This window comes from Bombina bombina, chromosome 1 (assembly GCF_027579735.1).
Source record: "Bombina bombina isolate aBomBom1 chromosome 1, aBomBom1.pri, whole genome shotgun sequence".
NCBI classification, from domain to species: Eukaryota; Metazoa; Chordata; class Amphibia; order Anura; family Bombinatoridae; genus Bombina; species Bombina bombina.
The window spans coordinates 650237079-650381257 of NC_069499.1; positions in this window are offsets into that span (position 1 = coordinate 650237079).

The window sequence follows — 144179 nt, forward strand, 5'->3', positions numbered from 1 at the left end:
TTTAACTTAGGGGGGTGTTAGTGTTAGGGTTAGACTTAGCTTTAGGGGTTAATACATTTATTATAGTAGCGGTGAGCTCCGGTCGGCAGATTAGGGGTTAATGTTTGAAGTTAGGTGTCGGCGATGTTAGGGAGGGCAGATTAGGGGTTAATACTATTTATTATAGGGTTAGTGAGGCGGATTAGGGGTTAATAACTTTATTATAGTAGCGCTCAGGTCCGCTCGGCAGATTAGGGGTTAATAAGTGTAGTTAGGTGGAGGCGACGTTGTGGGGGGCAGATTAGGGGTTAATAAATATAATATAGGGGTCGGCGGTGTTAGGGGCAGCAGATTAGAGGTACATAAGGATAATGTAAGTAGCGGCGGTTTACGGAGCGGCAGATTAGGGGTTAAAAATAATATGCAGGGGTCAGCGATAGCGGGGGCGGCAGATTAGGGGTTAATAAGTGTAAGGTTAGGGGTGTTTAGACTCTGGGTACATGTTAGGGTGTTAGGTGCAGACGTAGGAAGTGTTTCCCTATAGCAAACAATGGGGCTGCGTTAAGAGCTGAACGCGGCTTTTTTGCAGGTGTTAGGTTTTTTTTCAGCTCAAACAGCCCCATTGTTTCCTATGGGGGAATCGTGCACGAGCACGTTTTTGAGGCTGGCCGCTTGCGTAAGCAACTCTGGTATCGAGAGTTGAAGCTGCGTTAAAAATGCTGTACACTCCTTTTTTGGAGCCTAACGCAGCCTTTTTGTGGACTCTCAATACCAGAGTTATTTTTATGGTGCGGCCAGAAAAAAGCCGGCGTTAGCTACGCGGGTCGTTACCGACAAAACTCCAAATCTAGGCCATAGTGAATTCACAGAGGGATCTGGATTAACATACTAGGACCAAGAGAGGCATACTAGGTCATGACAATATTAATTGTACCTCTATTTCTGTATGTATATTAATATGGCCTATAGCTGTTTGGTATTTAATATGGTGTATGGAAATGTATCTAGACTATGTCTAGGATGCAATCGCTTATAACACCAAGATGAAACAGTTAACAATGTCCAACATGTAGATGACCAAGTGTGGACATATAAGAACAGTACATCTTATAACTCCTTAGTATTTGCAGTTACATTGGTTTATTCCCGGCTTAAAGTATAAAGTGCAAAATTGGGTAATCTCACCTCAGGGACCAGGCTTCCACAACCTAGATGGGGGAGATGTTCCTCCACCCGGGTGTGTCGTAAGCGACCAGCTCACATCGCTCAGAAGAGCCATAGAGCTGGGAGCTAAAACGTAGCCACAATGACCCTGGGTTATACCCCAAGCATGTAGCACTACCTTATAACTTTAGGTAAGATTTTTTAAATCTGGGGTAGTGTTTAATCCGCCTGGATGTATGGTCCCCAATTTAAAGATCCACTGGGCTTCCCGTTTAAGTAATATCTTGCTCCTATCCCCTCCCCGGTCAAGTGGGGGTATGTGGTCGATGAGGATATAGCGCATTGAAGAAACGGCATGGCCTTGCTTAGCACAATGGCGTGCAACAGGCTGGTCAGAATCCCCCTGTTTAAGTGCCGATCTAATTGCGTGCCTATGGTTTGACATTCGTTCACGTAAGGTGCCTGTAGTTTTACCTACATAAAAACATGAACATGGGCAAAAGAGGAGGTACACCACGTGTGTGGTAGTGCACGTGATAGAATGCTTAATCACATATCTTCGATTAGTATGTGGGTGATGAAAGGTTTTAGTACTGACCAAACCATTGCACGTTGTACAGCCTAAACATCTGTATGATCCTTTGATATTTATTTTAGCCCCTGTGGTGTAGCTAGATTTTTGATCAGTGCTCATCAAGAGGTCTTTAAGGTTAATGCCCCTCTTAAAGCCCACCATTGGTTGTACCTGCCGGGTGAATGTTAACTTAGGGTCTGACGTCATGATAGGCCAATGTTGATGTAGAATACGTCCGGTATTTTTGGTAGTTGGAGTAAATGTAGTGGTCATAATTAATCTATTACTCATGTCTCTCTTTGGTGTGGGCTTGATCAGTTCTTCTTGAGTGAGTAAGGATGCTGTAATCATGTTTTCTTGGATAATGGAAGATTTATATCCCCGCTCACGGAATCTTTCTCCCACTCCTGCCAATTGGGAGACCCCAGTTTGTATATCTGAATTATTTCTCATGGCTCTCACAAATTGAGATCTGACTATACCCTTCAAAAGGGCAGGGGGGTGACAGCTGTCAGCGCTAAAAATAGAGTTCCAATCGGTTTGTTTATGATAAAGGGTCGTGCCCAATTGATGTGTTTTAAAGACAGTCAAGTCCAGAAAATTAATGGACTGTGTATCAACCGTCATTTTAAATTTAACATTGCTTGTGGCTGTATTATATGTTTCAAACCAAATTTGTAGTTCCTCCATGGTCCCCCGCCATACCATGAAGATGTCATCAATATATCTGTAATAACATACTACTGCCAAATTGGTAGTGTTCCATAGGTACAGATTTTCAAATTGATACATATATAGGTTGGCGTACGCGGGGGCCATGGAGGAACCCATGGCTGTACCAGCTGTTTGTAAATAGAAATTCTTCTCGAATCTGAAGTAATTCTTATACAAACAGAATTCAATCAAAGAAAGAAAGAATTGAATTGGTGGGCCCTCATAAAGAGGGTTATTAGTGATATGTTCCTCAATTGATTTCAGACCCTCAGTGTGGGGAATAATAGTGTACAGACTGTTGTCGTAAGCTGGTCGATTACGACACACCCGGGTGGAGGAACATCTCCCCCATCTAGGTTGTGGAAGCCTGGTCCCTGAGGTGAGATTACCCAATTTTGCACTTTATACCTTAAGCCGGGAATAAACCAATGTCACTGCAAATACTAAGGAGTTATAAGATGGACTGTTCTTATATGTCCACACTTGGTCATCTACATGTTGGACAGTGTTACCTGTTTCATCTTGGTGTTATAAGCGATTGCATCCTAGACATAGTCTAGATACATTTCCATACACCATATTAAATACCAAACAGCTATAGGCCATATTAATATACATACAGAAATAGAGGTACAATTAATATTGTCATGACCTAGTATGCCTCTCTTGGTCCTAGTATGTTAATCCAGATCCCTCTGTGAATTCACTATATCATTAAGTGAATTTTCTCAGTGGGCCACATACCTGTATTATATCACTAACATACAGAGGAATAGATGCACTTTGTTGTTTGCTAATTTTGAACGCTCACATAATAAGTCATGTTTAACTAGCTATGGTACATCATTTACCTATCTTTATATTCAGGGTAAAACACAACAGAATAATGTTGCAAATTGATTTCATGGACATACTGTATATGCACTATCCTGCAGGTAGTGCACATTTCTAAATGTATTGATAACAAGCACAGCAAGAACCGCTACTTTTTATGTTTACTTTTATGTTTAATTCCCTTTTTTATTTATTTATGTATATAGATTATTGTGCATAGCTGTGATTGGACGTGACTCAGAATGCCTAGCAATTATTGTCACTATATACACTTGCTGCACTAGACAATTCACCATTATAGTAATACACTGATGTGGGCATGTATTGTAAGCATGGCTACGGTTGCCATGACGGTTTATTTACACGATCATATTTGATTTGCAGATCATAGCTAATAACATTGTGATTGTTGGCACAATTTACACATACCTATAAGGTAATTTTGAGCACAATGTAGATCGCTATTAAATGAAACACAAAGCATTGTATATATGTTTTAATTATGTCACGAAACCGGAAGTGACATCACTTCCGGTTGACATGATCACGGTGGAACGCAAGATGCATTCCACGCTCGATATTTTGGCGCACTTTTGGAAGCAACTTTTGTTTGGTGAAACACTGTGTGACACACTATAAATTGTGTGATATTTGGTTATTTGTTCATGCTGATGAAGGGGTTGTGAACCCCGAAAACGTTCCATTAAAGAATCAATTGAAAAGACCTGAGAGTGCATCTGACTGTGTTATATATATATATATATATATATATATATATATATATATATATACACTGCTCAAAAAAATAAAGGGAACACTTAAACAACACAATGTGACTCCAAGTCAATCACACTTCTGTGAAATCAAACTGTCCACTTAGGAAGCAACACTGAGTGACAATCAATTTCACATGCTGTCGTGCAAATGGGATAGACAACAGGTGGAAATTATAGGCAATTAGCAAGACACCCCCAATAAAGGAGTGGTTCTGCAGGTGGTGACCACAGACCACTTCTCAGTTCCTATGTTTCTGGCTGATGTTTTGGTCACTTTTGAATGCTGGTGGTGCTTTCACTCTAGTGGTAGCATGAGACGGAGTCTACAACCCACACAAGTGGCTCAGGTAGTGCAGCTCATCCAGGATGGCACATCAATGCAAGCTGTGGCAAGAAGGATTGCTGTGTCTGTCAGCGTAGTGTCCAGAGCATGGAGGTGCTACCAGGAGGCAGACCAGTACATCAGGAGAAGTGGAGGAGGCCATAGGAGGGAATCAACCCAGCAGCAGGACCGCTACCTCCACCTTTGTGCAAGGAGGAACAGGAGGAGCACTGCCAGAGGCCTGCAAAATGACCTCCAGCAGGCCACAAATGTGCATGTCTGCAACATCCTCCAGCATGACCGGTTTGGCAGTGGCTCAGTAATGGTGTAGGGTTGCATTTCTTTGGGGGGGCCGCACAGCCCTCCATGTGCTCACCAGAGGTAGCCTGACTGCCAATAGGTACCGAGATGAGATCCTCAGACCCCTTGTGAGACCATATGCTGGTGCGGTTGGCCCTGGGTTCCTCCTAATGCAAGACAATGCTAGACCTCATGTGGCTGGAGTGTGTCAGCAGTTCCTGCAAGACGAAGGCATTGATGCTTTGGACTGGCCCGCCCGTTCCCCAGACCTGAATCCAATTGAGCACATCTGGGACATGATGTCTCGCTCCATCCACCAACGTCACGTTGCACCACAGACTGTCCAGGAGTTGGCTGATGCTTTAGTGCAAGTCTGGGAGGAGATCCCTCAAGAGACCATCCTCCACCTCATCAGGAGCATGCACAGGCGTTGTAGGGAGGTCATACAGGCATGTGGAGGCCACACACACTACTGAGTCTCATTTTGACTTGTTTTAAGGACATTACATCAAAGTTGGATCAGCCTGTAGTGTGTTTTTCCACTTTAATTTTGAGTGTGACTCCAAATCCAGAACTGGATTTTGTTGTCAGCACATTCAACTACATAAAGAACAAAGCATTTCATTAGAATATTTAATTCATTCAGATCTAGGATGTGTTATTTTAGTGTTCCCTTTATTTTTTTGGAGCAGTGTGTGTGTATATATATATATATATATATATATATATAATCCATTATAGAAGAGGACTGCACTCACGGGATTTGGTATATAAATTTTTTTATTAAGGTGATGTTTCGGGGTACGCAGACCCCTTCCTCAGACCAGGCAGGTCTGAGGAAGGGGTCTGCGTACCCCGAAACGTCACCTTAATAAAAAAATTAATTTTATATACCAAATCCAGTGAGTGCAGTCCTCTTCTATAATGGATTATTGATATACCTGACTTGGCACCCTGGTTGATGTCCCCATTGTGAGTGCAGACACACATGGAAGTTATATATATATATATATATATATATATATATATATATATATATATATATATATATATATATATATATGTGTGTGTGTGTGTATATACATACATATATACTGTGTGTATGTGTGTGTGTATATATATATATATATATATATATATATATATATATATATACAGGGAGTGCAGAATTATTAGGCAAATTAGTATCTTGACCACATCATCCTCTTTATGCATGTTGTCTTACTCCAAGCTGTATAGGCTCGAAAGCCTACTACCAATTAAGCATATTAGGTGATGTGCATCTCTATAATGAGAAGGGGTGTGGTTTAATGACATCAACACCCTATATCAGGTGTGCATATGTATTAGGCAACTTCCTTTCCTTTGACAAAATGGGTCAATAGAAGGACTTGACAGGCTCAGAAAAGTCAAAAATAGTAAGATATCTTGCAGAGGGATGCAGCACTCTTAAAATTGCAAAGCTTCTGAAGCGTGATCATCGAACAATCAAGCGTTTCATTCAAAATAGTCAACAGGGTCGCAAGAAGCGTGTGGAAAAACCAAGGCGCAAAATAACTGCCCATGAACTGAAAAAAGTCAAGCGTGCAGCTGCCAAGATGCCACTTGCCACCAGTTTGGCCATATTTCAGAGCTGCAACATCACTGGAGTGCTCAAAAGCACAAGGTGTGCAATACTCAGAGACATGGCCAAGGTAAGAAAGGCTGAAAGACGACCACCACTGAACAAGACACACAAGATGAAACGTCAAGACTGGGCCAAGAAATATCTCAAGACTGATTTTTTCTAAGGTTTTATGGACTGATGAAATGAGAGTGAGTCTTGATGGGCCAGATGGATGGGCCCGTGGCTAGATTGGTAAAGGGCAGAGAGCTCCAGTCCGACTCAGACGCCAGCAAGGTGGAGGTGGAGTACTGGTTTGGGCTGGTATCATCAAAAATGAGCTTGTGGGGCCTTTTCGGGTTGAGGATGGAGTCAAGCTCAACTCCCAGTCCTACTGCCAGTTTCTGGAAGACACCTTCTTCAAGCAGTGGTACAGGAAGAAGTCTGCATCCTTCAAGAAAAACATGATTTTCATGCAGGACAATGCTCCATCACACACGTCCAAGTACTCCACAGCGTGGCTGGCAAGAAAGGGTATAAAAGAAGAAAATCTAATGACATGGCCTCCTTGTTCACCTGATCTGAACCCCATTGAGAACCTGTGGTCCATCATCAAATGTGAGATTTACAAGGATGGAAAACAGTACACCTCTCTGAACAGTGTCTGGGAGGCTGTGGTTGCTGCTGCACGCAATGTTGATGGTGAACAGATCAAAACACTGACAGAATCCATGGATGGCAGGCTTTTGAGTGTCTTTGCAAAGAAAGGTGGCTATATTGGTCACTGATTTGTTTTTGTTTTGTTTTTGAATGTCAGAAATGTATATTTGTGAATGTTGAGATGTTATATTGGTTTCACTGGTAAAAATAAATAATTGAAATGGGTATATATTTGTTTTTTGTTAAGTTGCCTAATAATTATACACAGTTATAGTCACCTGCACACACAGATATCCCCCTAAAATAGCTATAACTAAAAATAAACTAAAAACTACTTCCAAAACTATTCAGCTTTGATATTAATGAGTTTTTTGGGTTTATTGAGAACATGGTTGTTGTTCAATAATAAAATTAATCCTCAAAAATACAACTTGCCTAATAATTCTGCACTCCCTGTATATATTATATATATATATATATATATATATATATATATATATATATATATATATATATATATATATACACACACACTCCTCCTGTAAGTAAATCCGTCCTCCTGGGTCAACAGCCTGGGTGCTAGCATGAAAAGGTATATCTCAGTAAATGAAAGCACTCTCAGGACTTCTCAATAGTGGGTAAAAAAAAACCAGTGTTTATTAACGTTTTGGGGTTCACACAGACCCCTTCATACAGTGTGTGTGTGTGTGTGTATGTATATATATATATATATATATACACTGTGTATTTGTGTGTATATACATACTGTATATATTGTGTGTGTGCTGGTAAATATCATTAATAATATCTGTACAAGTAATGTACTGCTTGGCACTCAAACTTATTGTCACATAAAATTTTATTTGATCATTAGTAGGGTCATTGGTAGAGCTACCCATGCAAACAGTGTCCACTGGCTGTGTCATATGTGGGAGACATTCCTGAGATATGACAAATGTAACCCCTGCACTGCCATAAATCTGATAAATGTAACTGCTGTGGCACTGCCATACATCTTATAAATGTAACCCCTATACTCCTTGAGATATGACACATGTAACCGCTGCACTTCCAGAAATGTAAACAAATCTAACTCCTGCATAGCCAGAGATCTGATAAATGTAACCCCTGGACTGCCACAGTAGGTCTGCTCTTATTTTGACTCTCATACATGCTTTTTAAATGCTTGGATTCCTCCCAGTCTGTAAGGTGAAGAAAGTTTAGTCACGGAATCTTTTACCCTGCCATAAAAATTAAGTACACATTTTATTAAAAATAGGGGTAAGTTTTGTAGCAAATAATATAGCCAAGGGAATATAATAGTTTTTATAAGCGTTATGCTTGCAGAGAGGGAGATAGGGAGAGGTGACCAGATTTTAAGGTCTTTGCTACATTTATCTAGGCATAATGTAATGTTTTGTTCATACCATAAGAAAGGGTTGATATGAATATTGATACCTAGGCATTTAATTTGGTCTAGATTCTAAAAAGGGCATTTAGATTTCATTAATAGTTGGTTTAGTAATCCAGGCCTCGATCCGATATGCAGCGTCGCCCGCAAAAGCCGGCGACGCCAAATTTTGCGCTGGTTTGGTATCACATATACGGCGTAACATAGAAGTTATGCTCGTATATTTCTGCCTTCGGCCGTAGTTTTTTGGCCCATAGACAGGTATACAAAACCAGCGCAGTTTGGTATCCAATATACAGCGTAAGGACTTACGTGGCGAAAATGGAGAAATCTTACTCCATTTTCACCTTGCCACAAATTGCAGGCGTAGTAAGCCTTATGCTGTGTATTGGAGCCCCGTAACTCCCTAAACTACCTGCAAAATAAAACCTAACACCTAACGCATGCGCAATGTCTATCTACCTGTCAACCATAATCCCCCGCCGCAATCCCTAATAAAGTATTTAACCCCTAAACTGCCGCTCCCAGACCCCGCCGCCACCTACATTAACTACCCCCTAATGTGAGCCCCTTACTCCGCCGCCACCTACATTACCTACCTCCTAATGTGAGCCCCTTACACCGCCGCCACCTATATTAACTATCCCTAATGTGAGTCCCTTACTCCGCCACCACCTACATTACCTACCCCCTAATGTGATCTCATTACCCCGCCGCCACCAACATTACCTACCCCCTAATGTGATCTCCTTACACCGCCGCCACCTACATTACCTACCCCCTAATGTGAGCTCCTACCCCGCCGCCAGCTATATTACAATTATTAGCCCCTAATCTAATCCCCCTATAACGCCGCCAGCTATATTAAAATTATTAACCCCTAATTTAATCCCCCTACCCCGCCGCCAGCTATAATAAAATTATTAACCCCTAATTTAATCCCCCTACACCGCCGCCAGCTATATTAAATTAATTAACCCCTAAAATACTAAAATATCCCTACCACTAAACCTAAGTCTAACCCTACAAATTACCCTGAATAGGGCTTTTTGCGTGGCATTACCCCAAAGTAAACAGCTCTATTACCAGCCCTTAAAAGGGCCTTTTGTGGGCCATTGCCCCAAAGTAATCAGCTCTTTTACCAGCCCTTAAAAGGGCTTTTTGCGTAGCATTGTCACAAAGTAATCAGCTCTTTTGCCTCTAATCTAAATCCCCCTACACCGCCGCCACCTATAATAAATGTATTAACCCCTAATCTAATCCCCCTACACCGCCCCCACCTATATTAAATACATTAACCGCTAATCTAATCCCTCTACACCGCCGCCACCTATATTAACTATATTATTATATTAGGGTTAATATAGTTATTATATATATATATATATATATATATATATCTATTAACCCTATCTAACTCTAACACCCCTAACTTAATTATTATTAAAATAAATCTAAATAATATTAATAATATTAACTAAATTATTCCTATTTAAATCTAAATACTTACCTATAAAATAAACCCTAAGATAGCTACAATATAATTAATAATTACATTGTAGCTATTTTATGGTTTATACTTATTTTACAGGTAACTTGGTATTTATTTTAACTAGGTACAATAGCTATTAAATAGTTAATAACTATTTAATAGCTACCTAGTTAAAATAATTACCAATTTACCTGTAAAATAAATCTTAACCTAAGTTACAAATACACCTACACTATCAATAAATTAAATAAACTACAAATATCTAAACTAAAATACAATTAAATATACTAAACTAAATTACAAAAAACAAACAAACACTAAATTACAAAAAATAAAAAAAGATTACAAGAATTTTAAGCTAGTTACACCTAATCTAAGCCCCCTAATAAAATAATAAAGCCCCCAAAATAAAAAATTGCCCTACCCTATTCTAAATTAAAAAGTAACCAGCTCTTTTACCAGGGCTTTTTGCAGGGTATTTCCCCAAAGTAATCAGCTCTTTTGCCTGTAAAAAAAAACACAATACCACGCCCCAACATTACAACCCACCACCCACATACCCCTACTCTAAACCCACTAAAACCCCCCTTAAAAAAAACTAACACTAACCCCCAGAAGATCTCCCTACCTTGAGTCGTCTTCACTCAGCCGGGCCGAACTCTTCATCCAGATGTGGTCCTCCATCCCGGCGATGTCTTCATCCAAGTGGCAAAGAAGAGGTCTTCCACCCCGGTGATGTTATCATCCAAGCGGCAAAGAAGAGGTCCTCCATCAGGGCGAAGTCTTCCTCCAAGCGGCATCTTCAATCTTCTTTCTTCCGGCTTCTTCCGACCTCCGATGCGGAACATCCAGCTGGCCCGACGACTGAACGACGAATGAAGTTTCCTTTAAATGACATCATCCAAGATGGCGTCCCTCGAATTCCGATTGGCTGATAGGATTCTATCAGCCAATCGGAATTAAGGTAAGAAAATATGATTAGCTGATTCAATCAGCCAATCAGATTCTAGTTCAATCCGATTGGCTGATCCAATCAGCCAATCAGATTGAGCTTGCATTCTATTGGCTGTTCCGATCAGGGTAGGGCATTTTTTATTTTGGGGGGCTTTATTATTTTATTAGGGGGCTTAGATTAGGTGTAAATAGCTTAAAATTCTTGTAATATTTTTTTATTTTTTGTAATTTAGTTTTTGGTTTTTTTGTAATTTAGTTTAGTGTATTTAATTGTATTTATTTGAGATATTTGTAGTTTATTTAATTTATTGATAGTGTAGGTGTATTTGTAAATTAGGTTAGGATTTATTTTACAGGTAAATTTGTAATTATTTTAACTTGATAGCTATTAAATAGTTATTAACTATTTAATAGCTATTGTACCTAGTTAAAATAAATACCAAGTTACCTGTAAAATAAGTATAAACCGTAAAATAGCTACAATGTAATTGTTAATTATATTGTAGCTATCTTAGGGTTTATTTTATAGGTAAGTATTTAGATTTAAATAGGAATAATTTAGTTAATATTATTAATATTATTTAGATTTATTTTAATAATAATTAAGTTAGGGGTGTTAGAGTTAGATAGGGTTAATATAGTTAAAAAAAAAAAAAAAAAAATATATATATATATATATATATATATATATATATATATATATAAATAATATAATAACTATATTAACCCTAATATAATTAGGGTTAATATAGTTAATATAGGTGGCGGCAGTGTAGGGGGATTAGAATAGGGGTTAATGTATTTAATATAGGTGGCGGCGGTGTAGGGGGATTTAGATTAGAGGCAAAAGAGCTGATTACTTTGTGACAATGCCCCGTAAAAAGCCCTTTTAAGGGCTGATAAAAGAGCTGGTTACTTTAGGGCAATGGCCCGCAAAAAGCCCTTTTAAGGGCTGGCAATAGAGCTGTTTACTTTAGGGCAATTCCACGCAAAAAGCCCTTTTCAGGGCTATTTGTAGGGATAGACTAGGTTAGATTAGGGGTTAATAATTTAATATAGGTGGCAGCGGTGTAAGGAGGTCAGATTAGGGGTTAATATAGTTTAAATAGGTGGTGGCGGGGTAGGGGGCTCACATTAGGGGGTAATATAGTTAAAATAGGTAGCGGCGGGGTAGGGGGCTCACATTAGGGGGTAATATAGATAAAATAGGTAGTGGCGGGGTAGGGGGCTTACATTAGGGGGTAATATAGATAAAATAGGTAGAGGCGGTATAGACGGCTGACATTAGGGGGTAATATAGTTAAAATAGGTAGTGGCGTGGTAGGGGGCTCACATTAGGGGGTAATATAGATAATGTAGCTGGCGGCGGGGTCCAGGAGCGGCGGTTTAGGGGTTAATATATTTATTGTTAGGAGTGAGAGGTGGGATTGAGGATAGAGGGGTATACATGTCGGGCTATGTTTGGGAGGCGTGTTAGACAGTACGGGTAATTTAATAACTTAGTAAGGTTTTTTAGGCGGCGGCAGTTTCTAAAGTGCCGTAAGTCACTGGCGACTCCAGGAATTTGTACTTACGCAGATTTCTGGACATTGCTGGTTCGTCAGACTTACGGCACTTTAGCATCTGACGGCGCCATATATAAGATAGCTCGAGTTGCAAGCTTAAACTACGGGCAGCGCAGATTTCCACGCTTGCGCCGAAACCTGCGCCGTATATCAGATCGCGCCCCCAGAGTATCTCTGATTTATCAGAGTTTATTTTGTATCCAGAAAATGAATTACATTTTGGTGCTAGATCCAAAAATTGCATGATAATATATTTTGTGTTACTAAGAAACACTAAAAGATTGTCTGCAAATAGAGAGAGGGTCATATTTGTTATGCCTACCTGGATTCCTGCCAGTTCTTGTGCTCAATTGATAGATTGAAAAGCAGTGGAGACAGGGGGCAGCCCTGACGTGTGCCTTTTTTGAACATAATATTAAGTGTAAGACTGTTATTAACTATTATGTTCGAGGTAGGGTTACTATATAATGAGCGAATAAGTAGGGTAATATTGTCTGGTATTCCAAATTTCTCTAAAGTGGTGAAGAGGTGACCCCAGGTTATAGAGTTGAATGCTTTTTCCGTGTCGACCGTTAAGAGGGCAATATCTAGATCAAAATATTTTTCTTTATCATGTATTTTATTCCAGCAGTGATCTAGTATTGTTAATACAAAACAATATTTAAACTTGCTTGAATCACAATATAAGAAATAATAAAATACAAAAACAAATGTAATGGTGCATAAAAAAGGATAAAAGTCCCAGGTAATCACGGTGGTAATGCTCAGAAGGTGAAACTCAGGGAAAAAAAAAGAAGAAATACATATAGTGAAGTTCTGTGGTTATGTGAAATTTACAGCAGAACCTAAAAAAGGTACTCACATTGTCTAGAGCTTCAAAATCAAGCTCTAGATATATAGGCACAGGAAGCTCCTAATAGGAGGCAAGGCAAAGAAGGATGTTCCAGCTCCAAAGGATGAATCAGAAGTGGTTAAAAAGTATAACAAATGTATTAAAAACAAGTCACAAGGCATATAATGAGACTATCCCAATCATAGACTACTCCAAACAAAAGACTGTATTATCACAACGTCCAATGAATGCTCTGTTAGTCCGTTAAGTATAAATGCTCTGCCCTTTTTGTGACGTCACTACTCCAACAATCTTTTCACCAATTACAGCTTGGCTTTTTCAAGTAAAAATATTACTGGATACGTTTCTTCCTTGTATAAACCCAGTCTGATCAGGATGGATTAGACAGTGTATTACCTTTTTAAATCTTGCTGCTATGATAGTGGTTAGGATTTTATAGTCACTGTTTAAAATAGCAATGTGGGCCTATAAGAGGCCAAATTTTCTGGATCTCTATTTTTCTTAAGTGTAAGGATAATAGAAGACGCTGTAAATAGACTGTAAAATCCCTGTACAGAATATTAAATTATACAATCTATCAAGACAGGGAGATACTTCCTCTTTAAATAACTTATACAATTCAGAATGATATGCTTCAGGAAAGTTCTTCTCTGTGAAAGGCACATGTTGAGCAAAAAGAGGCTGCTTCTTGGGTGGTAACTAGCCATAGAACAAACTATAATCCTTTTGTTCATTCCCAGGTTGAGCGCCTCTCTTTTTATTTATGCAAATTATGACACTTAGGGAAGTCGCCCAAAGTGTTATGTGGGAATCCAGATGTGGGCCCGTTGCTCAGTGTGCCTAGAGAGATATGGCTGCACCTCACTGACGAGGCCCACAATAGGCCGAAACGTACGTCTGGGGTTTTGCTGTTTCTCTTGTTCATAGAGGGATTGCCTGGTATTTTGGGGCTGGACTGTACTGTGAAGTCAGGATCAGACTGATATGCTTCAGGAAAGTTCTTCTCTGTGAAAGGCACATGTTGAGCAAAAAGAGGCTGCTTCTTTGGTGGTAACTAGCCATAGAACAAGCTATAATGCTATTGTTCGTTCCCAGGTTGAGCGCTTCTCTCTTTTTATTTATGCAAATTATGACACTTAGGGAAGACTCCCTAGGTGTGATGCGGGAATCCAGACATGGATCCGTTTCTCCATGTGCCTAGAGGGATATAGTTGCACCTCACTGACAAGGCCGACAATAGGCTGAAATGTACGTCTGGGGTTTTGCTGTTTCTCTCATTCAAAGAGGGATTGCCTGGTATTTCGGGGCTGGACTGTACTGTGAAGTCAGGATCAGACTGATATGCTTCAGGAAAGTGCTTCCCTGTGAAAGGCACATGTTGAGCAAAAAGAGGCTGCTTCTTGGGTGGTAACTAACCATAGAACAAGCTATTATGCTTGTCATACTCTGCAAGGAGCAGGTTCAGGAGTAGGTTGTTGTATTAGGCAGGAATACAGTTCTTTGTAATAACAAGCAGGATACTTGCATATGCTGTAGACTGGAACAGTGAAATAACAGGCAGGAATGCAGAGCTTTGTAATAACAAGCAGGATACTTGCATATGCTGTAGAACTGTATAATAACAGGCAGGAATGCAGTGCTTTGTGTAACAGACAGGATAGTTGCAAATGCTGAAGACTGGAACTGTGTAGTATCAGGCAGGAAAGCAGAGGTTTGTAATAACAAGCAGGATACTTGCATATGCTGTAGACTGGACACAGTTGTAACAAACTGGAAACTTGCATAAACTGCAAACTGGTACTTTAAGGAAACTTGCATAAACTGCAAACTGGTACTTTGTAGAAACAAACAGGAAACTTGCACAAACTGCAAATTGAAACTTTGTAGAAGCAAACAGGAAACTTGCATAAACTGCAATTCGGAACTTTGTAGAAACAAACAGAATACTTGCATAGACTGCAATTTGGAACTTTGTAGTATCGGGAAACAAGCAAGCAAAAGTACCTGAGTCAGTCCTTGGGAAAGAAAGTTTTAGGCAAGATCAATTGCCAGGAAATCAGTCCAAAAAATGAAACACAGTGCCAAGGGATTATCCAGAAGAGTAGTCAGTAATTGTAGCAGAAATCATACAGGAGCAGAGAGTGTTTCAGAGTATAACTCTCAATGTCAAGGCACAGAATTGCAAACAAACCTCCCAGATAAAGCAGGCTGCTGATTACCTGATTTGTTTCAGCTGGCAAGCAGGTGGAGCCAGAGAGCCAAAGTTGCTGCAAAGAGAAAACCACAATATTATTTTCCTGCGATCAAGCCATCTGGTTGCATAATGGTAAAACAACAGGCTGGGAAAGAACAGCAGTAGAAATATATACAGGTCTCAGGTTCAATTCCAGGCTGAACCATGACAGTACCCCCTCCTCAAGGACGACCTCTGGACGGACTTGGCATTCTCATATAACTCCAAACCTTTGATGCATACCAAAGTGCCATCAGAGGCATATGAACAATCAGAGGGTATTTTCTTTTTTGAAGGGCTCTTCAGGAGAGGATTATGGGGACTGGAATTAGTATAGAGGGCCCCAACAGGACTGGTCTTTGGTTTCTGGGCAGTTCTAGGCTTGTAGGGTCTGGAGAGGTGGGTCTGAGGTAGAGGTGGTAAAGGACCTTTTGACCGCACAGCATTTTGAAGCACTGTCCCTCCAGTGTCAGAATCAGTATCATCTTCAATGGTTGAATAGTTAGACATTTCCTCTGGAAAGTACAAAGATAAGAATGTAGCTGGATCTGGTAGGAAAATCTCTGGATTCATAGTACTAGGATTCTGTGGATGACATGTTAGTACTTCACAGGAATCAGAGTCTTTGAAAGGTGCAGTCCTAGGCTGATCAAATTGGGGATGTAAAATAGAACCTATGCAGCGCTCATCTCCAGAGGAATCTGAAGTGGGATCACAGTTTGACTTCCTCTCTGTAGGCTGTCCATTTGATGACTCAGGATTTAGAGGTGGAGACCATGGAACAGACTTCTTAGGGGGTCTCACTGGACAATAGGATATTACATGCCCAGTAGCTCCACAATAGAAACATAATCCATTATTTCTCCTTCTGGCCATTTCATCAGTGGTAAGAGGGGTTCAAATCCTCCTTTTGATTGATAAGGATACAGCCTTAGGGGTAGTGGGCACAGGAGTAGGAGTGCCAAACCCAAACTTTTTTTTATTGAAAAAGTCTTTCAGGCCATCCTGTAAAGTCTGGAAACCTGCAGTGAAATATTGGATAAGTGACTTCAATGCATCAGGAAGAGATTTTAGAAGTTGGTTAAGTTGTAGTAGATGAGAGTCCACAGACAAAATTCTCTCTGACACTTCAGTCAAACAGTGAATCACCGCTGCAAGCTCCAATTTATGGCCTTGACATTCTGTCATACTCTGCAAGGGAGCAGGTTCAGGAGTAAGGAGCTGTTGTGCAGAGGTGTCAGGTTTTGGGGTTAATGTTGTGTTTTGTCTGCGTGAGTCTTTCCTTTTAGGCATAATCAAACAGGTACAAGGTTTTAGGAAATAAAGGAGATGGTTTTATTTATAGGATAAAGCAATGTAGAGATATGCCATTAGATAAGACAAAGTCTATAGGTTGTTGTATTAGGCAGGAATACAGTTCTTTGTGATAACAGGCAGGATACTTGCATATGCTGTAGACTGGAACAGTTAAATAACAGGCAGGAATGCAGAGCTTTGTAATAACAAGCAGGATACTTGCAAATGCTGTAGAACTGTATAATAACAGCCAGGAATGCAGGACTTTGTGTAACAGACAGGATATTTGCAAATGCTGAAGACTGGAACTGTGTAATAACACACAGGAAAGCAGAGGTTTGTAATAACAAGCAGGATACTTGCATATGCTGTAGAACTGGAACTGTGTAGTATCAGGCAGGAAAGCAGAGCTTTGTAATAACAAGCAGGATACTTGCATATGCTGTAGAACTGTATAATAACAGGCAGGAATGCAGGGCTTTGTGTAACAGACAGGATATTTGCATATGTGGAAGACTGGAACTGTGTAATAACACGCAGGAATGCAGTACCTTGTAACAACAAGCAGGATACTTGCATATGCTGTAGACAGGACACAGTTGTAACAAACTGGAAACTTGCATAAACTGCAAACTGGTACTTTAAGGAAACTTGCATAAACTGCAAACTGGTACTTTGTAGAAACAAACAGGATACTTGCATAAACTGCAAATTGGAACTTTGTAGAAACAAACAGAAAAGAAAACTTGCATAAACTGCAATTTGGAACTTTGTAGAAACAAACAAGATACTTGCATAGACTGCAATTTGGAACTTTGTAGTATCAGGAAACAAGCAAGCAAAAGTACCTGAGTCAGTCCTTAGGAAAGAAAGTTTTAGGCAAAATCAATTGCCAGGAAATCAGTCCAAAAAAATGAAACAGAGTGCCAAGGAATTATCCAGAAGAGTAGTCAGTAATTGTAGCAGAAATCAGGAAATCCAACAAATCTGTATTTCACACAGGATACAGGAGCAGAGAGTGTTTCAGAGTATAACTCTCAATGTCAAGGCACAGAATTGCAAACAAACCTCCCAGATAAAGCAGGCTGCTGATTACCTGATTTGTTTCAGCTGGCAAGCAGGTGGAGCCAGAGAGCCAAAGTTGCTGCAAAGAGAAAAACACAATCTTCTTTTCCTATGATCAAGCCATCTGGTGGCATAATGGTAAAACAACAGGCTGGGAAAGAACAGCAGCAGAAATATAGACAGGTCTAAGGTTCAATTCCAGGCTGAACCATGACAATGCTATTGTTTGTTCCCAGGTTGAGCGCTTCTGTCTTTTTATTTATGAAACTTATAAAATTCAGCTGGGAGAAAATCGGGTCCTGGTGCTTTATTACATTTAAGAGAATCTATAATTTTATTTATCTTATCTCTAGATATGGGTTGATTTAACATGGCAATCTTATGGTCGTCTAATTTGGGTAAAGATATTATTTTCCAAAATTCAGCTTTACTTTGAAAGTCTACCTGGTTTGATATATATAATTTGGAAAAGTAGTCAAAAAATACTTGTTTAATATTTATGCTGTTACTCTTTTATTACCAATTTTAATTGAAGAGATACTATTTAAATTTCTCCTGTCCATAATGAACTTACAGCTAGATTACCAGTTTTGCGTTATAACTCAAATATCATCGTTATGGGCCATAACGCTTCATTTTCCCTACTGCTGCTATTACAAGTTTCCATAGCGCCACAAATATCACCATCTGCGCTCAAATACATACCGCTAACAAAAACATCCACAAATCACTTCAAAAACATTACACAAAGTACACTTACACTCATACAAACACGCTACAATATTTTTTTTTTATTTTAAAAATTTCCATGTAAAAAAATAACAGATAAAAGTTACGAGATCTCGGGTATTTGAAAAAAATGCACACAAACCCATATTACATTGACTTACATAGAGATACGGGAACATACACTCATCTAGCTATATCTAACTACAAATATTATCACATACATACAGAATTAGATACATATAAACAATATACAGCACATTACCTACACAAAACATATTTTTATTATGAAATTAACACGATTTAGCTACTTTTTCACACAAGAACATGAACACTTTATGCTCAACACAAGTGATGGATTCTATTTCTCTTGAAATTTCTCTCCTCCATTGACTTCTATGGTGAATACGTGCTCGTACATGCGACCGGCAGATTTACCTAACGCACAATTATTTTTTTACCAGCTTTACAATTGGGGCACTAATTCATTCATTCTTCCATTAGTCCCGCTATCCCTGGCATAACCAATATGCTAAGTTGCATACACATTCCGGGCCTCCGGATGTTTTAAATCCAGAAAGGGGTACATGCATGGGCTGTCTCAGGGTACCTTCTCTGTGGGTTTTGACAATTTTCTGGACACCATGGTACAAGTTTGTAAGCATTACATAGGATTCCCTCAAAATGATGGCGACTGGAGGAGCCTGAAGAGGGAATTCTATGCAATAGCTCAAATGCCCAATGTCTTGGAAGCAATAGATTGCACCCACATTGCGTTGCGTGCTCCAGCAAATGAGCCCTTCCTATATCACAAACACTTTCATAATATCAACATGCAGTTCATTTGTGACTCACGGATGTGGGTTATGAATGTGTGTGCGAATTTCGGCGGGGCTTGTCATGATGCCGTATCCTCAGGCAGTCGTCCCTGTGGCAGCAGTTTGAGGGCAGACAGTTTCCCCATGGGTGGCTCGTTGGTGAGAATTTGTGCACAGCACAGTTCAGAATTTAGACAATTGCCACTGTAATGTTAAAAAAACAGTTGTGTTTGTGTAATGTGCAAAATTTGCAACTATAGGATGCACTTTAACCATTTAATTGTCTCAGCAAATGTCTAGTTTTAGCCAATTCTTTCTCTTTTAAAAAATGTCTAGTTTATGCGAAAAAATGCATATGTAGCATGTCCTAGCTTAAATTTGCAGCTCTAGGATGCAATTTAACTATTTCTTTCTCTTTTAGCAAATATCTAGTTTATGCAAAAACACATATGTAGCATGTTCTACCTTAAATGTGCAGCTATAGGATGAGTTTTAACCATGTAGTTGTCTTTCTGCAAATGTCTAGTTTTAGCTCCAAACAGATATGTAGCATGTCCTAGCTTAAATTTGCAGCACTAGGATGCAATTTAACTATTTCTTTCTCTTTTAGAAAATGTCTAGTTTATGCAAAAACGCATATGTATCATGTCCTACCTTAAATGTGCAGCTATAGGATGAGTTTTAACCATGTAGTTGTCTTTCTGCAAATGTCTAGTTTTAGCTCCAAACAGATATATAGCATGTCCTAGCTTAAATGTGCAGCTCTAGGATGCAATTTAACCATTTATTTCTCTTTTAGCAAATGTCTAGTTTATTCCATTTTCTTGTACACAAATGCATTGTATCTGATTGAAATTTATTTTAATATTATATTTTTCCCGATATTTGTAATAGTTGACATTTAGTTATGTTCATTAGTGATGTCGCGAACCTAAACATTTGGGTTCGCAAACATCGAAAGCGATCTTCCCCAAAAGTTTGCGAACCGGCAAACTGGGCGAACCACCATTGACTTCAATGGGCAGGCGAATTTTTAAACCCACAGGGACCATTTCTGGCCACAATAGTGATGGAAAAGTTGTTTCAAGGGGACTAACACCTGGACTGTGGCATGCCGGAGGGGGATCCATGGCAAAACTCCCATGGAAAATTACATAGTTGATGCAGAGTCTGGTTTTAAGCCATAAAGGGCATAAATCACCTAACATTCCTAAATTGTTTGGAATAACGTGCTTTAAAACATCAGGTATGATGTTGTATCGATCAGGTAGTGTAAGGGTTACGCCCACTTCACAGTGACAGACCAAACTCCCGCAGTGGGTACAACATCATCATCATCACACCATACGTCCATGTGTGTAATGCTGCCTGACTGAGACATATCCCTGTTATCTACATCCTCTGGCAATAATGGTTGCGCATCACTAATTTCTTACAACTGATGTGTAAATAACTCCTCTGACAGATCAAGTGAAGCGGCTGTGGTGCTAGTGTTGATGGTGGTGGCAGGCAGGCGAGTGGTAACTTGAGAGGTGCCCGAAGCTAAGCTGGAGGAGGATGGTGCGTCAAAGTTCCAAGCGGAAGCTGTAGAAGTTTGGGTGTCCTGTGTTAGCCAGTCAACTATGTCCTCAGAAATGTTCGAGTTCGGGGTACGTGGCCTCTGAACACTGGGCATTATTCTAGGGTCAAAGGGAATCACAACACCACGAACATGACGGCCCCTGCGGGGTGGCCTGCCTCTGCCTGTCATTTTTTTTTTCGATTGGTGGTACTATGTGTGCAAGCTACTGTGACAACAGATATGAGTAGCACTGTGCACTGGCAGAAGTTGGCAGAGTACGCTGTAGGCCTGACACACACGCTTGCAGACAACTAACTGCTATTCAATCTATACAGTCAAAATTGTATTTTTTTTTTAAATGTACACTACTGTTACACCAGATATGAGTTGCACTGTTGTGACACTGTGCCCTGGCAGGCACTGAAACGCACACGTGTGAAGGAAACTGACTGCTATTATTTAACACAGTCAAAAGAAGTTGTTTTTTTTTAAATCTACACTACTGTTACACCAGATATGAGTTGCACTGAGGTGACACTGTGCCCTGGCAGGCAGGCCCTGAAACGCACACGTGTGAAGGAAACTGACTGCTATTATTTAACACAGTCAAAAAAGTGTTGTTTTTTTTAAATCTACACTACTGTTACACCAGATATGAGTTGCACTGGGGTGACACTGTGCCCTGGCAGGCAGGCCCTGAAACGCACACGTGTGAAGGAAACTGGCTGCTATTATTTAACACAGTCAAAAAAGTGTCGTTTTTTTTTAAATCTACACTACTGTTACACCAGATATGAGTTGCACTGGGGTGACACTGTGCCCTGGCAGGCAGGCACTGAAACGCACACGTGTGAAGGAAAATGACTGCTATTATTTAACACAGTCAAAAAAGTGTTGTTTTTTTAAATCTACACTACTGTTACACCAGATATGAGTTGCACTGGGGTGACACTGTGCCCTGGCAGGCAGGCCCTGAAACGCACACGTATGAAGGAAACTGACTGCTATTATTTAACACAGTCAAAAAAGTGTTGTTTTTTTTAAATCTACACTACTGTTACACCAGATATGAGTTGCACTGGGGTGACACTGTGCCCTGGCAGGCAGGCCCTGAAACACACATGTGTGAAGGAAACTGACTGCTATTATTTAACACAGTCAAAAAAGTGTTGTTTTTTTTAAATCTACACTACTGTTACACCAGATATGAGTTGCACTGGGGTGACACTGTGCCCTGGCAGGCAGGCACTTAAACGCACATGTGTGAAGGAAACTGACTGCTATTATTTAACACAGTCAAAAAAGTGTTGTTTTTTTTAAATCTACACTACTGTTACACCAGATATGAGTTGCACTGGGTTGACACTGTGCCCTGGCAGGCAGGCACTGAAACGCACACGTGTGAAGGAAAATGACTGCTATTATTTAACACAGTCAAAAAAGTGCACTGACAACATGATTTATATTACTTTGACATATATTTACTGCACACCAGGGTTACTGCATTTACATAATTGTGAACAACACTATTTCTATTTGTGGGAAATATCATTCCCATGTTCTTTGTGCACAAAAGAAGCAAGTCCACAATTATCTCCACCACAGGGTAGTTTCTTTTGGAACTAACCCTGATTTTTTAGCTGGATATACCACACTGTATACATGCATCACTGTAACTGTTCAGACCCAATTATGTCACCCCAATAGGTGTCTAAGTGCAAATACCCCAATAAAATTTTTTGTTTATAATATCCTAGGACACAGGGTGTCCCCTAAGTCTAATAGTATGGTATGATTGTATAGGGAAATTACACTTTAATTCAAACGGTCATTCATACATACTTAGCTACATTTATGCTCTTATATTAGGTAAAAAAAAAATTGTCTTGGTTTTTTAGTTTTGTTACAATAAAAGTTATATTTTAATCACCAAATACTCTTCGTGCTAACCTATGATATAGTTATTTAGGCTCCCAAAATAAGTGTGCCATATGATACCTCTTTTTCTTAATTTAATATTACCTCAGAGAACAGGTCAGAATGCCCAAACTATTATAAATAAGTGACTTTTAAATGTGTTATATAGGATGTGAGACAGGAGCTCTCTACCTGCACGTCCACTCAGCTCAGCGGTTAGCTCCGCACCCCAAGAAAAGTAATTTTATTCATCACCACTATTTTTTATTTATTTTTTTAATAATTTTTTTATTGAGGGTTGAAAAACGATATACATACAGGTATCTTACAGTAGAATAAATACAATCATGTATCCTAAATAGCAATGGATTGTCAAAGGAGTTAGTAATTATAAGTACCACATCTGAGAGAATGATAAACCTTGGAATAATAGGCTATCTATAGATAGTTGCTGCACATAGTCTAAAGTATTATATATCAACCCTCATAATTTTCCAGCTCCCTTCAAACAGTTGAGGCCACTTTCGGACCTCTAGGACAAATAAATTGGCCATTAGGGAGATTATAGGGATATGAGACCACTTTTGGATCTCCAGGATGCTATTGGAACACATCAACATTAAACATGTAAAAACACCAGGTGATAAAGTGCGGTTAACCCCTGATTTCAATCCTCATGTCTTACAAATAAGAAATCCCCGTAAAGAAATCAATGGCCTCACTTGGACCCTGACCTTGGAGGAGTGCTAATAGGGGAATACAGTAAGGGGCATATGGTAAAGGTGGAACATATAGGGACACCCCTAAGGACTTTAATGATAATAACATTTTAAGGAATGTACAATGAACAGTAGCATGAAGACAGTATCATGCTAAACGTAGGCAGACTATAGTCAAGGAAGAAATACTCATAATGCTCCCAAAGTTACAATATGAATGGTACATACTCTGTTCACACGCTCTCTGTTTATATATGAGGACATCTCAAATAGCACTTTTTCTGAAATAAATAAAACTGAAAACCTTTTAAAACTATATGTGAAAAACTAAACATTATACTTCATCCTAGCATTAAAACACTATGACCTAGATTTGGAGTTTGGCGTTAGCCGTGAAAACCAGCGTTAGAGGCTCCTAACGCTGGTTTTAGGCTACCGCCGGTATTTGGAGTCACTCAAAATAGGGTCTAACGCTCACTTTTCAGCCGCGACTTTTCCATACCGCAGATCCCCTTACGTAAATTGCGTATCCTATCTTTTCAATGGGATCTTTCTAACTCCGGTATTTAGAGTCGTGTTTGAAGTGAGCGTTAGACATCTAACAACAAAACTCCAGCCGCAGGAAAAAAGTCAGTAGTTAAGAGCTTTCTGGGCTAACGCCGGTTTATAAAGCTCTTAACTACTGTGCTCTAAAGTACACTAACACCCATAAACTACCTATGTACCCCTAAACCGAGGTCCCCCCACATCGCCGACACTCGAATAATTTTTTTTAACCCCTAATCTGCCGACCGCAACCTACGTTATCCTTATGTACCCCTAATCTGCTGCCCCTAACATCGCCAACCCCTATATTATATTTATTAACCCCTAATCTGCCCCCCACAACGTTGCAGCCAGCTACCTACAATAATTAACCCCTAATCTGCTGACCGCAAAGCGCCGCCACCTACGTTATCCTTATGTACCCCTAATCTGCTGCCCCTAACACCGCCGACCCCTATATTATATTTATTAACCTCTAATCTGCCCCCCACAACGTCGCCTCCACCTGCCTACACTTATTAACCCCTAATCTGCCGACCGGAGCTCACCGCTATTCTAATAAATGGATTAACCCCTAAAGCTAAGTCTAACCCTAACACTAACACCCCCCTAAATTAAATATAATTTTAATCTAACAAAATTAATTAACTCTTATTAAATAAATTATTCCTATTTAAAGCTAAATACTTACCTGTAAAATAAACCCTAATATAGCTACAATATGAATTATAATTACATTGTAGCTATTTTAGGATTAATATTTTTTTTAAAGGCAACTTTGTAATTATTTTAACCAGGTACAATAGCTATTAAATAGTTAAGAACTATTTAATAGTTACCTAGTTAAAATAATTACAAAATTACCTGTAAAATAAATCCTAACCTAAGTTACAATTAAACCTAACACTATACTATCATTAAATTAATTAAATAAAATACCTACAATTACCTACAATTAAACCTAACACTACACTATCAATACATTAATTAAATACAATATCTACAAATAACTACAATGAAATAAACTAACTAAAGTACAAAAAATAAAAAAGAACTAAGCTACAAAAAATAAAAAAATATCTACAAACATAAGAAAAATATTACAACAATTTTAAACTAATTACACCTACTCTAAGCCCCCTAATAAAACAACAAAGCCCCCCCAAAATAAAAAATGCCCTACCCTATTCTAAATTACTAAAGTTAAAAGCTCTTTTACCTTACCAGCCCTGAACAGGGCCCTTTGCGGGGCATGCCCCAAGAAGTTCAGCTCTTTTGCCTGTAAAAAAAAACATACAATACCCCCCCACCCCAACATTACAACCCACCACCCACATACCCCTAATCTAACCCAAACCCCCCTTAACTAAACCTAACACTAAGCCCCTGAAGATCATCCTACCTTGTCTTCACCTCACCAGGTATCACCGATCCGTCCTGGCTCCAAAATCTTCATCCAACCCAAGCGGGGGTTGGCGATCCATCATCCGGTGTCTGAATAGGTCCAGAAGAGGCTCCAAAGTCTTCATCCTATCCGGGAAGAAGAGGCGATCCGGACCGGCAACCATCTTGATCCAAGCGGCATCTTCTATCTTCATCCGATGACGACCGGCTCCATCCTGAAGACCTCCACCGCGGACCCATCTTCTTCCGGCGACGTCCAACTGAAGAATGACGGTTCCTTTAAGGGACATCATCCAAGATGGCGTCCCTCGAATTCCGATTGGCTGATAGGATTCTATCAGCCAATCGGAATTAAGGTAGGAATATTCTGATTGGCTGCTGGAATCAGCCAATCAGAATCAAGTTCAATCCGATTGGCTGATCCAATCAGCCAATCAGATTGAGCTCGCATTCTATTGGCTGATTGGAACAGCCAATAGAATGCGAGCTCAATCTGATTGGCTGATTGGATCAGCCAATCGGATTGAACTTGATTCTGATTGGCTGATTCCATCAGCCAATCAGAATATTCCTACCTTAATTCCGATTGGCTGATAGAATCCTATCAGCCAATCGGAATTCGAGGGACGCCATCTTGGATGACGTCCCTTAAAGGAACCGTCATTCGGCTAGTAGGCGTCGGGAGAAGAGGATGTTCCGCGTCGGAGGTCTGCAAGATGGATCCGGAAGAAAGAAGATTGAAGATGCAGTTGATAGAAGACTTCATCCGGATCATGGACCTCTTCAGCTCCCGCTTGGATGAAGACTTCATCCGGATCATGGACCTCTTCAGCTCCCGCTTGGATGAAGACTTCAGCCGGATCATGGACCTCTTCAGCCCCCCGCTTGGGCTTGGATCAGGACATCGGAGGAGCTCTTCAGGACGGATCGGTGAACCTGGCAGGGTGAAGATAAGGTAGGAAGATCTTCAGGGGCTTAGTGTTAGGTTTATTTAAGGGGGGTTTGGGTTAGATTAGGGGTATGTGTGTGGTGGGTTGTAATGTTGGGGGGGGTATTGTATGTTTTTTTTTTACAGGCAAAAGAGCTGAACTTCTTGGGGCATGCCCCGCAAAGGGCCCTGTTCAGGGCTGGTAAGGTTAAAGAGCTTTGAACTTTAGTAATTTAGAATAGGGTAGGGCATTTTTTTATTTTGGGGGGCTTTGTTATTTTATTAGAGGGCTTAGAGTAGGTGTATTTAGTTTAAAATTGTAATATTTTTCTTATGTTTGTAAATATTTTTTTTATTTTTTGTAACTTAGTTCTTTTTTATTTTTTGTACTTTAGCTAGTTTATTTAATTGTATTTATTTGTAGGAATTGTATTTAATTAATTTATTGATAGTATAGTGTTAGGTTAATTGTAGGTAATTGTAGGTAGTTTATTTAATTAATTTATTGATAGTGTAGTGTTAGGTTTAATTGTAACTTAGGTTAGTATTTATTTTACAGGTAATTTTGTAATTATTTTAACTATTTTAGCTATTAAATAGTTCTTAACTATTTAATAGCTATTGTACCTGGTTAAAATAAATACAAAGTTACCTGTAAAATAAATATAAATCCTAAAATAGCTATAATATAATTATAATTTATATTGTAGCTATATTAGGATTTATTTTACAGGTAAGTGTTTATCTTTAAATAGGAATAATTTATTTAATAAGAGTTAATTAATTTCGTTAGATGTAAATTATATTTAACTTAGGGGGTGTTAGTGTTAGGGTTAGACTTAGCTTTAGGGGTTAATACATTTATTAGAGTAGCGGTGAGCTCCAGTCGGCAGATTAGGGGTTAATAATTGAAGTTAGGTGTCGGCGATGTTAGGGAGGGCAGATTAGGGGTTAATACTATTTATTATAGGGTTAGTGAGGCGGATTAGGGGTTAATAACTTTATTATAGTAGCGCTCAGGTCCGCTCGGCAGATTAGGGGTTAATAAGTGTAGGCAGGTGGAGGCGACGTTGTGGGGGGCAGATTAGGGGTTAATAAATATAATATAGGGGTCGGCGATGTTAGGGAAGCAGATTAGGGGTACATAGGGATAATGTAAGTAGCGGCGGTTTACGGAGCGGCAGATTAGGGGTTAATAATAATATGCAGGGGTCAGCGATAGCGTGGGCAGCAGATTAGGGGTTAATAAGTGTAAGGTTAGGGGTGTTTAGACTCGGGGTACATGTTAGAGTGTTAAGTGCAGACGTAGGAAGGGTTACCGCATAGCAAACAATGGGGCTGCGTTAGGAGCTGAACGCGGCTTTTTTGCAGGTGTTTGGTTTTTTTTCAGCTCAAACAGCTCCATTGTTTCCTATGGGGGAATCGTGCACGAGCACGTTTTTTAGGCTGGCCGCTTGCGTAAGCAACTCTGGTATCGAGAGTTGAAGCTGCGTTAAAAATGCTCTACGCTCCTTTTTTGGAGCCTAACACAGCCATTCTGTGGACTCTCAATACCAGAGTTATTTTTATGGTGCGGCCAGAAAAAAGCCGGCGTTAGTTTTTCGGGTCGTTACCGACAAAACTCCAAATCTAGCCGTATAAGAGATAATCAGCTATAAAGATGGTAGGTGAGAGCAGTAGGAAATAAGCCCTGTACTTACTAGAGTACTGTCAACCATATCAGTCTTCCCCTAGATAATTATGTGTATAATTAGGGTTTATGACTCTGCAATAAACATAAAATAATATACTTACAAAGCATCAGGGCAGTGTGTGTACTATCAGGCATAAGTATGCTGTTTTAGAAATTATTTCCCCTAGGTAGAGCTCAGCTAACATCTGAAACCATATGAGCCATTCCACTGTCAGCGGATTATATGAGAGAGATTTTAATATTAGAGTTACCAAGTTGCCCCGGCCGCAGGCAACCAATGCAACTGTATAACACTGTTTATGACCCAAAACCGATATAATATATACTGGGGATTCAAACGATAGGAACTATTTGTATAGTAATTATCTGAAATAGGAGCCCTGGAAATCCTAAATCACTATGTTTAGAATAAAGCACTGGTACATATGCAGATATAGCACTAAGCAGGGTGAACAAACTGATCAACCAACAATGAGGGTAGGAATCTGATCAGAAAACCTAAGCCTCAACACCATATATATATTTAGGGTATGGAAAAAGCGTTCCGTCAGTTAACCGCTGAGAGCGATTGAGTGATAGTAGAGTTGAAAATAATCTAGCGTCTCATATCAGGATTACTCAGTGCTACATCTCACAAAGGTGGACAGAGTATTGAGAGGGATGGTGCTATAGATTAAGTAACATATTGGGTATGCTCAGAGTAGTGGGTAACATTTAACTCTTAATATAAATGTTTTACTCTCGGTTTAAGAGTTACCAGTGAGTATTATTTATACAGGCGCCATACTGTAAATTAGGTGGAATTCTTTGGGATTTCCCTTATAGTGAATAGTGAGGAAATACATCATGGGGGTCTCAGTTCCCACACAACTATGTGAGCTGTTCTAATAGAATATAGACTCCTAAACAACAAGTATTGCCTTCAGAGTCTAAATTAAAATACTATATGCTTATAGGAATAATACAGCAAGGCATGCAGTGGATAGCTGTATGGGATTGTAATAAGGGGTTACTCTTAGAAATAGGAACTTCACTCTTTAACTCTTCAGAGGAACATCTGTATAATTCAAATATATAATATAGTGTATCATAACTCTATATTGAGGTATGCAATATAAAAAACAAACAAACATTTTCATTCATATGTATAGGGCAAGTAGCAGGCTGAAAGCTAGCCAATAACCTTCGCAACATAAACTGGAACAGCATTGAGCAGAAAGTCGAGTAAATGAAGACAATTTGATGCACATACATAGAAGTAAACATGTTACATACTCTTGAAATATTTTTGACTGCATAAGCAGTGAGACTAATAACTCAAGGGTTATCTAAATATAAAAGGTCCCATATCCTGGTCTGTACAGTTAGATGTGCAGAGCGGTTGGTGATTACCCAAGCCTTAACTCTGAATTGAGGTGCTAGCCCACTCCAAACCTAGGAAACAAGTGTGGTATGATGGAGCTTCTCAAACCGCTGATAGGCACGGTAAGAGCAGCTTTGTAGCACAGTCCACATTCTGTAATAAAGATTTTCTCTTGAGCAATTGCCCTCCAATGCCAAAGCATACCTTGCTGCCCGCCCACAGCATTGGAGTGGGGAGAGTGTCTCAATGGGGATTGCTTCAATTCATCTGAACCATCATGATGTAGCTTGGTGTCGGGGACTCTGCCAGACCGCACCGTCCTCTGGTGGATCTCTACTCCGCCATGACTCTGTGGTAAGTTGAACGGTTGCTCACTGTTAGCTTCATCCGTTATCGTGTAGGAAGGCACAATCCAAGTAGTCGTAGGGATCAGAGCCCAAAATCTCTCTCTCCTCTCAGTATTCACTCGGTTTTCCTTCACTGCAGGTTCACTCTCTGCTGTATTTATTATTGCAGGACTTTCAGGAAGCAGCTGCCCCATTAATCCTGACATCGCTGATGTCCCCATTTTTACAGGTTCTAGGCTGATGATAACAAGTAAAGGCTGCATGCCCACTGTAGCAGGGAACTGGACTTCCAGTGGCTCCGGTTCACTATCTTTCCCCCACGCCTTCGTCAATGCTTCAGAGAGGCGCGTGAAGTGATCACAAAGAAGGTGATCTAAAGTCTCCAACAAACGTATTTGGAAAGATTCCATGATGAAAATATAACTTGTTCCTTGTAGTTTGATTGCAGCTTTATTAGCTATTAATTCTGCAGCACAACTGGCTGGTAGTATCTGATAGTGTCAGAACTATGGAGGGGTGGATGAGGTTCCAAACTGTCAACAGGCCACCGCTGCGTACCTCATAGATTCTGGTCTTCTGGGCCGAAATCAAATAGCAAATAATGCCCAAAACTGTTCCACAAGCATTAATTATCTTGAATTGAGCTTAATAACATGTGTTCAAACATCCTAAGGTTCCTTTAGGGAAAAGTAAAAGGAAGGCGAGGTGAAAGAGGAACATAGAAAGAAAATTAAAAATAAAAATAGAAGGGAATGCCTGTCTTCCATCTTATCTCATTGCATGAAGGAGCCATAACAGGCTTAAGGAGATTTTAACCTTATGATTATTAAAACTTGATGCTATGTTCTTTAAAAAAAAGTTTTGTGCTTCCTGTGGGTTGTGAAGTACCTGGAGTGTGTCTTCTTTTGGCTATGGTTTCAGATGAAAAATATTGTAATAGCTGTATTCTGTGTTGGTCAACAATACACTCACTCATTTTACGATAGTAGCAAAAAAATTAATTTTTATCTTGAAAGTTCAGTATTTTAATCATAACTGGTCCGATTCTTTTAGAACTCTCTGACTCATTCCTACTTGGTACTATCCTATGAGCTCTTTAATAATAATTGGAATGCTCTCAGAGGGGATTCCTAAAACCTGAGGTAATCGAATTGAAGCAAAATTTACTAGGTCTTTATAGTCTTTAGATTTGGGAAAGCCTATAATCTTTATATTGTTGCGTCTTCCTCTATCTTCAGCCTTCTCTAATCTGATCTGTAGTGATGCTAGTTGTTTGTTATGTGTTGAATCTGTGTGATCGAGTGTATTTACTTGGTCTTCCAGATTTGAGATTCTCATTTCTGCCTCAGCAAGTCTATTGGCGAATTGTCTTACCTCAATGGAGAGCCCATTAATCTCCTGTTTAATCTCCTGTTTAATACTTTCCATTTGTGGTAAGATAAATGCGGCAATTTTTCATAAAAGGTGCTGGGAATCAAGTTGGGAGGTATGCACCTTATCTACATGTAATTTGACACTACTGTCTGCACCTTTGTTTAAGGCTTTCTTGTCTTTTATTTTGGGTGGCATAGCAGGTGAAGTAGTTTTAATAAATGTTTTCATTAATTCTTATACAAAAGAATTGGGAATGTGCGTAGGTGACCAAGTCAGGGGGTAGTGGGGCTGAGACAAAGGGAAAAAAAAAGAATGGCATATGTGTTTTAAGTAGTTTAAAGAAGTATGGAGGCGTCAATACGTAAGTAACGTGCGGTGATGGGAAAGTACAAAGGTGCAAAATAACAACAAGATAAAACAACTCAGAAACACAATTGTGTAATATCTAAAACAGATGCAGGGTTTAAATTGCCCCCAAAAGACAAGCAGGGAGGTATGTGTGCAATCAAGTGTAGCGAAAGTGAAGAGAGCTAGCCAATATAGTAGTACAATAAGTACAATAATATTATGACAAGAAGCAAGCCAAGGATAATTCAACAGACAAAGAATTAATACCTCTGTGAACTATTTGAAAATCTGGGAATAATTAACAATTAGATGGCTACACAGTTATTGTTCCACAGTCTGTTCAAAAATAATATACTGCATATACCTTAAAATGCAGTATTACCACAACAATTTTAGTACAAATATGGTTGAGGGTCTTAACAAATATAACAAGAATACTACAAAGAACCTAAGGCCTACAAACATATGTACTTTAGCCAAAATAAAATATAGGTTTAGACAAAACAACTTTGCAGTAAGATGAATAATGACTCTTATATCCAGGAGGAGAAAGAAAAAAAAAAAGAAAAGAAAAAAGAATCAACAGGACTATAACCAATTTCTTGATTCAGGAGAAATTTATATGCCAGTCAGTCTCAGGGAAATATACACTTATATTGAATGCTGTTAGAATTGTTCTGCCCAAGGATGGGACCAAAAAGCTCAGAGCTGTATACTCCATACTTCCACGTCAGCTGTTAAAATATTTGCTACCCAAGGTGTCAGTTGGCTGCCATCTAGATTACTTGTATTGAAAGTCTCGTTATTTTGAGAGTCACAGACTTAGTAACCCCAGCCCGCTGCAATAACAATTATTATAGGCCCTGTTAAGGACAATCCTCTGTTACCAACAGATTTTCCAGAATGTGCTGGGTCTGTGCCCCAAAAACGTAACATGCAATCTACCAGCCCCTCATAGTGAGCTTATACATTTTCTAGACTGTCTTTGGGGGATAATATATGATTCTCAATAGAAACTGAACACAATCAGCAATTTCCTTTTATGTAGAGCCAACACAATTCTATGCCCCACACCACACACACACAATGATACTTGCGGTTGTTCTTTGCCCTGACTATACAGGGTCTACCAATGTAGCAGCGTTCAGCATTGCACACGAGCTCTTGCCATATCCTGTTGTATCTGCAGTCCCACTGCTGCAATACACCACTCGTGGTCTTAGGAGTTCCTTATAGCAGACCCGTATTTAGGATTGCCGCTCGAAATTCTCACAAGAGAGCAGGGAATATGTGGCTGTTTGCTTGATGCTTTGCGCTCCGTGCTTACTGTTGCTTCTTTACGGTTTTCTGTCCTACCGCCACAGAAGGTGCCCAGCCAACCAGTGTGTGTGTGCCCTCCAGGGCAGGCACTGGCCATTATGATACAGCCTATCTTTGTATAGGAGACTTCTGCTCACGCGCCGGTCCCTCTGGCTCCTCTAACTATCCAGGCCAGACCGCAGTGGTCGGCCAAGCATTACAGCGTGGTGGGGTTCGATGGTATCGCTTTGATGTGAGAGAGCCTGTGAGCCAAACACTCCTCCTTGATGGCTCCTCCCACCGAAGTCAATCCCAAGTTGAAGTTATCTATCGGCCTCCTGGCCCAGCATCACAATTTCTGGACTACTTTGAAGCCTGGCTTCCACATTTTCTCTTTTGTAATGTCCCTTCTCTCATCTTAGGGGGCTTCAACATACCCGTTGATAAACCTAACATGCCTGCTGCCTTTAAACTTCTATCCCTTACCACCTCTTTTGGCCTGTCCCAGTGGACAACATCTCCAACCCACTGTGAAGGCAACTGCATAGACCTGGTCTTCACTAATCTCTGTGCCGTTTCCAACTTTTTTAACTTTCCTTTATCCTCTCTCTGACCATCATCTACAAACTTTCTCTCTTATTCTACCTGCTACATCTTTCCAAGCCCCCAAAAAACTGCTACCTTACAGGAATTTAAATGACTTGGATCTCACAGACTTTTCCACTCAACTGAATTCTCTGCTCTCTGTCATTTCATCCCTCTCTTACCCAAACCTCATGTCTTTACACTATAATTCGGCACTATAATCAATACTTGACAAAGCTGCACCCTCCACTCTTCGCCGTACATCAATCACTCGACGGCAACGGTGGCACACCAAACAGACCAGACATCTGTAGTGATGTTCACAGTCTGCTTATTGGCAGTAGAGGAAATCATGCACCTGTGCTGATTTCCGGCATTATAAATTAATTCTTAAGTCCTACAACTCAGCGCTCAACCTGGCCATACAAGTCTATTTCTCCTCCCTTGTGTCATCTTACGCCTCCAACCCCAGAAAGCTGTTCTCAACCTTTAACTCTGTTCTACGTCCACCTGTGCCCCCGCCCACTACCTTTCTCATTGCTCAGATTATTGCTGACCACTTCAAAAATAAAATTGACACCATTAGAAAAGATATCTGCACCTCACACCCCTCAAACCCAGCACTCCTACCCACCGCTTCTATTAACAAAACTCTATGCGACATATCTCCTATAACAGAGGAAGACGTCTCTGTGCTCCTATCTTTGGCTCATCTCACAACCTGCCCACTTGACCCTATTCCTTCACAACGTCTTCCCTCTCTCTCTGCTTTACTAACCCCTACCCTAACTCATCTCTTTAACCAATCTCTCACTGCTGGCACATTTCCTGATACATTGAAACATACGTCAATCATACCAATCCTAAATAATTCCTCGATTAACCCCTCCATCCCTTCTAACTATCGACCGGTCTCTTTACTGGTCTATAATCGGCTAACTCAATTTCTCACAACTAACTCCTTACTTAATCCACTATAATCTGGTTTCCGCCCTAAACACTCAACAGAAACTGCTCTTACTAAAGTAGCAAATGACCTGTTATCAGCTAAAGCAAAAGGACACTACTCCTTACTAATTCTTCTTGCCCTGTCTGACGCTTTTGACACAGTTAACCATCCTCTCCTCCTAAAAATACTATATTCATTTGGCATCCGAGACACAACCCTATCATGGTTTGCCTCATATCTCTCAAACTTCTAGTTTACAGTTTTCTTTAACAACATATCTTCTGCTCTATGCCTCTCTCAGTTGGATGGAGTACAGCAAGGCTTTGTCTTGGGTCCCTTGCTTTTCTCTCTCTATACATCCTCCCTTGGAAAACTTATAGCCTCCTTTGGATTCCATTACCACTTTTATGCTGATGATACCCAAATCTAGCTTTCCTCTCCTGATATCTCTCCCTCTTTACTCAACTAGATATCCAACTGCCTCTCTGCAATTTACTCTTGGATGTCTTAACACTACCTCCAACTCTTTTTTTCCAAAACTGAGATGCTTCTTATTCCCCCCATTTTGTCATCTAACACCTGACATTTCTCTGACGGTTAGAGACTCTATTCTCAACACCTCACCCCAGGTCTGCTGTCTTGGGGTCACACTTGACTCAGAACTCACATTCAACCCACACATACAAGCACTTACTAAATCCCACCGTTCACACCTACGCAACATTTCCAGAATTCCTTCCTTCCTTACTCAAAAAACTACAAAAATAATAGTTCATTCCCTCATTTTGTCACACATTAATTATTGCAATTTACTTCTAAATGGCCTTCCAAAACAATGCTTCTCCTCCCTCCAATCTATTATGAATGCTTCTGCTAAACTCATCCAACTAAGTCACCGCTCTACACCAGCTTCTCCCCATACACTCCAAAATACAATTTAAAGTAATAACCCTAACTTACAAAGCACTCAACAGTGTGTGTATATATATATTAGAGCCCTTCCCAACAAAACACATTGTCGTACACTATATCCCTTAATATCACCATTAACCTGTTTTTATCCGACCTCCAAATGTTAGTGCACCCGAGGCTTTGTCTTGAGTTCTTTCAACTTGTTAGAAAAAATGGGAGTCCTATGGATTGTGCTCTTGCAATGTTAGCGCACCATAGCGATACCATTTTTATGCTCCACATGTGATCTAGGCCTTTATCTCTACTCATGTCAATGTATCCTTCAATCTAATTGCCAATTTGTAGTCTCATTATTTGCAATTATCTTACACAAGTGTTAATTAGCATTTCATAGCAACATAACATATGAGTACTTAAAAAAAAAATCATAAAAAGATATTAATGACTGGATTTCTCAAGTACTTGACATAATAGATTTCACTGACTTCTGATTTTCAAGTGGTAAAACATCAATAGACTGTAAATTGTTATTTCATAACTGAAGTATAACTACTTTGTCCATTTTAAAGTAATATGTTAATAAATCATATTTGTGTTTTCCTGCAGCCAGAATTGCTTGACAATGTATTGCAATCCAGAAACTCACAGTGAATGTCATAACTCAAAAGGATGATGTATAGACTTGGAAAAATGTTAAACTTCTAGGACATTTTATAGCTTAATAAAAAGACAAACTAAATATGGAGGAAGGAAAACATAACAAGTTGTTTTCATTGTTTTTCTTTATTTACTGAACATTTGCTGAGCCACAAAACATTCTGAAAAATCCACACATTTGTCTTCATGTCTTAACATTAGATAGTTAGAAACTAATGTATGTTGTTTATATGTGTATTTTTTTCTTTTTCAATAGCATTTTATTGTTTATTTAGAATACTCGGTAGATGGTAGAGCGCTATTTAAATAAATGACATCTTATAGGACTTCGGATGCAATATTTTTTTCTTATTGAGACATTATAATGCACTGTTTTACATGATGAAACTGTGATTGCATGATTTATTCTTTACCTAGCAGAATAAAATACACATATTCAGCAAATATGCATCTGTCTTGCAGAGAATACATTTCAGAATCTCTGAAATATTGGAAAAGCACAGTATGGTTCTACTAAAAGCTGTTAAATTATTGAGGTGTCAGTAATACTCTAAAAAACATTTTAAAAATATCTTGTTTAATGAACTTGGTCAACATTATTATTTTACAAAAGGACATTTGTATGCATTAAGAACAAGTCAAGTAAGTATTTATGAATTATGTATCTGTAAAATACATTGATGCCAGAGTTTATTTGTATGTGCTAATGTTATGGACCATTGGCTGTCCCTTGAGTTTAAAATGGGTGGTTTGATAAAACAACTGTAGAACCAACACTTTTTGATCTTTAAGGTAACTGTAATCATATGTGCAATGCTTTGAAAAGGACATTCAGTTCAAACTTTTTTTTTTTTTTTACAATAATTTTTATTGAGATTTTCAATATAAAACATAACATTCACATATAGAAATGTGCATATCAAGAATACAGAGTGTGATACGATAATTATCAATACAATTGTAATAGATAATATGCCGACAATATAGAACATAGCATTCATATACAGAAAAATATATATCAAAATATAATAGAAAAATTCTTGTTTATTTAAGAGATAAGAACCTAAAATTTTTCAATAATTTTGTATTTAATTAACCCCAAAAATAGAAGAGGATATTAATAAAATAGTTTACCCAAATGAGGAGTAGTGGTCTCTAATGGACCACTAAATACATAGAAGAGAAATAAATGTGGTATTTTAAGGGGCGGAGCTAAAAAGTAATTCTAGGACATCATAATGAGTATGATCATAATATATAACTCAATATAAAGTTAGTTACTTTTTTAAAGGATGACGTTATTAGAATAGGTTTACCTCTAAAATTAAAATTGGGATCTGGAAGAGAAAACACATAAGAAATACCAGATGTTAAACTGACATTATACAGATATATAACATTATTTAAATCAGTTCATTATATCACAATTTAAGTTTTCTATATCGTTCAGGGGATGTCATATTAAAACACAAATTATCTTATGCCTAATTCAAACAAAATATAGCATTTGGACAAGTTATGTCTCCATAATTCCCATTCTTATATATTGCTCTATTTTTTATTGAAATTAAACTTACATCTTTCTAGAGGTATTTTACTATTATACCTGTACCTAAATATGATGTACTAGTAGAGCTAGAAGATAAAACAATAAAAAAACATTAATATACACCCCTAGTTAAAATTAACTAATAGGAGCTAATATTCCCTTCCCTTCAAGTTGCATTCCTACTGCATTGTGAAATTATTAAATATTGCATATAGAGACTTCCGGTGGGCGGCTCACCAAGATGGCCACTGATTCACATTGCTCTGTGAAAAATCTCTGCATCTAAAAGATTTGTGGCTGAATCTTAAGCCATCCAGACCTCCTTTGGCAATAAATGTGCCCAGGAAACTACCAGGATCAGGATGTTTCAACTCCTGGCTACTGAGAAGGCAAGAAAGTAAAATTAAACCAGCAGGCTTTTCTACTGTGCTCATTGCGATGACAAGCAAGATGGAGCACAGTTCCTCTTCCCTCATTGAAGTTTTTACACCACTGTTTGACTCCCTGGTAACATCTATGTGGGAACTTTTGCTAGAAGTGAAAGTGCTCCAGATAACGATCTTCCTAGAACCCCCCCCCCCCTGCCTGCCTGATAGAGCCGCGACAGATCTCACCAACCAACCTGAATACGGATGGGGCTCTCTTGACATCGGCCATTTTGGATTCCGGTAATGCAGCTTCAGTGACGGACCGTTGCCTGGCTGCTGCCCTAACGCAGCTAAGTTGTCAGACCATTGTGGGACCCTGGATGGATGGTAGAGCAAAGGTGTTGCACAAAACTAACCACATCATTCACGGTCTAGAGCCGTGTTTCTCAACAGCCGGGCCGCGGCCCACTACCGGGCCGCGACGGCCCTGCTGGTGGGCTGCGACCCGACATTGCCTCCAGACACTCGCTCTGACAGGCTCGCCTTTACACATCTCCTAAATTTTGGACGAGCCTGTCAGAGTGCCACTGCGCATGTCAGTTTGCGCACTGTGTCACTGTGAGCATGTAGCGGCGGGCGGGCGCACTGTGAGTGACCGGGTAGAAGCGGCTGGCGGCGTGCAGAGGTGAAGCATAGGCTCACAAGTAAGTAAGCCCACTGACACCAATTACATAATTACGGCCACTGACACCAATGTATATATTTAGGGTGGCCACTGGACACCAATGTGTATTTGTAAAACTGTGAGTGTACATATATATATATATATATATATATATCCTACTGACACCAATGAATTATAAAATATTAACCCACTGTAAACTATTATATATATATATATATATATATATATATATGGATCCCACTGACACCAATGAATTATCATATAATTAACCCACTGTTTTATATATATATATATATATATATATATATATATTATAATTATATGATAATTCAGTGGCGTGGGATCCATATATAATATATATATAAATGGTTTATAGTGGGTTAATTTTATAATTCATTGGTGTCAGTGGGTGAGGGAGGAGAGAGAAAGAAAGAAAGAAAGAAAGAGAGGGAGGAGAGAGAGAAAGAGAGGGAGGAGAGAGAGAGAGAGAGAGAGAGAGGGAGGATATAGATAGAGACAGAGAGAGAGAGAAAGAGAGGGGGGAGGAGAGAGAGAAAGAGAGAGGGGAGGAGAGAGAGAAAAAGAGAGAGAGGGGAGGAGAGAGGGGAGGAGAGCGAAAGAGAGGGGAGGAGAGCGAAAGAGAGAGAGGGGAGGAGAGAGAAAGAGACTGTGTGTGTGTGTATATATATATATATATATATATATTTCTTCCAAACCTACTGCAACCCACTCCCGATGCTTACCGGGCCCTGGACCGGTCCGGCTAAAACTTACCGGGCCTTGAGGTCACTTAGGTTGAGAACCACTGGTCTAGAGGCAGCAGCTCATACCTCAAGAGGCTTTATACGCATCAGGAAGTCCCAACTCTATAGCTCCACAAGCTGCGGCTCAGATGAATTATGACCCTATATATCTGTAACTAGCACCTTGCTGTGCCCCAATTCTACAACCAGACAACACTCCAAACACGATGTCCACCATGGACTAATAAACAGACTGGTTCTGCCAAGGGCTGGAGTGGGATGATAGTATATGGCAGGAAGGGAAACTAATTAAAATTAGTATAGCCCTTCTCGTGAAGTGTCACGCTCTCAGTGCTAGTACACATGCATATAGGTTGGCTGGTCGATGTTGTTATTTTTGCCTGTTTCTCATATTTACCCCCTGGCCTCATAGCTTTTAGACATTAGAAATTAGCTGCGTAGCTGCTATGGACTTCCTGAACGGGATTGTTGTTATACTGCTCATTTGTGGAAAACATCAATGCAAATGTAAATTAATGGACTTACCCTAGCTCTTTACTGCAGGATCTTAACCCTCTCATTAACTCTTGTCACTCTTACATGTTACTTGAACCTTGGCTATTGCCTCATGCTTTGACTCAAAGTCTCATAATGCATATTGAAAGCAACTTAATATGAAGTACATAAACAGGCCTTTGATTTGTTTCTTGTGCCTGTTTTCCCTTGGCTATAATACCCTTCATACTACAGGACAATTTTGATTTACACCATAGCTTTAATAATACTCTGCAATTAGTATAAATTGATAGGTTCTAGTATCTTTAGTCACTCCCAGGGCAGTATACCTTATCGTATGACCTACACACTTTACATCATACTTAGTTTGTCATGTCAAAAGAGTCTTATCATTTTTGTGCATTTATAGCCCTGGTGTCCATCCACTTCTAGGTTTTTTCTAGAACATCTTAAAAATCTAATTTGATAGCTATGGTTTCAATTTTATACCTACACTCATGTCAACTGTTGATAATATATAGCAGCACCCTAATGATCCCTACTGGTAATTATAAAATGAAGTGGTAAGAGCTATGTTAGAACTCACTTTGCTACTAGACGGCCATGATCTCCTTTTATCTTTCAGTATTTACCGCAAGACAGAATCTTAAACTTAATCCATTCTAATTCTCTACCACACCTCTAGTGTCACACTGGGGGGGCTTCTTTTTTTGGTTTTAAATTGGTTTGTTTGTTTGTTTGTTTGTTAGTTTGTGTGTTTGTTTAATGGGAAAATAAGGAACTCGGGTGACCTCATTGTGGGATGTCCCTATATGTTAATTTTCTTTATCTGTTAAAAGCATCACTTCCACTCATAAAGTATTTGTTACCATACATTGAAAAAGTGCGTCCCATAACTATGCCAACTTTAAATTAAGTTGATCTGTATATGTCTCCTATGTTTTAATAATATGTACATTTAATGGATCCACCACTCTACATGTTGCAATAGCTCATCCTGTACGGTTATCTACTTACCAAAATGTGCATTTGACCTATCTGCTGTTCTATGCTCTCCATTAATTTATGTATTGTGAATATATTTGATTTTGTATTATACCTGTGTTCCTTGAATAAAAAGAATTTAATAATTTCCAGACCCGATATAACATCTTCCAGTCACCTACCCGCTCAGGGGGCGTGTCCGGGCAGCCTGCAAGATCAGTCGCCAAAGCATGGAGCTCCTGCCACGGAATAACTATTCTGTTGATTAGACTTTGTCTACTGCCCCATCCATTGATAAAACTTATATAAATGAGCCCTACATACTCTACTGAGCAAATCAATACCAGGAAGGAGGTACTTATGACTGCGGGGCCTAAGAATGCTTTACTAAAATAGACGACGAAGGCCTAACACAAGCCCTGGGCACCCTTTCATTTGCTAACTGAGGGCGGCTGGCTGTACGCTGAACATATCGCTTCTCAACACATTACCATTATAGATAGCACACCAATATCCCCTACCTCCCCATCATGGATACACAGATACCTATTGCTACCATTGTGGCCATGCTGGCGGGTCTCGAGAAAAGAATGGAGGACCAATTCGATAACCTCATCTGGGTTATGCAGGACTCAAGCGGCAAGAGGTCTGACAGAGCGCCTTCTCAGAGTGATGTCCCCTTCTCAGAGTGATGTCAGCAATGCATTGATTTCAGTGGAGAAACCTTCCAGGATCCAGCGGGTAGATTGTTTTATGATGGCTCTGGAGACAGGTTCTTTTCATGTGGGATGGTACTACGGACCCCCTACTAAACCCCTCTGCAGAGTGACACCTTTCAAAAGGGAGAATAATTTCCAGACCCGATATAACATCTTCCAGTCACCTACCCGCTCAAGTCACCAGATGCTCCTGTGGCTAATACAGCCTACCCAGGACTCATTCTTTTCTTCAAGTAGCGTTAGGAGGGGCATCGGCTAATACAGCTGTTAACATGATTCTGTAATAGAGAGATGCAGACGAGACTATCTTGGACAAGAGGTTAATGCGTGCAATGTTATGTTTCTAACTTTCTTTTTTTAGCTGTGTCCTGTTATCGCAAATATTGTTTTGTTAAAAGGGGGTTTATTTGTGGCTAGTATCTTTTATTTTACATGATATGTATTTTACTATTCAGATCCGCACTCACTCAATCAAAATGGCGCTACACACATCAGAAGAAATTTCTCGCACCATGTTTGTTGCCGGGGCCGGGCTGCATGCGGCCGGTGCAGCGCGGTCTAGGCCGCGAATTCACTTCTCTGTAATCTGATACCTCTTCTAACCGAAATTAACCCTGTGCAAGTCTCACACTTAGGTATATGAGGCATATGTAACTAGTTCAAGGCTTTCCCCAAACACCCAGCTTGGATGTAATAAATTGTTATCACGCTAATTTTCTTAAGGTTCCTGATTATGTGGCTTCATAAGAACCGCATTCTTAGAGATACACAAACCCGCCACAATTATGAGCTGTAGTAATATATAATGTCTGAGGTGGCCAGCATCCACATTTGCTATTCCCCTACTGTCTAGTGTTATTTATGTTCCATATGGCATAAGTATGAGTCTTAGAGTCATCCCCTTAGGGAGGCACTTACACCCCACTCTGTTAACTTGTACCCCACTTTATTAGTCGAATATAGTGGATATATATTTGAGGCTGAGTTTATGTGAATTGCATACCAGTAGTCTATAAACACAAAAATCCAGACATACTGTTGATACATGCTTTGTCTGGCTTCAACAGCGTGTTTTTACAGCTTATATTTCATAACCTATAGATAGCTCCAAAACTATCATCCTGAGTGTTATATATTAGGAGGTGTAAATTGCATTAGCTTGAAGGTTGTCCCTATTTGGCAGTTCAGAGCTCTACTGTGTCTATGGGTGGGACATGTGGAGTATCTGCACTGTCTCTGTACTTACAGGAGACATAAGTGCAGTAAAATGTTGATCTCTAGCTTTTTATATTGTGATATGATTAAGAGAGATCGATAATATCGTTAATAGAGGATGAACTATTAAGTTTATGTGCATAATACTTATCCTGTTATACCAGCAACATATGAGATAATAGACAATGGTTCTGTATATTCCTTATAACCTCAAGGTCCTACGTGCTGAATTAATGGTTAGCCCTATCCATATGACATATAATAAGCCCAAAAGAGACTCGTTCCCTAATGCGAACTTATTAGACGTCCTGGACTCGCCCTTCCCCTTTCCCCCCCCTTTCTCCCCTACTTATTATTAGAGCTGCTTTTCAAACCCCAATCTGACAACTGCTGTTATCACTATAACGCCTGGCACCCTCTCAAAGTTTGGTGTCAATTTATAATATACCTGTAGATTTACATAAGGTATCTCCCCTCACCCTTTCCCACTCTGTGAATCAGAGTGGGTCATATCCAATATCCCTTTTCCGTCTCCGTCCAGTGGTGACATTAACCCCTGAGGGGAGATACAGCACATGTCCAGTACACGTATTTACTGCCTATAAGCTCCCCTATTCTAATTCTAGCATTTTCCCTTCCCCTCCCCCACTCCCCCCCTTCCCCCCTTATACGTCACACAACACATTGTTTGCCCCCTACCCCCTACTGTTTATCTTGCCATCGTACACCCCTTCTTTAGGTGTGCAAACAAGCGGTATTTACCCGCTATTGATATTGTACTGTTATAAGTTGCTCTTATCCTTCTGTCTACAAAGAAAATGAGGCAACTTGCCCTCCAATTACGTGCATTTAGTAGGAGCAACTAGTTATGACTCCCTATAATTTGTAAATTTTCATATAATAAATACATCTATTTTATAATTAACATATCACTCTATAAGAAGTATAAGTTTCTCTGGTTGTTCAAATTCTATCACTTTCTCTTGGGTTTATACAGGAAACAAAAGGAAAAAAGAGGCAATGCTTGATTATATGTATTTGATTTTGTACTCGCATACAATGTCCTTTATTTTCAAAATGTTCGCTTGATGAGATACATATTTGATATCTGAATTAAGATTTCTTCACTCTCTTATATGAAAAGGTTTTATTGTCCAATGGATAAACAATGTTTTGTATGCAAAATTTACCAAAGTAATGTAAAAAGTATATTATGTTTATGTTCTTTTTTTTCTTGTATTGCCTCAATAAAAAATTTTGATTAAAAAAAAAAAAAAAAGAATTTAAAAAAAAAAAATATTGCATATTTTTACAATTTGTAACTTGTGTACTGTTAATATAAACAACTAGTGTAAAAATATCTGATGAAAACTTATATTCCTGTCTCTATACAGTGTTTCTTAAATTTTGTGGGAGAGAAAAAAAAATATTTTAAAAATAAATAAACAAAATAAATAACTTACAAGTCCCATTCCCCCCACCTCTATAAAATCTTATATTTTATTTGTATCTTAAAAGTTTGTTACTTTCTCTCTATTATTCAAAAACTTAATCTCATCCTGCAATAGGATCTTAATCTTGGCTGTGAAAATTACTAAAGCTCTAAAGCCCTTATTGTTAAGTTCATTATATAGGGGGATCATTTCCCTTCTAGCTGTATCTGCTCCATAGTCTTGATAGATTGAAATTTTCCTATCTAGATATGTTACTGAGGTATTCTGTTTGTATGCATTAAAGAATAAAATTTTAGTGTAAAAATTCACAAACTCCATGTAATAATATACTAAGTTTAGAGGAATACCATTATCTCAAAACCAGACAGGGGGATGTCTATCATAATATTACATTCTATTGGGAATCTTATATCGCTTTGAAATTTCATAAGCACTAGTATTTAAGCACATAAGTCTGCCTTAAGGCAGACTCCAACCAGATGAGCTAAAACTATAAATTGAACTTTGTTGGGATGATGAGTGACATCAGCTGGGTCTTATTGATAACCTAGAGGTGGAACACATACATACCCTTGGATAGTTACGGGATGACCATCGATACCTGATTTTTTTATTTTTGCTTTGTTTTGTCATTTTTTATTTAGTTATGTTTCTTCAAATATCATTGTTTGAATTTTATTATTTAAAATTGATACCTATGTAACACAAAAAAAGTAATGACCAAGATCATTTTATATGCATACTTATGTAGATGTATACTTACTTGTTTACTGTTGGATTGTATCACACAACTTTTATTTGTATTCCTTGGTCAATAAAAATCAAATAAATAAATAAAAAATTCACAAACTCCACTATTAACGGTCTAGGCGAGTCTCTAGAGTAACTCATTGAATTTATTATTTGAACTTTTTCCACCATAATTGGACCCTTTTCTTTTGGGATTCCTAATAATCCTGGAAGTTGAATTTCTATAAATTCATGAATCTTAACCGTTTCTGAAATACTCCAAATTCTAAGGTTTTTCTGTCTGGAGTGATTATCTAAATTTTATAGTCTCAGCATTAATGATTTATTCTGCTTCTCTAATTCCAGAATTATATCATTTAAATTTGTATATACATCTTCAATATCAGATATTCTTTGATCTGTTTCCCCCAGCCTGGATTGAAAATCCTTAATCTCTTGCATTAGTGTCTGTTTATCTCTTTGAATTTCTTTTTGTACCCAATCTATTGGGGGTAATTAGGGAAGAGCCCTCTCTGTCTATCGTGTTCTCCATAAGTGTCGTTGTTATTTAATGATAGTCTTTCTTGTTTTTCCCCTTGTTTTTTGGGAGGCATATTGGTATTTGTCAAGAAGTTTTCCATATACTAACAATTTACTTCCAGTCCTTCCTATTTTGTCAACAACAGCAGTAAACAATATAATGACAAATAGCAATATCACACAGGTGTTTTTAATCAGAGACTATCAAGAAATAAGAATCTACTAACTCCAATAGGAATTATTTACTCAAACCACATTTAGCCTCTCTTACTAAATACCTTGAATAATCAAGCTGTACCTTCTGTCAATATCTAACATGTATAATAGACTTTGTACAATGACAGAATATTATATTCTCCTCCCCTTATTTAGTTAATAATGTTGGTAGTATCGTGGTATTATACCATTACCTCATAACAATAGAATGCAATGTGAGTAAAAATAATTTATATTGTTCCCTTGTAGAGTAGAGATTTTCAAGCCTACTTCTATGTTATTATATCTCTAACTTACAATAAAGCTATGTTCAATACCTATGAATTAAAACTTGTTAATACCATCTAACCATCAGATATACCCCAGCACATACTCCCACTTTTCGTCAAGGCCTAATATCCTCTCATCTAGTCATTTTTAAATAGCAGTATTAACAAATAGCAATATTAACCATGTCATTAGTAGGTGTACCTACATCTTCTAGGCCAGAATTTGTAATGAACTTCACATAATTATACATTAATACCTTCCCAGAAAGCTGTTCAGTCTAGATTCCCCATTAAGGGCTGAAAACATAAAAATAAGAAGACATCTAAATGATCAAAAGTGTCTAGTTTGATCAATAAAATCGTAAAGGCCCAACTTTTCAGTTACCAGAAACTATTAACTTTATCCCCAGCATTGCAGTGTTCACATTATAAATAATATTCTCCCAACAATTGAGACCTTTCTTACTAGTCTCTGTAGCGTAATTGTAAAGTTATCCCCAATTTCAGATGAAATAACTCCGAGCCTATTGTTATAAATTATGACAGGATACAAATCTACCCAATTTAACCAATTTACACATAAATATATCCATTTTGAGATGTAGAAAACCAGGGATAGGCAAGGTGTCTGTACATAGACACTGGTGTCCGTGACTGACCCTTGCAGTGTCTGCCATCTGTTTTGCAGAGGGGAGGGAGGAGTAGGACAGATGAATGCTGGTCCTCACTCCTCCTTGACCCAAGCGGATCCACGCTTTGTAGTGGGAAAGTGAGGGAAGAAGCAGCTGCCTGCAGTCAACTAACCGTGAGTCGTGACCCATTCCAATTCCTTGATCTGTGCGGCAGCGTGATGCTGGTGTCTTTGTGTAGAAGACCTCTGACAAACCTTACGTAACCAAGTAAGTAACCAACCATGATGATCATGTAATTAACATCAAGGTAGGTGGGTTTGGTCAGGCGTTGCAGACTCTCAATATAACCAAAACAAAATAAAAGGTAATACCACAAGCAGTCTTTATATAAATGTTATTTTAAACTTGTTTGATTAGATGACTAATTTGTACTTGTGGAACTAGACCAGGGACGTCCAATGTGCAACCCATTTGACAGCAAAGTGTTGCTCTCCTGACTTATAGAAACATAGAATATGTCGGCAGATAGGAACCATTCGGTCTATCTAGTCTGCCCAATTTTCTGAATACTTTCATTAGTTCCTGGTCTTATCTTTTATCTAGCATAACCTTATGCCTATCCCGTGCATGTTTAAACTACTTCACTGTCTCTACCACTTCTATTGGATGGCTATTCCACCATGTATCCACTACCCTCTATGTAAAGAGAGTGTTTTTTGATGTTTTTAATTTGAAATGTACCTTGTTGTCCTTCACTAATGTCTGTACTTTGGAAAATGTCCGCCATAGCCTCGGTCCATGCCTATCCCTGTAGAAAACAAGCCTTCTTATATTGAACCTTCAGACAGTTATTAATAGTCCCAGGTGTAAAAAAAAAAAAATAGCCTTCTTATATTGGATCCAGACTATATATTTGTATGTATCATCCAATCCACCACCATAGGTTCAGAAAATAAGAAAAGGTTCCTTAATTTAAGTCTAATTGTCCCTTTGTGTATATATTTTACTCCTTAGGGGGATTTAGTTGATGTTGTTATTCATCTTGATGTATACGGTTATTCTTCTTTAGAAATAAATGTGTCAGGGTAAAGGTAAATGACATAATATATATATATATATACTAATATATATATATACGTAAATGAAATAATATAAAAAGGATGTGTGTATATATATGAAGCCATCTATTTTATCAGATGTGCTGTAGAATAGAAATTCTGATATCAGGATTTAACTCAAAAACCCCTACAAGATGAGAGCTGGGTGAATACACATTTATCAGGATTGTAAATCAGCATAGCCTTTTGAAGCACGACCCCTGCGGTGTGAGCACACAGACATTTTCCAAAAGGAACTGACTCAGTGACCATGCTCATTTGACTATATGCAGAGTTTTATGACTCTATGACATTTGGCCTGCCCAATTTAATACAGTCACTTAGAGGAATGTTGGGGAAGTAATTTTGAAAGAGAACAGGATACAGGCCCATATATGGGTTTCCTCCAAGGGAAATGCTGATCCGTCTGAAGAATGTTTGTATCTCTCACATCTTTTCAAAGGACTGATAATTAGCACAGATTTTGCTTGAATGGCTCATGCTGTGTGGTTGATAACACAGAGAAAACACAGACAAATGCTAAGGTATGACTCTGAACATACAGCACACAGTGAAGACACATGGCTTACATTATGATTTCAAAACAACTGTATATATTTTAGTGGATATGATATATATATATATATATATATATATATATATATAGATAGATAGATAGATAGATAGATAGATATGTATATATGAATATATATATGTATATTTTGAATGCATTGAACATCTTACTTAGCCTCTGTGTTTTTAAGAATATAAATAAATACTTGTGAACCTGGAAAGAAATAATTGATGATACTGAATCTTATTTCAGATGGACCCTAGACATATGAACGCTTGGATCACTTCTAATAATTATTTCTATTTTTATTGCAGACAACCATTGGTCATGGGCATCAATCTATGCACTTAGAAAGAGATGGAATGCCTGCATGAAATGAAATAAATCATATCATATGAATGTGAAATAAATGTTTATAAAGTTTTAAATACATCTTGTAAAATATAGTGAGATGAAGATATGGAAGTTACTTTGATGTGATATGACTATGAAATATACATTTTTTTTGTAAGGCTAAATTAAATATAAATTATTTTAATATAATGTTAGATATATGTGATGTTTCATATCAAAATGATCAGAAAATTCATTAAGATATAACTTATCCAAAACAAATATTGTGAATAGTTGTTGCATTAAATTATGATAAAATGAATAACCATTTCATAGAAATAGTGTTTTAAGTTGTTTCAAATGTTGCTATGTCTGATTGTAATGATGCCACCTAAGGGCCGATACCGGTATAGCAGTTGAGATTTAACTGCTTAAAGTATGCGTTTCCGTGGTGACCAAGGGCCAATCCAAATAGACATCTCACCTAACCAATGGGATGGTCAGATCTCGTAGGGCCACTCCCATGGTTTCATCAATGAATGAAAAAGTTATTTAAGTGAATGCATAAAGGAAAAGAGGACAGATTTTTGCTGACTTGAATGATATACTATTGGGCGTCCAAAATACATTCATTCTAAACAAGCTGATCTACCTTTTTCTCAGTGATTGCAAAAATGTACTTATATATTTTCTGAGATGAAACAAGGAATCCTTGGTAACTGAACTATCTATTTTGGTAACGTATATATATATATATATATATATATATATATATATAAAAAGAAAGAGGGTTGCAATTAATATTTTAACACAGATATATGCATAATAGCTGTAGTTTATATATAAATATATATTGTTAAATACATATCCTTGATGCTAAATTGTTTTATCTATATAACTGTAGAGTTATAACTCAGAATTGGGTCTTTACATAAATAATATATACAATTTCTGAAGATTTTAATAGAAGTGTATATTGTACTATTGTTTAAATTAGCACTGTAAATTATATTGCTGAATGTTTGTAACTGCTATTTTAGGTCTTATTGTAATATTTTAAATGCAGCTCTGAATGAAAGATTGGTTTTAAAGTAAATTGGCATGAGCTTTGCATAGCATATTTTAAATAGTTTTGTTTTAACGCATATAATATTGACTCATATTCTAATCATTACAAATATTTACGTATCAACATGTTCATAGTTATTTAATAATAATAAAGAATTCAGATATTTAGATTAATTTTATTGTCTTAGCAAATGTATGTTTGATTGCAGGTTTAGTTTAAAGGAAGATTGTTAAATATATTCCCTGCCATATACTTACACATTGTTTAGAGAATACTGCTAAGATTTTCATAAATATACTGACATATTATATGGAGGCACTTGCGTGAGATATTATAAATAATTATCATATTGATATAGTATATTTGTGGTAAATAGAAATTATTATAGAAGAGAGAAGAAATTTCATATTTCAAATTGATATTTTGAAAATATAAAAAAAAAAAATTTTTTTTGAAAATTGAAATATTGATTTTCGTGTTCAAGATTGATATTAATATTTTGAAATATTATTAAAAATTAATTTTTGAAAAATTTATAAAAATATTAATTTTCATATTTCAAAATTCATAAAAGTATAAATTTTTCATATTTCAAAATTCATAAAAATATTAATTTTTCATATTTCAAAATTCATAAAAATATTAATTTTTCATATTTCGAAATTAATCAAAAATATTAATTTTTCATATTTCAAAATTCATAAAAATATTAATTTTGTCATATTTCAAAATTGATATTGATATTTTGAAGATATAATTTTTATATTTTTCTCTCTCTCTTATTGGTCAAAATTGTATTAGCGTTTTATCTTATTAAGTACAACCCTAAAATAACGATGTCTTCAGCAAAAAGTAATGCTAGCGTTTCTGTGCAAGATGAAATTATGTCCTCCCCAATGTCCTCCGTCAATGAAGTGATTCAGAAAAAAACGCTCAAATTAGACGCCATGAATCACATCATGACTAGACTTGATGTTTGGGACAATGTCTCCAGGTATATTAATGAGTGTAAAGATAAGGCCAAAGATTTAGTTAAAGATATGTGGTTTGAAGATGGGGAATTATACCAAATGTTACTGCAACTTAATAGATGCACGGAACTTAGGGGGCGTGATGAATTAATTTTCGAAACTTGGCCGATCCTAATGTATTTGATCTGTGAAATGTCTAACCAAATGGCAGGACAGAACAGACAATTAGGGCGGCTAAGGGATGAAAATAATTCATTACGAGAATTTCAAGATGCCTTTATTCAGACAAAGACAGAGGTTTTCCATATTAGCCAAAAGGCTTCTGATTTTAGATAAATATAATCAGGAACTAATGGCTGATTTGAAAACTTTCGAAGAAGAATATCAAAAGTGCCAAGATGAAAATAAAACTTTAAGAGCTAGATATCATGAGGCTGAAAAAGCATACGAGCATGCAATAAATAAATTACAGAGACAAATTAGCAACTATAAGGACTGGGACAGAAATGATAGTCAAGATCCCAGGCGGGAGGATAGACAAAGATACCCAAACTATAGCCCTAATTCAGGCCCAGAGATAACTTTTTCCCCTAGGCAACTACATAACTCTGGTGGACCAGAAAAAACTTACGTTTCAGATGAAAGGCACTCTAGCTCAAACAATAAGTCCCCAGTAAGGTCCAGTGATATACCAAATAAAGTGTATGACACCCCCACAATAATTAAATTCCTAAGGAATACAGTACGCCCATTTTCTAAAGGGGGGGCCACTTCCATAATTGACCACTTAGAGGCCTTTGAAAACGCATTATCTATAATGAGTGTTACAAGTGAGCAATTAAAAATTGAATTTCTACCCTGGGTATTTGAAAGTAAGCATCACAAATTCTTTGCTTCACTAAAGGATATGAATATTCGTTCCTGGAGTGAAACAAAATGACAATGCAGAAAAGAATTCGGACAACATCGCACTAAAACGGCAGCGAGAATAGCTGTATATGGTTTAAAATGTAGTGCGAATCAAAGTCCAATCGAGTTCCTTTCTGTATTGAAGAATGCGTACAGCATGGCTGAAGATGATCCCATATTTGAAGGTTCAGAGTTTGTGAATATATTTTTTGAAGCGCTCCCCACACCCATCAAAATCAACTTAGCTAGAGATTTTGAGGAGAACTGTTCATTGGAATGGCTGATCAAAGAGAGTACAAAGTTATACTCTATTCAGCAGTCCAGTGAACAGGGGGATAAAAGGGAGAAAAAGCCCAATCCTAAAATAGTGGCCGAAACTAGGGTGTCACCTGAACCCCTAAATTTGGAGTCTAAAAAGAAAACCTATGCGGAAGTGGCCAGAGAAAACGGGCCATCTCCACAGAGGTTTGACTCTACCCCTCCCCCAACACGGGATGAGACGCTGAGAGACTATAGCCAAAGCGGGGACATACTCAGGCGAATAATTACGCCCAAAGAGAATACCCACAGAATAATGGGTACCCCCGCAAAGGTAGATACAATAGATGGCGAAGGTATTCTCAGGATAACCAGACACCCCAAGTAAATAATGCTCCCCAAAATAATAATGCTGAATTGCACCCCAGGAACAACCACGCCAGAATAGAAATAGCGTCCCTGATTCTGAGGGAACCCAATGGTCCAGGAATCATTACAATGGGGCACCAGGAGATAGGCCCAGGGGTAGAGGTAACTTGTACAGTCAGGTAGATATGCTGTTTACCCAGTTAAATCGGTTTAGCGAACAAATCGCTAATATGAGTCAAAAATCTGCGGCTCAGCAACCGAACAATACTTTTTTAGGGGTACAGCCAGTGGTCAGCAGTGGACCACAGGCACAGTCATAAATACTGCAGTATCACCTGAAGGGGAGAGATATACAAAATGTAATAATAAATATCAATGATACTAATCATGTTATCTCCCCACAGACCGGAAACGGACAAATTAGCTGTGACGATGAGCGACCTCATCCGGAAAAAACTAACAAACCTCTTCCCTTGCAGCTCTCTCCTAACCTTATCTCCACAGATGCAGTACAAAAGAATCCAGCCGACCCTGTCATAGAGGAAACAGGTAGGTATGAAGGTTCCTCTGCATCGAATGACACAGCGAATTCAGGTAACATGTGGCGAAGCCCACAAATGTATGCTAACGCCAATTTTATGTGTGAAATGGTAGAAAATGCAGGAAGATATTATGTATTAGTTGAGCTGCAAGATTCAGTCTCCAACCCTATCATGGGATTAGTCGACACTGGATCACAGGCAACTATCTTATCCCACAGGTACTACACACAGCTAAATGAGCTAACACCCCACAAACCTAAAAAAAAGAATTTGACGGTTCTCTAATAGGTGTTGGGGGTGACTCCCTAAAAGTTTACGGTACTGCCTGGTTAAAATTTAAATTGGGAAACAGGGTCATAAGACACCCTGTCATTATAGTGGATCTGCCAACTGATCGTTTAATTATTGGTAGTGATCTCCTGAAGCGATTAATCACCATAATTGATTGCATAAATAATGTAATTTGGTCGCAAGTTAAACGGCCTATCAATTATGAAAAATCCGATATATCTCGCACCCGAAATAGCTGTCACGTGGTGGAAGAGAAACCAGATGCTGTGGAGATTCATTTCAGAAATAACTCTATACCTGAAATCACTATTCTACAAATAGATGATCAGACTCCTTTTAGTGGCTCTGATGGTAATACTTTTTAAAATTTCGCCTGGAAAAATAGCGAATATTTCCCTAGATGGCGATGTATTAACCATATCACTCCACAAGGGGGATCATAAAATCCCTAAGGGGGGAGGCCACACTCAATACCTCACTGGGATTGAGAGAGTTAAAGAGGATCTATTTATCCCTATACAAGTACATGACCTTGGTAAAACCAAGTATGCTAAAATAAACTTAAAACAGGAAGCTAGCTATATAAGTGAAGCTTTATTAGTGCAAATAGCTGAACCTAAAGTGATTAAATATCTTTCTCCCCAAGACCACTGTGTCAACGGCCTGGATCACAGGTCTGAAAGCTATAACATCACAGCTAAGTGCTTATTATCTATCTCTATTGGCAATAAGTCAGTGAAGAACCTGTTTTTAGTTTTAAATACTCCCCATAATCAAATATACATTGGCAATGATATCTTACATAGATATGCTATACAAATAGATTTGATTAATTCTTGCCTCTGGAGCAGGTTAAAGGGGGACCCTGAAGGTATCTAGCGATGTTATAATTCCTGCTGGGGCTGATAAATTTCTTTTACCCTTACAGGTAAAGAGAGGTCAGAAATTAAAAACTTCTGAAACACTAATTTGCCTCTCCCATAGAATACAAAATCTGGGTGTCACAGTAACCTACACTCCTATGGTGAATATTGGAGCTGTTCCAATACATATTGTTGTGCATAACATGACCCCACAGGATATAACATTATCCAAGGGAACTACCATAGGATATGCACTGGAATCAAGTTATTACACTTTTGGATTCCAGAATAATGTAATTGGGCTAATACCTGAAGGATACCTAACTGAAGAACAATTAATAGAACAATCCTTTGCATCTATGCCAGAGGGTCTATTTAACGTTCAGTCTATTTATCCCTTCAGCTCAGAGGAAGGCATCTGTAAAATTGAAGAAGCCTCTCTAGTGTTTGATCAGCCAATCAAACAGCAAGATTACCCCAATACCAAGAGTCATGGGAACAATGTAAACTAAAATCAACGGGGATCTCACCTCCAGGTTGGAAGAAGCCTATGAAATAGGACAGCCTGAAATCTTTCCAGGATTTCAACAAATAGTCGAAGAGCAAATATGCTTAGCTAATGGCTGTTCCAGCGATGACGAACGCCAACAGCTGCGAGAACTCCTAATGGAATACAAGGATATTTTCGCTAAGGATTCTTATGACTGTGGTACTACAGACTTGCACATTGCAAGAATACAAACAGATCCCGATGTGCCACCTGTATTTGTCAAACAATACAGACTTCCCTTAGCCTCATATGATTCTCTGGCAGAGATCATAAGGAATTTGGAAGAAAGAGGTATTATACGACAGGTGCACAGCGCTTATAATAATCCTATTGTAGGTGTCCTTAAGCCCAATGGACAATGGCGTTTGTGTGCTGATTTAAGACAGCTAAACAAACGAGTGTACTTGTCTGGTTGGCCTGTACCATACATTGACCAGTGCCTTGCACAAATGCAGGGATCCAAAATATTCACTGCCATTGATTGTGCACAGGGATACTGGACCATAAAGGTACAGGACCAATATAAGCTAGCGTTCTCTTTCCAAAAGGTCCAATATGCATTCCAGAGACTTCCATTTGGATACATAAATTCTGGACATGAATTTGCTGTATTCATGCATAAGGCTATGCCTGATGCACTGGAAAGGGGGACCTTATCTTATGTTGATGATGTTTTAATCAAAAGCACAGACTTTGAAAAACACATCGCAGAGCTTAAACACGTCCTCAGCCAACTTAAAAGGGCAGGTGTCAAATTATCCCTGCAAAAAGCTCAATGGTGCCGCACTCGTGTAAACTTCTTGGGACATGAAGTTACCTCTGAAGGATTAAATCCCCAGAAGAAAAAGGTTGAAGCTATAGTGAATTCTAAAAACCCAACTAACTTAAAGGAATTGAGATCATTCCTGGGTATGACAAATTATTCTCGCAAATTCATTGATAATTATGCGGAATTAGCTAAACCACTACTACTTCTTCTAAAGAAAAATGTAAAATGTCACTGGAGTGAGTCTCAAGAGACAGCCATCAGAGAGCTGAAGAGAAAACTCACTCAAGCACCTTGCTTAGCGTACCCTGAAGGTGGTAAACCTTTCTTCTTAGAGACAGGTTACACAGATATAAGCATGAGTGCTGTTTTATACCAAAAGCATGATAATTTGAACAAAGCCATTGCTTATGCGAGCAAAAATCTATCCCCAGTAGAAATAAAGTTTAACGATTGCGAAAAAGCCCTCTTATCTACTGTATGGGCTCTACAAAATTTCCGCAGCTATATACAGGGTGAGAAAATTATTGTAGAAACGGCTCACCAGCCTTTGCTATATTTGCAAAGTGAGAGAATAAGAGATGGGAATTTGTCGAATAGCCGCATAACCGCGTGGACTCTTTCCTTACAAGGCTGGCCCTTAGAAATTCGCTACAAGCAGAATAAAAAGAATCGAGTCGCACAAGGGCTTGCTGAGCTCCACGACTGTACTGCTAGAGATCCTGGGGAAGATGATTTTCTGGAAGAACAATTGCTTTCCCCATATAAAATGTACAATGAGGAAAATTGCCAAACATTACCTTGGGTGTATGTTGATGGTTGTTCTTACCATGCCACTATTGATAATGAGCGCAGATTAGTCGCTGGCATTGGTATAACTGGGGCAAATGGATTCCCAAATATATCTATAGGTTTCAACATTGGACCAAGATCAAGTCAGGTTGCAGAACTAACTGCTGTTTTCAAAACCATTGAAATGGCTATTGAGCATGGTATTCATGAATTTGTGATCATAACTGACTCAAATTATGTGCGTGACAGTTTTGTTGAATACCTGCCAACTTGGAAAAGAAATGGCATGCAGAAAAGCAATAACAAACCAGTCAAGCATGGCAAGTTTTTCTGCGAGATTGATAATCTGGTGGTATCCAATGATTTAACCATACACTGGAAAAAGACCAAGGGTCATTCCAGAGTTCTAGGTCCTGATAAGGAAGGCAATGACCTTGTGGATTCATTAGCCAAACAAGGAGCCATAACTGGAGAACTCCTTAATATTGACCACTTAATGGGTGCAATTCAAGGAGAAGCCCAGGCAAAACAACAGAGTGAGCCTAACTTTGTACAATGGAGTTAGGATTCTCCTAGTGAGGACCTGAGCACTAGTCAAAAAGAAGACCCCATTGTAGGCATCTTCTATAAACACATAGAAGATCCTGAAAGCAACCCCATCTCAAAAGATGATTGCATTGGCAAAGAAGATCTTAGAATCTTAATAAAATCTAAATCACAATTCAAGTTACAGGATGGTTTGTTAATTAGAACCTCCAAAACTGGCATCCAGCAGTGGGTAGTACCCACCAAGTTCAGGGGTCTAATGCTTCAAAATGCCCATGATGCTCCCACATCTGGTCATCGTGGTGCCAAACTCACGTATGAAATATTGCGTGATTACGCTTTTTGGCCACACATGTTGAAAGATGTTCAAACCTACTGTCAAGGGTGTTTAATCTGCCCACAGTTCCAACCCACTGCACCAATGCATAGAGCGCCATTGCAGAAAAGGGGGATGGTAATGCCATGGTCAGATATACAAATTGATTTTATTGGTCCGGTAACAAGGTCATCAAGAGGTAACAAGTACATGTTAACAGTGACATGCCTGTTCACTAAATGGGTAGAGTGCATTGGTGCACCTAACAATAGTGCTGAAACATGTGCAGCATTGCTCATCAACCATGTATTTTCCAGATTTGGTTTGCCCCAAAGAATCGAATCAGATCGGGGGACCCACTTCACTAGCGAAGTGATGACCAAAATGTGGAAAATACTAGGGGTTAAAAGAAAGCTCCATATTGCTTATAGAGCTGCCTCAAGTGGTGGTGTAGAGTGTTACAACCAGTCCATTGTTAAAATCCTCAAAAAGTTTGTGAGTGAAACAGGTAAAGACTGGGATGTAAAACTACCTCTAGTCTTAATGGCATTAAGAGCAACTCCAAGTAGTGCTACCAAAATGTCACCTTTTGAGCTGATGACTGGTAGAAGAATGGTTCTACCTCAACATCTGCTATACCGTACATCAGACCAAAACTTAATAAACGCTGCCAATACACATCAATATGTGGAAAACCTAAGAAAGCACCTGCAATATGCCTTTGCATTTGCTCAAAGGAATTTAGAAAGAGCCACAACTGCCACTAAAACCTATTATGATCTCAAAACATCCAAAAAGGAATATGAAATAAATGATAAAGTTTATCTTTATAACTTTGGAAGAGATCAGGTTAGGGAGAAGAAATTTCTTCCCTCATGGAAAGGTCCTTTTGTCATTACTGACAAAATATCTCCAGTGGCCTATAAAATACGGATCCCCAAAAATGAAAGTTTCATAGATAAATGGGTCCATATGAATCAATTGCGGGCATGTCATCCCAGATCCCAACTACAAGTTATAGAGGGAGAATGAAGTATCATATCCCCAACTACACTAAAGACATACTATAGTTTAAAGATGCCTAACTGATAAACATGAAGGCTCAAAATAACAAACTTTCTACATAAGAGACTATCTATGTTGTATATGGCCAACATCCTCACCAAGTACCACTGACTTTGATCCAATTCAAAAACATGTGTCCTACATATATTTGAATTTGAAAGGGGGAATTATGTCAGGGTAAAGGTAAATGACATAATATATATATATATATATATATATATATATATATATATACTAATATATATACGTAAATGAAATAATATAAAAAGGATGTGTGTATATATATGAAGCCATCTATTTTATCAGATGTGCTGTAGAATAGAAATTCTGATATCAGGATTTAACTCAAAAACCCCTACAAGATGAGAGCTGGGTGAATACACATTTATCAGGATTGTAAATCAGCATAGCCTTTTGAAGCACGACCCCTGCGGTGTGAGCACACAGACATTTTCCAAAAGGAACTGACTCAGTGACCATGCTCATTTGACTATATGCAGAGTTTTATGACTCTATGACATTTGGCCTGCCCAATTTAATACAGTCACTTAGAGGAATGTTGGGGAAGTAATTTTGAAAGAGAACAGGATACAGGCCCATATATGGGTTTCCTCCAAGGGAAATGCCGATCCGTCTGAAGAATGTTTGATTTTAAAACAACTGTATATATTTTAGTGGATATGATATATATATATATATATATAGATAGATAGATAGATAGATAGATAGATAGATAGATAGATAGATAGATAGATATGTATATATGAATATATATATGTATATTTTGAAAGCATTGAAGATCTTACTTAGCCTCTGTGTTTTTAAGAATATAAATAAATACTTGTGAACCTAAAAAGAAATAATTGATGATACTGAATCTTATTTCAGATGGACCCTAGACATATGAACGCTTGGATCACTTCTAATAATTATTTCTATTTTTATTGCAGACAACCATTGGTCATGGGCATCAATCTATGCACTTAGAAAGAGATGGAATGCCTGCATGAAATGAAATAAATCATATCATATGAATGTGAAATAAATGTTTATAAAGTTTTACATACATCTTGTAAAATATAGTGAGATGAAGATATGGAAGTTACTTTGATGTGATATGACTATGAAATATACATTTTTTTTGTTAGGCTAAATGAAATATAAATTATTTTAATATAATGTTAGATATATGTGATGTTTCATATCAAAATGATCAGAAAATTGATTAAGATATAACTTATCCAAAACAAATATTGTGAATAGTTGTTGCAGTAAATTATGATAAAATGAATAACCATTTCATAGAAATAGTGATTTAAGTTGTTTCAAATGTTGCTATGTCTGATTGTAATGATGCCACCTAAGGGCCGATACCGGTATAGCAGTTGAGATTTAACTGCTTAAAGTATGCGTTTCCGTGGTGACCAAGGGCCAATCCAAATAGACATCTCACCTAACCAATGGGATGGTCAGATCTCATAGGGCCACTCCCATGGTTTCATCAATGAATGAAAAAGTTATTTAAGTGAATGCATGAAGGAAAAGAGGACAGATTTTTGCTGACTTGAATGATATACTATTGGGCGTCCTAAATACATTCATTCTAAACAAGCTGATCCACCTTTTTCTCAGTGATTGCAAAAATTTACTTATATATTTTCTGAGATGAAACAAGGAATCCTTGGTAACTGAACTATCTATTTTGGTAACGTATATATATATATATATATATATAAAAAGAAAGAGGGTTGCAATTAATATTTTAACACAGATATATGCATAATAGCTGTAGTTTATATATAAATATATATTGTTAAATACATATCCTTGATGCTAAATTGTTTTATCTATATAACTGTAGAGTTATAACTCAGAATTGGGTCTTTACATAAATAATATATACAATTTCTGAAGTTTTTAATAGAAGTGTATATTGTACTATTGCTTAAATTAGCACTGTAAATCATATTGCTGAATGTTTGTAACTGCTATTTTAGGTCTTATTGTAATATTTTAAATGCAGCTCTGAATGAAAGATTGGTTTTAAAGTAAATTGGCATGAGCTTTGCATAGCATATTTTAAATAGTTTTGTTTTAACGCATATAATATTGACTCATATTCTAATCATTACAAATATTTATGTATCAACATGTTCATAGTTATTTACTAATAATAATGAATTCAGATATTTAGATTAATTTTATTGTCTTAGCAAATGTATGTTTGATTGCAGGTTTAGTTTAAAGGAAGATTGTTAAATATATTCCCTGCCATATACTTACACATTGTTTAGAGAATACTGCTAAGATTTTCATAAATATACTGACAAATGTCATAACAAGCCTGGTATAAAATGGTGCAGATAGGCAAGTAAGCACATAGTCAAATGGACTTGTATAAATATAACAAGAAAGTTGTTTGTAATATCACTTATACTATGATCATTTTAACAATGTTTCCTTTAGTTATACCAGCAGGTATCAACCCAAATATTCTAGTAAATCCAATAGGGGACTTCTATGGCTTTCTTCACAGCTTCTACACAGCTATTGACTTCTTCACTTGAGGAGATAACCTCTTATACACCTTTTCAGGAAATATTGCTTATTACAGTGTGTTCAATGCCTACCCGATGATTTTTCAGCAAGCTAGCACTGTGCTCACGGTTTCCCCAGTGTATGCAGTTTGGATCCGTGCCTTTGGTTCTCCTCGAGACTTTGCTGTCCCTTGCAGTACAACTCTATCCTTTTATGGCTGTCCAGGGTTGGTGTGCTGCTGTTGACTCACGGTGCTGCGATTAAAGACAGAACCAAATAGGCCTCCGCTTGGGAGAGTGGCGGCAAATACAACCAATATATCTTTCCTGCAACAGACGGCAAACAAAGCTCCTTTATGCTTCCCACGCACCATCCGGTGGTTTTGCCAGATTCCTCAAGCAGACTCCTTAAACCTCAATCTCCTCCTACAGCTTCTTGGTTACTTAATACTTCTAACTTCTTGGCTGCTTAGCTACTTGGCCGTGTTGCTGCTTGAACCAATATTATTGCCCTCCTTCCTTCTACGAAGTCCGCCTGGCTAAGCGAGTACAGGCTTAGCCTAGGGCCTATAGGTCACGCTGCCTTGTGAGACACAATGGTACGTCTTCTCTCTAACTCCACCCAATGGAAATCCCATTCAAACTTTAAATGCACATAGATGAATTACATCTTTGAATAGACGCACATTGGCATCATACATGTATTAGCAAAATGCTTCTAGTTAAAGTTATCTCTGTTTTAGTGTTAAAAACTTTTCTCTGCATGTGCATGCGAAGCATAGCTAGATATTGTCAGTGCACCAGCATTTTAAATACTGCAGCTGCTTAGAGAACCAGTGGGGCTTGTATCAAGTCAGCAATTAACAAACTGAGTCATTACCAGATGGTACAAGCACCTTAGGCTCTCTGAGCAAGTGCTGCATTTAAAATGCTGGTGCATGATGTATACTTAAATACACTTTTGAAACAGCTATAAATTTTATTAGAAGCATTTTTTCTAATACATGTATATTACAAAAATGTTTCCATTTACAACTGAAATGCACCCATGTGGATTTAAATTTTGTCTGGAATGTCCCTTTTAAGAATCTTATGTTAACATAAAGACCAACCATGGTAATAAAATAAGGTGGAAAAAACTGACAAGCAAATAACCTAAAAAGGTCCTCTTTGAATACTGATAATTATTTATATTATTTTACAACTATGAAAGTAGATGGAGAATGTTATGTTTACATTTTCTTAGAATTCATGGATTCTTTCTATTAAAAATAGTGGCTGGATGCTGTTTTTTTAGTAAAAAGAGGGAGTGATTACAAAGCAGTGTTCCATCATTGATTTTTTTAGAAATTCTGCTTGGATCTCCTACTTGAGCAAGAAACCAGCAATATTTTGATAAATATGTTGGGTAAATGTAATATCTTAAACAAAATATGTTACATATTAGATTTTAAAATAAATCTTAACATTTATGCTAAAAATATTGTCATACAAACAAGACACTGCTAGAAAGATATGGAGAGGAGGTACTTTCCTGGGGAGGAGGGAAGAATATTGATTAAAAAACTATTTTGAGCATGAGCAAACCAAAGTAAAATTTCTACTGAATACAAAAATATCACACTCCCTTGACGTGGACACTGACTTACTTCTAATATTCAGAGAAGGGTCTCCAATCTGCTGGATAATTAGTTTTGCCCATCAGCTACACCAACTGTTTTTTTTCCCCTCTTTTTATCCCACCACTTGCCCACCTTGTTGATCCACAACCTGAACCACCAACCATAAACAGTGATGTTGAACCAACTGGTTCAACTGCTACCCCAGCTTCTCCAGATTTTTCTGCACTTGCTATGTTGTCTATTATAATGTGGGACAAAATATGTTCCACAAACATATTAACAGAAAAAAGCAGTATTGTTTTCATATAGGCTTTGCCTTTTAATAATATATTTTCTCATCTCTTTTTTTTCATTATAATATCAATTAGTACCTAATAATGGTGCATGTAATCATTAAACTACTTTATTTATTTACTAATTATTAATTAATTACCCTGTAATGGTAAAATCATCCCCTGTACTATTTTTAAAATATTATTTCATAATAGTATTACATAATATAGCATATAAATACCTTTACAATGGTATGTTTAATTCTTGCAATAGTATGTATATTATTTTCTCATAACAGTGCATTTAATGCTTTTTATTTTCTGTCTCTGACAAATTATTATACTCCAGTTCTTCAGCGGAAATATTTATTCATCATAAAAGCCACCCCCCTCTGTTGAAAGCAAATAGCAACAACAAATTTTCAGTCATAACACAATAAAAATTGGCAGCAGGTAACCTAAAATGTCCTTTCTTTGGTGGGTAAAATGCATTGCAAGTATTCAGCATATAAACAGTATACTTACATATTAGATTGTTTTAAAAATAAAATTTTACAGTTACTCATAACCAATACAGCATACTTTATAATGATTGTAGAAATAATAATAATAATAATAATAATAGTTATTATTAAATATATGTATATAGTATGTTGTACTGTTTTAAACTTAATTTTTTATGTTCTGTAATTTTTAACTCAAATTCAATGCTAAATAATACAGTGCATAATCGGGCAATGACAAAGAGAGCAGAATATTACATTTAGACATGTCCTAAGTCAAATAGTTTCCTTTCTTTTACCCAGTTTGCATTTGACTGCAAATGGTAAAAGATTTTGCTGTCAGGAACTTGTGCTTCCAAATCCATCTAAATAGCTTTAACATAAATGTTTTTCTTATACAAAATATATTTTTATTATCTTCAAATAGAACTCTTTCATTATTATTTTTTAAAGTTTTATGGGGTTTTTAAATTTAAACTTACATTATCTATAATTTTGCAGATATTAAGAGGGAGACACATCCTTTTAATGATGCTCAGATATCCAATTCTATTTTGGTGATGATATTTGTGAAAGATTCCTTATTTCTTGTATGTAAATGACTTAAGTTTGCTTAGTTAGAAAGATCACAGCTTTAGAGCTTGAGGTCTCTATTTAACAAAGGTCTTGCGGACCTGATCAGACAGCGCGGATCAGGTCCGCAAGACCTTGCTGAATGCGGAGAGCAATATGCAGCTCACAAGAACTGCTTGTGCAACGCCACCCCCTGCAGACTCGTGGCTAATCGGCCGCCAGCAGGGAGGTGTCAATCAACCCGATAGTACTCAATCAGGTTGAATTCCAGCGTTGTGTGTCCGCCTGCTCAGTGCAGGAACAGGGTCTCGGGTTCTACTCCAACCTATTTGCAGTTCCCTAAAAAGAGGGAACTTTCCATCCCATTCTAGACTTGAAGTGTCAAAACAAGTTTTTCAAAGTTCCATCCTTCAAGATGGAGATTATACACTCCATTCTTCCTTTAGTACAAGAGGGTCAGTCATGACAACCATAGAACTAAAGGATGCATATCTTCATGTTTCTATTAACAGGGACCATCACAGATTCCTGAGATTTGCATTTCTGTGCAAACATTTCCAGTTCATGGCCCTTCCATTTGGTCTAGCCACAGCTCCCAGAATTTTTTCAAAGGTTCTTGGGGCTCTTTTGGCAGTGATCCATTCTCGTGGAATTGCTGTGGCACCCTACCTGGATGACATATTGGTTCAGGCGCCATCTTTTCAACAAGCAAAATCTCACAAAGAAATATTGTTGTCTTTTCTTCTTCGTTCCCACAGATGGAATGTGAATCTGGAAAAAAAGTTCCCTTTCCCCTGTTACAAGAGTAGTGTTCTTAGGGACCATAATAGATTCTCTATTGATGAAGATTTCCTCTTGCCTCTCTCTTCAGGTTACTGCTTATCCTTCAGTGGCTCAATGTATGGAGGTAATCGGTCTGATGGGGGCTTCCATGGACATCATTGCTTTTGCTCAATTCCATTTGAGAGCTCTCCAGTTGTGTATGCTCAGACAATGGAATAGCGACCACCCGGATCTATCTCAGAGAATAGAGTTAGATCAGTCATCAAGGGGCTCTCTCCCATGGTGGATTTCTCAGGAACATCTGTCTCAGGGCACATGCTTTCGGAGACCTTCCTGGGTGATCGTGACCACGGACACCAGCCTGCTGGGCTGGGGAGCAGTCTGGAACTCATTAAAAACTCAGGGCCTTTGGACTCGGGAGTAGTCTGCTCTTCCCAGCAACATCTTGGAGTTGAGGGCGATTTACAATGCACTATTGGCTTGGCCTCAGTTGTCCTTAGCCCAGTTTATCAGGTTCCAGTGAGATAACATAACCTCTGTGGCTTACATCAATCACCAGGGAGGAACTCGTAGTTCCTTAGCCATGAAGGAGGTTACTCAGATTCTTCAGTGGCCAGAGACCCAGAATTGCTGTCTATCTGCCATCCACATTCCAGGAGTAGACAACTGGGAAGCAGACAGACTTTTCATCCTGGGCGGTGGGAACTCCATCCTGAGGTGTTTTCCAGCTTAGTCCTCAAATGGGGGTTGCCAGAGTTAGATCTGATGGCCTCCCATCAGAACACCAAGCTTCCAAGGTACAGTTCAAGGTCAAGAGATCCGCAGGCCGTTCTGATAGATGCTCTAGTGGTTCCTTGGGTTTTCAGGTTGGCATACCTGTTTCCTCCATTTGCTTTCCTTCCACGAGTCAATGCTCGTATCAAACAGGAGGGAGATTCTAATAGCCCCTGCGTGGCCTCACAGGATCTGGTTTGCAGACCTAGTTGGGATGTCATCTCTCCCACCTTGAAGAATACCTCTGAGGAAGGACCTCCTGATTCAGGGTCCCTTCCTTCATCCAAAATTAGTTTCTCTGAAGCTGACTGCTTGGAGATTGAATGCTTAATTCTGTCTAAGCGTGGTTATTGAGACCATGATTCAGGCTTGCAAGCCTGTTACTAGAAAGATTTACCATAAGATATGACCTAAATATATTTATTGGTGTGAATCCAAGGGCTACTCTTGGAGTAGAATTAGAATTACTAAAATGTTATCTTTTCTTCAGGAAGGCCTGGAAAAGGGATTGTCAGTCATTACCCTGAAGGGTCAAATTTCTGCTTTATCAATGTTACTACAAAAACTTTTGGCGGAAGTGCCAGATGTGCAATCTTTTTGTCATGTCTTGGTCAAAATCAGGCCTGTCTTTAAGTCTGTTGTTCCTCCTTGGAGCCTTAACCTGGTTCTTAAAGTTTTACATCTGACTCTGTTTGAGCCTTTGCATTCATAGACATTAAGTTGTTATCTTGGAAGGTTTTTGTTTCTTGTTGCTATCTCTTCTGCTCAAAGAGTCTTGGAACTCTCAGCTCTGCAGTGTGATTCCCCTTATCTTATTTTTCATGCCAATAAGGCGGTTCTTCGTACTAAGTTAGGTTTCCTTCCTAAGGTTGTTTCTAATAGAAATATCAATCAGGAAATTGTTGTTCCCTCTCTGTGTCCTAATCCTTCTTCAAAAGAACGTTTGTTACACAATTTGGATGTTGTATGTGCTCTTAAATTCTACTTACAGACGACTACGGATTTTCGCCAGTCCTCTGTCCTCTTTGTCTGTTTCTCTGGGAAACGTAAAGGTCAGAAAGCTACTGCTACTACTCTTTCTTTTGGGCTACGAAGTATAATTCGTTTGGCTTATGAGACTGCCGGATAGCAGCCTCCTGAGAGAATTACGGCTTATTCCACAAGAGTTGTTTTCTCTTCTTGGGCTTTCAAAAATTAAGCTTCTGTGGAACAGATTTGCAAGGCTGCAACTTGGTCTTCTCTACATACTTTTTTCCAAAATTTTACAAATTTCATATTTTTGCCTCGGCTGAGGCTTCTTTTGGGAGAAAGGTTCTTTAAGCGGTGGTGCCTTCTGTTTAGGACTGCCTGTCTTGTCCCTCCCTATCTTGTGTCCTCTGGCTTGGCTATTGGTTTACAACAGTAATTACTCAAGCCATGGACTCACCATATCTTAGGAAAGAAAAACAAAATTTATGCTTACCTGATAAATTTATTTATTTCCGGATATGGTGAGTCCACGGCCCCACCCTTTATTTTAAGACAGTTGCTCTTTTTACTATAACCTTAGGCCCCTCTACACCTTGTGTTACTCCTTTTTCTTCATTTCCCTGGGAAATAGGTTATAAAGGAATTATCCTATTATATAAAAGGCCAAGTGTGTTTGTCCGAAGCTGTCATGCGCAGTAGAGACAGCACGAGGACAAACACACCTGGCCTTTGTGTCCTGCTCCAGTCCCTAGCTGATCTGCCATCTGCGGCAAAAGTGGGTGTGACCGGACGTTAACAGGGGGCGTGACCGGACGTGAGCAGGGGAGTGGCCAATATGAAGGGGCGTGGCCAGCGGGAATGGTCTTAAGGGGGCGTGGCCGAGCATGAAGGGGCATGGTCGGGAGATAGAGAGGGGAGAGAGATAGAGAGGGAGGAGAGATAGAGTGGGGGGAGAGATAGAGAGAGAGGAGTTGAGAGAAAGGAGGGGAGAGAGAGGAGGGGAGAGAGAGAGGAGGGGAGAAAGAGGAGGGGATAGAGGAGAGGGGGGAGAGAGAGGACGGGGAGAGAGAGTGGAGGGGGGGAGAGAGAGAGAGGAGGGGGAGAGAGAGGGGGGAGAGAGGGGGGAGAGAGAGAGAGGAGGGGAGAGAGAGGAGGGGGGAGAGAGAGAGAGGAGGGGGGAGAGAGAGAGAGGAGGGGGGAGAGAGAGGAGGGGGAGAGAGAGAGGAGGGGGGAGACAGAGAAGAGGGGGAGAGAGAGAGAGAGAGGAGGGGGGAGAGAGAGAGAGGAGGGGGGGGGAGAGAGGAGGGGGGAGAGAGAGAGGAGGGGGAGAGAGAGAGAGGGGGGGAGAGAGAAATAGGAGGGGGAGAGAGAGAGGAGGGGGAGATAGAGAAGAGGGGGAGAGAGGAGGGGGAAAGAGAGATGAGGGGGGGCGAGAGAGAGGAGGGGGGGAGAGATAGAGGATGGGGAGGGAGAGAGAGAGAGAAGGGGGGAGAGAGAGAGGAGGGGGAGAGAGAGGGGGGAGGGAGAGAGAGAGTGGGGGGAGAGAGAGAGAGAGAGAAGGGGGGAGAGAGAGAGGAGAGGGAGAGAGAGGGGGGAGGGAGAGAGAGAGTGGGGGGAGAGAGAGAGGGGGGAGAGAGAGGAGAGGGGAGAGAGAGAGAGGAGAGGGGAGAGAGAGAGGAGTGGGAGAGAGGGGGGAGAGAGAGAGAGAGAGGAGGGGGGAGAGAGAGAGGAGGGGGAGAGAGAGGGGGGAGGGAGAGAGAGAGAGAGAGAGAGAGAGAGAGAGAGAAGGGGGGAGAGAGAGGAGAGGGAGAGAGAGGAGGGGGGAGAGAGAGAGAGGAGGGGGAGACAGAGAGGGGAGGGAGAGAGAGGGGGGAGAGAGAGGGGGAGAGAGAGAGGAGAGGGGAGAGAGAGAGGAGAGGGGAGAGAGAGAGGAGGGGGGAGAGAGAGAGGGGAGGGAGAGAGAGAGGAGAGTGGGAGAGAGAGAGGAGAGGGGAGAGAGAGAGAGAGAGAGAGAGAGAGAGAGATAGAGAGGGGAGGGGGAGAGAGAGAGGAGAGGGGAGAGAGAGAGGAGAGGGGAGAGAGAGAGAGGAGGGGGGAGGGAGAGAGGGCAGGGAGAGAGAGAGGAGAGGGGAGAGAGAGAGAGGAGGGGGAGAGGGAGAGAGGAGGGGGGAGAGAGAGGAGGGGGAGAGAGAGAGAGGAGGGGGAGAGAGAGAGAGGAGGGGGGAGAGAGAGAGAGGAGGGGGAGAGAGAGGAGGGGAAGAGAGAGAGAGGAGGGGGGAGAGAGAGGAGGGGAAGAGAGAGAGAGGAGGGGGGGAGAGAGAGAGAGAGGAGGGGGGAGAGAGAGAGAGAGAGAGGAGGGGGAGAGATAGGAGGGGGGAGAGAGAGGGGAGGGAGAGAGAGAGGTGGGGGGAGAGAGAGAGGTGGGGGGAGAGAGAGAGGAGGGAAGGGAAGAGAGAGAAAGGAGGGGGGAGAGAGAGAGGGGAGGGAGAGAGAGAGGTGGGGGGAGAGAGAGAGGTGGGGGGGGAGAGAGAGAGGAGGGAAGGGAAGAGAGAGAAAGGAGGGGGAGAGAGAGAGGGGAGGGAGAGAGAGAGAGGGGGGAGAGAGAGAGGGGGAGAGATAGAGCTCAAAAGAGAGGGGGAGAGAGAGCTCAAAAGAGAGGGGGAGAGAGAACACAAAAGAGATGGGGGAGAGAGAGCTAAAAAGAGAGGGGGAGAGAGAGCGCAAAGAGAGGGGAGAGAGAGAGAGCACAAAAGAGAGGGGGAGAGAGAGCGCAGAAGAGAGGTGGGAGAGAGCGCAAAAGAGAGGGGGGAGAGAGAGAGAGCAAAAGAGGGGGGATAGAGAGAGCACAAAAGAGAGAGGGAGAGAGAGCAAAAGAGGGGGGAGAGAGAAAGAGAGCTCAAAAGAGAGGGGGAGAGAGAGCGCAAAAGAGATGGGGGAGAGAGAGAGCAAAAGAGAGGGGAGAGAGAGCGTGAAGAGAGGGGGAGAGAGCGCAAAAGAGAGGGGGAGAGAGAGAGTGCAAAAGAGAGGGGGAGAGCGCAAAAGAGAGGGGGGAGAGAGAGTGCGCATAAGAGAGGGGGAGAGAGAGAGCAAAAGAGGGGGAGAGAGAGAGCACAAAAGAGAGGGGAGAGAGAGCAAAAGAGGGGGGAGAGAGAGAGAGCACAAAAGAGAGGGGGGGGGGAGAGAGCGCAAAAGAGAGAGGGACAGAGAGAGTGTAAAAGAGAGGGGGAGAGAGAGAGCACAAAAGAGAGGGGCATAGAGAGCAAAAGAGGGGGAGAGAGAGAGCACAAAAGAGAGGGGGGAGAGAGAGAGGGGGGGAGAGAAAGAGGGGGAGAGAGAGGAGGGGAGAGAGAGAGAGGAGGGGAGAGAGAGAGGATGGGAGAGAGAGAGGAGGGGAGAGAGAGAGGAGAGGGGGGAGAGAGAAAGGGGGGGAGAGAGAAAGCTCAAACGAGAGGGAGAGAAAGTGCAAAAGAGATGGGGGAGAGAGCTCAAAAGAGAGGGGGGAGAGAGAGCGCAAAAGAGATGGGGAAGAGAGAGAACTCAAAGGAGAGGGGGAGAGAGAGCACAAAATAGATGGGGGAGAGAGAGCAAAGGGTGGGACCGCTGTACTGCAAAAAAATGGCCCGTGTGAACGGGCTTTAGGACCAGTCTATCTTATGAAAAAACTGTAAAATTTCTGGAGTAGTCTGTCCCTTTAAAAATGTGTTTAACTCTCCTGCAAGGGTTGAACACACAATTAAACACAAACAAGATAGTTCAATAATAAAATACACTTTAGAGAACATTTTACACTTTTATATCCATTTAAGGTTTGTGTGTAATATACATCAGGCAAGAACAATAATATAAGATGAGAACATTACATTTTATTTGGGAGTGGGGTTTGAATATTTGACCAGATCCATCCTGTCATTCTTCTTGTCAAATATATTTACAGGCAAATCTACGTAATTATCAGAATAATCTGAAAAAAAGAAGAGAATTTCTAATGGGATCATTTTTATTTTTACTTTTAACAAGAACATATTCCAGGAGTGTTTTTATGACATTGTCTCTTTGCAAAAGGGATCATTTCTTAAAGTATACTTATTATACTATAGTATACTAATTTAGCTTAGCTGCAGGGTGTCCTAATATGTCCCCTTAAGCTGGGATTCTGTTTGTCCTTTGATTAAATTGTTATTGCCTTTGGGTAGTCACTGACTTTAAAGGATGTACTATTAAACTGTTTCTGGCATTCCCTAAAAATGCAAATGATTCTGTAGATTGTGCTACGTTTTTATGGACAGCGTTATCAGACAGTAAAAATAATTGTTCTTTTCTCCTTAATTAAACAATTAATCATTTGGTTACATTTTGTTCCTCAAGTTTTCACAAAGTCTCTAATCAAGATATTGAAAACGAGTAGATTCAGAACTGACTGATAAAGAAACCCAGTTAGCACTGTCTTTCATTTTAAAGCATCATATTTAGAACAAACGTCATAAAAACCACTTTTTTTTGTATCAAAAGTCATACAGACATTGGATTTTAATTATTTACAGGGACACTTAACTTCAAGATTGTAATAGAAAAATAATTATAGGGACAGTCTACTTGTAAATTGTTATTGTTTAAAAAGATAAATAATACCTTTACTACCCATTCCACAGTTTTACATAACCAACACTATTATATTAATATGCTTTTTACCTCTGTGATCACCTTGTATTTAAGTGTTTGCAGACTACCCCCTTATTTCAGTTCTTTTTACAGACTTGCATTTTAGCCAATCAGTGCTGACTCCTGCATATCTCCACTGGAGTGAGCACACATGAACTAGCAGTGTCTAACTGTGAAAGACTGTAAAATTCATCTAGATAAAAAGCAGTCTTCAAGGGCTTAGAAATCAGCAAGCAAAGAGTTAATATGTTTTAATAAATATTTATGGGCCGATTTAACAATGTTCATATCGGCCCCAATGCCTTTGTTTCCACGCGAGCCTTCAGGCTCACCGAAAACAGGAGTTAAGAAGCAGCTGTCTTAAGACCGCTGCTCCTTACCTCGTCCGCTGTCTCTGAAGCTGCAGACATCAATCTGCCTAATCAAATACGATTGGGTTGATTGACACCCCCTTCTAGCGAATCTGCAGGGGGCGGCATTGCACAAGCAGTTCACAAGAACTGCTTGTGCAATGTTAAATGCCGACAGCATATGCTGTAATCATTTAGCGATGCAGGGCGGACATGATTCGCTATATTGTATCATCTCTGCCCGGGGTACCCCTTAGACTCTGCTGATATTTAAGCATACAGGAAAACAGCAGAAAATTGTGCACTGTTCGTTTCAGTTTCTGTTTGTATAGTTACATATTAGTTTTTGGTTAAAAGTCTTTCAATTTCAGAGTATATATAGCTCCCTTAAATGGACATGAAACCCAGTTTTTTATTTCAGAATTCTGATAGAGAATACAATTTTAAACAACTTTCCATTTTACTTCTATTATTTATTTTGCATCATTCTTTTAGTATTCTTTGTTGAAGAAACAGCAATTCAGGTATGTGAGCCAATTACATGAGGCATATATGTGCAGCGACCAATCAGCTCATGAGCCTATCTAGGTATGTTTTTCAGCAAAGTATACAAAGAAAATGAAATACATTAGAAGTAAATTGGAAAGTTCTTTAAAATGGCATGCTGTCTTTAAAGTGAAATTGTACACTAGATTTGTCTTTGTATAAATGTTTTGCAGATGATCCATTTGCATAGCCCATCTAGGAGTGTTTTTGTAAAAATATATAGTTTTGGTTATTTTTTAATATCATTGTTCTGATTTTCAGACTCTAACCAAGCCTCAAAGTTTTAGATGTCTACTGATGTCTACAGGTTGTTTGTATAATCTGTCTTTTCATTTGCAGGGAAGAGAGGAGGAGGTAGTGTCTGCTCTTAATGCTTTCCCAGCCCCTTTAAGTGGGTGTCCAAGCCTAAACTTATCAGCAGTGTTAAACTGGTAGCTTCTAAGTAAGTTTTTAAAAGGATTTTTACATAAGTATCTGAGCATATTCAATATAGTAGTGTCTATTACATGTAGTCATGAAAATTGGTGTGCACTGTCCCTTTAAGGCCTTGATGAGCAATACATTGTCAGACCCATGAGAAATTGCCTTTTTAGCATTGCCAGTCTTGCAATCTGTAGGTCTAGTGATATATTTTAAAAAAGTAGGCTGAATCTACATCACCAATCATCTGCAATCTTGGTGTGTGTGTGTGTGGGACGGGGGCTGTATTTGAAGTTTTATTACACAGCATAGATTTTGCTTTTGCTGGGGAAAAAATGGTTTCTCTTTAGGAACACTTCAAATAATGCTGTATAAACTTAATTTCACTGTACATTTTATAGATTACACACATTGGAAACTCTTGCCACTGAAAAGCTGACACGACTGATATGGCTGAAAAGGTATATCTAACATGAGCAGTGCTTTAAATAATTCAAATTCATGATGATGTTTCACCATTATAATATAGGTTATTTCCATGGAATGCCCATCAAACTCCCACGGAACATCTATGTTATGTCTGCAATCTACCTTTCTAAAAAAGACAAAAAATCAACTTACTATTAAACCTGTAGTAGCTGTGGGAATACATGTATATACAATGATTTACTTATATGTATTTTATTGTATATGACCATCATATGAATTTTAAGTATTATCGTGATTTTAAAAAAAAAAAAATATTGAGGTTTTTTTTAGGATGAAAATTTATTTTCAGCGATACCGTGACTTTATAGTTTTACATAATTGCATTAAAGGGATAGTTTGTTCCCAATGATCCATTTTACCTGCTGGAGTGTATGAAATTGTTTACAAATAGCTCCATAGACTTTATATTGGCATTTGAAATAGCTGATGTAGCCTGTAGTATCCCTATCTATACTGAAAGTTTCCATACCTAGGTATAGGCTATTGATAAACTAATTAATGTTCAATTGTTCTTTCTAAGTTTTGTACAGAGATTAGAATGGGAAACATTCGAGTGATACGATAACGAGATTTCATCTGTCAGCAAGGCAAGCCAATTTGGATGGGCTGTGGTTTCAAAAAGTAAATCCAGCTATTTCTTTTGCAACAAGAAGCATAAATAAGCTATTTTTTATACATTTTATAAGTTTCTCTGGTCAAACAAGTCATGGGGAACACATTCAGGGGAAAACAATTTTACAGTGAACTGTCCCTTTAATTTTAACATTGAAAGTTAAATAAATGCAGTTACGTAAAATGATTAAAGTCATGGACACTGTCTTATTATCTTAAAGGGACATAATACTCATATGCTAAATCACTTAAAATTGATGCAGTATAACTGTAAAAAGCTGACAGGAAAATATCACATGAGCATCTCTATGTAAAAAAAGAAGATATTTTACCTCACAATCTCCGCAGCTCAGCAGAGTAAGTTCTGTGTAAAACAATATACTTCAGCTGCTGCTCAGCTGCAGGTAAAAAATAAATAAAGAAAGAAATGAACAGCAGCCAATCAGCATCAGCAGTGCTAAGGTCATGAACTCTTTTACCTTGATCTTATGAGATTCCACTTAACTCTCATGAGATTTCATATTAAACTTCCTTAAACTGAATAGGGAAATAACATGAGTGTGCACGTAAGCTCACTAACTTAGCTGTCCCGGGACAGAGATACTGATTTGCTCCTTAGAAGTCCTTTACAATGGGATGTTGCTACTGAGGAATTTTTGAGGTAAAATAGCTTTCTTTTTTACATAGAGATGTTCAGGTGATATTTCCTAGTCAGCTTTTTACAGTTATGCTGCATCACTTTCAAGTGTTTCAACATTTGGGTATCATGCCCTTGAATGTGATGAGTTTTTTCAGTATGTTAGTGTCTGCCTTTTTCTATTGGAAGAGGTTATATAATAATAAAAATAATAATAATAATAATATCCATTATTTATAAATTTTCAACATATACATCACAGATTAACCTTATATTAATAAACTTAAACAAAAGACAAAGATCATGATCTTGAGCATAACCAGAAGTAGAAGTGCTTTTATAATGAGTGGTCTATAGTTTTGAAACCTACATAGTTCATTTAGAATCCTACATGATTGTGACTTTGTTCTTTCTTTAGGACTATCTAGTCTTTTTTTTTAATATGTTTATTTATTTTTTCATCAGTATCAATATAACTGTAACAGAGCTCATTTGCTCATATTTTGCACCACGCAGGGTAAGAAAGAAATTTTTTTCCAATCATGTATACAGAAATAAAAAGATAAATATCTAGCAATTATGCCTACATAATAACCAGGTTCCGTGCCCATTACCTTATGGACATCACACAGTAAATAAACATTATACGTAGGCTAAAAAAAAAAAAGGGAAGAAAAAAAAAACAAAATGCTGTGTTGCGTCTAAATACAGTTATTACATTTTGTTCTCATTAACCAGATCGGAAAAAAGGAGAAAGAGAGAAAGAAAAACAAAAAAAAAACAAAAAAAAAAACAAAAAAAAGAAAAAAAGAAGGGAACAGAATAAAAAGAAAAAAAGCCACCTCCTCCTCCACCACACCACGTAGAGGTGTCTTATAATCTAAGGGTCCCCCAATTTTTCAAAGCCAGGATACTGGAAATAGTTCTCTTAATATCAGACCTTCAAAGTAGTCTGTTTTGTGGAATGCCTTAGTAAGTATATATTGCATGGGAAGCGGATATGTCTGGATAATATTTTGCCATTTATTGAAAAAGCGTTGGGTTGGTTTATTGTGTAGGTTTGACACATTATATTGTTCGAATATGATCTGTTGTCTCACTGCTTCTAGGAAAATCTTAAAAGGTATTGTTCCGGTCTGCTTCCAATTTCTTAGAATTAAATTCCGACCTATAAGTATAATAGTATTAACCAAATCATAGTTCTGGGCTGTTATGTTTAGAAAAAAAATGTTTATAGGTTCCAGGACTAAATGTTCAGGGCAAAATTTATTTAGCCAAAAGTTAACCTTCTGCCAAAATTGCCTTATTTTGGGGCATAACCAGAAACAATGCATCAGATCAGCCCTAGGCATTGAGCATTTGTGGCATATTCCCAAGCTTTCTGAAGACCATGCTGCCAATCTTTTTGGCGAAATATAAGCATTGTTAAGACTATCTAGTCTTTATTTGAAACACTGTGCAGTCAGATGCAACATTAGAGTGCGTGAGATGAAACAGTGACAATAAAAATGCATTTAAGGAAGACTTGAAACACATTGTTTTTCTCATACATTTCTTAGTGACTTACTATTGATTATTGGAATATTGATTATATTGCACTAGCTCAGAAGTCAATATACTTGTGGGTCCTAAGAGGCAAATTGGTACACTCCATGGCTCCTTGGACATTTGAAATTCCTCCCTGAACAAATAAATATAACAATAAATAGAAATAAATATCTGGGAGTGAGTCCTCAGGGAAATGGACCAAAGGTAAGGTTGATTGGTTGATTTATTTCACTATGAGGCTGATTACAGTCTATTGTTAGATAATTATCTGCATGAAAACAGATGCGGATGAGCCTTTTTTTCGATTTTCAGGTTATCTTAATATTCCATTTTTGTTTATTGAAATGACCTCTTTCATTATTGGTTTGCTGAAAAATGGGCCCATACTTAATATGTGCCTGTCCTGTTTGGCTGATCACAATCCAAATCCTTAATTTACTTAACAACACATCTACAAGGTCATTTCTTACTTATATAATTCCACAGCTAAAACTGCTTTACAAACCTAGGACAATGCTGTTTAAATTATTACTGAGTACCCAAAAAGTTTGAAAATGTAACACTGGCTTTGTGCATGGGCAAACCACACTGAAATTACTCCAATCATATTGGATGGGGCAATATCACCAAAAAGATACAGATACTGTTTTGACAATTAAATGAAACAAATAAATAATAAAAACAAACACTTTTACACTACTTAAAATTATTGAAATCTATAATCCAATAAGCACACATACCCACTATACTGATAAGGCTTATGTTTAAATCACTGGAAACACACACTAAATCATCAGATTTTCTGAAATCATCATCTGATGAAAACAAGAGCAGGATTTTGATCAACTCTATACTTTTTAAGGTTTAAAAGCTACTAAAGGTTAGGACGTTTATACAATTGTCTTACTTTAATGTGTGACTTTTCATATCTACATTTGAAAGTAGCTTTGCATTCCCACTTTTTTTTCTTCTCAAAGCCATAAAGAAATAAGACTTGTTTATGTCAAGCTTATGTCTGGCTTACAAAATATGTGCCTAATATTTGTCTGTGCTCTTCTGTATAAGTAGCAATGGAGCCTATATGTTCGTGTTGTCACTTTCTTATCATCTCGCCATCTCTCATTAGCTTTCTACTGGTCACCATATTGGACTCCATAAATTATATTTAGATGAAGTTCCCAACTTGGGAACCTGTCCACCCACCTTCAGGACTTCCTTGTGCAATGCTGCCCTCTGCTCTCATGTGTTTGGTTGGGGTGATTTATCTCCACCACCTCAGAGTTGGTTGAGAAGGTAAGAAGCAGTGGTTATATTGTGGTAAGCCTAGCAAGGGCTCCAAAGCAGCATCTGCTGATTAGTACATGGAGATCATTGCACTCTTTCACACTTGCTATTTTTTTCATTATTTTTATGGTCATCTCTCTTTCAGAAAATTATAAAGTAAAATATAACTTGATCAAATGTGCTTATGTGCTTGCTTGCTGGTTTATAAAATACTTCCATTAGATTAGTTAGCAATATACTATAGAGCCCTAATACCACTTTTGCTTATGTCATATGATGTAGTATGTACATCACTTAGAGTATCTGCAAACTTCAAAATATAAGAACAACACACAAATGCCACCACACCACATTTAAATATAAAATGTCCTTTATTATATCACCATAAAAATGGGGGTGTTTTCTGCCTTCAGAGCCCTTAATCATATTGAAATAAAATAATCCATCAATCTAAAAATGACTGGTAATTTGACAGATGTCTGGCTTAGTTTAACTGTTTCTGAAAGCTTTTGGTGCTCAAACAGAAATAAGGAAGAATATAGTGCACTATTGCTGAAAGTAGCAGGATCAACCACAACCTCAAATGTGTATAGAATTTTCACATTCCCTGAGGATAAAAACATAAATGTTAAATATTTTTCAACAAATATAAACAGTACTGCAATGAGATGTAGTAAAGATATCTGAATAAATGAAGGATGCAGACTATTGACCAGTAGTGTGCGACAGACTTAAACCTGAAAAGTAAATCTGTAATTATAAAGCAGTTGTACCTCATTAATAAAGTTCAGTCAGCCATGACTGAGGTACAAATTATAAAGTTATACAATAAAGAGGCAATACAAAATTGTCAGTGTTCAGAAGCAACACAATGACATCTGAAAAGTCTGCAAAGTAACAGTGATTCCCAAATATTACATTAAATAAATAAAATTTAAAAAGCAAAAAAGTTTAAATTAACAAACAACAAAAGAACAGCCCAGGAAAAAAAAACAGCTTTGTCCAGAATAACTCCCTAAATTTTGGTGTAACTGCATAAAATGTGAAAAGATTAATCACCCTCAAAACATTTCTGGTCCAACAGATGAGCAACAAATTGTGAAAAACATTTGCTTAAGAATGTCAAAACAAGTTAAAACAAATGGACTATTGAAGTTCCAATACATGGAATTACCATGGCTTATAAATACCATAGCACAAGCCAACTCTATTGCTGAGAGCAAGTATGCTCAAATCTAAATATAAGCCAAAACTACAGAAAACCTAAAATGTGGACTTTATTGCAGTATTTGGCAAATCCACTGTAACATTTGTATGTAGAGCAGACACATTATATGGATGCTTTGGTTGTACTTGTTTAACTATTCATCCAGAGAACATGTGAAATAGAAGGAATAAATGATAATAAAATATTTTCTATACCACACAAACAAAGCTGGAAGAGAATTATTTTGCTCATGGTATTCAGTGATGATATCCTATTATAAAATACACTAAAAAGAATATTCTCCTGAAGATAAGTTGAATTTAAAAAAAAATAGCCACCCCCCCCCCCCCCCAAGAAAAGACATTTGCCAGACTAGATTAAGATAAAAATAAATCCACAATAATAAACATAATTTGCAATACCTACTGTGTTTGGTAAATTACCATGGCAAGTGCATATATAGGACCCAATGTACTAAGCACCGGGTTATTGCACAAGCATGTGCTCAGGGTGATGTATCTATGCCAACTCAGCTGTGTGCGGAGAGGGCAATAAGCAGCGGCTCTGTAACAGCATTTGCTGCTTTTTACATAGACAATGCATGGTGATGGACATAGAAGCTCTTCACATAATCATTTGGGATCAGTTGTATTTTAAAGTAACTTTTATTGTTTTAAAAAAATGTGTAATATGTCATTATTTTGCGTAATTCATATATGGAGATAGCAGTACAATAGAACACAATGGTTCAATCCTAAACATACATGTTCAGAGGAGAATTGACTGGTATTTTGGGATGGACTGACCTTGCTAGGCAGGAACAGACCGAAATACTTCAAGAAAGTTTTCCTCTGTAAAAAGCACAATTTGGCTAAAAGAAGCGACTCCCAGTTGTTAACCATAGAACAAGCCACTGAGCTGTTTGTTTGTTCCTGGCAGACTGCTTCTCTTTCTGTTTGTAGTCATTTTTTTCTTGACATGTATTTTTGGACAGTTTATAAAACACTGTTCATTTTTCTTTTAAATGTGTTTCAATTAACAGAAGCACTGTCACTAGAACTATAAGTGACCATATGAGTAGGACCCTCAAATCCATCTGTATCCATATGTTGTGTTTAAGATGTGCTTAACTTAAAATGATGGACAATAGACTTGTGCAGCGCCAAAATATTTGGTTCCCCAAATAGTCACTGGCTGAACTATTGAGTATTTGCTTTGTTTAATATTTATAGAACATTTACTTTTATTTTCATCTAACCAATGTAAATGTTCCAAAGCAATAGGCGAAGCGCAACCAAAGAGCTCTGGTTAACTTTTTTGCAAAACAAAATGGTCTCACAAAACACATAAAAATACTTTACAAAGTACATTTATACTCATAATAACTCCATCTAATACAATTATTCACAAAAATATTGCAAAAAAAAGTTATAAGGGCTCAAAGATATGAGGTCTCAGATGTTAGGGGAAAAAAAGGCAGGCAAAGGGCTTTAACATTGAGATACATACATGTACATGTCTAAAGATGTATATTTATGTGTAATATATAAATAAATAAATATATGTGTGTGTGTACCTATGTATTTATGTATTCATATGTACTGTATATATATTTATTTACAGACATATATACACATATAAACACATAAATACAAATGTACACATATAAAGCCATATATTTACTAAGGCCTAGATTTGGAGTTTGGCGTTAGCCGTGAAAACCAGCGTTAGAGGCTCCTAACGCTGGTTTTAGGCTAACTCTGGTATTTGGAGTCACTCAAAAAAGGGTCTAACGCTCACTTTTCAGCCGCGACTTTTCCATACCGCAGATCCCCTTACGTAAATTGCGTATCCTATATTTTCAATGGGATTTTTCTAACTCCGGTATTTAGAGTCGTGTCTGAAGTGAGCATTAGAAATCTAACGACAAAACTCCAGCCGCAGGAAAAAAGTCAGTAGTTAAGAGCTTTCTGGGCTAACGCCGGTTTATAAAGCTCTTAACTACTGTACTCTAAAGTACACTAACACCCATAAACTACCTATGTACCCCTAAACCGAGGTCCACCCACATCACCGCCACTCGATTACATTTTTTTAACCCCTAATCTGCCGACCGCCACCTACGTTATACTTATGTACCCCTAATCTGCTGCCCCTAACACCGCCGACCCCTATATTATATTTATTAACCCGTAACCTGCCCCCCACAACGTCGCCGCCAGCTACCTACACTTATTAACGCCTAATCTGCCGAGCGGACCGCACCGCTACTATAATAAAGTTATTAACCCCTAATCCGCCTCACTAACCCTATAATAAATAGTATTAACCCCTAATCTGCCCTCCCTAACATCGCCGACACCTAACTTCAATTATTAACCCCTAATCTGCCGACTGGAGCTCACCGCTATTCTAATAAATGTATTAACCCCTAAAGCTAAGTCTAACCCTAACACTAACACCCCCCTAAATTAAATATAATTTTAATCTAACGAAATTAATTAACTCTTATTAAATAAATTAATCCTATTTAAAGCTAAATACTTACCTGTAAAAAAAATCCTAATATAGCTACAATATAAATTATAATTACATTGTAGCTATTTTAGGATTAATATTTATTTTACAGGCAACTTTGTAATTATTTTAACCAGGTACAATAGCTATTAAATATTTAAGAACTATTTAATAGTTACCTAGTTAAAATAATTACAACATTACCTGTAAAATAAATCCTAACCTAAGTTACAATTAAACCTAACACTATACTATCATTAAATTAATTAAATAAAATAACTACAATTACCTACAATTAAACCTAACACTACACTATCAATAAATTAATTAAATACAATATCTACAAATAACTACAATGAAATAAACTAACTAAAGTACAAAAAATAAAAAAGAACTAAGTTACAAAAAATAAAAAAATATCTACAAACATAAGAAAAATATTACAACAATTTTAAACTAATTACACCTACTCTAAGCCCCCTAATAAAACAACAAAGCCCCCCAAAATAAAAAATGCCCTACCCTATTCTAAATTAAAAGCTAAAGTTAAAAGCTCTTTTACCTTACCAGCCCTGAACAGGACCCTTTGCGGGGCATGCCCCAAGAAGTTCAGCTTTTTTGCCTGTAAAAAAAACATACAATACCCCCCCCCCAACATTACAACCCACCACCCACATACCCCTAATCTAACCCAAACCCCCCTTAAATAAACCTAACACTAAGCCCCTGAAGATCTTCCTACCTTATCTTCACCATACCAGGTTCACGATCCGTCCTGAAGAGCTCCTCCAATGTCCTGATCCAAGCCCAAGCGGGGGGCTGAAGATGTCCATGATCCGGTAGAAGTCTTCATCCAAGCGGGGCAGAAGAGGTCTTCCATCCGATTGAAGTCTTCATCCAAGCGGGGCAGAAGAGGTCTTCCATCCGATTGAAGTCTTCATCCAGGCGGCATCTTCTATCGACATCCATCTGGAGCGGCAGCATCCTGAAGACCTCCGACGCGGAACATCCATCCTGGCCGACGACTGAACGACGAATGACGGTTCCTTTAAATGACGTCATCCAAGATGGCGTCCCTCGAATTCTGATTGGCTGATAGGATTCTATCAGCCAATCGGAATTAAGGTAGGAATATTCTGATTGGCTGATGGAATCAGAATCAGTTGATTTTTGAAAATTATTCTTTAATTTCAAGGACCTCTGGAACTTATACATATCCAGGTCAAGATCGAACTCATCAGTCATGGTAGTGGGCACAAAGGAAAAACTTTTCTGTAAAACAGACCTCTCAGCTGTAGTTAGAACGTGATTACTGAGGTTAATAATATTGTCATCTCTCTGTTCAGCCATTTCCATGGGTGTGGAGGTCTGCCCCTCCTGTTTCTTGCGCCCGTGTTGCCCAGGCCGTATCCGTTGTTCGTATAGTTTTTTGATTGTGTTGTTATTCCTTGTGGGGTGACCGTGGATTCTGGATTTGGTTGTGGGTTCTCACCCTCTGAACTGTTTCCAGAACTGTCAACCTTTTGTAGTGATTTAGGTTTGATGTAGTGCTGTCTTCTAGGTCTTAAAGCTCTCCTGAGGTCCAAGAGTCCACTTGTATACTCTTTTTTCATGATAATCAGAGATAACTACCTCCCATTTGCGTTCCTTGAACGCTACTTACTCCTTATCATATTCTGCTAATTGTGTCTTAAACTTGTTCGTCTTTATCATGATTATGTAGGTAGGATTATGAACTGTAGGTGAGTTTGTTCAAACTGTGTTAGCTCAAGTTCACATTGTCTAAGTAATACCTTTGTCTCCTCAATGACAAGTAACATGAGGTCCAATGAACATTTGTGTAACATGAGGTCCAATGAACATTTGTTCAATATCCCACACCACTTGTTGCAGAAACTGAGGTTGTTTCTGCCAATGGTGGGGACATATATACTATATTCTTCTATTTGTGTGTATAATGTGTATTTGTTCCCATAGCCAACTCTTGATAAAATATAATTTATAATATGAATGTAAAGAACTGGATTCACCCGTATTTAAATGACTTGACCTTTGAAAACATGTAGTCTGTGGTTAGCCATATTCCCCAACCGGGTTGTTTGCAACTTAACTTGATTTTTAAACACGCTCTGAAAAGGTATTTCAACATATGTTACCTCCACGAGAAACACAGCCGGTTGGCCTATCGGACATATGATTATAAATGGCATCTCATTGTTCTCTCTATGAGTGTTACAGTGGAGTTTTACTTATGCTTGAACACAAGCATTGTTTGCATTGATTGTATTGTTGATGTGAACATGTGTTTTATGTTTCTTCTTTATATGCTTGTCATGTGATGTATTGTTTTTCTTTTTTGCTTTTAGTACTATGTATGGGGTTTTGGTATACACAATATTCTGATTGTTGTGTTTTTTCTTGAAAATTTTGTCTTGAAAAAGGCTCAATGTGGAGCTGAAGGGGACAATTTATTATTTGCCGAATTGGGCCAATTCACCCTGTTTCCACGCGAGCCTTTAGACTCTCCATAAACAGGAGTTAAGAAGCAGCGGTCTATACGCCGCCTCATAATCCGCCGGATCTTATACAATCGGGCTGATTGACACCCCCTGCTAGCGGTCGATTAGCCATGAATCTGCAGGGGGCGGTATTGCACAAGCAGTTCACTAGAACTGCTTGGGCAATGCTGAATACGGACAGCGTATGCTGTCCAGATTCAGCGATGTCTGGCAGACATGATACGCTACAGACTTTAATAAATTGACCCCAAAACGTCGACTTCTGACTTTTTATCTTCATTAAAATAAAGTTTATACATTTTTAAATCCTGTCAATGCCCTTCTACTACTATCATACTTATATAAATTTTAGGTTATAAGAAGAATTCCATAGGATGGAGTGCTTGGCAAGATGAACCTTTATTTACAGTATCCCACAAAAGTGAGTACACCCTTCACATTTTTGTAAATATTTTATTATTTCTTTTCATGTGACAACACTGAAGAAATGACACTTGTCTACAAAGTGAAATAGTGAGTGTAAAGCCTTTATAACAGTGTAAATGTGCTGTCCCCTCAAAATAACTCAACAAACAGCCATTAATGTCTAAACCACTGGCAACAAAAGTGAGTACACCCCTAAGTGGAAATGTCCAAATTGGGCCCAATTAGCCATTTTCCCTCCCCGGTGTCATGTGACTCTTTAGTGTTACAAGGTCTTAGGTGTGAATGGGGAGCATGTGTGTTAAATTTGGCGTTATCGCTCTCACACTCTCTCATACTGGTCACTGGAAACCTGGCATGGCACCTCATAGCAAAAAACTCTCTGAGGATCTGAAAAAAAGAAATGTTGCTCTACATAAGGATGGCCTAGGCTATAAGAAGATTGCCAAGACCCTGAAACTGAGCTGCAGCATGGTGAGCAAGACCATACAGCGGTTTCACAGGACAGGTTACACTCAGAACAGGCCTTGCCAAGGTCGGCCAAAGAAGGTGGGTGCACGTACTCAGCGTCATATCCAGAGGTTGTCTTTGGGAAATATACGTATGAGTGCTGCCAGCATTGCTGCAGAGGTTGAAGTGGGGGGGGGGGTCAGCCTGTCAGTGCTCAGATCATATTCCACAAACTGCAACAAATTAGTCTGCATGGCTGTCGTCCCAAAAGGAAGCCTATTCTAAATATGATGCACAAGAAAGCCCACAAACAGTTTGCTGAAGACAAGCAGACTAAGGACATGGATTACTGGAACCATGTCCTGTGGTCTAATGAGACCAAGATAAACTTATTTGGTTCAGATGGTTTCAAGCGTGTGTGACGGCAACCAGGGGAGGAGTACAAAGACAAGTGTGTCTTGCCTACAGTCAAGCATGGTAGTGGGTTTTTCATGGTCTGGGCCTGCATGAGAGCTGTCGGCACTGGGGAGCTACAGTTCATTGAGGGAACCATGAATGCCAACATGTACTGTAACATACTGAAGCAGAGCATGATCCCCTCCCTTCGCAGAATGTGGCCAAAGGTCAGTATTACATCATGATAACGACCCCAAACACACCTCCAATATGACCACTGTCTTGCTAAAGAAGCTGAGGATAAAGGTGATGGACTGGCCAAGCATGTCTTCAGACCTAAACCTATTGAACATCTGTGGGGCATCTTCAAATGGAAGGTGAGGGAGCGCAAGGTCTCTAACATCCACCAGCTCCATGATATCGTTATGGAGGAGTGGAATATGACTCTAGTGGCAACCTGTGAAGCTCTAGTGAACTCCATGCCCAAGAAGGTTAAGGCAATGCTGGAAAATAATGCTGGCCACACAAAATATTGACACTTTTGGCCTAATTTGGACATTTCCTTTCGGGTTGTACTCACTTTTGTTGCCAACGGTTTAAACATTAATGGCTGTGTGTTGAGTTATTTTGAGGGGACAGCAAATTTACACTGTTATACAGGCTGTACACTCACTACTTGTACACTCACTACTTGTAGCAAAATGTAATTTCTTCAGTGTTGTCACATGAAAAGATATAATCAAATATTTACAAAAATGTGAGCGGTGTACTCACTTTTGTGGTATACTGTATATATATATATATATATATATATATATATATATATGCATGTATGTATGTATGTATGTATGTATGTATATATATATATATATATATATATATATATATATATATGTATATGTCTCTCGCAATAAAATCAGTAAGCATGAAATAAACTATTCAAAGTACAATGAGCAATTCCAAATAGTTAAGGAAAAAAGACAGTATACGAATGTGATAATATTTCAACAACCATTCATCTCTGGTGTAATGTAGTAATAACAGTATCTCACATCCGCTGCATCCGATAACAAAAATAAAAGTTCTATAAGTACATATCAATTATGGGTATAGAAAGTGCGCTTCCAGAAGTGAAATATAATTCAGACATAAATTGCAGTGCGAAGAAAAAGTGCCGAAATAACCAAGTCCCCGTCAGGGTTCCTACTTACACTTCTTACCCCCAATCATACCCCCAATCATATGAAGTAAGTGCCGTTCAGTCAAGAGGAAAACCTGCGTCGACCCCTGACAATTCTCACTCCAAGGCGTATATACACATATGTGAGTTGGGTCAGCAAGTACTCCCAGTAATGCATTGCTGTTCCAGTGCTGATTTTAACTATTAATTTAACCTCTTTGTAGGAGTTACAGACAATGTGGTCTGTATGCAACAGTGTACAGGGTGCTAAGCACTTTGCATAAATAAGACGGTGGTGACTGTTAAAGGATGCGGGCCAGCAGTGGAGGCATGGAAATAGGACTGGATTGTTTTATATATATGTATATACACCTTGGAGTAAGAATTGAGGGTTTTCCTCTTGACTGAGCGGCACTTACCTCATATGATCAGGGGTAAGGAGTGTAAGGGGGGAGGGAGGAGGGGTAAGGAGTGTAAGTAGGAACCCTGACGGGGACTTGGTTACTTCGGCACTTTTTCTTCGCACTGCAATTTATGTCTGAATTATATATTACTTCTGGAAGCGCACTTTCTACACCCATAATTTATATGGACTTATAAGACTTGTATTTTTATTATCGAATGCCGCGGATGTGGGATACTGTTATTACTACATTACACCAGAGATGAATGGTTGTTGAAATATTATTACATTTGTATACTGTTTTTTTTCAATTTTGAATTGCTCCTTGCAAGAGATTGACTCTATCTCAGATCTATAGTATTTAACCCCTAGCGCTTCCCTTAACCTTTATTCCTATTTTTTACTAAGTGCTGGAGCTTATTGTTTATGGACACTAAGCACTTTACTATTTAGGTATTGGCTGCAGGTTGTTGTTTTTCTGTCTGTATTATTTTTGAAGTGTGTATTTCTCGTTATCCGGCAGGGGGGGTGGGGGAGGAGGAGAGATAGAGGGGGGAGAGAGAGAAATGGGGGAGGAGGAGGGAGAGAGAGAGAGAGAGAGAGAGAGAGAAAAGTTTGTCATTGTGAACCTCATTTGCGTATCTTACCCAGAATCCTTTGCTGCATTGGAAACAATCGCCTAGATTTAGAGTTCTGCGGTAGCCGTCAAAAGCAGCGTTAAGGGCTCCTAACGCTGCTTATTACCACCTGCTGGTATTTAGAGTCAGCCAGGAAAGGGTCTAACGCTCACTTCCAAGCCGCAACTTTTCCATACCGCAGATCCCCTTACGCCAATTGCGTATCCTATTTTTTCAATGGGATCTTCCTAACGCTGGTATTTAGAGTCTTGGCTGAAGTGAGCATTAGACCCTCTACCGACAAGACTCCATCCGCAGAAAAAAGTCAGTAGTTAAGAGCTTTCTGGGCTAACGCCGGTTCATAAAGCTCTTAACTACTGTGCTCTAAAGTACACTAACACCCATAAACTACCTATGTACCCCTAAACTGAGTCCCCCCACATCGCCGCCACTATAACAAATTTTTATAACCCCTAATCTGCCGACCGCACATCGCTGTCACCTACATTATACCTATGTACCCCTAATATACTGACCCTAACATCGCCGACACCTACATAATATTTATTAACCCCTAATCTGCCCCCCCCCCCAATGTCGCCGCTACCTTACCTACACTTATTAACCCCTAATCTGCCGACCGGACCTATCCACTCTACTCTAATAAATGTATTAACCCCTAAAGCTAAGTCTAACCCTAACCCTAACACCCCCCTAAGTTAAATATAATTTTATTCTAACAAAATAAATTAACTCTTATTAAATAAAGTATTCCTATTTAAAGCTAAATATTTACCTGTAAAATAAAGCCTAATATAGCTACAATATAATGAATAATTATATTGTAGCTATTTTAGGATTTATATTTATTTTACAGGCAACTTTGCATTTATTTTAACTAGGTACAATAGCTATTAAATAGTTATTTACTATTTAATAGCTACCTAGTTAAAATAATTACAAAATTCCCTGTAAAATAAATCCTAACCTAAGTTACAATTAAACCTAACACTACACTATCAATAAATTAATTAAATAAATTAACTACAATTACATACAATTAAATAAACTAAACTAAATTACAAAAAACCCCCACTAAATTACAAAAAATAAAAAAAGAATACAAGAATTTTAAGCTAATTACACCCACTCGAAGCCCCCTAATAAAATAACAAAGCCCCCCAAAATAAAAAAAATTCCCTACCCTAATCTAAATTCAAAAAGTTAACAGCTCTATTACCTTACCAGCCCTTAAAAGGGCTTTTTGCGGGCAGCTCTTTTGCCTGTAAAAAAACCACAATACCACCCCCCAACATTACAACCCACCACCCACATACCCCTACTCTAACCCAAACCCCCCTTAAATAGACCTAACACTACCCCCCCGAAAGATCTCCCTACCTTGAGCCGTGTTCACCCAGCCGGGCACCGATGGGCCAAAAGAAGACATCCGGAGTCGGCAGAAGTCTTCATCCTATCCGGGCAGAAGAGGACATCGGGACCGGCAGACATCTTCATCCAAGCGGCATCTTCTATCTTCATCCATTCGATGAGGAGCGGCTCCATCTTCAAGACCTCAGGCGCGGAACATCTTTCTTCAACGACGACTACTCGACAAATGAAGGTTCCTTTAAGTGACGTCATCCAAGACGGCGTCCCTCGAATTCCGATCAGTAAATAGAATGCGAGTTCAATCTGATTGGCTGATTGGATCAGCCAATCCGATTGAACTTGAATCTGATTGGCTGATTCAATCAGCCAATCAGATTTTTCCTACCTTAATTCCGATTGGCTGATAGAATGGTGGTGGTGGGTGGTGATTGTAATGTTGGGGGGTGGTATTGTGGGGGTTTTTACAGGCAAAAGAGCTGATTTCTTTGGGGCATGCCCAGCAAAAAAGCCCTTTTAAGGGCTGGTAAGGTAATAGAGCTGTTAACTTTTTTAATTTAGATTAGGGTAGGGAATTTTTTTTATTTTGGGGGGCTTTGTTATTTTATTAGGGGGCTTAGAGTAGGTGTAATTAGCTTAAAATTCTTGTATTCTTTTTTTATTTTTTGTAATTTAGTGTTTGTTTTTGTAATTTAGTTTAGTTTATTTAATTGTATGTAATTGTAGTTAATTTATTTAATTAATTTATTGATAGTGTAGTGTTAGGTTTAATTGTAACTTAGGTTAGGATTTATTTTACAGATAATTTTGTAATTATTTTAACTAGGTAGCTATTAAATAGTAAATAACTATTTAATAGCTATTGTACCTAGTTAAAATAAATACAAAGTTGCCTGTAAAATAAATATAAATCCTAAAATAGCTACAATATAATTATTCTTTATATTGTAGCTATATTAGAGTTTATTTTACAGGTATTTAGCTTTAAAGAGGAATACTTTATTTAATAAGAGTTAATTTATTTTGTTAGAATAAAATTATATTTAACTTAGGGGGGTGTTAGGGTTAGACTTAGCTTTAGGGGTTAATACATTTATTATAGTAGCGGCGAGGTCCGGTCGGCAGCGTCAGTGTAAATGTAAAGCAAGTGTCTGTGTCCCACTAGGTAAGGAGGAACTGCAAGCTGCTAAAAGGAGATGCAAAATACCGGGTCTCGGCTTCAAAACTTTTATTTGCTTTACATGCTTTACACTTGCTTTACATTTACACTGATGCTGTCAGTTCATTTGGGACAGGGCTCGATCGTGTGAGCAGCGTTCCTGACAAATACCACTGCTGATTGAAGTCCTCTGTTGGTGATCCGGCATTTTCCATCTCACAGCCGTGTACCTTCACCTCTACCTCTACAGGTCTCCCGGGTGAGACCCCCAGCGTACTGACTGCTGGATACTGAATGTCAGCCTGCCTGCATACACCTAGTTCATTCCAGGTGCCACTCTGTTTGTGAGTAGATATATTGCATTCATTTTGTTTTTTTTTCTATTTTTATACGATTTACACTATGTAGGCGCCCCTTGTCTTCTCCTCTTTTTAGATTTTCTGACCCACCACACCGTGGATACAAGTAGAGCAAGCCTTACCTTTGAATTTATCAAAATTGATATATCCTTTTATCTTCAAATTTGGACAATTTGGTCAAATTTGAACATTTTATTTTATTTTATTTTTGACTTATATTTGATTTGGACACTGATATATACATTTATACCGAATTTTTGTATCTTCACATTTGTTTATATTGATATATTCTATCTACACATTTATTGCACATACCGCCACTTACCTAGAATTTGTTTTTGACTCTTACACTTGAAGATTTAAATTTTATTTTGTACTATTGGATCTCACTTAGACAGACCCAGATCAAGAATTTAAGGTTTATTTCAAACATCACTGTTTTTTTCACATTAGCGCATCCTCTTAGTTTTTCTCTCTGGAATTACTTTATTATCTTTCTCAAAGATAGCCTGGGGGTGTCCGCTTACAGGTATAAATGGCTACGTGGTGGACAAGCTATGTTAAAAAGTGACTGATACCAGAAATGATTACAGCACACTATTGATACTATTTTTGACTCTACACATATATATTAGAAAAATAACACACACCACGAAGTGTACCTATCTATCTATCTATCTATCTATCTATATAAAAACTAAGGCCCAGATTACGAGTTTTGCGTTAGAGGCTATGCGGTGCTAACAAGCAGTTTTGTCTCACCACTAACTTACCAGTAGCGCTGGTATTACGAGTTTTCAGAAAACCGTAGTTAAAAGACAAGAAGTGAGCGTTGAGCAAAATTTTGCTCATTACCGCACTCCAATACCAACGTTGCTTAAGTCAGCGGTGAGCTGGTTGTATGTGCTCATGCACGATTTCCCCATAGGAATCAATGGGGAGAACCGGCTGATAAAAAGTCTAACACCTGCAAAAAAGCAGCTTAAAACTCAGTAACGCAGCCCCATTGATTCCTATGGGGAAATAAAATTTATGTCTACACCTAACACCCTAACATGAACCCGGAGTCTAAACACCCCTAATCTTACACTTATTAACCCTAATCTGCCGCCCGACATCGCCGATACCTACATTATATGTATTAACCCCTAATCTGCTGCTCCGGACACCACTGTCACCTACATTATATGTATTAACCCCTAATCTGCTGCCCCCAACATCGCTGACGCCTACATACTATTTATTAACCCCTAATCTGCGGCCCCCAATGTCACCGCAACCTACCTACTATATATTAACCCCTAATCTGCCGCCCCCAATGTCGCCGCCACTATATTAAAGTTATTAACCCCTAAACCTAAGTATAACCCTAACCCTAACACCCCCTAACTTAAATATAATTACAATAAATCTAAAAAAATATTACTATCATTAACTAAATTATTCCTATTTAAAACTAAATACTTACCTATAAAATAAACTAATAGTTACATTGTAGCTATCTAAGGTTTATTTTTATTTTACAGGCAACTTCATATTTATTATAACTAGGTAGAATAGTTATTAAATAGTTATTGACTATTTAATAGCTACCTAGCTAAAATAAATACAAAAGTACCTGTAAAATAAAACCTAATCTAAGATACACTAACACCTAACACTACACTATAATTAAATAAATTAACTAAATTAAATACAATTACCTAAATTAAATTAAAATTAAATTAGCTAAAGTACAAAAAAAACCCCACTAAATTACAGAAAATAATAAACAAATTACAGATATTTAAACTAATTACACCTAATCTAATAGCCCTATTAAAATAAAAAGCCCCCTCAAAATAAAAGAAACCCTAGCCTAAACTAAACTACCAATAGCCCTTAAAAGGGCCTTTTGCGGTTCATTGCCCCAAAGTAATTTTACCTGTAAAAAAAATACAAACAACCCCCCAACAGTAAAACCCACCACCCAGACAACCAACCCCCCAAATAAAATACTATCTAAAATAACCTAAGCTCCCCATTGCCCTGAAAAGGGCATTTGGATAGGAATTGCCCTTAAAAAGGCAGTTAGCTCTGTTGCAGCCCAAAGTCCCTAACCTAAAAATAAAACCCATCCAATACACCCTTAAAAAAACCTAACACTAACCCCCTGAAGATCGACTTACCGGGAGAAGTCTTCATCCAAGTCGGGCCGAAGTCCTCAATGAAGCCGGGAGAAGTCTTCATCCAGACGGCATCTTCTATCTTCATTAGTAATATCGTGAATAGTTCGCCGGTGAACATAGCATGTTCGCGTATGCCGCGGCGGGCGAACATATGCAATGTTTCGATCCGCCCCCTATTCTTCATCATTGAGTAAACTTTGACCCTTTACCACACAGTCAGCAGACACATTACAGCCAATCAGCGGCAGACACTCCCTCCCAGACCCTCCCACCTCCTCCAGAGCATCCATTTTAGATTCATTTGGAAGCTGCATTCTTAGTGAGAGGAGGGATAGTGTAGCTGCTGATTATTTAATAGGGAAATTGATAGCTAGGCTAGTGTATTCAGTGTCCACTTCAGTCCTGAAGGACTCATCTGATCTCTGCTGTAAGGACAGCACCCCAAATAGCCCTTTTTAGGGCTAGAACATCAGTCGCTTTTTTTTTTTCCTGTGTAATCTAATTGCAGTTGCCTGTCTGCCAGCGTGTGTGTCAGGCTCACAGAGTATACTGGGCCCACTTGCCCAGTGCCACCACTCATATCTGGTGTAACAGTAGTGTAGATTTAAAAAAAAAAAAACTTTTTTGACTGTGAAATAATAGCAGACAGCTGCCAGTACCCAAGGTGGTCGCCAATAAGGCAGATGGGGAGGGTTAGAGAGCTGTTTTGGGGGGATCAGGGAGGTTGGGGGCTAAGGGGGAGATGCTACACCAACACCACAGCATATGTAAATATGCTAAACAAATTAAAAAAATAAATAAAAACCTTTTATTTTAGTACTGGCAGACTTTCTGCCAGTACTTAAGATGGCGGGGACAATTGTGGGGTGGGGGAGGGAAGGGAGCTGTTTGGGAGGGATCAGGGGATCTGATGTGTCAGGTGGGAGGCTGATCTCTACACTAAAGCTAAAATTAACCTTGCAAGCTCCCTACAAACTACCTAATTAACCCCTTTACTGCTAGCCATAATACACGTGTGATGCGCAGCAGCATTTAGTGGCCTTCTAATTACCAGAAAGCAACGCCAAAGTCATATATGTCTGCTATTTCTGAACAAAGGGGATCCCAGAGAAGCATTTACAACCATTTGTGCCATAATTGGACAAGCTGTTTGTAAATTATTTCAGTGAGAAACCTAACATTGTGAAAAGTTTCACGTTTTTTTTTAATTTGATCGCATTTGGCGGTGAAATGGTGGCATGAAATATACCAAAATGGGCCTAGATCAATACTTTGGGTTGTCTACTACACTACACTTAAGCTAAAATTAACTCTACAAGCTCTCTACATGCTCCCTAATTAACCCCTTCACTGCTGGGCATAAAACACGTGTGGTGCACAGTGGCATTTAGCAGCCTTCTAATTACCAAAAAGCAACGCCAAAGCCATATAAGTCTGCTATTTCTGAACAAAGGGGATCCCAGAGAAGCATTTACAACCATTTATGCCATAATTGCATAAGTTGTTTGAAAATAATTTCTGTGAGAAATCTAAAGTTTGTGAAAAAGGGAACAATTTTTTTTTTATTTGATCGCATTTGGCGGTGAAATGGTGGCATGAAATATACCAAAATGGGCCTAGATCAATACTTTGGGATGTCTTCTAAAAAAATATATATACATGTCAAGGGATATTCAGGTATTCCTGACAGATATCAGGGTTCCAATGTAACTAGCGCTCATTTTGAAAAAAGTGGTTTTGAAATAGCAAAGTGCTTCTTGTATTTATTTCCCTATAAGTTGCAAAAAAAGCAAAGAACATGTTAACATTGGGTGTTTCTAAACTCAGGACAAAATTTAGAAACTATTTAGCATGGTTGTTTTTTGGTGGTTGTAGATGTGTAACAGATTTTGGGGGTCAAAGTTAGAAAAAGTGTGTTTTTTCCATTTTTTCCTCATATTTTATAATATTTTTAATAAAAAATTATAAGATATGATGAACATAATGGTATCTTTAGAAAGTACATTTAGTGGCGAGAAAAACGGTATATAATATGTGTGGGTACAGTAAATGAGTAAGAGGAAAATTACAGCTAAACACAAACACCGCAGAAATGTAAAAATAGCCCTGGTCCTTAGGGGAAAGAAAATGAAAAATGGCCTTGGTCCTTAAGGGGTTAAAAAAAAACTAGAAATTTGACTGTGAAATAATAGCAGTCAGTGGAGGGGGGCGGGATCGTGGGCGGGGATGTCCGGGGGCGTGCATGGACGCGCGCGCGTGCACTGGAGGGCGGGGGCGGGCGAATGTACGGGGAGGGAGCGGGTGGGAACCGCTACACTACAGAAAAAGTTGATGTAAAATTTAAAAAAAAAAAGGAAAAAAGAAAAAAAAAAAAAAAGATCAGACAGGTGGTGGGGGTTGGTCTGTGGGGGGGGGAAGCTACACTACAGAAAAAAAAAAAAAAAACAGAAAAAACTACTTTTTTTGTTTTTTTTGCAAACTGGGTACTGGCAGACAGCTGCCAGTACCCAGGATGGCCGCCAATAAGGCAGATGGGGAGGGTTAGAGAGCTGTTTTGGGGGGGGATCAGGGAGGTTGGGGGCTAAGGGGGATGCTACACCACAGCATATGTAAATATGCTATAAAAAATTTAAAAAAAAAATTAAAAAACTTTTATTTTAGTACTGGCAGACTTTCTGCCAGTACTTAGGATGGCGGGGACAATTGTGGGGTGGGGGAGGGAAGGGAGCTGTTTGGGAGGGATCAGGGGGTCTGATGTGTCAGGGTGGAGGCTGATCTCTACACTAAAGCTAAAATTAACCCTGCAAGCTCCATACAAACTACCTAATTAACCCCTTCACTGCTAGCCATAATACACGTGTGATGCGCAGCAGCATTTAGCGGCCTTCTAATTACCAGAAAGCAACGCCAAAGTCATATATGTCTGCTATTTCTGAACAAAGGGGATCCCAGAGAAGCATTTACAACCATTTATGCCATAATTGCATAAGTTGTTTGTAAATAATTTCTGTGAGAAACCTAAAGTTTGGGAAAAAGTGAACATTTTTTTTTTTATTTGATCGCATTTGGTGGTGAAATGGTGGCATGAAATATTCCAAAATGGGCCTAGATCAATACTTTGGGATGTCAAGGGATATTCAGGTATTCCTGACAGATATTAGGGTTCCAATGTAACTAGCGCTCATTTTGAAAAAAAGTGCTTCTTGTATTTATTTCCCTATAACTTGCAAAAAAAGAACATGTTAACATTGGGTATTTCTAAACTCAGCACAAAATTTAGAAACTATTAAGCATGGTTGTTTTTTGGTGGTTGTAGATGTGTAACAGATTTTTCAGGGCCTGCCAGGGCACAGTGTCACACCAGTGCAACTCATATCAGGTGTAACAGTAGTGTACATTTAAAAAAAAAATGCAGTTAGTTGTCTGCAAGCGTGTGTGTTAGCCTACAGCATCTACTCTGCCAACTTCTGCCAGTGCACAGTGCCACTAGCTTGCATGCATAGTACCACTAATCTAGAAAAAAATGACAGGCAGAGGCAGGCCACCCAGCAGGGGCCGTCGTGGTCATGGTGCTGTGATTCCCTTTGGCCCTAGAATAATGCCCAGTGTTCAGAGGCCACGTACCCTGAACTCGAAAAGTTCTGAGGACATAGTTGACTGGCTAACACAGGACACCCAATCTTCTACAGCTTCCACTCGGAACCTTGACGCACCATCCTCCTCCAGCTTAGCTTCGGGCACCTCTCAAGTTACCACTCACCCACCTGCGGCCACCACCAACACTAGCACCACAGCTGCTTCACTTGATCTGTCAGACAAGTTATTTACACATCAGTTGGAAGAAATGAGTGATGCGCAACCATTATTGCCAGAGGATGTAGATAACAGGGATATGTCTCAGTCAGGCAGCATTACACACATGGACGTACGGTGTGATGATGATGATGTGGTACCCGAAGCGGGAGTTTGGTCTGTCACTGTGAAGCGGGCGTAACCCTTACACTACCTGATCGATACAACATCATACCTGATGTTTTAAAGCACGTTATTCCAAACAATTTAGGAATGTTAGGTGATTTATGCCCTTTATGGATTAAAACCAGACTCTGCATCAACTATGTAATTTTCCATAGGAGTTTTGCCATGGATCTCCCTCCGGCACGCCACAGTCCACGTGTTAGTCCCCTTGAAACAACTTTTCCATCACTATTGTGGCCAGAAAGAGTCCCTGTGGGTTTTAAAATTCGCCTGACAGTTGAAGTCAATGGCGGTTCGCCCGGTTAGCGAACTTTTGTGGAAGTGCGCGTTCGCCGTTCGCTATCCCAAATTTTTAGATTCGTGACATCACTAATCTTCATCCATCCAGTGCGGAGCGGGTCCATCTTCAAGACATCCGACGCGGAGCATCCTCTTCATCCGACGACTAAAGCTGAATGAAGGTACCTTTAAGTGACATCATCCAAGATGGCGTCCCTTAGATTCTGATTGACTGAAAGAATTCTATCAGCTAATCGGAATTAAGGTAGAAAAAATCCTATTGGCTGATGCAATCAGCCAATAGGATTGAAGTTCAATCCTATTGGCTGATCCAATCAGCCAGTAGGATTGAGCTCGCATTATATTGGCTGTTAGGGGTTAATAATTATAATGTAGGTGTCGGCGATGTCGGGGGTGGCAGATTATGGGTTAATAAATACAATGTAGGTGTTGGCGATGTTGGGGGCAGCAGATTAGGGGTTCATAAATATAATGTAGTTGGCAGCGGTGTCCGGAGTGGCAGATTAGAGGTTAAAAATTTTATTATAGTGTTTGCGATGCGTGAGGGCCTCGGTTTAGGGGTTAATAGGTAGTTTATGGGTGTTAGTGTACTTTTTAGCACTTTAGTTATGAGTTTTATGTTACGGCGTTGCACCATAAAACTCTTAACTACTGACTTTTAAATGCGTTAGGACTCTTGACAGGGTAGGGTGTACCGCTCACTTTTTGGCCTTCAAGGACAGACTTGTAATATCAGCGCTATTGAAGTTGCATAAAAATTTTTTTAAAGAGAGACAAAATGAACTATCACCTAATCAATCACAGATGTATGATTTACGTCAGCTATTTCTCAAAATGGAAAATCTGAGAATAAAAGAATTTAAGCTATGGTATATATCTTGACAAATATATAAAATCTGCAATTATTCCTAGAGGTTTAAGGATGAAAAAATTCCCTAATGTGGACAAAGATGAAGATAAAGACTTCATGAAAGAATGGAATGAAACATTCAGTGAATGTTCCCTTAAACTGATGAATAAACTTGTGACCAACAAGAATAACAAAAGGACAAAGGTATTGGAAGAAATAAAAGAGTTACAAAAGCAAATGCTACCCCTACAAATACATGAGAAATATTCTATGTATTCTAAGTATGATGAAGAGTTGGCTAAACATCTAGATTATTTAGAACAGGATCTTACATCAAGGAAAAATAACAAAATGCACAGAGATGAACAGGACTATGCACTTGATGTAGTGTACAGTTGGAACACTTCAGGACACACTAATAACAAAGGAAAAAAATACTAAAAAAGCCAACAATTCCAATAAATATCATGGAAAACAAAGTAACCAAAAAAAGAGAAAAAAGTAAATTTCTCAGACTCAAATTTCTCAGTAAGGAGTCATATTGCATCAACACCCATACCAGGGTCTACAGACACAACTGATCCAAAGTCTCCAGAAACTAATAATCAAAGTTATATAGAACCTTGTAGCAAGACCAAAAAACACGAGTAGACCCAATGATAGTGAACTGCCAAGTCCAAATGATAAGGATGAAAGAACATCAAAACAGTCAAAAAGTTAGAAAAACAGCAGAACAAGAAAAAACCTATGATGAGAAGATATGCACAGTAGTGAACTTATCCAAATATCCGTTGGACAAACATGAAATGGAGGTCCTGGAGAAAGACCTGGGATTCTCACTATTAACAGACTTTTACCTTTTTCGTACAATTACAGACGTTAACTGCTATGTGAGAAAATTAGTATTTAAAAAGCACTTTATGCAAATTCAAAATACTGTTAGTTCACAGGTACATACTCTATCTACGGTTGATAGAAATGAGAGCTCACATCCAGAGATAAATGATAGTCTACTTCCAGAAAGAAATGAGAGTCTACTTCCAGTTTTAGGTGCAATACAATCTACTAACATCAATATTGACCTAGATTTGAAGATGCTAGAATAGAACAGATACTTGATGATTTGGGTAATGAATCAGCCAGGGTAACAATTGACACCTTTGCCCAAAAAGCTACAAACAAACACCTTAAATCAAAAAGTACGTTTTACCCTTTACATTCACGTATTAACTATATTGAAATGTTCCAAGAAAAAACACATAGAGACTTGGTACAATTACATCAATACACCAAACAGAATAATCAAAGACAAATGAAAACTAAATCAAATTTGACATATAAACAAAAACAATCTCTGAAGAAACTGGTTGGTAACCAACACATAACAATTACCCCGCTGATAAAGGTGAATCCATAGTGGTCCATGATACAACTAAGTACCACAGAGAGGCATTAAATCAACTTAATGATAGAGAAACCTATTCCTACTTGTGTTTTCCTACTTGAATTACAAAAATTATTGGACTGGGGGGAACATTTGGGCATATTAAATAAAAAGCTATGTGAGTATCTATATATAACACATCCGGTAACAGCTAATTCTCGACTTGTTCCTAAAGTACATAAAGACCTGGGGTCTCCTCAGGTCGCCCAATAGTTTTGGGGGTTGGATCAATGGGTAAACATCTGGGAGAGTGGCTTGATAATATTCTACAGCCATACGTTCAGATGATCCCCAGCTTTGTCAAAGACACTACTCATGTGATCAATAAAGTGGATAAACAAATTTGGGAAGACAATTTTAAGTGACGTTTCATCACTATATTCATGTATACCCCATGAACTGGAAATTAAGACAGTTGAATATCATCTACAGCTTAGAAGTAGCTTCCCAAATGAATTGATTGGATTTGTTTTGGAAGTATTGAGATTTCTGCTCACCATAATTATTTTAATGTTTGACTCGAATTACTACCTTCAGATATGCGGTACGGCAATGGGAGCAAAATTTGCCACCGCTTATGCAAATGTCTTTCTGGGGTGGTTCGAGTCTACATATATTTATGTTGAGCAGAACATTTATAATGTTTTTATCAAGTCGTATATGAGATATATTGACAACTTGATAATAATTTGGTCTGGTACTCATGAACAAGCAATATGTTTCTTGTCTTAACATAATTCTAATTCTATGAACTTAAAATTTACCCACAATATGAACAACCATACTATAGACTATCTGGATATTGTGCTAAAAGGTGAGAAGGGTAGGATTACATCAGAACTATATAGAAAAGAAATTGCAGGGAATATAATTTTAAGAGCAGATTCCTGCCACCCAAAACACCTAAAAACTGGAATTCCAAAAGATCCTAATTAGAAGGATATGCACAGATATAGATAATTATGATAAACATTCACTAAAGTTAGTTCAAAGACTTGAAAAAAAGAGGATATAATAAAAAAGTCTCTCATAACACTAAGAGATAAGATAAGGAACATGAATAGAACAAGTATTTTACAAAATAAACAGCGAAAAAAACGGAACTCAACAAAAAATAAGGATAATATCGGATTCATAACACAATTTAGTAACCAATTTGCCAAAATTAAAGGCATTATACATAAGAACCTTGGTATTCTAACCCTAGATCCCCAGTGTATAAAGATCCTGGATAATGGTATCAAATTCCTTCCAAAATGAGCAGCTACTATAGGTAGCTAAGTGATCAAATACGTATATGGTATAGATACCCCCACTAGAGAAACATGGCTGACAAGAAAGGGATTTTAGTTGTGGCAGACATTGTAATGTGTATGTTCACTGCAAGACTGATAGCAAAGTGATTTCATCAGTTAACAATTCTATATATAACATCAAATATAGACTAGACTGTTGTTCGAGATATGTGATTTATGTGATCACATGTAAAATCTGTGGAAAAAAATACACAGGTTCCACTAGTAGGAATCTAAAGGACAGGATATGTGAACATCTTACATCAATAGACAAGGACCCTCCAAAAACACCTGTAGGTAAACACTTTAACATTCACAAGGAAGGCAAAAATGCATTTATGTTTCAAGCTATATATTATGTTCCTCTGAATAAAATAGGAGGGGACAGATATAGGAACTATTGGACACTTTTAAACTAGAGACCAGAGAACCAAAAGGGATAAATTTAAGATGGGATTTGTACCTATATCAAGGCCTGTGATAACATGTTTCTTTACACATAGATAACATCTTATATATATAAAAAACACCTACCTTGTTCCGTGCTCTCCTCTCTGGAACAAACTGACTATAATATGTAAAAACATATACTAATTCATTTGTAAAACGTGGCTACTAATAATGAATGATGTGCTCTATCATTCTAATATACTAAACCAAGACACCCCACCCAATATACAGTTATAAATAGGACTAAAATTTGTAACAAAGAACCAGCTAATACACAATATATCTACAATATTGTACAAATAAGATTACTGACTAATATAATATGTGTGTATACTTTCTACTCTCGTACATCTATAAATCATCAAAAGGTTTGACTAAGTCTGGTTATATATGGTCTCGGAATTTAGTGTTGACTTTTGAATTCTAGTTAATTCAAAATAAAATTCTCTCGTTCAAAAGGTTTTGCTTACTTATTGATAATCTATATGGATACAGTATTTGTACATAGAATACTATAGTAAGTAAAAGTATGCTCTAACGCAACTCCCTTGTATATTTAATGTTTCTAATGATAAGGTTTTTACAATGTCTTTTGGCTTTTGAGCAACATTTTATCAAATATCAATAGGTGTTCTAAACTAATAACAATGTTGGAACTGCTGTTGCCATTTCTTAGCCTGTTTTGTTGTATTGTACTAAATGTTTCTTTTTTCTTTGTTTTTTGCTTGTGTTTATATGTATGTACATCTCTGTGACCATGTCCGTAACTGCTTTGAATAGCTGCCAATAGTAAACCAGTAAGAATGCAGACGTAATGTTCTGTTATACTAAATGAAAGATTTCACATTATGAGGGTGGGCTAACTCTTACGGCAATGCTCACAGAGAGTTTCTCTATACGTCATAGTCCTGGGGGCTTGTCCGCCATGTAGCCATTTATACCTGTATGCAGACACCCCCAGGCTATCTTGGAGAAAGCACCGTTGGGCGTGAAACGCTTCAGATGATGTATCTTGCTATTGTCTCCCTGTGATTTCATATGAGTTACCACTGTTTTAAGCTAAGTTGTTCTTTGTCTTTTTCCAAACATGGAAGTTTCCCTCCCTGTGAATCCACCCTGCAAATTGCGGATCCCCAGGTGTATACCTTCCTCCACGCTGTAGGGTGACAGCGTTCCTTTCTTCCAAGAACAACAAGGTAACTAATATAGTATCTCAATCCCTGTTTGCATATATATATATATATGTATGTATATGTATTTATACTATATATATATATATATATATACAGTATATGTGAAAAGGATAGGATATTTTGGCTTGCGCTGTGTTTGAAGCAAATAGTTATTTTGCCCAATTTAAAGTTCCTCCTGATGTATTTCAAAGGCAGCTTGGTCTGGAGATTCCACTATCATCAAATGGAAAAAATAGTAGTATGGGTAGGTGTTGAGGGTTCCAAACTATAGCGCTCATAGAATTGAGGAGACACAAACAAAAAAAAAATTATGGTGCAGTATGAATATACTAGTTTACAGTATAGTGCAAAAAGTAAGAGTAGTTGCTCACCTTTTAAAACCTCAAACATGTGAGGTATGTGAGGAGCATTGGGGGGATTTATATCCCTATCTGTGTTAAAGATGTTTGTCTTGGTGCCTGGATGGATTATAGTACTTATGAGGTTCGATACTTCTTTCTTTCTGATGCCTTTAAACAGTGCTTCTCCTCTGTGGAGTATGGTGATGTTAGCTTCTGATGATGAATTACATCTGTATGATGTGGATCAAATCCTTTTCTTTTCTACGATTGTGTTGTTGTCTTTATGAGGAAAACAATGCTTCCTCTCTCTGGAGTATGGTAGATTCTTTTGATAAAAAGACTCAGATGCAAGTGAATAAAAAACAAGATATCCTTTATTTAAAGCACATGAAACCGTGTCAGTGCTTAAAATTAAAAATTCTCAAGATAGTATAAGTTAATTCTCTTTTTAGAGACTGGCAAAAGTTTCTCCCCACAAAGATGGAGAATTAGAATGAATGTCTCTGTATGCAAAATGGATAGTCTCAAACGTTTGTCACAGGAAAAAAAAATTCCCAGGAAATTTTTTTTTTGAAGTTCCGTTTGCAAATACTTCATAAATTCAGTTTGTGGTGTCACTTCTGGTCCGCAACGTTCCTGAGCGCTTCACAACAAACGTGAATCCAGCGCTACCCTGTCTAGTGGAAACCCTGAGAAGGACAAAAACCATCTAAATCATTTGATACTATTACCAAGTACCTTCCACAAACTGAATAAATATGTTTTTTCAGACAACAACCCTAACATTCTATTGTAACGCAGGTATATAGATGATTTACTTATCATATGGGGCGGTACAGAGGCAGTGTTGATGGAGTGGTATAATAAGCTAAATACTTATCCAATGTCCAGATCACTATGGAATATGAATCAGAATTAGATCAAATATTTAGACTTATGTATATATAAAACCTATACACAGGATTCTTGTAAGTTACAAACTAAACTCTATTCTAAACCGACAGACCGGAATACTCTTTTAAAATTTCAAAGCTACCATCCACCACAATTGAAATATGCCATATTAAAATCACAACTCATGAGAGTTATACGGAATAATACAGATGAGAGTGATAAAATTGCTCAATATGAAATCATGAAGAATAGGTTTTTATTGAGAAGTTACAAGAGAATCTGACATTTCTAAAGTTTGGAATGAAATTGCACATTATGATCAGCAAACACTTATTACTAGAGCTAAAGTTGTACAACCAGCAAGTAAGGTCATTAATTCTATAACCACATATACAGTAGCAAGTAGCTTAGTAAAAAAAAAACTTTAACTAAAAATTGGTTTATTTTGTCACACTTTACTTTTTGCAGGTGCTAAGCCCCCACGTATGGTTTACAAAAGAGGCAAAAGCCTCAAATCATTACTGGTTAAACATGACATACCTGGCAAAACAGAGAATTGGTTACCAAAAGGAAAAACAGGTTGCTTTAAATGCGGGAATTGTGTTACTTGCAAAACATTAATTTCTGGCAGTACATTTTCACATCCACATAGATCTAAGAAATACAATATCAGACATAGATTATCTTGTACCTCAGACTTTGTAGTATACTTAATAATTTGTCCATGTGGGAAATACTATGTAGGAAAAACCTGTACTCCCTTCAAAGAACGTTTAGCCAATCACAAAAGTGCTATTAGAGCAGCATATAGAGATGGCACAAGTGAGCAACTGGTAGCTCGTAATTTTTTTGAAAATAAACATACAATATCCATGCTCAGAACAATGTTATTAGATAGAATACCTCCTTTAAAGAAAGAAGGAAATAGAGATGAGGAATTATTTAAAAGGGAGGCCCAATGGATACACAGGTTGCAAGCTATGCACCCAAGGGGACTCAACACACATTTGTATTTTGTATTATTCTATTAAAGATGTCTTATTTTCTAATTAGAATAGTAGTGATCATGTGCTTACATTCCAATAAGTTTCATAAGCCAAATGAAAATTATACCCATTGGGAAATTAGGATGTTTTTCTGAATTATGAGTCCCTAGGGACCATGCTCAATAACATAAAATAACTTTCTTTTCCTTTATGTATATGTATCCAGTCATTGAGATTCTCTTGTTGTCTGTCTTTGTAACATGCATAACGATATTAGCCCTTTAGGAGTCATTTATTTAAGAAAAAAAGAAAACAGTTGTTAAAAAATCATTCTCTTAAGTTGGGTTAACAATTATAACAGGGAAGTATTATCATTAAAACGCTTATTTCAAAAACATTGCTATGTCTAAAATAGGGATGGTTATCTTGTTGTTAGCGATTATTGTCATATAATTAAATAAATTAAGGTTGTGCTCTACTAATTGCTTCCTAAAAATGTATACGGTTGTAGTTGTGGTTAGGTCACATTAATCTAAATAGCCTGTTCCATAAATCCACATAAGTTATATCTCATTACCATCTATGTAACTATATTATTAAATAAACAGTACCATCATGATACTTGACAAAATTGTTGTCACTTTAAGCTCTGTCAGTTCACAGCTATCACACGCCCCTTAATGGAGACGTATCTGACGTCACTGAAAATAGTTTTACCGCAGGTATTTTAAATCAGCTGTTATGCGGTTCCGACACACAACATTTGAGAAATGGCAATTTGAACACGCCAAACAATTATACAAGGTACGAGCACGCAAATAACTTTGAATATCATATAGCTGTGACTATGTTTATACTTAATACTTAATATTTTAGCACTTTGACAAAATTGTTTATAATGTTATGTTATTTTGTTATTTATGTGTGCACATAATTAGTATACAGACGTGTACACATAGGATACAATGTAGGCATAGAAATGTATTTTTGTTAATATGCAACAATGTGTTTTTTGATTTGCAACACTTTATAACAGTTACATGTATAAGCAATGATAGAAGTATTGACTCTTTGCTAAACTATGACATTTAGGTGCAAATTGATGGCATTTACTTTTGAATTCCTTAAATTATGACCATACATAAAAGGTTGACATCTATAGTATATACTATTTTGCCATTGCAGTTGGGAATTTTTAAAGGTTTTAATTTTTTCTAAGCAATCGTTATGTTTATGTTTAAACAAAAGGTTGAGGTATAGAAGAGAAAAAAAGTGAATAAAAAATGGTGTTTCATTGTCTGTAATATATATATATATATATATATATATATATATATATATATATATATATATATATATTTTTTTTTTTTTTTAAAGGGACACTGAACCCAATTTTTTTTCTTTCGTGATTCAGATAGAGCATGCAATTTTAAGCAACTTTCTAATTTACTCCTATTATTACATTTTCTTTATTCTCTTGGAATCTTTATTTGAAATGCAAGAATGTAAGTTTAGATGCCGGCCCATTTTTGGTGAACAACCTAGGTTGTACTTGCTGATTGGTGGATAAATTCATCCACCCATCAAAAACTGCTGTCCAGAGTACTGAACAAAGAAAAAAGCTTAGATGCCTTCTTTTTCAAATAAAAGATAGCAAGAGAACGAAGAAAAATTGATAATAGGAGTAAATTAGAAAGTTGCTTAAAATTGCAAGCTCTATCTGAATCATGTAAGACAAAATTTGGGTTCAGTGTCCCTTTAGCACAATATATTGTTATATGTATATTCATTTGTAAATGTTAATATTATAGATTGTCTTGAAAAAGGCTCATGTATGGAGCTGAAACTTCGACTTATGTGATTGTTACTTGAATAAAGAAATATTTTATCAAGACCTGCGAGTGCCCTCTATATTGTGTAGATGTGTGTACACATGTATATAAATATATATATATATATATATGTATGTGTATCTATATGTATATATATATATATATATATATATATATATATATATATGTATATATATATGTATGTGTATATATATGTATATATATATATATATATATATATATATGTGTATGTAATATATATATATGTAATTGTAATGTAGTATTTTTTTTTGTAACTAAAGTAATTAAATTAGGTTTAATGCATTGTGGGGGTTGGCGGATTAAGGGTTAATAGATGTATTAGGTAGTTTGCGTTGTGGTTGACAGACTTACAGTTTAATAGTTTTATTGGGTATTTTTTTTTTCTTAATAGTTTGTACGGGCGGTTATTTTTTTTTATTACTTATTGCGGACGTTTGCCTTCGCTGCATCCAGGTAAATTCTTTTGGCTGCACACGCAGCCAACATTCTGTTGGCTGTCTCACGCTGCCAACATTGCTTTGAGGATGCGTGCGCAACTGCCGATGGCGACGGATGCATTACAAACACGATTATAGTATAGATAATAACAACTGGTTTTAGGGGTAGTTTGAACAATTTATATATTTCATGTATATGGGGGTGCATTAGTTTCTATCATATATTAATACTTCATTATGGGGAGAGATGACAAGGCAAAGGACACCCCCTATTGCATAACTAGAGTTAGATGTCCTAAAGTCTGAAAGAATATATATGGATCTATACCTATATATATTCATGTATAGATATATATTTTACCAAAATACCATCAGATAGAAATAGAAATAAGTATTTATGTATAAATAGAAGATTATTCTGCTATGTGAAGAGCATTGGAATGTGAAATATTCATATTTTCATGTCGGGTTAGCACAATTGAGAATATGCGATAAGGGTTGCATGAGAGTAGGGTTTTTTTCCCCTTTTTTTGCTCCATTGACTTCTATGGGGGAATACGTTATCGCAGGCACCATATTCTAATTTCTGCTTTTCATGTGCGTCAGGTTAGCCCGCAAGCAAAAACAGTTTACTTTCAACTGTAATATGAGCACAAACCAACGCGTACTAAAAGCTTGCTTCTAGCTGAGTCAACCCTTGAGTAGGAGCGTTAAAATAATCTGGCCCTTATATCGGTAAAACTCAATTTATTTTTTATTTTTTTTAATTTATTTATTAATGGATTGATCTTTCCTTTAAATGTTCTTTACTTTACACTTGCATGCGATCTAAACCAAAAATGCAAATGTTCTCTTCCACTATATAGAATATTGTTCTGAGTGATTATTTCTAATACAATTCCAATTATGAGTACAATTCTTCATGGCTATCAACAGTTTTATAATGTGGTAGCCACATAGCTATAATTGTGAAAGACGTTTTGACAAATAAATCTTTGAGACAGAAGTCAATATACGTAAAAACGTATGAATATTTAAATAGCATCTGTGTAAATTATACCGCAACATCTGCTCCTCTTTTACACCCTGAAATAGTGCTTTGTGCATATGTGCAGATGATGACAATGACAAAGTGATGAATGGGAGGATGTTTTTTTTAGGAAAATATCAGCCTCAGAGGTGGACTGGGCACATCTTGTAACAAAGACAAATGCTAATCACCACCTTTTACTTCCTCACTTTGACACACAATACGCCCTGCACTGATGGTGTAGAAGATAAACTGCCCAAGAGATATATTTTATTAAACCTGTATGCCAATTTCATTTTATTGATTCATTCCTGATTTCAAAAAATATATTTTTCGTTGTAAATAGTGTTTTCTTCTATCTCCAGTCCTTTTAGCAAAAGAAAATGGAAGAATGACGAACAGACTCCAGATGCATCTCTGTAACCCCCGGTGCTAATGTTATTTGCATGACTGACCAGCACATTTATGAAATGGAACGCTTAGCACTCCAATAAATGTGCTCTGTTTCAGCAGTTAAGATTAATGTTATAATAAAACATGCCCGAGAGATTTTAGAAGAATTCATCAAAGACTAACAAATTGTATCTGAAAAGTTGCACATTTTTATTTTGGGTTGGTATAATGTGAAAATATTTGCAGTCAAAAAGTAAATTAAATAAATTTTATATATTTTTTTTAATAAATTTCTTCATTTATATTTAGGTAAAATTAAAATATCATGATTAAAAAGCCAGAAACACCAGTTATGAAGCAGCGGTCTAAGGACCGCTGCTCCATAACCTGTCCGCCTGCTCTGAGGAGGCGGACAGAGATCGCGTGAAATCAACATGATCGAATACGATCAGTTGATTGACACCCCCTGCTAGCGGCCAATTGGCCGATAATCTGCAGGGGGTGGTATTGCACCAGCAGTTCACAAGAACTACTGGTGCAATGATAAATGCATTTATTGATGTGCGGCGGACATGATCCGCTATATCGGATCATGTCCGTCCGCACATTATTAAATGGACCCCATTGAGTGTGTTTAGCTAGATCCCAGTAATGCATTGCAACTCTTTCCAGGGCTTAAACATAGTTATATGTAAGAAATAGTGCAAAAAATAAAAAATGAAATAAGCATTCTATGTCCCTTATAAATAAATAAATACTCTCAATAACATGGAACAAAAATGCAGTCAATGCAAGATCATACAATTTACCAATATACATTTATATAAAAAAATATGAAAGATATATAGTGATCTATTGTATAACAGATATATTTTGCCATTGAATAAAATTAGCTTTCTATTAAGTGACTGTGAACAAATATACACACACACACCTAAAAAAGCTAATTTTGTCCAGCTAAGAATAAAAAGGATATACAGCATCATAAGGGGTAACATATCACCAAATACACATTCCCATGTAATAAGAGCCCAATACAAGACCGTTGTAAAGGAACATTAAATATTAATGTGTGCTATTTAAATATGTTTAAACATTTATTTGGATGGGAAAACAAGTTAATTTGCAGTTTATTGATTTTGAAGCTCCCTGCAAGTGTATATTTGTGCTCAACTCATCTTTAAAGGGACAGGAAACCCCAAATTTTTATTTAATTTGGATAGAACATACAATTTTAAACCACTTTCCATTTTACTTCTATTATCAAATTTGCTTCATTCTCTTGTTAACCTTTGCCAAAGGAACAGCCTTACACTACTGGCAGCCAGATGAACACCTCTAGTTAGCCAATCGCAAGAGGCAAATGTGTGCACGCACCAATCAGCAGCTAGATCCCACTAGTGTAGAATATCTGCATATTCTTTTCCAACAAGGGATACCAAGAAAATGAAGCATATTTGAAAATAGAAGTGAATTTAAAAGTGCCTTAACATTACATGCTCTATCTGAATCATGCTAGTTTTCATTTTAAATTTCCTATCCTATATTGCTCTCTATACTATAATGATAATGCCCAGTATTCCTTCTGGTATATTTGGGTTGTAATAAGTGCTTAATTTTGAACACTTTAAAATGATATCTTTTAAATGCAACAAAGAAAAATAAGTGTTTAATATCCTTTTAAATTGTCATGTGTTATTCTCCTCCATAATAGTAACATAGAATGGCTATTATAAATTGACTCAGAAGTGGTGGTGATGGGGGGAGGACTCAGAATGAGATAAAATGAGATCTTTCTGGTGAGCCATATTCAAAATCCAAGTTTATCCCGATATAAATGTATTCATAAGTATAGGAGTCCCAGAAGATCAGACATATTGTAAAACAGGTGGCTCCTTCTCTTATAGTCAACATGAAGCCAAATATTGCACCCCAGCATGAGACTATAAAAGCCTTAAAGAGATAGTGTAGTCAAAAACAATATTAGCCCTATAAGCACATAGTTCATTCATGTTATGTGCAGAGCTTATAGTGTTAAATTCACAAAGCAGAGAGTTTATTACTTACTTAACCAATGCAGCAAGTTTAAACATCCTCCTTAGTGCTAGGTTGGGTTACTCAGCAAAGACTTATCCCTGGTTTATTACAATGTTATCAGTCACTAGAAAATAACCATTACCCCTGATGTGCACAACTTGACTTAGTTAACAACCAGGTTTCTCTTATAACTAACTAGGGACAGAAGTGAAAGGGCAGGCTGTGTAGGGAGTGTATTATGGCTGTATTTAAATCTCATATCAGGACGGCTAAAATAAGAAAGTTTATTCTCATGTTTAACTACTTTAGCAGCAAAGTTTTTAATAAGTGTCAACGGCAAATTTTATATATACATAATCCTTTATTAGAAGATTGTATTTTTGATTTTGACTACAATGTCCTTTTAAAAGGAATATAGTTGGCAAAATGTTTCTTTTTATAGAGAGGATATGAGGTTTATATTGGTGCACAATTGTTGCATGAGTTAACACTTAAGTGACATAAAAGGGCAGAAAAAACTTAATTCTCTGATTTGTTTGAACATTTTATTATCACACTTTTCATATAACTACTTGTTTTACCCTGTAAAGAGGATAAACACATAGTGAAACTCAGCACCAGAGAAGCAATGCACTACTGAGACCCAGCAAAACACATCTGGTGAGCCAATATCAAGAGGGATATAAACTCAGCCTCCATTCACTAGATAGCTCTCAGTTGTTCACTATTGCTACTAAATCTACCTAGGAATGCTTTTCAACAAAGGATCCTGATAGAGCAAAGTAAATTTGATAATAGAACTAAATTTAAAATGCATGGTTTATCTGAATTATGAAAGTTTAATTTGACTTGAGTGTCCCTTTAACATTGCATGCTTTATCTGAAACATAAGTGTCTAATTTTGAGTTTAATTTCTCTTAAAGCAAAAGCTATTTACATTTAAACTCAGAATGAATATCATTATAGGACCTGACAAAAGTATGAGGACACCTGACCATTACACATATATGAGCTGGTTGGATATCACATACCAAAACCATGGGCATTAATATAGAGTTGCTGCCCCCTCCCCCTTATGCAACTATAACAGTCGCTACATTTGTGGGAATGATTTCCACAAAATTTTGGAGTGTCTCGGAATTAGCCAAAGAGATTCTAGTTGAGCACATCTAGTAGATGAAAGATTATGTATTAGGCAGATCTACAGCGGGACACAGCTAGCAGCCAAGAATGTAAGCAGTGATGAGTGTTTATGACTCTGAATCAAACTCTCCAAAGGTGTTCTGTGATGTTAACGCTGAATTTCATTAGCTGAGAAATTGTTTAAAGAATTATTACATGTATTTAAAACAAATACTTCTACTTATGCATTAAATACAGAAATTTGTTTAATTACAAAGATATTGAAAGACATGTAAATGATTTGTTTCCCATTCATTATCTAAATCTATATGAAAATCTTAATTTGTTTAGGGCTTCAAATGAAAAATAGAAATCACTTGTCATGGAATGTTCTTTGCAAGAAATTTTTAGAGCTGCAGATGATTAGGTGAAACTATTGTTTTATATTAATCAATTGAACATTCTGCGTTAAATTTGTTGAAATGTAAGATGTAAAATTTCATTTCACGAGTCTCCTGTTCTGTAATAAAATGGGGATTATCCCAGATTTGTGGAACAAATAATTTGAAATTTATTAGAAAAAAGGAGGCGAATAGTATCATCTCTTATTCCCAGTTCTTTAATTTCATTTATTAATAGAGCTTTTTCTACTGCTAACATTGCAACTTAAAAAAAATATTTTTATATACAATTTTATATCATCTCCTTTACATAAATAAAGATACTAAATGGTATCTTTTTTCAGAGCTGTGAATTGTATTTCTGAATATTTAGAATAGATAAATTATGATAAACTATTTGTATTTTGTAAAATAAATTGATACTTTGATCAAATTTGAAATTGATAAATAAACAAAACAATCACTGTCCTGCATAAAAAACTTAATTTACCCATTTGTCAATTAAGTGAATAAAGTGACCCCTCATTTGACACAGAGGATTCTTCCATTTAGGCAGGCTCAATTATTACTATAGATCTAACAGTATAGAGATAAGTGCTTGGAGCCTTTCTCCCCTTCATTTAAAACAACAGTGTAACTGCTGCAGGCGATCTAAAATTCCACAACAATCATATATTAAAGGATATGTAAAAGAGGCAAATCCGGTCTTTCAAATAAGGTATCTTTTAAACAGTCTTTCTAAGTGTTGTGGGGTCAGGGGTAGATATGGACTATAGAAAAGCCCCCTAATCACTAGCAATTTCCCTGGGCACTACCTTACTGTGTGTGCTATATCACATAAAAAATGAGCAAAAGGGGACTGGTAGTTAGGAAATACCCTTTATCCCTTTTCATTGTCCAATCCCAGGGGCACGAATCTGCTGTGTGAAGGAGGATGATATAATGCTGTCCTTCGCACACACTCACACACACACATATGTACACACACAAACATACACACACAAGCAAACACGTGCACTCACGCACAAAAACACGCAGTCACGCGTATTCACGCACAAACACGCATACACAGAAATTTAAATAGAACTGGTGAGGTTACAGTTAGATTGGGCTACAGCAGTTGAGCAATCGATGAAAAGTGCAACAGACATTAAAAGACCATTAGAAAACCAGGTTGGAGTGGCTTTGAATCTGAATTTGATTTTGGACACTGGGTGAACTCACTCAAAGAGAAAATAAAACAATCCAAAGTGTGACATGTTTAGGATTTAAGGGATATTAAACACAAAATGTATTTCACCATAAAGGTCTAGATAACAAGGGAATCACAAAAATATTAGCGCTACTGAGAGCTAACACCACTCAAGTTAAACCAATAGTGTTCCTATTCATGCACTCATATTACAAATGAATAGTAAAATGTTAATGTGAGTTTAAAAACCTCAGGTAAGCTAATACCTACACTTTGGACAATGTGATTCTTTCCCCGATAAACTTCTATGGGGTGTGCTACAAAACCCTCTTCTGGCTTTCGGTCGCATGCTAACCCGAAGGTGCGTTAGACCAACTGCACTAAAGCGGAAGTTGTATTAAGAATACTTTAAGCACCTTTTGTTCTTCACTTAGAAGAACACGCATATATATATATATATATATATATATATATATATACACACATATATATATATATATATATATATATACAGTATAAATATTTGTGTGTATATATATATATATATATATATATATATTTGTACATGTGTGTGTGTGTATATGCATATATATATATATATATATATATATATATATATATATATTTTCTATTTATTTATTTTTTGCTATTTATTTATATAGGGAGAGGATGGCCTGGCCAACCACATGTTTGCTATCAGAGAAACCATCAAAAGTGGTGATTTAGAGCAACCTGTGGCTCGGCACTTTATGACCAATAAACATGGGGTGTCTGATCTATGGACTATGCTCAATGACCATGTCCCTCCCATACAAATATGTTGGATACCTTAATTCCTAAGGGACTCAATACGGTCTTGGACTTTGGCTCTTTGTTATGAGAATGACCCTTGGACATTACAGTACTGTATGGCAATAAATACCCTGTGCATAAGCAGTTTCCCCTCCAGGGATCAATATATGGCTTAGTTCACTATATATATTCATTTTGCTATTTCAAGTTGATGTGACAATGGATAATATGTCTTATCACAGTGGGATAGTATTTGATTTGTTAGGAGTGCTGTAAATCGATAAAGTTACCTTGCTTGTTTTTATTAGTCTGGTTAAGGCTACGATACACATACTGAGTGACACGGACATGTGTTTTTGCTTACATGTTTATAGCGACTAATGGTTACCTGAATGGGTGTTGATCATGTAAAGTATCCTCCATTCAGTGGTCAAGGATTTACCACATGTAGAGTGGTCCATCGCACATTGTCATCACAGTGTATCTACCAATTAGATCACAAACTGCAATAGGGGCATGGCTTAGAGATGATGCATCATTGTCATTCTGGCACATCTCAAATGACTGTTTACTCTCTATTTAAATGGTATGTGAAATTGCATGTGGAGTCAGGAGGATATATTAAATACTATGTTTTATTATAAAACCGAGTGAGCGCGGTGTCCTTCAGGGGAAAATAGATTGTGGCTTTATACTACCTTCACCAATCACCCTGGTTGAGTGAGTACAATCATATGAGGAATATATAAATATATATATATATATATATATATATATATATATATATATATATATATATATATATAGAAATTAACGACCAGAGAGTGCCTGTGGATTACATATGGATATTATTGCTCAAGAGCACCCTGGCAGCTGTATGATAATGGGTAATTGGGAGTGCTGAATTCGGTTTGGAGTGTTTGTGCATGTATGTATGTCGGGAGTGGGTTCCTTGTTAGAACCCTTATCGGAATGGGTAGACTCCATTTTACAGCCTCTAGTTATAGAACTGGCTAGTTATCTTAGAGATTCAAAACATCTTATTCAAATACTAGACAAGCTTGGTTGGAAAAGTGATTCTAAGTGGGTAACGCTTGATGTAGTATCACTATATAGCTGTATACACCATGCTAAAGGGCTACAAGCAATATCTTATTTCTTGTCAAAACGTAGCGATTACAGCCAGAATATGCAGGAATATATACTAAGAATCATAGAATATTTGTGGAAGCACAATTATTTCTACTATGGAGGATCTTTCTATCTCCAGAGATGCGGCACAGCTATGGGGGCAAAATTTGCGCCCTCATACGCCAACCTCTTTATGGTGTGGTGGGAGCTGTGCCACATCTATGGAGATGGAAATCTTTTCAAGTCACACATATCTCTATATAAAGGTTATATAGATGATCTTATTCTAATATGGGAAGGAGATGAAGAGACACTTAAACAGTTCCTAACATAAATAGAAAACTCTGAAACATCAGTTCAATTCACACATGAGGTTAGTAAGGAGATTGATTATCTGGATTTAACAATATCAGGTAACCCAGATACCTCATTAATTGCAACTAAACTATACAAGAAACACATTTCCAAAAATGCAATACTTCATGCAAAAAGTGGTCATCCTGCACAAACTTTTAAAGCGATTGCAAAGGGCCAACATCTTAGAATTAAACGCAATTGCACAGAACCTCTTACACAAAAGAGAGAAGCAGCCCTATAAGATAGAGATCTGATAGAAAGGGGTAACAATAGGAACATGGTTAAAGATGCCCGGTTCGCAGTATCAGTGATAGATCGGAAGGATGTCATCAGGGACAAGTTGAAACACAGGCACATGTATAAAGACAGGAATAACATTCAATTTGTTAACCAATATTCTACAGAATATAGGGATATATGCAATATAATTAAAAAACACCTTCCAATGCTCTCAGAGGATGATAGCTTTGGAATAAACCCCCTGAAAAACATAGGTTTCTCATACAGGAGAGGAAAAACTATAGGGAATAGGGTATCCCCTACCACTCCCCATGCATCTAAGAAGCAGTCATCATGGCTACAAGCAAGAGCCATGCATAAATGTGGTTTTGCAGACTGTAAGACTTGTAAACACATCAGATTAGGTAATAAATTCACCTCAGTAAAAACAGGGGAGTCATTTCCCATAGAGAGTTGTGTCAACTGTCACTCAAAGGGTGTAGTGTATCTCATAGAATGCCAACTATGCCACCTTTAATACATAGGTAAAACCTTAAGGGAAGTGAGAACTCAAATTAGGGAGCACTTATCCAGCATAACGGTAGATACAGAAATGAGTAGGAAAAGAGAGGATAAATTGTCAACCCTGGCTAAACATTTTATTGAAAAACATGCTTGAAAAACCGAGTCCCTTAGATGGACAGTTGTTGAAAAGGTGATTCGTACACCAAGAGGAGGGGATTTAGACAAATACCTCAGTAAAAGAGAGGTATATTGGATATTCACTCTCAAAACAAGGCTACCGGATGGCTTTAATTCTAGGTTTGATTTAATACATGTTTAGCAATAATAACAGATACCATCCAGTGACCTGTTTTAATTTAGAGTCTGTTAATTTTATTATACTAGTATTCCGTTAGTGACCAAAAAAAATATTTGGCCCTATAGTTTTAAAAACAACATATCTGTATCCTATATAATGGATATTGGAGCCAACTCTCTATTTTTCAAGCAACATATATCCAATATCTCTGACTTTGGTACTAAGATCTTTACGGCTAGATTTAGAGTTTTGTCGGTAACGACCCGCGTAGCTAACACTGAGTTGCTTACGGACGCGGCCAGCCTCAAAAACGTGCTCGTGCACGATTCCCCCATAGGAAACAATGGGGCTGTTTGAGCTGAAAAAAAAACCTAACACCTGCAAAAAAGCCGCGTTCAGCTCCTAACGCAGCCCCATTGTTTGCTATGGGGAAACACTTCCTACGTCTGCACCTAACACTCTAACATGTACCCCGAGTCTAAACACCCCTAACCTTACACTTATTAACCTCTAATGTGCCGCCCCCGCTATCGCTGACCCCTGCATATTATTTTTAACCCCTAATCTGCCGCTCCGTAAACCGCCGCTACTTACATTATCCCTATATACCCCTAATCTGCTGCCCCTAACACCGCCGACCCCTATGTTATATTTATTAACCCCTAATCTGCCCCCCACAACGTCGCCTCCACCTGCCTACACTTATTAACCCCTAATCTGCCGACCGGACCGCACCGCTATTATAATAAAGTTATTAACCCCTAATCCGCCTCACTAACTCTATAATAAATAGTATTAACCCCTAATCTGCCCTCCCTAACATCGCAGACACCTAACTTCAAACATTAACCCCTAATCTGCCGACTGGAGCTCACCGCTATTCTAATAAGTGTATTAACCCCTAAAGCTAAGTCTAACCCTAACACTAACATCCCCCTAAATTAAATATAATTTAAATCTAACGAAATTAATTAACTCTTATTAAATAAATTATTCCTATTTAAAGCTAAATACTTACCTGTAAAATAAACCCTAATATAGCTACAATATAACGAATAATTACATTGTAGCTATTTTAGGATTAATATTTATTTTACAGGCAACTTTGTAATTATTTTAACCAGGTACAATAGCTATTAAATAGTTAAGAACTATTTAATAGTTACCTAGTTAAAATAATAACAAAATTACCTGTAAAATAAATCCTAACCTAAGTTACAAATAAACCTAACACTACACTATCATTAAATTAATTAAATAAAATACCTACAATTATCTACAATTAAACCTAACACTACACTATCAATAAATTAATTAAATACAATTCCTACAAATAAATACAATGAAATAAACTAACTAAAGTACAAAAAATAAAAAAGAACTAAGTTACAAAAAATAAAAAAATATTTACAAACATTAGAAATATATTACAACAATTTTAAACTAATTACACCTACTCTAAGCCCCCTAATAAAATAATAAAGCCCCCCAAAATAAAAAAAATGCCCTACCCTATTCTAAATTACTAAAGTTCAAAGCTCTTTTACCTTACCAGCCCTGAACAGGGCCCTTTGCGGGGCATGCCCCAAGAAGTTCAGCTCTTTTGCCTGTAAAAAAAAACATACAATACCCCCCCCAACATTACAACCCACCACCCACATACCCCTAATCTAACCCAAACCCCCCTTAAATAAACCTAACACTAAGCCCCTGAAGATCTCCCTACCTTAAGTCGTCTTCACCCAGCCGAGCCAAATTCTTCATCCAAGCGGAGCAAGAAGAGGTCCTCCATCCGGTAGAAGTCTTCATCCAAGCGGTAAATAAATGTTAAGTATATGGTTAATTACAGGATTGGAAATGTTTTTAATTGAATAATTAGATGATGTTTATATAATGTGTTCATTAGGGCAATGCATCAGAGGTCTATGAGTATGGCTCTTCTGAGCTGAAACGTGTCAGATCTGAATGCTTTGCCCCTGTCTTTTTTACCCAAGGTTCTAAAGAGAAGTTTTGCTGTTTTTACTTTGACCGAATAAAACTTTATTTTTTAACCATAGAAGTACCGTCTGGATTACCTTTCATTGTAAGCAGTATATATATATATATATATATATATATATATATATACACACACACACATACACTGTGCTGCCACTTTATTATGTTAAAACTCCTTTAGCCTTCAAAACAGCCTGAATTTGCCTAGGCATGGATTCAACAAGATGCTGAAAATGTTGTGTAGGTATTGAGTACCATGCAGACATGAGTGTGTCACGCAACTCCTGGAGATTCAGAGGTGTAGGCCTACAGTGAAAAGTTCTTTCCAGCTCATCCCAAAGATGTTCAATAGGATTGAGATCCGGGGACTGAGTGGGCCACTACAGCAAAGAAACATCATTGTCATGTCCCAGGAACAATCCTATAGTTATGGGGGCTTTGTGCACCGGCGCATAATCCTGCTGGAATAACCATCTACCTGAGGATAAACTGTTAACATGAACAGATGTACTTGGTCAGCAATGATGTTTACATATGCTGTGGCATTCAGATGTGAATCTAGGGCTATCAATGGACCCAATGTGTGCCAGGAAAACATTCCCCACACCATAACACCATCCCAACCACCTTGCACAGTTTTCATCAGATATGATGGGTCCATGAATTCATGCTATTTTCGCCAAATTCTGAGCCAGCCATCAACATCATGCACTAGGAACTTCGACTCATCAATGGTCCAGTGCTGGTGTTGTTGTGCCCACAGAAGGCATGTTCTCTTGTTCTCCTCTGATAACAACAGCACCTGACATGGCCCGACGTGGAGGTTGCAATATGTTTTTCTCCGCACCAAGGTTGAATTCTGATGTGATTCACAAAATTGTGGACTCTCTGTTTGCTTGAACAAGTCTAGCCATCTTTCTTCTGACCTCTCTCATCAATAAGCATTTTTCTTTCACAGGACAGCTGCTGACTGGATGTTTTTTGTGTATTGCACCATTCTCAATACACCTTTGAAACTGTGGTACATGAAAAGTTCAGGAGTACTGCCATTTCAGATACGCTTCGTACAGCACGTCTCTTAGCTACTATCATGCCATGTTCAAAGTCCATTAGATCACAGCTCTTCTTCATTTTCACTGCGGGTTGTACGCCTAACTGATCATAGGAAGGTTGTTCTGCTGTATTTATACCAAAACTGTGGCCATGTGACGTGCAACGTAGTGGAATGAACTATTTGTGTGCACAGCAGGGCTGTACCAAATAAAGTGGCCATACAGTGTATGTGTATATATATTTTAATGGATATTTGATATTTCAAGGTGTTTGACTGGGAAGGACTCTTCATATTAAACACAATGACACATTTAAACACATATACTTATATGTAATCAAAAAATTAAGAGAATAGATACCATAGGATTTTGGAAAATCCTATATTGCAATATTTCCCTTTAGAGTTCCTGTATCAGGATATAAATATTAATGAAAATGTAGCTAAATGTATAGTTCGAAACTAAAATTGGCATAAAGATCTCGATTTATATACATAATAAGCTTTTATCAGGATAAAAAATTTGTATAATCCAAAGTGAAGGAAAATACTTATAGATACTGAGAACTAGCTTTGAGTGAAATAAGGAACAAAAAGGCAATCACACCAGGAGGTACTAAAAGTCCTTGTAAATAATAAATACATTAGAAATTACTTATAAGAGCGTTATGACTTGGAATGCAGGTGAGAGGATATGAAGAAAATGCTCAGGCTCCCTTGGTATTACTTGATAGCAAAGGCAAAAAACTAAAGCAGAAGAGCCTTGATCCAGTTCTCGGTACTTTTACTTTCTTGTCCTGTACTGCAGATAGTTCTGGGTACTTCTGGTTCAGAGGTTGGAGCGGTTGTGAGAACGGCAAAAGTAACATCAGAAGAAAGGGCTAACAGCCATAGCAGAGAGAAGGTAATCTTGCGGTAGTATAGTGATCACATGTGTTGCTTAACTCAGAGAGAACGGGTCAGACATCAGGATGTTAACTGTGTTAACGAATGCAGGAGCATAGGTGATAAGCAGACACAAACTTGCTAGTTCAAATTAGGTGCTGAAGAAAACAGCTACAGTGAAACTCCAGAGTCTGTAGGAGGTTATTTGAGAGGAGAGCCTTTTCCCAACATAACCAATGCGATAATATAAGCAATTATGAAGTGGAAAAGCTGAGTTAAATAGAGGAGCAATTAAGGAGGAGGAGTGTAGTACTTAAAGGGAAAGGCTAATGCTAAGAAATATTACATATATAAAGAGAGGGTATTCAGCACTCTTTTATAATCAAATTTATACTTTTAGAAAGATGCATTGTGTGGAATTCATATGCACACATTTACACAACACATACAAAAGCTTTCTGTATAATAAGCTGGCCAGCATTTAACAACAAATTGTATATACCAAAAGAATTAGTCTAAACATATAGCACATCAATTAGATAGAGCATGCTCAGGGGTCAATTTATTTATGTGCGAGCGGACATGATACGATGTAGAGTATCATGTCCGCTGCACATCGATAAATGCCGACAGCATAAGCTGTCGGCATTTATCATTGCACCCTGCAGATTCGCGGGCAGGAGGTGTCAATCAACCCGATAGTATTCAATCGGATTGATTTCTGTCTGCCGCCTCAGAGCATACGGACAGGTTATGGAGCAGCGGTCTTTAGACCACTGCTTCATAACTTCATAAACATGGGGCATCAAGCTCCATACGGAGCTTGATAAATTGAACCCTCAGTGTCAACAAAGTGATATGCACAAACAAAAAACTGGCATCATGATACAGCAAAACATCCAACAGAAACAAAAATTGAAACAAATAAGTTCATAGGATTATTGGTTCAGCGACCAAACAATATGATATAAATTGGGGAAACTTAGGGAAAGTCTAAGAAGTTAGCTACTATGTAGCGGTTCCTAATTACTTACAGCATAGATGTTTCCAGCAATGGTTTGCAAGACTGTGTGTAAGCAATGTCTATTACTTAGTGTGGTATCAAAGGACGTTATCGTACAGGCAGAGCATAGGTAAACAGAGAAACATATACTCATATAAAGACATAAACACATACAAATAAATACACATAAATATTACACTTCTGAGCCCCTCCCAGTTAAGCACCTTGACATATACCATGTCCCGTTTAAACCCTTTTTTATACATTTATTAATCATGAACTTATGCTTTATATTAAATATGTTATATATGAGTGTAATACTTTATCTTAAAATGTTTTTTATGTGTTTTGTTAAACTTTTATTCTAGTCCTAACACTTTACTTCAGGTATGAAATTATGTTTTCCAGCGCTATTATGTTTTGTGCTTGAGAGCAACACATAACTCAATTTGTGTGATGTTTAGCATGACAGCGATATCCTTTGAAAGTTTAGGGTGTGCACTAAAGTGATGTTGGCTGCACTAAACTTTCTCTGGTAATTTTTTAAAGTGAAGGTCAATTTTCATCAATGAGTGCCCGGTTTTTAAAAATACTTTTAAAAACAGGGGCACTTTCATTGATGAAAATTAACTTTGCACTGGATATGAAGAAATACTTACCTTTTACTCCTGCAAAGCCGGATCGACGATCCCCCTCCTTCTTCTTCCTGCTGTAGACCACAGCAATGACGAAACTGGCTTCCTCCAATCACAGCCGGGCATCACGAGCTGGATGCTCTGGGGTGCAAGCCATGATTGGAGGAAGCCAGTTTTGTCCTTTCTGACGTCAGTACAGAGGAACTGAGGCTGAGATCGGCGATCCGGTTTTGCAGAAGTAAAAGGTAAGTATTTCTTCAAATCCAGTGCAATGTTAATTTTCATCAATGAAAGTGCCCCTGTTTTTAAAAATATTTTTAAAAACCGGGCACTCATTGATGAAAATTGACCTTCACTTTAACATGGACTAGTAATATCAATTTACTGCTAATCCTAGCACGGTCCAGCGGTATTGATAAAAAAGCTCACTTGTAATCTAGGCCAAAACGTTTAATTATCCATAGTGAAACAAATTTGCAACATACATTTTTTTTCCTGCCTTTCTTTCATTGAATTATGTAAATTGCAGTCTTTCACTTCAATAAATTCAGAACCTCGATCATTCAACATTCTGAACAGTAACTGTTTTTTTGATGTAAGCAAAAGCTAATTTACATATGTTCCTAATTGGCCAAAGCAGAGGAGATACTGAAGAAAAAAAAAAAAAACATTTACAATTGCCGAGTCCCTGGACTGCACTGTTTAACCCTTTCCTGTTGGGGTTAAAATGTCTACATCGGAACAACTGTTCCGATGTAGACACATTGAAAATCAATTATTGGATCGGGTCTGGAGGGCATCCCTATAACGTTAGAAACGCTCTCCAGACCACGATCAAATCCAGGAAGCACAGTAGGCTTCAGGACAGCCGTTGGCTATGACGTTCTATTCAGTCATAACGGCGCTAAAGCCCAGTGTAATTATGACGGAATAGAACGGCATAACGGCGTTAAAAGGTTAAACAATTATAGTTTTTAAAACCTGTATTTTGTATTCAGATAATTTGCAATGCTGAGGTATATTTCTAATGCATACACATACACAAAATAACCTAAATGTGTCTTTAATAGTTAAAATCTGTTCTCTGGCTCTGCACATTATATTTTTGACATCAATAAAAGCATTCTGCTCAATTTTACCAATAACAGTAATTTCAACAGATCTTCCCACTTACAAAAGAGTATATTCTGCTTATGGGTAATGAATTTATTAAAACGACATCAACTGTATGCAAATGTCATGTTAAGCATTGCAAAACGATACATACAGGAAGTAAAGTGCTTTACCAGGAACAAAAAGATGTTTGTGCTGCAAGATAAAGGTTACAATTCTAGTGCACTCTAGTAAGAAACAGCAGTTATAAAGGTTAACTCTTTTAAAAAGATAAAAGAAAAACTGTCTCTTTAACAATTAATATCAATGAGATTGTGACCCTGTAATTGATTGTGATGTGGTGTATTTATACATTTTCTCTGCTTATAGGTTAAAGGTGAAATAAATATATTTCATTCAAATTATATCAATCGTTTAGAAATATTTTTTTTTTCCTTTGCCTTTGACGCACCAGTCTAATCAGTAACTCAATGTCTGCCTGCAGAAAACTTTATTGATTGATTCTAGCATTGCAGGTTTTTGTCTTGTTTTGAAATTATGTGGCTGCAAGGATTTCTGCATCTCACTTTATAAACAGCACCGCAGCCATTGAGAACTTTTGAATGTATTTCTAGAAAATATGCTTTCAACTGTTAGCTGGCAATATACTATAGTAATTTGCTTCTTTTTTTTTACCCTTTGTGTCATGTGACAGCCAAATAACAGACACATATATGTATACACTGTGAATTTGTGCACATACTCAGTAAAAGCTGGTGCCTCAGAAAGTGTGCATATAAAAAGATTGTACACAAATTTTGTGCTCTATCTGAATCATAAAAAATACCCTTTAATAGTCAAACATAACAGATTTCTAAAAATATTACCAATAACAATATACTTTATATTTTTGTTTCAAATATTAACTGACTTGTACATGTATTTTTCTCTCCTGAAGAAAATGACATGGTAACGTGCTTGCATTTTTGGACAAATTTTGGCCGATTCGGAGATTCGAATGAATCCGAATTTCCGAATTGGCACCATAACTAAAATCCCAAAAAATTCTAAAACTGAATCAACCAATAGGAATGAGAGCTGCTCTAATTCCGATTGGCTGATTTTAATTTTTCAGCCAATAGGAATGCCACGGTACCCCAAAATAAAAAGGGGTACCTTGCATTGAATCCTCAGTGTGCGGCAGACGATTGCATGAATAGGACCTCCACACCTGGACCTCCGCCTCCACGCATCGACCACTCCACCTCCGCGCATCGACCCCTCTGTCTCCGCAGGGATAAAGAAGATGCCGGTCCGGTGATGGATGAAGATGGAGCCGTCTGGATGAAGATGCTTCGCTGCTGGAATGAAGATCTTTCACCGGACTTCAGCACTGTGAGTACCGATTTTGGGGTTAGTGTTAGGTTTTGTCTTTGTTTTTTTGGGGTGTTTTTTTTATTTTAGATTAGGGCTTTTTTATTTTAATGGGCCGAAAAAGAGCTGAATGCCCTTTTAAGGGCAGTAAAAGAGCTGAATGCCCATACAAATGCCCTTTTCAGGGCAATGGGTAGATAAGGTTTTTTTTAGTTATGTTTTTTATTTTGTAGGTTGGGGGTTTATAATGTTAGGGGGTGTTTGTTGTAATTTTTTTAGCTAAAGAGCTGTTAACTTTAAGGCAATGTCCTGCAAAAGGCCCTTTTAAGGGCCCTTGGTAGTTTATTATAGATTAGTGTTTTTTTACTTTGGGGTGGGTTTTTTTTTTTAAATGAGGTATTAGAAAAAGAATAATTTTAATTTTTTTTTTTGGATAATTTTGTTTGTTATTTTTTGTAATGGTAGTTTTTTTATTTTTTGTAATTTTAGTGTTTATTATTTGTTGTAATTGTAGTTATGCTTTTTTAATAATCTTAGGTTTTTTATTTTTAGTAATGTTGGGTTTTTATTTTTAGTAATGTTAGGTTTTTTTAGTGTAAGCTTAGGTTTTATTTTTATTTCACAGGTATGTTTGTATTTATTTTATCTAGGTAGTTAGTAAATAGTTATATTGTAGCTAGCTTAGGTTTTATTTTTATTTCACAGGTAAGTTTGTATTTATATTTAAATAGGTAGTTAGTTAATAACTGTAACTTTAATTTCGGTGTATTTTAAATTTGTTTAAGTTAGGTGGTGTTAGGTTTAGGGGTTAATAGTTTAATTTAGGTTGTTGTGATGTGGGGGCCGGCATTTTAGGGGTTAATAGGTTTAGTTAGTGTTGGCGATGTTTGGGAATGGCGGTTTAGTGGTTAATAGGTTTAGTTAGTGTTGGCAATGTTTGGGAATGGCGGTTTAGGGGTTAATAGGTTTATTTAGTGTTTCAGTTATTGTTGGCAATGTCAGGGTACTGCGGTTTAGGGGTTAATAGGTTTAGTTAGTGTTACTGATGTTTGGGAACGACGGTTTAGGGGTTAATAGGTTTAGTTAGTGTTGGCGATGTTTGGGAACATCGGTTTAGGGGTTAATAGGTTTAGGTAGTGTAGGCGATGTGGGGGGACGGCAGTTTAGGGGTTAAGCTTTATTTAGTGTTGGCGATGTGGGTGGCGGTTCTACATAATTTTGTTTCAGCAATCGCCGGCATGTTAGTTATGTTAAGTTAAATCGTTTTTTCGGATCCTTTCGTTTTTTTTCGGATCCATTCTTTATTCATATTATTCTATTCTAAACTTCAGAATAGAATAATGCATATGAATAAAGAATGGATCCAAAAAAATGAACGGATCCGAAAAAACTATTTAACTTAACTAATTTGCTGAAATTTTTTTTAAACTCAACTAAACTAATTTGCTGAACCAAAATTATTTATTTAACTAATGAAAATGAAACAAAATTTAATTTTTAGCGTTGCACATGTCTAATATATATATATATATATATATATATATATATATATATATATATATATAAATAACAAAAAATAAATGTATATTGCAGTACAAATAGTAATTCAAAAACACCAAACTGCGCTCTCTAAGAAATAATATTCATAAATTGACAAAAAGAAATCTACAATAATATTTCAAAAAACATATATGTAAACACCAATTTGTATTTCAATATTGCTCAGACAACTTTTAAATAATTAATGTCAGTTACTAAATAAAAAAGGATAAAAACAAATCTCACACAGTGATGAGATTTCTATGTAGGTGTCGGCAGCTGTATCCAATTAGAATAGTAATCCGTTATCCCACGAATCCTTAGTCCGTGAGTCCGTGAGTCTCAACTGTTGTAATAATAAAGGTGAGCCGCACAGATAGTCCTGCTGTAGTTCCAAGAGATCTGAATGTCCCGGTCACCACCGCTACGTATGCGGTTATCAAGTTTCAAATGTACCGCTCGCTCAGAGCACTCCGATCAGCTGTTTGGCAATCGTTGACGTAAGGTAGGCATGGCCTTATGCGTTTCGCAGTTACATCACCGCTTCATCAGAGGTATATCCACGCCCACTGGATTCTTCCTGTAAGTACAGTCATAGTCGGTATAAGCTGCCCACCTCTACGTCAGAAATTGAAAACCATACAGTGCATCCGGTATCTTTTTTGCAATATTAAGGTCCGTACATATATGAACACTCAATTAATGTCTTTTAGTGCTTAACAATATATATACATTAAATTCATTCCAAAGAAAAAGAACATATTAGTTATTTGCCTATACATTAAATCCAATGCATGATTTTTAAAAAATCCCAATTAGTTTAAAAATTTTTTTAAAAACTCACATAAAAGAACAAAATTCATAATAACCTTTAATGGATGCAATAATTTATAAATTAAAAAATGTAGTGCAATATATATATTAAAAATATGTATGTGATTTTATGATCTCACTTACAAATAATAAAGATAACTGAATGTATTCCTTACTATCTAGACCCCTAAAATCTTCTATAAAAATATATGCTTTATATACTTCTAAAAAGAGTAACACAAAATTAATTTATTCTATTAAAAAGGCTTGTATATCAACCTCTATATTTAAACCAAATGGTTCTAAAGTATTCAATGTGTGTATCCAATAAGTTTCACATTTACATAATTGTAATAATCTGTTCCCCCTTCTTTTATCAAGTATAAAGTGGCCTGAATTTTAAATGACAAAACAACATATAAAAAATTATTTAGGGATCCCACATCTGAATTTATTAGGATACTATCAGAATTATTAAATAAAGCTAGAACACTGGGAGAACGGGATGAAAAAAAACTTTTTGTTTAATGAAAATTGCAGAATAGCAATTTTTATTATTTACCCAAAATCCATAAGAATCTAACAAATCCCCCGGGGAGGCCTATTATTTCTGGGATTGACTCTCTGACATGCAAATTATCAGAATATGTTGATTCTTTTTTAAAACCAATGGTCCTCACATTGGACACTTATATCAGATACACTCTACAAGTACTAAACATCATGGAAGAGGTTGAGTGGAAAGAAAATTATACTTGGTTAACACTAGATGTTACATCATTATATACAAGTATACCCCATAAGGAAGGGATTAAGAGTATAGATTACTTTCTCAAAAAACATGATCATTTACCAGATTTAAAAAGGTGGTTTCTATTGGAGGCAATAGAATTTATCCTCACTAGAAACTATTTTTTATTTGACAGGGATTTTTTTCTGCAATTGAGTGGTACGGCGATGGGCACTAAATTTGCCCCAAATTACGCCAACCTCTATATGGGGAGTTGGGAAGACCACTTCATTTGGAAAAATAATCCACATAGAGAGAATATTGTTCTTTGGCAAAGGTTTATAGATGACATTATTGTCATCTGGAAAGGGTTAATGAAGCATTAGAATCCTTTATGGATTATGTTAATCTTAATGATTATAACCTTAAGTTCACTAACAACAGCAGTAAATCAAAAATTGAATTTTTGGATTTAACATTACAACATACAGGACATTTCATGTACAAGTTACATCCTTGTACAAGAAACAAACGGATTCTAACAGCTATCTGCATGCGAAGAGTTGCCACCATAAAAAGTGGGTGAATAATATATTGTATGGCCAATTCCAAAGACTTAAGAGGAATTGTACCAACCCCATTACATTTGAGGAAGAGGCCAAAGAACTATCATTAAAATTTGAATCGAAAGGATATTCTTCAGATGTAATAGAACAAAGTCTTAACAGAACAAGGCAATTAGATAGAAAGACCCTACTCAAAGGTAATCTGAATAAAACAAATCTGGTGATGAATAGGAGAAATTATTTGTTTCTAACTAAATACAATAGTTCTGCTAATAGAATAGAGAAAATAATACGCAAACACTGGCATGTCCTAAAAGAGAACCCCATTCTAAATAGGGTATTGGAAGAAAAACCTAGAGTTATATTTAGGAAAAATAAATCTTTAAAAAATATAGTGGCTCCCAGTTCTTTGAGAAATGTTAGCTCTAACAATACCTGGCTAACAGAACACCATAAAGGTTTTTTTAAGTGTAAAAGGAAAAATTGTAGTGTCTGTGATTATGTAGATCCTAATAATAAGGATATAAAATCTAACATCAACAATAGTTGTTTTCCCATAAAATCCTATATGAATTGCCAATCCAAATATGCAATCTATCTCATGGAATGTAATTGTGGGAAACAGTATTTAGGAAGAACCAAACGTACCCTGAAGAGAAGAATCAATGAACATATCAATAATATAAACTCTGGAGATATTGTTCATGGTTTATATGACCATTTTAGAGATGTACACAAAAGGGATTTGACAGGTTTTAAATTTAAAGCCATAGAACAAATAATACTTGATAAAAGAAGGGGGAACAGATTGTTACAATTACGTAAACGTGAAACTTATTGGATACACACATTTTAGAACCATTTGGTTTAAATAGAGAGGCTGATATACAAGCCTTTTTAATAGATTAAATTAATTTTGTGTTACTCTTTTTTAGAAGTATATAAAGCATATATTTTTATAGAAGATTTTAGGGGTCTAGAGAATAAGGAATGAATTCAGTTATCTTTATTATTTTTAAGTGAGATCATAAAATCACATAGATATTTTTAATATATATATTGCACTACATTTTTTAATTTATAAATTATTGCATCCATTAAAGGTTATTATGAATTTTGTTCTATGTGAGTTTTTTAAATTATTTTAAAAATAATTGGGATTTTTTAAAAATCATGAATTAGATTTAATGTATAGGCAAATAACTAATATGTTCTTTTTCTTTGGAATGAATTTAATGTATATCTATTATTAAGCACTAAGAGACATTAATTGAGTGTTCATATATGTACGGACCTTAATGTTGCAAAAAAGATACCAGATGCACTGTATGGTTTTCGATTTCTGATGTAGAGGTGGGCGGCTTATACTGACTATGACTGTACTTAAAGGAAAAATCCAGTGGGCGTGGATATACCTCTGACGAAGTGGTGACGTAACCGCGACGTAAACATGTGTCATTGTTTTCCCTGACACAAATATCCACAGCCAAAGAATATACAGGTTCTTTGTTTGAGATTTTGTTTATTGATCACATACCAAGTTGATCAACATGGGAGAATTGCGCAGACAGCAAATTCTGAAGCTGGGCAGTCCAGCATTCAGTTTTAACAGAGTACAACAGGTTACGTAATTAACATACTGTATATCCACCAGTAATATTCTACTTAAAGATCCCTTCATCTGGTTGCTGGGCAAAATACCTATTCTAATACATCTGTCTTCCTAAACTTGTTACAGTTTACAAGAATGAGGAACAATTCAATGAGTTAGTTTCAATTTGAACGACCTGTTAGCAAAATAGCAGACACTCTGCTTGACCTAGCCTTGTCTCATGTGCACTGGCCTAGTGCACAGAAAACCAATTATGTGACTTCTCTAATTTTGGACAGGAAGCGAAATACAGCAATTAACTGTTTGTTATCCTACAGATAGTTACCTGGCGCAATGTTACATGCAAAGAGGTAACATACTCACATGACAGGAGTTTTTAAACAAGATAAAAGACAAGATAATTAGACACAAATAAAGCATAAGCAAAAGTATCCATTATAAAAGCCCCCTTAAAAATAACCAGCTCCCTCCATTATTTTACACATGAAAAGACAAATAAAGAAGTCTAATGGTTAACATAAGTATACACAAGAATTGGATGTTTTATTCTCTGAAATGTTTCTTTGAGAGACTGAAATATCACTTTATGAGAGTTGTGTGTATGTTTGTTCATATGAAACCTTTGTTAAAGTGACATTAAACATGGCATGACAACCTAGCGCAGTGAAGGGGGTAAGTCTTGCAGAGATGGGCATCAAAGTGTAAATATATATGAATATATACATATATATTTATGTGTTCATATCTGTACAGGTAGTCCTCAGTTCACGCCGGGGTTAGGTTCCAGAAGGAATGGTTGTAAATCGAAACCGCTGTAAAATGAAACCCAGTTTATCATGTAAGTCAATGGGAAGTGAGGGAGTTAGGTTCCAGGCCCCTCTCAAAATTGGCATAAGTAACACCTCACACATTATTTTTAAAGCTTTGAAACAAAGCATTTAAATGCTAAAGAGCATTATAAACCTAATAAAATAATCTCACAACACAGAATATATGAATATACCTATCTCCCTCAGCAAATCAAGATTTCATTTTGGATAGCAAAATACACACATTAGTGGCTGCAATAATAAACAGTCAAGAGTAATTTATGCTCATATTTTTTGTTGCCGTAATGTTTTGAGAAAAAAAAAAAATTGTAAGAAAAAACTTGCTAGTAAAAAAAAAAAGTACCGTTACTCACTGATTATTGATTGATATATTGAAGCCGATTTATTAACAGTTGGACGGACATGATCCGCTGTAGCGGATCATGTCCGCCCAACAGTGCTGAATCCTGACAGCATACACTGTCGACATTTAACATTGCACAAGCAGTTTTGGTGAACTGCTTGTGCAATGCCACCCCCTGCAGATTCTCGGCCAATCAGCCGCTAGCAGGGGGTGTCAATCAACCCGATCGTATGAGATCGGGCAGATTGATGTCCACAACCTCAGAGGAGGTGTACAAGTTAAGGAGAAGCGGTCTTAATACCGCTGCTTCTTAACTCCTGTTACCACACGGAAACAGGGGCATTCAGAGCCATTCGGCCCTTAATAAATCGGCCCCATTGTGTTCAGAAACTTTGAGAAAAGCAAAGGGACAGTGTTATTTACATTTTTTTATGTATTTTGCAGCCCCCTTTTGTGAAAACTAGAGTATTTACATGATGATTACAAGTATTACCTGTTATGAGATCAGGGTTAGCTCCAAGGGGGGCATTGGGGGGCAATGCCCACCCAAATGGAATGCTGTGCCATCCCAAAAAATATGGCTGTTTAGGGGACATGATTAAGATTTGAGAATGAGTTTAAGGGTTGTGGATCATGATTAAGGGGTGATTAAGGGGTAAATTGTTTTTAAGGAGCTATGGCACTGGGGTCTCAAGTTTAATAGCTCTGTTTTAGTGCACTTCATAGGATTTAGACTTCATTCTTTTACCTAGTGATTTTGTCCAAATGTTAATAGTGGGGGATAAGCCAGCCAGAAGCAACACTTTTCAGCAGAATATGTAGGTCTGCTGTTAATTTGAATCTCATACATGCTTTGTAAATGCGTGCCCCCTCGGGAAAAATAATGCCCCCCCATTTCTTTCGTTCTGTAGCCGACCCTGTATGAGATGGCAGAGGCTGTGATAGTCAATACCGGTGAATACCCCCACACAAAAAGGCCTATATATACACATTAGAAAAATGATGGCATGCATTTATTTAACTAAATCTGATTGGGAAGAGGGCCACATATAATGAATAGAAAAGAAGGCATTTGTAACGCAAAAGTCATATGGTTGGTTTTGAAAAAAATGACAAAAACATCTGGGAGGCTTGTGTGAATATCCCATAAATAAGAAAGACACACTTGGCAAATAAGTACAACTGAGGTGAATATGGAATAACCAGGATATACTAACTGCTGAATTGTTGCACTATATTCCAGGAGATAATTTACATGTAGTGAGGAGAAGAAACGTCTGTTGTTAATATGTTAAAACATAGCAAAGAGCTTTTTTAGTCACTAAGGAACTGATGATCACAAGCTCGCCAGCATGGAGAGAAATCTCAACAATTCTTTGGTGGCATATTTTTTTACATTGTTTTGCAATGTAGGTGCCTCTCCTTCACAACCAGAACTCTGCATAGAAAGATAAACAACTCTCAAGAAAAAAAATCACCTTTTTTAAAGTGTTTGAGGGACCTTGCAGTACTGACAAGACGTATTAGATCATCTCGCGGGAGTGGAGAGCTTTAGATCAACAAGCCCTCAAACATGACATATAGCGCAATTCTGGATTATTGGGGTATACAAAAAAAGCATTAATATTCAAGCGTTTAATCTCTTGCAAGGCAGGAATATATTATCAGCAAGGGAGCAATGAATACTAAAATGCAGATATAGGCATACACAGGTAGTTATTTTGGCACCTGTGATCTAAATTTTTAAATTCAGGTAAAACTCTCAAAAAATGTAAGAAAGGTAAACATTAGCTTTCAACTTGTTTATCTAGCTATGCAGGGTTCTGTATGAAAATAAGATACACATACTTTACAAGAAAATGCTCAAAATCCCTAAAACATTTTACACAATTTGTCTCCATGCTAGGGAGTTTTTTTTTATCATTGGGCCCTCAATGTTTTATTTGGTTGGATTTAAATGTGTCATACAGTTCTGTAGACAGTTTTCCCTTAAATGAGGAGAGCATAGCAAGGCCATATGTGCCTAGGGCAGCGTGATTTGGTAGCAGGGTGGCAAATTTTAATAGGTAGTTCTATGGCATTATGCTTTTTTACTCACATACTCTCAAAATGTTAAATTTATTAATTTCTTTGCAAATCAATGTTCTGTTTTTTTCAAGTGTACTCTGTACCTGAGAAATATATTAGTCAAAAATGTGTTTAAATTATGAAGAAGGTGGTTCAGTCGTAACCACATTCCCAGTACCTTGGGCAACAAAAATAAGTAAAAAGTAAAACGTAGGACAATGGGTTGTACAAATTCAAAAGTACTTTTGCTTCAAAATGAAGTATAATAATTTGCATTATTATTTCTTTGTATATTCATTTTTTATACTTTAAAGGGACAGAAAACCCCAAATTTTTCATTAATGATTTGGAAAGATTATATGATTTTAAACAACTATCAAATTTACTTTTATTATCAAATATGCTTCATTCTCTTGTTATCCTTTGATGAAGGAACAGCATTGCATACTGGCAACTAGCTGAACACTACACAAACTCACAAACTCACTGTGATAACCCGGGTTACGAATTCAATACTAACCATCTTTCTGAGACTTTTTCCTGCGTACAAAAGCACTAAGTGCAGGGTATTTCTGATAATTCTCATGAATGAAATTATTATTGCGATATAACCAACTTTGAAGGATTTCTACTGTGAATCAGGAGCAGCCAATCACACTCGGGATACCCGTAAGTGACGTCAGACGCCAAAACACATGTGGCGCTTTCTAGTCACTAGGGGCGCGATCCGATATACGGCGCAGGTTTTGGCGCAAGCGTGGAAACCTGCGCCGCCCGTTGTTTGACCTCCACATCGAGCTATCACATATACTGCGCCGGCAGTTGCTAAAGTGCTGTAAGTCGGGCAAACTAGCGATGTCCAGAAATAAGCGTAAGTGCAAATTTCTGGAGTCGCCAGTAACTTACGGCACTTTAGAAACTGCCGCCGCCTAAAAAAACGAACTAAAGTATAAAATATCCCGTAACTGTCTAACACGCCTCCCAAAAATAGCCTGACACGTATACCCCTCTATCCGCAATCCCCCCTCTCACTACTAACAATAAATGTATTAACCCCTAAACAGCCGCTCCCGGACCCCGCCGCCACCTATATTATATGTATTACCCCCTAATCTGAGCCCCCTACACTGCCGCCACTTATTTTAAATATATATACCCCTAATCTGATCCCCCTACACCGCCGCCACCTATTTTAAATATATATATACCCCTAATCTGATCCCCCTACACCGCCGCCACCTATTTTAAATATATATACCCCTAATCTGATCCTCCTACACCGCCGCCACCTATTTTAAATATTTATACCCCTAATCTGATTCCCCTACACCACCGCCAACTATTTTAAATATATATACCCCTATTCTGAGCCCCCTACACCGCCGCCACCTATTTTAAATATATATACCCCTAATCTGATCCCCCTACACCGCTGCCACCTATTTTAAATATATATACCCCTAATCTGATCCCTCTACACCGCAGCCACCTATTTTAAATATATATACCCCTAATATGATCCCCCTACACCGCCGCCACCTATTTTAACTCTAATAACCCCTAATATGATCCCCCTACACCGCCGCCACCTATTTTAAATATATATATATACCCCTAATATGATCCCCCTACACTGCCGCCACCTATTTTAAATATATATACCCCTAATATGATCCCCCTACACCGCCGCCACCTATTTTAAATATATATAACCCTAATATGATCCCCCTACACCGCCGCCACCTATTTTAACTCTATTAACCCCTAATATGATCCCCCTACACTGCCGCCACCTATTCTAACTCTATTAACCCCTAATATGATCCCCTATATCGCCGCAACCTACATTAACTCTATTAACCCCTAATATGATCCCCCTACACCGCTGCCACCTATATTAACTATATTACCCCCTAAACCTAAGTCTAACCCTAACACCCCCTAACTTAATTATTATTTAAATAAATCTAAATAATATTAATATTATTCACTAAATAATTCCTATTTAAAACTAAACACTTACCTATAAAATAAACCCTAAGATAGCTACAATATAGTTAATAATTACATTGTAGCTATTTTAGGGTTTATATTTATTTTACAGGTAAATTTGTATTTATTTTAACTAGGTACAATAGCTATTAAATAGTTAATAACAATTTAAGAGCTACCTAGTTAAAATAATTACCAAATTACCTGTAAAATAAATCCTAACCTAAGTTACCATTACACCTAACACTACACTATCAATAAATTAATTAAATAAACTACAATTATCTCAACTAAAATGCAATTAAATATATTACAAAAAAAACAAACACTAAATTACAAAAAATAAAAAAAGATTACAAGAATTTTAAGATAACTACACCTAATCTAAGCCCCCTAATAAAATAAAAAGCCCCCCAAAATAATAAAATTTCCTTACCCTAAACTAAATTACAAAAGTAATCAGCTTTATTACCAGCCCTTAAAAGGGCCTTTTGCTGGGCATTGCCCCAAAGTAATCAGATCTTTTACCTGTAAAAAAAGAACAAACCCCCCCCATTACAACCCACCACCCACACAGCCCTACTCTAAAACCCACCCGATCCCCCCTTAAAAAAACCTAAGTCTAACCCCCAAGTGGTCCTTACCTGTCCTGAAGACCTGCGGAGAAGGTCCTGTTCCAGGCGGAGAAGTCTTCTTCCAAGCGGCGACCTCTTCTTCTACCTGGAACCAGCCGGCGTGGAGCGGAGGAGTTGAAGACCGATGACCGCAGAGCTGAAGACCGTCCACTCTGGAACTGAAGACTGGCGATGCTGGAACTGAAGATCGGCGACGCTGGAACTGAAGACCCGAGCCATGAAGCGTGGAGGATCCTCTTCATACGATCTCTGCTGTACACTGAATAGGAATTCAAGGTACACGATTAAAAATGGCGCCCCTTGAGGGCGGAGCTAACTTCCAAGCCAGCTAGACGTGTTTTCTGAAGCTCTGAGCTCTCAATTCTAATTTTATAGATTATTTTACATAAAAAGAGCTCAAATATATTCTAAGATTCAATGGACAACAGGGGCTATTAGCCTCAAACATAGAGAAACCGAAGAAACTTTATTTTTGATCTCTAACACTAATATCCCCTTTTAAGCCTTGCCACGTGCAGCTATAACACTTGCACTCAGAAAGCTGTACAGACATGGAGACTGTAGAAGCCTGGGAACAGCGCACTCAACTACTCCTTGAGAAGCATTACAGGAGCATGAAGGAAGATCTAGCATTACTTCTTTTGGCCCTTGCTCCGTCGCTGAAACACGCAACAGAGATATCTGGCCTAATGCAGAGTGACGAGATCTCTGCTACATCTGCTTTTAAGATACAGGAAGATCCAGAGATCTCCTCTCACAGCTCAATGCGGAGACAAGAGGGCGACAAACTAGGGCTAACTTCGGCTCACTGCCCTCCGATAACCATACCTGCAGAGCTGGAGGCTAAAGTACCACCGCAATTCAGAAGTGTGCTTACACCCAGCGAGCCACTCGGCTCTTCAGGATTTCGCATTGGTGCCTAAGCGATCCCTTATTACGGAGGCCTCGCTTCCCCAGGGTCCGCAGGAACTGTGCATGGCTGCAGGCCTAGCCGACATCGCACCTGACAGTGCAGTTACACCCACCTCTCTTGAACATTATAATCACATATTAATGTTTTCCTATTTTCTTCTTTAGGCACAAGAGTAATTATATATCCTTGGTTTCATATATGTATTCATGCTTTGCTGTCTTAATAGTAATAGCTACACTTCCTGATTCTACCTTGGATTGTTTTTTATCAGGATATCTTTAATGTTGGCCTAACCTACCCCCAATATATTGGAAAGTAGAGAGAGATAACTAGCCATTTCTTTTTAACTTAAGAGGCACAGTGCTTATACAAACATCGGGGATCATGTCTAGGTTAAAATAGACAGTAAGCCTATAACATATTGCTCATATTTTTGTTTAGCGCTCTATATAGGTTTGCATGTAACCTGTTTTGGTATAATCTATCTTGACTCATGTGGGTATATAGCTCAGTGTGAAGTCCCTTTTCTATACTGGGGTATGTCCTGAAGATTGATCTCCTCTGCTCTAACATGCTAGAAGATATATTTGATGTCATGTATGCTGCCTGCAGTTTAATGTTATACTGATAGCTGACCGCCAGTTTATTATGTCTTATCTTAAGGGTTTAAAGTTATGTCTATCGTCATTGCATGCTATTTCTGTGTAATGGAAATTTTCTCAACCACACATCTTGCATGCTTGATGTATGTTAGTACACTATTTTCCAATCTCCTGCTGAGCATACTCTTATTTTACCTTAAATTCAGTAACTTAGTATTTTTGGTTAATTGCTGGTTTACTCAGAGATATCTACCCTGTGCTTATATATTTATTTTAGTCACAGATACAATTATCTTTTGACCTATAAGCCTTGGCCTTATCCCAATGAAGTTTCTATAATACAGAGTTCCTTGAATACCACTAATAAGAGAGGAGCTTGCTGCTTGTTGTAAATTTACAATAAGATAGTCGGTCTACCAGTTATGTTCACAAGTGTATGTAGTACACTATAGCAGGATATATATAATACTTATTACTCCTCTCTTGTTAATATGTGAAAATTGTACCTAACTGATATCTGTCTGTGTAATATTTGCCCTCCTAGATATTTGGTTATTGCTGAATATATATACTATGCCTTATCTATAAGTATTAGCACCACCATAGCTAGGCAATGTACACTTTTAATATGTTCATTTATTTTCTGTTTATATTTTCTGTTAACATTTGCGAATATTCCTGTGTTACGTATCTGAGAGGTTTCACTCTACTATTTTTTTTTTAATGTTCATTCCCCAATTATTACGGTTATCAGTCACATCCATATTAAGTAATAACGTACAGCCATTAGAAGTTAAATATATATACTACGCTATAGAACAGGTCATTATTATATATGATTTTGTTCAGCCTGTACTAAACCCGCTCTATGTTCAGCAACTCTTTAGTTATCTGCTAACATGGTTATGTCCTCTTTCTTTTACTTATGCAGTACCATATAAGAGGTATACTATTTGCACCTACTTGTGAGTTATAAGGAGTCAGAAATAGGCGTTGTTTAATATCGAAGCTCATCCAGCCCACATAGTTAATAATGCTGTTATGGTTGGGCACTTTTATAGTTATTTATATTCTGTTGCATATTAGCGTTTATTAACCCTGTTCTGTGTACATCTCTCTAGGATTATGGGACATGGTTTATATATATATATATATATATATATATGTCCACTTCTTATACTATCTGCCCCAGCTCCAAAGATATATTGATATAACTCTCTCATGTAACTTTAAATGCCATACCTACCTGCAACTAGTGTACTACAGTCAGTTAAGATAGACATTAGCACCTTGCCCCTAGATATATTATTATGTCTTGGTGCTTATTAATCTTGCTCTGTGTACATACTTTAAGACTGTAGGGCATGATTTATATATATCCGTTTCATATACTATCTGCCCCAGCTCCAAAGATGTATTAGTATAACTCTCTCATGCAAGATGACCATTTAATTTTAAACACCATATCTACTTGCAACTAGTGTATTACTGTTAATTAAAATAGGCATTAGCATCTTGCCCCTCGCCATGTACTTCCCCCATATTAACCATATTATTTGGCCTCCTCAATTTAAAGTGCTCCGTCCCTCCACCCCGTCTCTCCCTTAATTATTTATAAGCGGCGCTGGCCCGCTGTATCCCATCACCCTACTCCACTTCTACTAATCCAGCTCATATTGGTCACACTTTAAAACCCTTTTGGAATCCTGTACTTAGCTTTTGCTCCTCATAGTGACCCTTCGGGTTGCTAATAATTCATATAAGGGTTTTTTATCATTTGATATTTATGATATTTGAGCTGTGACCACTATATTGTTTTCCAAATCATAAAAAGAGGTCCCTATTATATAGACTCAAATGTATACTAGACCACATTTTCCTTAGCTATCTCTCACATTGACTTATGGGACTTTTTCCCCCACTTGATCATGTTGTTTTCCAGTGCTTGTCTTGGGGTCACTTATATGATATTCAACTATAATTCTTAATACTGTAACCTATATGTTAATAGATATATGACTACCTTTGTTGGTCTGAATGTAATAAGTTGTTTTAATATTGGAGTCTTAATATGTCATGTATGTTCCTGAAACCTCGATAAAAAAAAATTTTGTTAAAAAAATGGCGTCCCTTGAATTCCTATTGGCTGATTTGAGCCTTCAAATTCAAATCAGCCAATCGGATGAGAGTTACTGTAATACTATTGTCTGATTTGAATAGCCAATAGAATAAGAGCTACTGTAATTCTATTGGCTATTCAAATCAGCCAATAGAATTACAGTAGCTCTTATTCTATTGGCTATTCAAATCAGATAATAGAATTACAGTAGCTCTCATCCAATTGGCTGATTTGAATTTGAAGGCTCAAATCAGCCAATAGGAATTCAAGGGACGCCATTTTTAATCGCGTACCTTGAATTCCTATTCAGTGTACGGTGGAGATCGTATGAAGAGGATCCTCCACGCTCCATGGCTCCGGTCTTCAGTTCCAGCGTCACCGATCTTCAGTTCCAGAGTGGACGGTCTTCAGCTCCGCGGTCATCGGTCTTCAATTTCTCCACTTCGTCCCGGCTGGTTCCTGGAAGAAGAAGAGGTCGCCTCTTGGAAGAAGACTTCTCCGCCTGGAACAGGACCTTCTCCGCCGGTCTTCAGGACAGGTAAGGACAACTTGGGGTAAGACTTAGGTTTTTTTAAGGGGGGATCGGGTGGGTTTTAGAGTAGGGGTGTGTGGGTGGTGGGTTGTAATGGGGGGGGGTTGTTCTTTTTTTTACAGGTAAAAGAGCTGATTACTTTGGGGCAATGCCCCGCAAAAGGCCCTTTTAAGGGCTGGTAATAGAGCTGATCACTTTTGTAATTTAGTTTAGGGTAGGGAAATTTTATTATTTTGGGGGGCTTTTTTATTTTATTAGGGGGCTTAGATTAGGTGTAATTACCTTAAAATTCTTGTAATCTTTTTTTATTTTTTGTAATTTAGTGTTTGTTTTTTTTGTAATATAGTTTAGTGTATTTAATTGTATTTTAGTTGAGATAATTGTAGTTTATTTAATTAATTTATTGATAGTGTAGTGTTAGGTGTAATGGTAACTTAGGTTAGGATTTATTTTACAGGTAATTTGGTAATTATTTTAACTAGGTAGCTCTTAAATTGTTATTAACTATTTAATAGCTATTGTACCTAGTTAAAATAAATACATATTTACCTGTAAAATAAATATAAACCCTAAAATAGCTACAATTTAATTATTAATTATATTGTAGCTATCAAGGGCCTAGATTTAGAGTTTGGCGTTAGCCGTGAAAACCAGCGTTAGAGGCTCCTAACGCTGGTTTTAGGCTACCTCCGGTATTTGGAGTCACTCAAAAAAGGGTCTAATGCTCACTTTTCAGCCGCGACTTTTCCATACCGCAGATCCCCTTACGTAAATTGCGTATCCTATCTTTTCAATGGGATTTTTCTAACTCCGGTATTTAGAGTCGTGTCTGAAATGAGCGTTAGAATTCTAACGACAAAACTCCAGCCGCAGGAAAAAAGTCAGTAGTTAAGAGCTTTCTGGGCTAACGCCGGTTCATAAAGCTCTTAACTACTGTAATCTAAAGTACACTAACACCCATAAACTACCTATGTACCCCTAAACCAAGGTCCCCCCACATCGCCGCAACTCGATTACATTTTTTTAACCCCTAATCTGCCGACCGCCACCTACGTTATCCTTATGTACCCCTAATCTGCTGCCGCTAACACCGCCGACCCCTATATTATATTTATTAACCCCTAACCTGCCCCCCACAACGTTGCAGCCAGCTACCTACAATAATTAACCTCTAATCTGCCGACTGCAAAGTGCCGCCACCTGCGTTATACTTATGTACCCCTAATCTGCTGCCCCTAACACCGCCGTTCCCTATATTATATTTATTAACCCCTAACCTGCCCTCCCTAACATCGCCGACACCTAACTTCAATTATTAACCCCTAATCTGCTGACCGAATCTCGCCGCTATTCTAATAAATGTATTAACCCCTAAAGCTAAGTCTAACCCTAACACTAAAACCCCCCTAAATTAAATATAATTTTAATCTAACGAAATTAATTCACTCTTATTAAATAAATTATTCCTATTTAAAGCTAAATACTTACCTGTAAAATAAACCCTAATATAGCTACAATATAAATTATAATTATATTATAGCTGTTTTAGGATTAATATTTATTTTACAGGTAACTTTGTATTTATTTTAACCAGGTACAATAGCTATTAAATAGTTAAGAACTATTTAATAGCTAAAATAGTTAAAATAATTACAAATTTACCTGTAAAATAAATCCTAACCTAAGTTACAATTAAACCTAACACTACACTATCAATAAATTAATTAAATAAAATACCTACAATTACCTACAATTAAACCTAACACTACACTATCAATAAATAAATTAAATACAATACCTACAAATAACTACAATAAAATAAACTAACTAAAGTACAAAAAATAAAAAAGAACTAAGTTACAAAAAATTAAAAAATATTTACAAACATAAGAAAAATATTACAACAATTTTAAACTAATTACACCTACTCTAAGCCCCCTAATAAAATAACAAAGCCCCCCAAAAATAAAAAAATGCCCTACCCTATTCTAAATTACTAAAGTTCAAAGCTCTTTTACCTTACCAGCCCTGAACAGGGCCCTTTGCGGGGCATGCCCCAAGAAGTTCAGCTCTTTTGCCTGTAAAAAAAACCATACAATACCCCCCCCCCAACATTACAACCCACCACCCACATACCCCTAATCTAACCCAAACCCCCCTTAAATAAACCTGACACTAAGCCCCTGAAGATCATCCTACCTTGTCTTCACCTCACCGGGTATCACCGATCCGTCCTGGCTCCGATATCTTCATCCAACCCAAGCGGGGGCTAGACATCCACTGAAGAAGTCCAGAAGAGGGTCCAAAGTCTTCATCCTATCCGGGAAGAAGAGGTGATCCAGACCGGCAACCATCATCTTCCAAGCGGCATCTTCTATCTTCATCCTATGAGGACCGGCTCCATCCTGAAGACCTCCACCGTGGACCCATCTTCATCCGGCGACGTCCAATTGAAGAATGACGGTTCCTTTAAGGGACGTCATCCAAGATGGCATCCCTCGAATTCCGATTGGCTGATAGGATTCTATCAGCCAATCGGAATTAAGGTAGGAATATTCTGATTGGCTGATGGAATCAGCCAATCAGAATCAAGATCAATCCGATTGGCTGATCCAATCAGCCAATCAGATTGAGCTCGTATTCTATTGGCTGATCGGAACAGCCAATAGAATGCGAGCTCAATCTGATTGGCTGATTGGATCAGCCAATCGGATTGAACTTGATTCTGATTGGCTGATTCCATCAGCCAATCAGAATATTCCTACCTTAATTCCGATTGGCTGATAGAATCCTATCAGCCAATCGGAATTCGAGGGACGCCATCTTGGATGACGTCCCTTAAAGGAACCGTCATTCTTCAGTTGGACGTTGCCGGATGAAGATGGGTCCGCGGTGGAGGTCTTCAGGATGGAGCCGGTCCTCATCGGATGAAGATAGAAAATGCCGCTTGGAAGATGATGGTTGCCGGTCCGGATCTACTCTTCTTCCCGGATAGGATGAAGACTTTGGACCCTCTTCTGGACTTCTTCAGTGGATGTCTAGCCCCCGCTTGGGTTGGATGAAGATATCGGAGCCAGGACGAATCGGTGATACCCGGTGAGGTGAAGACAAGGTAGGAAGATCTTCAGGGGCTTAGTGTTAGGTTTATTTAAGGGGGGTTTGGGTTAGATTAGGGGTATGTGGGTGGTGGGTTGTAAATGTTGGGGGGGGGTATTGTATGTTTTTTTTTACAGGCAAAAGAGCTGAACTTCTTGGGGCATGCCCCGCAAAGGGCCCTGTTCAGGGCTGGTAAGGTAAAAGAGCTTTGAACTTTAGTAATTTAGAATAGGGTAGGGCATTTTTTATTTTGGGGGTCTTTGTTATTTTATTAGGGGGCTTAGAGTAGGTGTAATTAGTTTAAAATTGTTGTAAGATTTTCCTTATGTTTGTAAAAAAAAAAATATTTTTTGTAACTTAGTTCTTTTTTATTTTTTGTACTTTAGTTAGTTTATTTCATTGTAGTTATTTTTAGATATTGTATTTAATTAATGTATTGATAGTGTAGTGTAAGGTTTAATTGTAGATAATTGTAGGTATTTTATTTAATTAATTTAATGATAGTGTAGTGTTAGGTTTAATTGTAACTTAGGTTAGGATTTATTTTACAGGTAATTTTGTAATTATTTTAACTAGGTAACTATTAAATTGTTCTTAACTATTTAATAGCTATTGTACCTGGTTAAAATAATTACAAAGTTACCTGTAAAATAAATATTAATCCTAAAATAGCTATAATATAATGATAATTTATATTGTAGCTATATTAGGATTTATTTTACAGGTAAGTATTTAGCTTTAAATAGGAATAATTCATTTAATAAGAGATAATTAATTTCGTTAGATGTAAATTATATTTAACTTAGGGGGGTGTTAGTGTTAGGGTTAGACTTAGCTTTAGGGGTTAATACATTTATTAGAATAGCGGTGAGCTCCAGTCGGCAGATTAGGGGTTAATAATTGAAGTTAGGTGTCGGCGATGTTAGGGAGGGCAGATTAGGGGTTAATACTATTTATTATAGGGTTAGTGAGGCGGATTAGGGGTTAATAACTTTATTATAGTAGCGCTCAGGTCCGCTCGGCAGATTAGGGGTTAATAAGTGTAGGCAGGTGGAGGCTACGTTGTGGGGGGAAGATTAGGGGTTAATAAATATAATATATGGGTCGGCGATGTTAGGGCAGCAGATTAGGGGTACATAGGGATAATGTAAGTAGCGGCGGTTTACGGAGCGCCAGATTAGGGGTTAATAATAATATGCAGGTGTCAGCGATAGCGGGGGCGGCAGATTAGAGGTTAATAAGTGTAAGGCTAGGGGTGTTTAGACTCGGGGTACATGTTAGAGTGTTAGGTGCAGACGTAGGAAGTGTTTCCGCATAGCAAACAATGGGGCTGCGTTAGGAGCTGAACGCAGCTTTTTTGCAGGTGTTAGGTTTTTTTTCAGCTCAAACAGCCCCATTGTTTTCTATGGGGGAATCGTGCATGAGCACGTTTTTGAAGCTGGCCGCTTGCGTAAGCAACTCTGGTATCGAGAGTTGAAGCTGCGTTAAATATGCTCTACGCTCCTTTTTTGGAGCCTAACGCAGCCTTTATGTGGACTCTCAATACCAGAGTTATTTTTATGGTGCGGCCAGAAAAAAGCCGGCGTTAGCTTTTCGGGTCTTTACCGACAAAACTCTAAATCTAGCCGTTAGGGTTTATTTTATAGGTAAGTATTTAGTTTTAAATAGGAATTATTTAGTGAATAATATTAATATTATTTAGATTTATTTAAATAATAATTAAGTTAGGGGGTGTTAGGGTTAGACTTAGCTTTAGGGGGTAATATAGTTAATATAGGTGGTGGCGGTGTAGGGGGATCATATTAGGGGTTAATAGAGTTAATGTAGGTGGCGGCGGTGTAGGGGGATTATATTAGGGGTTAATAGAGTTAAAATAGGTGGCGGCGTTGTAGGGGGATCAGATTAGGGATTAATATATTTAAAATAGGTGGCGGTGGTGTAGGGGGATCATATTAGGGGTATATATATTTTAAATAGGTGGCGGCAGTGTAGGGGGATCAGATTAGGGGTATATATATTTAAAATAGGTGGCGGTGGTGTAGGGGGATCAGATTAGGGGTATATATATTTAAAATAGGTGGCAGTGATGTAGGTGGATCAGATTAGGGGTATATGTATTTAAAATAGGTGGCGGCGGTGTAGGGGGGTCAGATAAGGGGTTAATATAGTTATTATAGGTGGCGGCGGTGTAGGGGGCTCAGATTAGGGGTTAATATAGTTATTATAGGTGGCGGCGGTGTAGGGGGCTCAGATTAGAGGTTAATATAGTTATAGGTGGCAGTGGTGTAAGGGGGGTCAGATTAGGGGTTAATATAGTTATTATAGGTGGCGGCGGTGTAGGGGTGTCAGATTAGGGGATAATGCATATAATGAAGGTGGTGGCAGGGTCCGGGAGCGGCGGTTTAGGGGTTAAACACTTTATTTGGTTTTGCGGTGGTGGATTGCGGTAGATAGACATGCGTTAACTTAGGTGTTAGGTTTTATTTTGCAGGCAGTTTAGGGAGTTACGGGGCTGCAATACTCAGTGTAAGGCTTACTATGCCTGCATTTTGTGGCGAGGTGAAAATGGAGTAAGATTTCTCCATTTTCGCAACGTAAGTCCTTACGCTGTATATTGGATACCAAACTGCGCGGGTTTGGTATATCACTCTATGGGCCAAAAAACTACGGCCGAAGGGTGAAATATATGAGCGTAACTTCTAGGTTACGCCGTATATAGGATACCAAACCAGCCCAATATTTGGCGTCATCAGCTTTTGCGGGCGACGCTGCATAACGGATCGGGCCCTAGGTAAGAGCAAAGACGAGTGTTGTGTAACGGCTCCGCTTAGAACATAAAGAAGATAAGGTAATTTGGCTTCTTCCGTGCTAATACCAGTTATTTTCAAGGACTGAAAGTGCCTAATAAGTGTAACCTCTGCCTGTTATAGCATTGAACATCGACAAAGAGTTTTGAACTTTTTAATACCCCTAACTG